The sequence below is a fragment of the Cydia splendana genome, chromosome 14 (genome assembly GCF_910591565.1).
Source record: "Cydia splendana chromosome 14, ilCydSple1.2, whole genome shotgun sequence".
Lineage (NCBI taxonomy): Eukaryota > Metazoa > Arthropoda > Insecta > Lepidoptera > Tortricidae > Cydia > Cydia splendana.
The window spans coordinates 19609056-19723094 of NC_085973.1; the positions used below are offsets into that span (position 1 = coordinate 19609056).

The 114039-nt window shown below is 39.5% G+C and overlaps 4 protein-coding genes, 2 long non-coding RNA genes and 1 other non-coding gene across 8 annotated transcripts; 4 read left to right on the forward strand and 3 right to left on the reverse strand.

Annotated features, from left to right (window-relative positions):
• The first annotated feature begins 1674 nt into the window (after positions 1 to 1674).
• Positions 1675 to 3868, forward strand: LOC134796967 (uncharacterized). Its single transcript, XM_063769161.1, has 3 exons — positions 1675 to 2479; positions 2511 to 2926; positions 3632 to 3868. The coding sequence occupies exons 1-3, from the start codon at positions 1675 to 1677 to the stop codon at positions 3866 to 3868; spliced, it is 1458 nt and encodes a 485-aa protein (XP_063625231.1).
• Positions 3869 to 16186: 12318 nt separating this feature from the next.
• Positions 16187 to 59929, reverse strand: LOC134796797 (V-type proton ATPase catalytic subunit A). The gene is made up of 14 exons (XM_063769020.1): positions 59823 to 59929; positions 52467 to 52570; positions 46336 to 46448; positions 45689 to 45916; positions 44706 to 44843; positions 44102 to 44253; positions 34993 to 35117; positions 34133 to 34279; positions 22424 to 22639; positions 20929 to 21088; positions 20563 to 20632; positions 19613 to 19749; positions 17289 to 17478; positions 16187 to 17193 (listed from the first exon to the last, which is right to left on the reverse strand). The coding sequence occupies exons 2-14, from the start codon at positions 52549 to 52551 to the stop codon at positions 17101 to 17103; spliced, it is 1854 nt and encodes a 617-aa protein (XP_063625090.1). The 5' UTR covers positions 52552 to 52570; positions 59823 to 59929; the 3' UTR covers positions 16187 to 17100.
• Positions 56097 to 57704, reverse strand: LOC134796930 (uncharacterized). The gene is made up of 2 exons (XR_010145030.1): positions 57305 to 57704; positions 56097 to 56918 (listed from the first exon to the last, which is right to left on the reverse strand). It is a non-coding gene; the product is annotated as an uncharacterized LOC134796930 (long non-coding RNA).
• An 8166-nt stretch (positions 59930 to 68095) lies between the features above and the next one.
• LOC134796810 (uncharacterized) lies at positions 68096 to 69879 on the forward strand. Of its 2 annotated transcripts, none has more exons than XR_010144993.1 (3): positions 68096 to 68163; positions 68409 to 68489; positions 69740 to 69879. It is a non-coding gene; the product is annotated as an uncharacterized LOC134796810 (long non-coding RNA). The 2 variants fall into 2 exon arrangements; XR_010144992.1 differs by lacking the exon at positions 68096 to 68163 and adding an exon at positions 68172 to 68301 and having other exon boundaries at positions 68380 to 68489.
• A 2547-nt stretch (positions 69880 to 72426) lies between these two features.
• LOC134796692 (speckle targeted PIP5K1A-regulated poly(A) polymerase-like) lies at positions 72427 to 86652 on the forward strand. The gene is made up of 6 exons (XM_063768862.1): positions 72427 to 72565; positions 73072 to 73343; positions 73479 to 73620; positions 73809 to 73933; positions 79495 to 79650; positions 83904 to 86652. The coding sequence occupies exons 2-6, from the start codon at positions 73088 to 73090 to the stop codon at positions 86429 to 86431; spliced, it is 3207 nt and encodes a 1068-aa protein (XP_063624932.1). The 5' UTR covers positions 72427 to 72565; positions 73072 to 73087; the 3' UTR covers positions 86432 to 86652.
• Positions 86653 to 99408: 12756 nt separating this feature from the next.
• LOC134797189 (U6 spliceosomal RNA) lies at positions 99409 to 99512 on the reverse strand. The gene has a single exon (XR_010145049.1). It is a non-coding gene; the product is annotated as a U6 spliceosomal RNA (small nuclear RNA).
• A 3202-nt stretch (positions 99513 to 102714) lies between these two features.
• Positions 102715 to 113015, forward strand: LOC134796680 (speckle targeted PIP5K1A-regulated poly(A) polymerase-like). The gene is made up of 3 exons (XM_063768830.1): positions 102715 to 102883; positions 105926 to 106084; positions 111848 to 113015. Exons 1-3 carry the CDS (start codon positions 102871 to 102873, stop codon positions 112891 to 112893), a joined length of 1218 nt encoding a protein of 405 aa, XP_063624900.1. The 5' UTR covers positions 102715 to 102870; the 3' UTR covers positions 112894 to 113015.
• The last annotated feature ends 1024 nt before the right edge of the window (positions 113016 to 114039 follow it).

A 114039-nucleotide genomic window follows, 5' to 3' on the forward strand; every position in this document is an offset into this window, starting at 1 on the left:
AACTGAAGTGGCGCTGTATGTAGAAGGTTTTTACAATAAATGTCTTTCTTTCTTTCTTTCTTTCTTTCTGTTCAGATTTTCAGCACCTCGGCCGTTCCGATATACCTACCTACCTATTACCTGCAATAATAATTATGATACACCACAACGAAGGCGCAAAAATATCTGACTTCATCTTATTTGTAGAGCAATAGGAAAGTGTCACATACTTATTTTTGCGGCCTTCGTTGTGTACCATATTATTGCAGGTGACTGTACCTACCAACAGTGACACAAGTAATTGCATGACCACTCATAGAACGAGTCTTTTCGGAAATCTCTATATCTTCTTCTACGTGTATCCCTTGCTTTTAGATTGTCTTAAAGGGCCTCTGCGCTGTTGGCTGCGGCCCCACGCTTTATTTATTTATCGTATGGCATTATACACTTTGTTTTTAAATATTAACATGCATATCATAACTTAAATTTAGCATTCCGTAAGTAGTCGATAGCGTCGCTCGTGAGGTCTTTGAAATCCATGGGTGACCCGTCATACTGGTTATGGGGCATTCGAAAACCATGTGGTGCACGGTTTGTTTAGGGTCTCCGCAGTCGCATTTCTCAGCGTCAGTCCAGCCCCATTTTTTACGCAGGTAAGCGCAGTGACCTATTCCGGTTCTTATACGGTTTAAGGAACACCAGATACGACGCTAGGCTAGGGTGGAGCGAGATTTTTTTTTTCGGAAATTCAACTCAGAACCATTCTAAAACGTTACATTAGGTTGCCAGGTGTACGAGAAAAATAATAATAGAAATATTAATAACAACTTTTAGCCCTCTACTCTCACCTTGAAAATTTAGAAAAACCTTAAATCGAGTCCATATTTTAAAAAAATACTATTATATCAAAATCTTGTTTTTTTTTTAGTGTAAATTAAGTTAATTTATTCTAAACCCATAACAGAAGAAATAAAAAATATCTTTAGCATTAAAATAAAACAATATTAGAAAACGTTACGTTATTAGAGATGTAAAACTTTTAACCCAAGTAACATTTTTCACGCAGTAGTTACCATACCTAAGTAAGTATGAATTAAGCGGATAGTTCCACAAAACAATTGAAGTTTCTTTATAAATCGAGTTGTCTAGTTTCGTTTTGCGTCATAAAAGATTATTTATTGTCAAAATATAATTCAAAGTTTGTGTTTACTTGTTCCAATAATTCAAAATTATGCAGAAAAAACAAACACGAACACTACGAATAGTATCCGACTGTCCTATTTTGGGGTCAGCTAATCCATTTAATAAATGTATGCTACCAACGACTGCAGAAGTACTAAAACATACGCTACACGTGCAAAATAAACTGACAATTGAGGTAAATGGTAAACAACCTGCTACCTATCCTGTACTTGATGCAGTAGTAGGTAGGTACGTGATATCATCAAAGTGTGGACCACAGCTTCGTTGCCCGCCCGTCATAACTCTCCAGGGTGTTCGGAAGCAGTTGAAATGTATATATGATAAGTATATATGGGTGCGGTTCACTGTATATAACAACTATGGATATATTATTGGTCGATATAACGATCAACGGATATAATTTATTAGATATATACATACGAATGACATATTTTTATCAAATGTATCTCTCATACAGTATAAAAGGTATTTGCTATAATATCTTTCAACCTAATGCTAAGGTACTCCTCATTGTTGACAGAGTTGGTCCTTATCGATTTCTCCAATGCTTTTAACGCTGTTAACCATGATCTGTTACTGGCCACTCTTAGGCATCTGAATATATCTTCATCTGCGGCTGGTTGGTTCTCTTCGTATCTTCAGGACCGTCGTCAGGCGGTTCGTTCTGATCGTACGTTTTCTGACTGGTGCACTGTCACTTCTGGAGTTCCACAGGGCGGAATTCTCTCACCTCTTCTTTTCTCGATTTTTATTAACCTTATTACTTCTAAAATTAAATGCTCTTACCATCTGTATGCTGATGACTTGCAGCTTTATACCCAAGCGAGTGCTAAGGATCTGGACCAGGCAATCGCTGAAATAAACTTAGACCTTAACCATATCTCCACTTGGTCACATTGCTTTGGTATCACAGTCAACCCAGCTAAATGTCAGGCCATATTACTTGGCAGCACCCGCTTACTCTCTTTGGTAAACACTGTGGAATTGGCGCCAGTTCTCTTTGAAACTGAAGTTATTCCGCTTTCATCGCAAGTGAAGAAGCTGGGGCTAACAATTGACAGTGGGCTCACATGGGAACCACAGGTGTCCGACGTTAGTCGTAGAGTAATTAACACGTTAAGAGCACTCTATCGCCATAAACATTTTCTTCCGGTCAGCACAAAAACTCTCCTTGTCCAAGCTCTTGTTCTGCCTGTCCTTGATTATGCTGATGTTTGTTACACTAATCTCACTCAAGATTCTTTAAATAAATTTAACCGGCTACTTAATAGCTGCATTCGGTTCGTGTTTGGACTTCGTAAGTATGACCATATCTCTGCTTTTCGTAGAAAACTTAATTGGCTCCCTATACGAGATCGTAGGTCCCTTCGTATTCTGTGTACTCTCTACTCAATCTTGTTTGATCCGTCCGCCCCAGAGTATCTCCGCTCGAAATTTAAATTTGTTACCCCACGTCCAGGCACAGATCTCCGCTCTGCCCGTAGCCTTAAGCTCATTGTCCCCCAACATCGAACGGGTTTCATGTCCAATTCTTTCACTGTCCAGGCTATCAGGCTTTGGAACGGTCTCCCACTCTCTATCAGACAAGCGCAGACCAAATTCACATTCAAGCGCATGCTGCGCAAACATTTCCTTGACAAACTTTCTTCTTCGTCAACTTAATGATTCACACAAGGTATATAATTATGTATATTATGTATGTAAGTCTATTTGTATTAAGTATATGTGTAAGTTTATCAACATAGTTTGTATTCTTATAGTTATAGTCTTGTTTACAAATTCATTTACTTTAAAGACACTGCACCTACTTAATCTTTCTGGTTTGACCCATTGGTTGACTGGTAGAGAATGCCTTAAGGCATTAAGTCCGCCATTTGTACCTTCATGTATTGTGCAATAAAGATTAAAATAAATAAATAAATAAGGTAGTATAACGCACATACTTTATAATAAGGTATCGGTATAACATTAATTAGCTATTATGTATTATAGACATATTATTTGATATTGGAGAGTCGAATCAAGTATGGTATGGGTTAAAAAAAATGCCACAGGAATCCCCATATCTAAAGAGGAAGGCGGCTCGGGGGGCTCGCATAACAAAGAAGAGCATGTACAACCGCTGTTTTAGGTTGGGTTAGGTTAAGTTCGTTAGTTATCTTTTGTCCCTCAGAGCAGAAAATAGAAGCCCCGCATTTGCGGGGCTTCGTCGATTTGTTACCAAGTCATATTTGCTATGTTAAAACCTATATTAGTATGATTTCTAAATGTAAGCTCACCGCATAAATTTTATTTTATGGATTGAACCTAATATAATTTCACACACGATAAAATAATGAAGTAAATTTTTCAGTAATTTATAAAGGTTGGGTAATTTAATTTTATTTCCCATTTCCCGACACTAAAAAAAGGCAAAAACAGGAGATCAAAACAAGTGACAAATCGTAAGGAGATCCAGAAGCTCGCTACTGACGAGTACTACAGAACCCTTTACTCCAACAAATATGTGAACCTAAACAAATGTGCCTATCAAATATCACCCGTCAACCCTGAGGAAATACCACCCATACTTAAACAAGAAGTAGAGAAAGCCATCATGTCCCAAAAACTAGATAAAGCTCCCGGACCGGACAATATATATAATGAGCTAATGAGGGGCACGTTAGAAGAAATATGTCCAATCTAACGGATTTTTTTAACAGCATTCTAACCTCAGGCATTGTTCCAGATCAGTGGAGGGGACTCGTACATAATTCTTCTCCATAAAAAAGGAGACAAGGACGATATTGGAAACTACAGACCAATAAGTCTTATATCAAACATTGGACGAAAACCAACCACTTGATCAGGCAGCGGGCTCAGCACGGTTCCATTTTTATCGACTATCACTATGCGCGTCCCTTTCGCACTTACATACTTGTTAGAACGTGACAGGCATGGTGACAAGGGATAAAAACGCGACCGTGCTAAGCCGCCAGGATTCAGGAAAAACTTCAGTACCATTGACCACATCCACACATTCAAACAAGTAATGGAAAAATACAATGAATATCAGAAGCCCCCATACATTGCTTTCATTGATTACTCCAAAGCTTTTGATAGCCTGAATCACGAATACATATGGTATAGTCTAAGCGAACAAGGAGAGAGCAGCACCTACATAGAATTAATCAAAAACATTTACAAAAAGAGCAATATCCGAATAAAACTCGAATCAAAAGGAGCCCCTTTTCCAATAAACCGAGGAGTCAGACAAGGCGACCCATTATCACCTAAGTTGTTCAATGCCGTACTGGAACATATCTTCAGACAACTGGACTGGGAAGCTTATGGCCTCAAGATCAATGGAAACAGTCTAAATCACCTAAGATTCGCAGACGACATAATCCTATTAGAAGAATGCCCAATTAAATTAAAATACATGATAAGAGTCGCTAGCAGTTATGAGCAGTAGGGAAGGGCTAGAAATGAATGCGAGCAAAACAAAGCTGATGACCAATACCAAAGAGATAAACATAGAAGCAAATGGAAACACCTATGAATATGTGAGTGAATATTTCTACCTGGGACAAATTATTTCCCCTAAAGACTCAATGGCCAAGGAAGTCAACAAAAGAATAGCCTTTGGATGGAAAAAGTACTGGTCTTCAAAAGAAATAATGAAAAACACAGATATCAGTATGCACATTAAGAGAAAGACTTTCAACACCTGTATTCTACCATGCAATAACTTATGGATGTGAGACATGGTCACTTACTGTCAAGGATAGAGAAAAATTGGCAAAATGTCAAAGGGCAATTGAGAGAAGTATCTTAGGAGGCAAGCTACTAGTGTAGTAAATAAAGGTAGTGGACCCCGCAGTAATTCCTCAGCCTGAAAAAACTTTACAGTATGATAAAGTATCAATAAATAAAAAGTATTGTATACATTTCCAAAGAATAATAATAATAGAATTAAAGTAAATACCTAAAGTCTTAAATCGTTAATATCTTTTTACGGAAAAATGCTCCGTTCAAACTTTCTTCGCCAGACATATTCATGTAACTTATTGCAACAATATATGAAATATCAAAAAAATATCCCAGCAGAAATACCAGTATTAATAAAATAAAATTTTTTGGCGTGTCTTGGACCGGAAAATTGCTCAGTCTAATTTTTTCACTGGAATGCCATTTTATTGCCGTTTTATACCTACAAAATGAAAATCTAAAAATTTTCCACTCTCAGTTTTTAATAGTTCTATACATACATACATTTCGATACGCATTTTTTTTGGATTTTTTTACCCACTACGCCAAATTATATTCTAAGATCATATAAGAAGAAAAAAATGACAGAGCAATTTTCCCATGAAAATGAGCGTCAAAAAAAGGAAGTATCATAAAAAAATATTCTCATGTTTGACAAAACTTTTAGATTTTTTTCTAGTATCACATACTGATACAAATAACTTATTTTGTAAAATAATTTTGGACTGAGGAATTACTCGGTTCAATATATAATCAGATTTGTGTTTTTACCTAACTTAGGAGTTTTTTTTTTTTGGATATTTATAATGTTAGTCTCGGCTCATACTATACAATAACCAAGCTAAATTTCATCGACTGAGAAATTAATGCATGGGTCTCCATACAACAACTTGCTTCATTTACTACCCTATACAGGACAAAATCTCAAACTCAGCGATAAGAAGAAAAACCAAGGTTATGGACATACTAAGTCGGATAGACCATCTAAAGTGGGGGTGGACAGGACACATGCTGAGGTGCAAATTAGACAAATGGAGCAAACAAGTTACCCTATGGTACCCAAGAGCCGGAAGAAGAAAACAAAGACATCCAAAAACAAGATGGGTAGATGAAATCCGCTTAACCTTGGGGCCCTACTGGTCCAGAGTTGCAGAAGACAGAGTGCAGTGGAGAAGGTTGGAGGAGGCCTATGCCAAGAGGCACACCGAACTACGGGACATTTTGTAGTAAAAAAAAAACGATATCATTTTTAAAACTTTTGAACCCGAGGATCGGAAATAAAAGGCTATATAGATAGATAGATAGAATTTAATTTTATAGACGAAATATTTAATGTATGTAATATCATATATTAGGTCCTTACCTATGAAATTGGCGTTTTTGTTCATAGATATAAGTCTGATCCTAGTTTTTTTTTTTTTACAAAAGTACATACACAATTACAATAAAACTACAGTGCACTCAATAAACAACGATTTTACATACAATTAATTGTGATTTTTTTTTGTTAAGTGTTCAGAATTAAGCCTTGAAAATAGGTCTTTTCATGTGCTGTCGGTTCGAGTATTAAAATTACTTATATTTTTCTAATGGTACCAATTTTCAAGAAATGGAGATATTGAAAACATACCTTAAAGGTGTCAAAAATTACTGGAAAATTTTTGTTTGGTTTGAATTAGCCATCAAAAAAATATCCGCAAAATTAATTGTATGGAAATTCGTGTTTCGTTGAAATTCTCCGAACAAAACGCCAATTTCATAGGTAATGACCTAATATTATACAGTAGACATTATGTCATTTATAACTTATATTGGGTAATCGTTAGATTAAATTTATTTTATATCTACCCTTAACTATACAATATAAAATTATTCCTCTTGTTGGTATACACATTATTGATTATAGGACCTTAGTGATATATCTTTCAAAATTATACCATAATATATGTTGTTATATCGAATGAAAATATATCATTTATTGTTATAGCGATCATTACACACCCAGTATATATATTTCCTTCGCTACCCCAACTCAAGAAAAACTGAAAACTTTCAGTCGAAGTTTCAAACCTGGAATTGGAGAAGTGCCTCTCGGAGTTATTCGATATATGTACTTGCAAGTGCGAAGATTTCAACAGTTGTAATTGTCCTCGTGAAAAAACAGTACCCGTATTAGAAAGAGATTTTCTCTTTGATCAAAGACGTGAGAGAAAAATGGTAATTGGTAGTTTAGATTTGGCTGAAACTAAAAAGCAAAATAGAAATTTAAAACGAAAATTGAAGGAAGCCCAGAAATTTGACACTGCAAATCCATATTTTTCGTCTAAAGAGAAAATTTTCTGGAAACTGTATCCGACCCCATAAATGAAACTGGCACGTATTTAACCGGTCAACTAATTAATCGAATTTGGGTAGTTTTAAATAATAGAAATGGGTACTAAAATTAATAGTTTGGCAACTAAAACGGAGCCTTAAAATATATCAATATGAGTTGTATTTTAATGCCGTTACAGCTTTTGTTTATTTTTAGGCAGGTACCAAATATTTATTTGGCAACTGAATTATTATATTGGAGACTATTTATGAAGCATATTTTAAAAAGAAAACGGCTTACTATTAATTTAAAAATGAAGTTCTTTTAAAATATTTTGTTTTGTCACTACACGGTCAACCTAACACGCTCCTCCTGACCACGCGCGTCCGCGTCGGTCAATAATTAATATTATAGTTTTACCAATATAATTTGGTCAGTCTGCATCAATAAGCCTATATTTTAGAGATGCACCGGATATCCGGTTACTATCCGGTATCCGGCCTATCCGGCCCTCTTTTTACTATCCGGCCGGATACCGGATAGTGACCTACTATCCGGCCGGATACCGGATAGTAATTTTGCTTGATTTTGGAGTCAACAAATTGGATTTAAGAAACAGTGACGGTCATAATCGTACTCGTTTATTATTTTAAACATTCCACTATTGCACGCACACTCATTTTCGAACCTAGAAATGAGTCCACGCGAACTTTCACTACGAAACAGATCAAAGCCTGCACAATGCGCACCTGAAAAACCGAAATGTAGGTATAATTTCACCGGCCGAATATTCGGCGGCCGGATACCGGATATCCGTCCGATGATCAGGCCGAATATCCGGTATCCGGTATCCGGCCAAACAACTATCCGTTGCATCTCTACTATATTTCATATTATTATCAAGAGGCTTAGATATAATGTTGTTAGTTACTTTTTGCTCCAGCACACGCATCTGACGAGCCAAGATGTGCAGAACAGTCTGGATCATCTTGAAGTTCACTGTATTCCTCTGGAAACGGTAAAATAACATCAGAGCTTGCTTTTGTAAGTTATACTTAATAATGTATAGTGTGTGGACCTATAGTCTCTATCTTTCGGTATTTAAATAAAAGTAAACAAACAATTTGTAAATTTTCGGGTAATTATAACATTTATTGGTTAACCAACCAAATACAAAACTGCCTGGATCAGTCACTAAGCGACCTGACTTTAATCTACATTATTTGATCATGTAATGTTTTCATCTACCCTCAACTGGCTTAAGGACAGGGGCGTATTTACCCTAGGGCCATCCGGGCCATGGCCCGGGGCGCCAATCCGCCAAGGGCGGCAGGGGCGGTGTCGCCGCCCCTGGCCGATTGCATTTTGTTTTGGTTTTGGCGCCATTGCGTTATTGCAAATGCCGCTTATGGCCGCTTATAGGGACCCCATATAGACCCCATAGTGTAAAGGGCACCGCAGGCGCCCTGTATTGAAAGAACGCGATTCACGCGACCTTACAGTGTGGAGTGCGCCCTGTAAATCAGAGCGTGCAAAGCTTACAGTGTAAAGGCCCTGCCTCAGGCGCCCTGAATGTAAGAAGCCCCACAGACGCCCTGTAGGTATGTCAGAGCTTTGCCTGACATTACAGTGTAAAGGGCGCCGCATGCGCTCTATACATATGCAAGAGCGTTTTAATGTTACAGTCTCAGGCGCTCTGTACCCGCTATAGCGCTGCGCGGCCGGTTTTTTTTTTTACTGGATCTAAAATTTTGAAAAAAATACCTACACAAAATAGTTTTTTTACCTATAGATATGACAGTAAAACCTATTAGAAATGTGCAAGCGTGCGTCGGACTTAATTACTTAGTTTTTGATCTGACCCCTACGGGTTTTTTAAAGACATTTCATTTACGTCCCACATAAAAAAAAATACATTGTTAAAAATTGGGAAATGTACGGAACCCTTGGAACAAGAGTCCGACTCGCACTTGACCGGTTATTTTTTTATTTAAATTGTTTTTTAGGGTTCCGTACCCAAAGGGTAAAAACGGGACCCTATTGACAGCTAGGCAGTTGAAATTTTCACAGATGATGTATTTCTATTGCCGCTATAACAACAAATACTAAAAACATAATAAAATCAATATTTAAGTGGGGCTCCCATACAAGCGTGATTTTTTTGCCGTTTTTTGCGTAACCCTTCGTGCGCGAGTCCGACTCGCACTTGGCCTGTTTTTTGCCTTGACTTCTGGGGCGGCGAAACTTATTGGCCCAGGGCGCCAAATTTCTAAATACGCCCCTGCTTAAGGAGCCATTTGAGGGTAGAATTTGTTTACTTTTATTTAAATACCTAAAGATACAGAGTATAGGCCGGCCCAGTAACCAAATTACGGCCCGATTCGAACTTAAAGATACGTCAGTTAATAGTTCCAGAAACGACATGGATTATATGTGTCAGTGCCAAGAGTAACGTTTAGCTAGATCTATTAATTGACGTACTTATCTTAAAGTTTGAATCGGACAGTTAGAGCGTTTTCACAATTTTCACATTGCCCGATCCGATATCGGATGTCGGATGGAAGTAAAAATGAAAATATAAAATATATATGTTAATTTACAGTGGTAAATATCTCCAGTAGGTACCTATACAATATAGTTGAATATAATATTGGTACCTGTGGCAGGAGATCCTGCTATATTATGATTATACCTATTAAACTAATTAATCTCTAAGGATAATAGCGTGGTAAAACGTACTGATGCTGATGACTCATTTAGCAAAACATCTACAAACACAACAATCGAAATAAAAGAAAGTACCTATAGTACAGTCATCAGCAATAGTATGTTACACAACTAGGGCCGCAAAAATATATGACGCGCTCTTATTGCGCTCCAAATAAGAACGTGTCACATATTTTTGCGGCCCTAGTTGTGTAAGATACTATTGCTGATGACTGTACTAGTAGTACTATAATAGTAGTAGTAGTAGTAGTATTAGTAGTATAGGACAGGTACCTATTCTTAAAAAAAACATGATCTAACCTTAAAATGCACATCACTACTTACTTATTTCCACATAAAATATGTACTAACAAAAATAACTTTCACTGGTGAGGGTGGTATTCCACCTATCCAATTTCTTTGTACAATGTGTAGGTATATGTATAAGGTACATCTCTCTGGGGCCAATGGCTACGGAGATGAGGTCCTCGACACTCAGCAGCAGAGTCTTGTCGCTCATGGCGGGCGACGACAGCGATATCACCGACATCTTGATGTTTAATCTACTCGTATGTACCCTATCTTACGTCTCTAACTATGGAGTTACCTCTCTTGGGCCCATGGCTATGGAGATGAGGTCCTCGACACTCAGCAGCAGAGTCTTGTCGCTCATGGCGGGCGACGACAGCGATATCACCGACATCTTGATGTTTAATCTACTCGTATGTACCCTATCTTACGTCTCTAACTATGGAGTTACCTCTCTTGGGCCCATGGCTATGGAGATGAGGTCCTCGACACTCAGCAGCAGAGTCTTGTCGCTCATGGCGGGCGACGACAGCGATATCACCGACATCTTGATGTTTAATCTACTCGTATGTACCCTATCTTACGTCTCTAACTATGGAGTTACCTCTCTTGGGCCCATGGCTATGGAGATGAGGTCCTCGACACTCAGCAGCAGAGTCTTGTCGCTCATGGCGGGCGACGACAGCGATATCACCGACATCTTGATGTTTAATCTACTCGTATGTACCCTATCTTACGTCTCTAACTATGGAGTTACCTCTCTTGGGCCCATGGCTATGGAGATGAGGTCCTCGACACTCAGCAGCAGAGTCTTGTCGCTCATGGCGGGCGACGACAGCGATATCACCGACATCTTGATGTTTAATCTACTCGTATGTACCCTATCTTACGTCTCTAACTATGGAGTTACCTCTCTTGGGCCCATGGCTATGGAGATGAGGTCCTCGACACTCAGCAGCAGAGTCTTGTCGCTCATGGCGGGCGACGACAGCGATATCGCCGACATCTTGATGTGTAATCTACTCGTATGTACCCTAACTTACGTATCTAACTGTGGAGTTACCTCTCTTGGGCCCATGGCTATGGAGATGAGGTCCTCGACACTCAGCAGCAGTCTTGTCGCTCATGTTGGGCGACGACAGCGATATCGCCGACATCTTGATGTGTAATCTACTCGTATGTACCCTAACTTACGTATCTAACTGTGGAGTTACCTCTCTTGGGCCCATGGCTATGGAGATGAGGTCCTCGACGCTCAGCAGCAGAGTCTTGTCGCTCATGGCGGGCGACGACAGCGATATCGCCGACATCTTGATGTTTTTCACTTCTCTCAGGCACTAAACTTGATCAAGTCGCGCTTGTAAATATTTCTAAAAAATTACCAACGACCAAACATTTAGGTATGTTTTGACATTGATTATAGATGTCAGTTGGATACCTAAATGTCAAGAGTATTTGCTTTAGGAACAGTTTTCGAATCAGCCAGATTAGTTAAACCCTTTTCAGACCTTTTCCAGGCATAGAGTCTGTTCGGAAAGAGAAGAGTCGTGGAATGTATTGGGCCTTGATTGGGCCCTATTGGGCCCCATACATTCCACGACTCTTCTCTTTCCGCACAGACTCTAGTAATACCTACCAACAGCAACATCGGTGGACCTTATGCCTTTCGTAATAAGATTTACCGACGGACGCATGGATGCATTCGAAACTCTGATCAGGCTCCAATTTCACCACGGTGACAGGTGCGACAATTGTAAAACATCACTGTTGCTGACGTCACAGGCATCCATGGGCTACGGTTACCGCTTACCATCGGGCGGGCCGTATTCCTGTTTGCCACCATCATTGTTTTATTAAAAAAAAAATATTATATTGGAAATAAACAGCTATTTCTCTTGCTAAGTTTATGACAATTGTCACAAGAAACACTACAATTGTCACGAAATTCCGACATATAACTGATTACCTGTCAATACCTCGGAGTAATTAACAATGGAGCCGCCATTAACAGGCGTTCCCCTCTGTCGAAAATAGGCGGCCAATGGTCAACCATATGTATGGACTGACGTTTATCTGACATGACGTACCTATACATTTGATGTGCCCCTCCCCCGCAAAAAACGGCAGACTATTTTGTACCGAAAATTTTAGACATGGCGTCTCCGTTGGTTATATCCTCTAAGGTCAATACCTACAATTCTTCTAAATCTTGACAATTGTCAGAAACTTCGCAAAAGAAATATCTGTTTTTTTCCGATATAATAAAGTTTTTTTAAATAATACAATGATGGTGGCAAACAGGAATACGGCCCGCCCGATGGTAAGCGGTAACCGTAGCCCATGGATGCCTGTGACGTCAGCAACAGTGATTTTACAATTGTCGCACCTGTCACCGTGGTGAAATTGGGGCCAGATATCTCTGTTAGATAAAGTTCTCAGAAGTCACCCTGCAGTAATTTGCGCAGCCACGTCTGCTGAGTGAGGCTCACTACACAAACCAACCACCTAAGTAAGTATAGATTAAGCTTATCGTCGGGTGAGAATACGTTTGTGCCATACGCCACTTACATTTGGTTCACAGGAGAGCGAAAAGAAGCAAAAAAAAAATTTTTTTTCGAAAAGTTTTACATGAATTACATATTATACGTAAAATGGGAGGCGGCATTCGCACTATTTCCCCTCTGCCTAGGTACAAGATCAACTGATCTAGCGCGGGTAATAAAACTTCTAGTTGCGCTTGGATTTTAAACTCAATCTAAACTAGACCCAGCCAGTCGCGCGAATGAACACAGCCTGTGTAGGGTGTAATTTTCTATGTATTTGTGTCGTCATTACAAATTGGATTTGGTATGTAAGTGTGTGAGAAGTGCGACGGTGTGCACCTTTCCCCCGCAAAAAATGGCAGAAAGATTTGTACGGTAAGATATCGCTTGGGCCCCTCCCTTCCGACGTGTCGGAAGCCGGGAAGCGTACAATGTATCATATGACACAAACTTTGAGCAACACCGGCTTCCGACACGTCGGAAGGGAGGGGCCCAAGCGATATCTTACCGTACAAATCTTTCTAAATACGACTTGTGACAAATTTATATAATCAGTTTTCGGTTTGTCTAAGTATAGTCATGCCACTAAGACGCAAAGTTTCAAAGATATCCCGTCAAAAACATTACATGTAAAAAGGTGCAAGTCTCGCAACGCTTTTACTACAAAAAAGTTTTGAGATGTAATGTGAAACCAAGTCGGTTATTTTAATCAGTGCCAGGCTCGGGTGCCAGGGGGTGTTAAAACCGTATCAATAAGATATCTTTAATTTGTAATACATATAATGACTTGGCCATCGCACGGCTGCATAATGACAAAAGGATCATCGTCACCTATTAAAAATAATTCTAATTGAACATAACGCTAGCGCTAATTGCAGTTTGAGCATTACACATATTTACGAGTACGGTACGAGACTACTAGTAAAGCATTATGTGCGATTGCCAAGTCATTATATGTATTACAAATTAAAGATATCTTATTGATACGGTTTTAACACCCCCTGGCACTGATTAAAATAACCGACTTGCTTTCACATTACATCTCAAAACTTTTTTGTAGTAAAAGCGTTGCGAGACTTGCACCTTTTTGTAGGCAGTCCTTCTTTTCGGGTACTCATACCCATACTATGTATACACATATCATAACTAAACATATCTTCATTCTTACTCACATCGTACATCGTAGTGTACCTTTACTTTACCTACTATTTATCTGCTCCCGTCTCCAAGTCAAGTTGGCAAACCTGCTCGACCAGTCTACCAACATAACGACAAAAATGCCACCTCGTACCGAACTTCACGCAAGTTAAACCACTTGACGTTCCAAAGCCTTTTACCTGTCATCTTAGTTCAACAATGCGCCAATACGCCATCTATTGCTCTCTACGCAACTTTATTACTTTCGTTACAACCAAGTAATACGTAGCTCAACATTGCTAATCGATTTTATACAGGCGTCTAAAATTATGAACTGTAACGTTGCAATACATCCTCCTGGAGTCACGCTCCGACATATATATGTCGAGTACCGATGGTCCTAAAAGCGGTGGGCGCGTGGGGGTAGTACCTAGATGTAATACTTCACAGCTAAACCAGTATGCTACCATGCTACTAGTGCATGAAATAAACCTTAGGACTCGTTAACCATACTAGTGCCTACTATACTTCAGTACTAAATGTTTAAAAGAACTAATTGCTATTTTTAACTCAAGGGAGCGATATGAAAGTAAAAAGAAACCGTTTAAATCTTTATTCAAGTCAAACTAGGCCGGCTTCAACCCTACTTATCTGACCTGAGAAGATTTAGCCCTATATGAGACCGGCAATAAACTCAGAGGGACAAATCTTTTCAAAACAAGTTAAAACAATACATAACACATCATTTCTTTATTTCACAAAAGTAAGCTTCTAATGAAACATAAGAAATCAAAATAACACTTGAAATAAAACACTTAGCTAAATGGTTAAAGAACGCGGGATTCTATAAGCTATCAGAATAATCCTTCAGGTATAAACCTTCAGGAACGTAGCGAGTTAGGCACGAGGTTGGCTAACGAGTACGTCCGATCTCTAGCGCGGTCCGATCAAGAAGAACTACCAGCGGCGGAGCCTCTCCGCTCCCGCCTCAGTCAAGTTGGGAAACCTGTTCGACCAGTCTACCAACATACCGACAATAACGCCAACTCGTGCCTACGCTCACTCGAGAGAAACCTCTCGACGTTCCAAAGCCTTCTACCTGTCATCTCAGTTCAACAACACGCCAATAGATGGCGTTACTCTCTACACAACTTTATTTATTTTGATACAACCAAATAATACGTAGCTCAACATTGCTAATCGATTTTATACAGGCGTCTAAAATAATGAACTATAACGCTGCAATACGTCTTTCTGGTGTCAGGGTCCGACATATATATTTATATGGGATTATAAACTTACTTATGCAGTTCTTAGATCTTTAAAACGTGACTGATATTGCAATATTTTTAGGTTTTCCCTTTATGTGGCCATTAAACCCTAACTCTGTACCAAATTTCAGCTCTCTGAGTTTATGGAAAGTACTAGTTCTATTCTGATGATCATGAGTGAGTGAGTGAGTGTCATAAATGCGAAACTTTGCTTTCGCTTAACTTCGGAACTAAATGACCTACAGACTTGAAATTTTGGATTTTAAGTATGTGATTATAGCTTACTGGATGACCAAAATTTCTGCGTTCTGGTCTTATCCAGAGGTTCTCAAATAGGGGCCTGAAAATGCGGCGAAATGGTTCCAGTAAAGGATGGTACGGCAGTGTTTGCTTCGCGCTCGACTTGGCGGGGGCACTGCCGTGCCCCCAGATAAGTAAAAAAACCGAAAAATAGGACCTCTCCACCCCGGCATAGGGGCTACGGCCGGGAACTTTTGATATGTTCACGTCCTAACTAGTCCAAACACAGACAAAACATCCACCAGACTTAGCATAGTCGCGCTACCCCCCCTGCCACGCATACGGTAATTTTACGAAAAGTGTCTTTATGTGACGTCCGTGAACTCGTTCTTCGTTTGAACGGACCAATCACGGCACGGGACTTCGCTCACCTCGTCCCGCGCACCCTCGCAACTTTGGCATCATCGGTTGCATGAAATAATTGCTCTAAACTCGGTCTAGAGGATTCCTAGTCTATGAGTCCAAACAAAGTTACGGAGCCAAAAATTGTGTTCCCAGCATTTCTCTCTATACCTTCTTATTATTGCTTACCCTAATAATTGTGCTTAAGGTTTTCTTTGCGGGTTTAATTCGTTCGTTTTTACCAGTTATTTTGACTGATGATTTTTGGATGACAACGAATGGCGATATGTATTTAATATCAGCGCAGCCTAGCCTACTCAATAAATACAACATTAATATTTAATATATTTATTATTTATAACTCTCGTCTCCTCTCAACACTTAACGTCACAGAGCCGAAACAGCAAGAATCTCGAGCAATACGAGCAAACCGTTAATATTTGTACAACTGGAACCGACTTAATACTGAACACAAACTGCCGTAGAACGGCGAGCTGAAGCGTTAACACGATTTTGATCGTTAACTCTAAATATAACGTGGAATGCAAGAGGATTTCATTGATTGATACATTGATTTCGAAAATTCACACAAAATATCATCGGGAAAATAATTCATAGTTAGTGTATATAAATAGTATATTTTATTTAATAATAACAACTAATCAACCGATGGTGCGACGCACCGAGTGGGAACAATATTTACAATGGACGCGGCCCAACAGCTTTAAATAAGTAATACATGTACTTAACAACCTATGCACTCTCTACATAGACAATTAGGACTACGATCCGGGGCGTGGCGTCAACTATCCGGAGACTTTTGTGCAGTATATTCAAGTGCTAAAATTAAACACTACAAGCAGATAAAACTGTTGGGCCGACAACTCTTTGAACGCTTTACGTCATAAATAAATGATCACGTCATAAATAGTGAGTGATCACACGCAAGTGTAAAGGTTACTTTAACAGCGTACGCCATAACACTTGAATGTGTTCATCAGTTACGACGCTTTGGTGTTTTAGGCGTTCAAAAGGTTAAACTGTCATATAACAGCTACCTGCAGCACTATATTATAATGGGGTTATATAGGACAGGCGACGTCACGCCACGGATGGAATATGAACAGGGCCGTGTTGAGGTTCGGCCATCCTGACCGCGTCTAGTCCTCTAGGATGCGGAAGGTTCGGCCATCCTGACCGCGCCTAGTCCTATAGGATGCGGAAGGTTCGGCCATCCTGACCGCGCCTAGTCCTCGAGGTTGCGGAAGGCGGCGGCCATGTCCTCGAGCAGCTGGTCGAAGTCCGCTTTGATTTTAGCCTCGCCTTCTTTCACGGGGTCCTGCCACCAAAACATTGCATAAAAATTATTTCTTTCATACGACTTGGATTTTGCTTTAGGTCTAGTCAGAAGAAGATTATGGTAAGTACACTGACCTTGAACTTCATGGAGGAGAGCTGGTAGAGGATGGGGCCCATGGCGTCGCGGATGGTGTTCCACGTGACCTTGTTGTCGGATTGCGCGGTGGCCTCCACGGCGTGTCGCGACATGTCGTAGAACGCGATCATGTTCTTCAGCATGCCCACCGTCTTGTAGAACGGGCAGAAGCGATCGTAGGCTGAGTAGCTGTCGAGTACATTAAAGGTTGAATACTTTAATCAAATATATGAAAAAACAACGGGTTGCACTCCGGGAGTGCCGGCAGAAGTGAAAACTCAATGACATTGTAACAGTTACATTGTACAGTTAGTTGCGTCTTACGTCTTCCGTCAAATTATTTATAACAGCGCCATCTAGTGCAAAATGTCTGCGGCACTATGTATAATTGATGTTAACGCCATCTAGCGTTATTTCGTCGCATTACTTGAAACCCCTAGGCACGTCACTGTTAGTACTCAAGTTATATTAGTACCAGTTAGAGGGAAACTCACTAGATGGCATTTAAATCACGTAACGTTCGTTACGTGTCCGTCACGCGTGGCGTCACGTCTTACGCTCTCGCGAGTTTAACATTTTTTCCCCATCACAAAAAGTGCACAGCGCCGCTAAAGAAGTTTTCACATCAAAAATAATTATGATTAAGTAGAGAAAGTTAACCTTTTGGGTCATTCCATAATAAACGCTACCAAGGGTTCAAAAATAAAAATTAGTTTAAGAAGTCAACACTAACCTATTTCCATAGAAAACATACCAAACCTTCATGTCAGAAAAAAAAACCAAAAAAAAAACAATTATTACATGTTTTTCATGTATTTGATCACAACGTTTAAATTTTAGGTGTAAAACTAATTTTATACAGCGATATTGGCAAGACTAATTAAAAAGAAAGTAACTGTAAACCGTTACAAATTTCCCGCAGTTATTTCAGGTAAAATATCGTAATTTTATAATTTGTCTTTAAAAATATTAAAAAGCATGGATTGATCGGTTTTTAGAAGAGTATTCTAGACTGTGGTCTCAAAGTAACACCCGAAACGAAAAAGAGATAAAAGTATGTGTAACTTTTCCCGTAAGTAACTATAGCCAAACATGTTTTGCCAAAGAAAGGCTATGATGTGAACCTATGCAAATGTGTAATAATTATTGTTTTAGCGTCTGCTTTAGTCGTATGTTTTAAAGTTTGAAGTTGTGTAACACCCGAAACGTGTTGATCGTCCGCCTGTCCGTCCCCGGTTTTTATCCGTGATGGTTAGTGCTAGAAAGCTGCAATTTGGCATGGATACATAAATCAATTATGGCGACAAAGTAGTAACACAAAAAATACAAAAAAAAATTTTTTTCAAGATAGCTCCTGTACAAAATATTTTTAATTTTTTTCGACTTTAATCCTGTGATTTGGGGTGTCGTTGGATAGATCTTTTAAAATGAATAGGTGTCACCATCAACCATTTATTGATTAAGTCAATATTTTCGGAAATATTCGCATTGAAAGAAAAATAATTATGATATCTTCGAAAAACAGTTTTTATTGTTAAGATTAATGTATTTTATAATAATTCAGCATTTATTACTTATGTTTTTAATCGAAATTATTAAAAAGACAATAATTTCAATAAAATGAGCCATAATTTCGTATAAATCTGTCTTAATTTCGTACTCGTAACACCCGAAACGAACCATGAGTAACACCCGAAACAGGTAATTTATTTTATTAAAATTAATTGAAAAGTGATACTACGTGTTACTTCAGTGTTTCAGTAGACTATGCTAACTATTATTACTTGACATAAATAAAACTGGAGGTTACTTGACAAAATTCGCTAAATTATGCATTTTGGTACTGATGGTCAGAAGGTATAGGCCAATTCCCGTAACGCCCGAAACAGCTACTTTTTAGTGATTCTCTCGTTATTGCTCTTATACTTTAATTATGTGTGTACAGGAAAAGAAAATATTATCAAAGTAGTAGATGAATCAATAGTTATAACCTCCTAGTTCCTGTTACAATATTGAATAAAACCTTATTTTATGAGTTCAAGTGTAACACCCGAAACGGTGGAATGACCCTTTTATTATAAGTAAATGTGATTACTGGTTATAATTTTTAAGATCGTATTACGCCAATAAATAAAGTTATATTACTGATTATAGAGTTAAGTACGTCTCAGATTTTGACGATTTTTCGACACAATTTTTCTCTTAATTTTACACTGCTTAAAAACGGTAAAATTAAATTATTTTTTCCGTCACCAACTTCCACGTGAAATTTTACGAGATTTGACTCACTCCCCAACGTGCCCTAAACACACAAAAATTGTACCTGTTCTGCTGCAGGAAGTCGTCCTTGAGTAGCTTGGCGACCTCGAGCGTGATCTTGTCGGTCTCGGCCAGCGACGCCTTGCCGACCAGCTGCACGATTTCTGACAGATCTTCTTCTTCCTGAAGGATCTCCTTGACCTGTCACGTGTCATTTGGTCAGTTCTTACGTTCTTTGAAAAATAAAATTGTCAGTAGTAGATAGTCGACACTAAAGTATATTATAGCGACAAAATGAAACGAGATTTTGGCAACTGAAAGTGAAGGGGCTGAATAATATTTGAAAGGCTGTTTTTAAACTTTTCAAATATTATTCAGTCCGCTACTTTTTTTATCATTGACCGAAGCGTAGCGAAGGTCTACGTTTTGACTCGGGCATTTTGCTTTTGTATGTCCGGATGTTCTCCTCTACGGGTCGCAATTCTTAACCGATTCTCGTGAAATTATGTAACCAAATTCTATGACTCGATAAAAAAAATTGTCGAGCCGGTTTATGGAATTTTTTTAAAATGGAAAAGTTGTGACAGCTCGCGCTTAAACAAATAGTCGTATCGGTATCATAAGAGTGTATTCTTTTTGAGACATGTTTACAGATTAAATGGCCAAAAATTCACAAATTTTATTTCGCTGGTTTTGGAGGTATTAAGATATTTAGTTTTTACTTGAGAATGAGTAGCTAAATTTCGTCACCTTAAGTAAGAACCATCATGGCGTATTTTGCAAACATTCGCTTTTTTTGTTTGCACAGAAGGTCTGGGTTCGATCCCCAGTAATTATATGCTGGGATATAGCTTTTTGTATTTTTTTTACACTTTTCGTATTATTATTTTTTTATTTACTATATTTTCATCGTGCCCAATAAGATATGCTCGCGAGGTCTACAGCTCACAGAGCCACTAGTTTATCATGCCAATGATATATCCTTATAACTTTAATATAGGGTATATTGGTTACCTTGGTCCTGAGGGGCACGAAGTCGGGGTAGTTCTTGTCATAGAAGTCATCGAGAGCGCGCATGTACTTGCTGCAAACAAAACACGAATTGATATACTTAGCGACATGTTTTATAAAAGTAGCATGATGTTGATAAACTAGATAACATCTAGGAATTTCTTAGAGAGTTATGTTAGTAAGAAAAACGTCGCAGTCATCAAAACAGCATTTATCTAAATTTTGTATTTCTTTGAGATAGACTGAGCGCAACCAAATAGGCTTCTCTCTATGCGCTGTATATTTAATTGGCAATGGTCGTTCTAATAACCAGATGAGCGAAGCAATGTCTTAGAGCATATTTCATAAGGTAGCGAACTAATATAGTACCTGTAAGAGATGAGCCAGTTGATGGAGGGGAAGTGCTTCCTCTGGGCGAGCTTTTTGTCGAGACCCCAGAACACCTGGACAATACCGAGGGTGGCGGCGGTTACAGGGTCCGAGAAGTCACCACCGGGCGGCGACACGGCGCCTACGATGGACACGGAACCTGGAAGAGGGTAAAAGTTGATTGATCTGCTAAAGAAACTGCTAACGTACTTCATTAAATTTGATATACTCTCTGATCTAACATTTTTACATGTTAGATAATCAAAATCATTCAGTGGTGTAAAAATACACAACAAGAAGAAGACTTATTCAAAGTGTGATTGATTATCAATTATCATAATACGCGTCACGCAATGAGGTATCGTATCACCCACATGGTGGAGCAGCCATCAAAGACTAGTCGTAGAACAGGACAACGTGCTTATGGATCGCCTAACGCATGGTGTGGAATATAACATATGACGCAACGACTCGCCCTCCCTACCGGAGTCGCCCGAGCTCTGGACGCGACCGTCGCGTTCATAAAGGGCCAGACGGGCGCCCAATAGGCCTGGTAGCCAGACTACCGAAGATCTCACACAGAGCCCGGGCCCAACGGGACAAAGAGTGCGGCATCATAGACAAGTCGTAAAACATGGCAAAGCGTTTCCGGATCAGCCATACAATGGTGTGGAATGTACTATGACTCACCCTCTCTGTCGGGGTTGCCCAAGCACTTGAAGCGGCCGGCACGCTCGTAGAAGGAGGCAAGGCGAGCGCCCAGGTAGGCGGGGTAGCCGGAGTCGGCCGGCATCTCCGCCAGGCGGCCCGAGATCTCACGATACAATGGTGTGGAATGTACTATGACTCACCCTCTCTGTCGGGGTTGCCCAAGCACTTGACGCGGCCGGCACGCTCGTAGAAGGAGGCAAGGCGAGCGCCCAGGTAGGCGGGGTAGCCGGAGTCGGCCGGCATCTCCGCCAGGCGGCCCGAGATCTCACGATACAATGGTGTGGAATGTACTATGACTCACCCTCTCTGTCGGGGTTGCCCAAGCACTTGACGCGGCCGGCACGCTCGTAGAAGGAGGCAAGGCGAGCGCCCAGGTAGGCGGGGTAGCCGGAGTCGGCCGGCATCTCCGCCAGGCGGCCCGAGATCTCACGATACAATGGTGTGGAATGTACTATGACTCACCCTCTCTGTCGGGGTTGCCCAAGCACTTGACGCGGCCGGCACGCTCGTAGAAGGAGGCAAGGCGAGCGCCCAGGTAGGCGGGGTAGCCGGAGTCGGCCGGCATCTCCGCCAGGCGGCCCGAGATCTCACGATACAATGGTGTGGAATGTACTATGACTCACCCTCTCTGTCGGGGTTGCCCAAGCACTTGACGCGGCCGGCACGCTCGTAGAAGGAGGCAAGGCGAGCGCCCAGGTAGGCGGGGTAGCCGGAGTCGGCCGGCATCTCCGCCAGGCGGCCCGAGATCTCACGATACAATGGTGTGGAATGTACTATGACTCACCCTCTCTGTCGGGGTTGCCCAAGCACTTGACGCGGCCGGCACGCTCGTAGAAGGAGGCAAGGCGAGCGCCCAGGTAGGCGGGGTAGCCGGAGTCGGCCGGCATCTCCGCCAGGCGGCCCGAGATCTCACGCAGCGCCTCCGCCCAACGGGACGTGGAGTCCGCCATCATGGACACGTTGTAACCCATGTCACGGAAGTACTCGGACAGGGTGATACCTGGTCAAAGACAGATCATCAAATATACTTTATGATTGTATATATTGACGCATGGAAAATTATCAATTTTGGGAAAGTTCCCAATAACGGCAACATAAAGCTTAGAACACTACAGAAACTTCAGTAGAGCATTCTACAAATAAGTGCTACCTTCTTAGATTTATTTGTTTATTAGGATCACCAACAGAAGATACAATTTATATACCATAAGTAACATACTAAAAGGGCACATTTATTATTGATCCCCCACTTAAAGGCAATCACAGCATGAAATAGTATTACTTTAATTTAAACATTAAGTTAACACTCAGAAAATGACTGTATAAATTACAATAATTTAGAGTAAGTAGGTACCTATAAAATACTAATTAACAAAACACTTACCTACTTATTATTAACAGTAAATTTTCAACAAAACGTAACTAAGGTAAGACGAGCTAGCTGAGGTCAGAGAGTATAGAGGGTATAGAGGCGGATTGTCAAAGTAACTTTTGTAGCTGACAATTTAATTTGCTCTCCGTTCACTAGATGACCCTAGTAGTTCTTTTTTGTGGAGTTACGTCCTTTTGGATTTGCGTTTTGTGTTTGGAATTCACATGCGTTCACCACGTTAGCGTAGCTTTTTACCCAGCCAATTATTGACAATTAGTCTTGTCAGATGGCGCTAAGTTTAAGATGTGACCAATTACATAGATTATAAAATATAATTTGTTAAATTTGACGTTAGGTACCAAGACATTAAGTGTCATTGTCACATTTTGCGAAAATCTCACCGAAATGTGCGTACCTATATAAATTGCAAAAATAACCAAATTATACAGTCTGAAGTTGTAAGAACGCACTGCTACCGGCGGCCCCGAAAGCACGGTTTGCTGTGCTAACTTTACCTAACACCAATTCTAGCAATTAGGTAACTACCGAATACTTGAAGCTCTGTAATCAGTCCTATGCATACATATGCTATTGTGCTTGTAAAGCATAGAAAAATACAGGAAACATTCGATACGAGTATTAACAGTGACCCATACCGTCAGTCTGTCCGTCTGTCTGTCTAATGTCTTTCTATAGTTCGTTTTTACCAGTGTTGGCCGAACGTTAATGCAATTGACCATTAAAAATTAACCATTGAAAAGGTTAATTGCCATTAACCATTAACCATTGAAGGGAAATTAATTATCAATTGCATTGATCATCAATTTGCATTAATATTAATTTATTTCGAACCACTAACAATTAAAAATAATTAATGGTTATTGCTTTACAAACCATTAAAAATTAAATCAATTTTGAATGAAAATTAAAAATGTGATTGATAATTAACAATTAACAAGAATAAACATCGTAATTTTTGTCTCTGTATTTTTATGCAGGGTTTTCCCATATGTTCCCCGCGAAGACAAATGGGAATTCACCCATTATTGGTAATAATGGGTGCTTATTGGTGTATTCCCATTTGTCCCCGATTCGCGTGACCTACGCCATGCATGAAGCTATGACAAATGGGAATGTTTTATGTGAATGAATATGAACGGCGGGGAACAAAAGGGATACACCCGATATTAGTGTTCCCATTTGTCTCCGCTCCAATGAGATGGGGAAAAATGGAAATATTTCTGTGCAGCTTCTTTTCCCATATGTTTCTATACACTCATTATAGGTGTATTCCTATTTGTCCCTGCCATATGTGAGTTGGAGACAAATGGGAAACGGGGACAAATGGGATTTATATGCAGAGGCTATTCCATCTGTTCCAGGTGGGAACAAATGAGAAAACTTCGGAAAATGAAGTGTTCCCATTTGTCCCCACCTTATTGGTGTGGAGACAAATGGGAAACGGGGACAAATGGGATTTATATACAGAGCCTATTCCATCTGTTCCAGGTGGGAACAAATGGGAAAACATCAGAAAATGATGTGTTCCTATTTGTTCCCACCTTATTGGTGTGGAGACAAATGGGAAACGGGGTAAATGGGATTTATATGCAGCGTCTATTCCATCTGTTCCAGGTGGGAAAAAATGGGAAAACATGGGAAAATGATGTGTTCACATTTGTCTCCACACCAATAAGGGGGATAAATGGGAATGTTTTATATGAATGAATATGAACGGCGGGGAACAAAAGGGATACACCCGATATTAGTGTTCCCATTTGGCTCCGCTCCAATGAGATGGGGAAAAATGAAAATATTTCTATGCAGCGTCTTTTCCCATATGTTTATATACACTCATTATAGGTGTATTCCTATTTGACCCTGCCATATGTGAGTTGGAGACAAATGGGAAACGGGGACAAATGGGATTTATATGCAGAGCCTATTCCATCTGTTCCAGTTGGGAACAAATGGGAAAACATCAGAAAATGATGTGTTCCCATTTGTACCCACCTTATTGGTGTAGAGACAAATGGGAAACGGGGACAAATGGGATTTATATGCAGCGTCTATTCCATCTGTTCCAGGTGGGAACAAATGGGAAAACATCGGAAAATGATGTGTTCCCATTTGTCTCCACACCAATAAGGTGGGGACAAACGGGAAATATTTATATGCAGTCTTTTCCTATATGTTCCCCGAGGGGACAAATGGGAATACACTCATTATTGGTTATAATGGGTGCATTATTGGCGTATTCCCACTTATCCCCTATCCACGTGTCCTACGCCATACATGAGAGAAGGGACAAATGGGAACACATCATTTTCCCATTTTTTCCCACCTGGAACAGATGGAATAGACGCTGCTTATAAATCCCATTTGTCCCCGTTTCCCATTTGTCTCCACACTAATAAGGTGGGGACAAATGGGAACACTTCATTTTGCGATGTTTTCTCATTTGTTCCCACCTGGAACAGATGGAATAGGCTCTGCATATAAATCCCATTTGTCCCCGTTTCCCATTTATCTCCAACTCACATATGGCAGGGACAAATAGGAATACACCTATAATGAGTGTATAGAAACATATGGGAAAAGAAGCTGCACAGAAATATTTCCATTTTTCCCCATCTCATTGGAGCGGAGACAAATGGGAACACTAATATCGGGTGTATCCCTTTTGTTCCCCGCCGTTCATATTCATTCATATAAAACATTCCCATTTGTCCCAGCTTCATGCATGGCGTAGGTCACGCGAATCGGGAACAAATGGGAAAACATCGGAAAATGATGTATTCCCATTTGTCCCTTCTCATGTATGGCGTAGGACACATGCATAGGGGACAAGTGGGAATACACCAATAATGCACCCATTATAACCAATAATGGGTGTATTCCCATTTGTCCCCGCGAGGAACATGTAGGAAAAGACTGCATATAAATAATTCCCATTTGTCCCCACCTTATTGGTGTGGAGACAAATGGGAACACATCATTTTCCGATGTTTTCCCATTTGTTCCCACCTAGAACAGATGGAATAGACGCTGCATATTAATCCTATTTGTTCCCGTTTACCATTTGTCTCACACCAATAAGGGGGGGACAAATGGGAACACATAATTTTCTGATGTATGTCCATTTGTTCCCACCTGGAACAGATGGAATAGGCTCTGCATATAAATCCCATTTGTCCCCGTTTCCCATTTGTCTCCAACTCACATATGGCAGGGACAAATAGGAATACACCTATAATGAGTGTATAGAAACATGGGAAAAGACGCTGCATAGAAATATTTTCATTTTTCCCCATCTCATTGGAGCGGAGACAAATGGGAACACTAATATCGGGTGTATCCCTTTTGTTTCCCGCCGTTCATATTCATTCGTATAAAACATTCCCATTTGTCCCCACCTTATTGGTGTGGAGACAAATGTGAACACATCATTTTCCCATGTTTTCCCATTTTTTCCCACCTGGAACAGATGGAATAGACGCTGCATATAAATCCCATTTGTCCCCGTTTCCCATTTGTCTCCACACCAATAAGGTGGGGACAAATGGGAACACATCATTTTCTGATGTTTTCCCATTTGTTCCCACCTGGAACAGATGGAATAGGTTCTGCATATAAATCCCATTTGTCCCCGTTTCCCATTTGTCTCCAACTCACATATGGCAGCGACAAATAGGAATACACCTATAATGAGTGTATAGAAACATATAGTGTAGAGTCTCATGTTAAAATATGTATCACGATCTGATAATTCACTGAAGCTTGTATTAATGGTTATTTTTATTTATAATTTTAATAGTTCCAAGCAAAAGTAACATTAATTATTAGTTTATGAAATAAATTATTTAATTCCATTAAACGTTAATGCAGATTGACAATCAATGTAATTAAACGTCTCAAACTTCAATTCTAACTAATTTTAATTATATTGATGCGTAATGCAATTGATTAATTGTGGAATTAATGGTTAATGCAATTGATTAATTGTTAATTAGAATTAACCATTACGGCCAACACTGGTTTTTACCAAGCTTTTATTAGGTCGACCTGTATGTAACTCATCATCATCATCATCATCATATCAGCCCTTTATCGCCCACTGCTGAGCATAGGCCTCTCTTCTAGTACGCCACATAGTATGTAACTATGTAATGGAATCTAAGGTAACTAATTTAAGCATCTTCCAAGGATCGTAGCGTCATGAAAATTGGCAGCTGTATGTAGTTCTGATGACAATACAATAATATGGTACCGTCGAACCGATCTGATGATGGAGACAGGAGGTGGCCATAGGAACTCTGTGATGAAACAACGCAACCTAATTGTGTTAGGGGTTTTTAGAATTGCCTCGATGAGTATTAGTTGTCTGTCGTAAGAAAAGTACAGTCAGCGATAAAATCTTGTACCAAAAATGCAATTTTTGCCAAAAACTTATTTTAGCATTAGAAATAAGGTAAGCGATCTTGAAAAAAATGTGCTATATGTGTTTGTGTGTTTCAATGTCTGCATTAGTATGCTATTACGCTTGAAGAACATAGAAAAATACAGGAAACATTTGATATTAACAGTGCCCCCACCGTCCGTCTGTTCGTCTATCTGTCACTTATCTATCCATACTAATTATAAAGGAGAAAGTGTGTCTGTCTGTCCGTCTATTACCTCTTTACGCTTAAGCCGCTGAACCGATTGAGTTGAAATTTGGTATAGAGATAGTCCAGGGAAGGACGTAGGATAGTTTTAATGTCGAAAATCATCCCTGAAGAGAGTGCAAAGAGGGGTGGAATTGAAAGAGTTAATGAATCGCCTAATAGTTGAAGTAAGCAATGCGCGAATTGAATGATTGCTATTAGCATTATCCAAGCCAAGCGCTATACTTACTTTAGCCGCTGTCACTAATTCCACGCAGACGAAGTCGCGGGGCAAAAGCTAGTTATATATATGTTTGATGTGTGTATGCATTGAGATAGGTACAGTACGTCTACCATCAGTTTTGACATTGACATATACGCTCACGTCTACGTAACTTACTTTCTATGCATCTCGCTCGTACTCGCATATGCGAGCAATAGTGCAAGCGAGATGTACAGAAAGTAAATTACGTAGACGTGAGCGTTATGTCAATGTTAAAACTGATGGTAGAGGCTCTAATGTACTTTACTTGCAGGAAGCTTGGTAGCTTGCTTTGTAGAAAAATATAGAAAGCATTCCATATTAACAGCGGCTCCTACCGGCCGTCTGTCTGTCTATATATCTATATGTATGTTTGTCTGTATGTATGCATTGCGATGCTAATGTACTTACAGGTGTAGAAAAATACAGGAAGAATTCCATAATAACAGCGACCCATCCCGTCCGTCTGTCTATATGAATGTTTGCATGTATGCATCGAGATACTAATGTAGGTACTTGCGGATGGAGAAAAACACAGGAATCATTCGATATTAAGTAATAGTGACCCATCCCGTCCGTCTGACAGGCCCTATACTTACATTACCTATTCGTAGATGATTTTAATGACTGGAATTGTTTTGTGAAGGTCCAAACATTTTAAAGACATGCATGGTAGTTTGGTTGCATTTTTTATACAACGTCGGTGGCAAACAAGCATACGGCCCGCCTGATGGTAAGCAGTCTCTTTAGCAACAAGTATTTTGTCTCGAAAACCACCTATTTGATGAAGTGGGTCTGATGATGAAGATATAATATATGACATACGTACCCAATATATGAATCTTGCCTTATAAATATCATATAAATATCACCTTTAAACGAGCAATTCTTGTATATATATTTATTTATTAAAGTGTCATTTTTAGGGTTCCGTACCCAAAGGGTAAAACGGGACCCTATTACTAAGACTCCGCTGTCCGTCCGTCCGTCCGTCCGTCCGTCTGTCTGTCACCAGACTGTATCTCACGAACCGTGATAGCTAGACAGTTGAAATTTTCACAGATGATGTATTTCTGTTGCCGCTATAACAACAAATACTAAAACCAGAATAAAATAAAGATTTAAGTGGGGCTCCCATACAACAAACGTGATTTTTGACCGAAGTTAAGCAACGTCGGGCGGGGTCAGTACTTGGATGGGTGACCGTTTTTTTTGCCGTTTTTTGCATTATGGTACGGAACCCTTCGTGCGCGAGTCCGACTCGCACTTGCCCGGTTTTTTATTCTAGAGTCAGTCCATGAAAAGTCTGCAGCGGATTTGATAGCCCACGCAGTGCACGTGTTATTTTAAACGTCAAACTTCTATTAAATTATGACGTATAAATGACACTTGCACTGCGTGGGCTATCAAATCCGCTGCAGACTATTCTTGATCCGACTCTATCGCCCCAAATTTTTTGGGCTGTTTTTAGCATCTCGCGTTGCAGAAGAAGTTGTTTAACATCATTTAAGAACATAACGGATCCAATACTTAACTCATTAATTAAGGCTGATATTTGCTTGTAATTTCATACACAATGGAGATCGTCGATTTTGGGCCCGGAGTAAACCATCACGAATATGGTACAGACTATTACAGTAATTATATACGCATTTTATTACTGAAATAAATATAATATTGGGTAAAAATAAAACGGGAATTAGAAATACATAATTAAAATATATTATATTACTTATTCATTTTCGTAAATCAATGTATTATAATTTATATATTAACAAAAGCCTTGCTGTCGTCAACATCTTTATTAGCATTGACATAAAGCTCAACTTCACACAAACCGTGAGGTTTTTTCACTAAGGAGTTATAAAATCTTATTGCATTAAACTATGTATAAGGTGGGTAGCCATAAGTCATAGTTGACATAAGTGCGTTTCGAAACTATTCAAAATATCAGTAGTGTCATTCATTATTTATTGAATATATACCTACTTTAAAATTCTAAATAGTCTGTAAAAATGCCTAAAATAAGTAGTTAAGAAATATAGTAATTCGACTTTTTGTTTAGTTACATAGTTTGGAGATTTAAACGAGTTCAGAATACGACGATATGCTACTTTTATTTAACGAAACGCAACCATTTTTTTTAATCTGTCAAATATTTTCAAGTAACGCCAACCTTAAATAAACCTTACTTCATTGAAAAATGGATCTGTTCACTCTCCGTAAAAAAAAAAGAAGTAACAGTGAACTTCCGAACAAGATTAAAATATAACTTTTTATTGAACGCGGATACGTTTTCAGTTTAATTTACATGTCAGACTTTGCCTATTTTCTTTTAAAAAGCCAAAATACTTTTACAGAATAGTGTGAGTAGTATACGCTTTTGTACATAAAAGTTTTTCTTGTTCTTGTTCAGGAGAAATATAACGGGAATTTTGAGAAATACTGCAATAAAAACTTGAACATGACAAGAAACATGTAATATATATATATATATATATATATATTACATGTATACGTTCAATTTGCGAGGGGGCCCAGCAAACGCCTAAGAAAATCGACGATCTCCTTTAAGGACAGTAGACCTTATTAACCTTAAATACGGTAGGGCTTCTGTCAAATTCAAATAGAATCAGTCAAAATACATAAAGATGCAGATATGTACGTTAGTAAAATTCAACTTTAATTCTAGTAGTTAGAGTTCATAATGTTTTGTCATTATTATTTATGTGTATCTGGAGTATTAAAGAACATTGGCTACTTAGATTGTAATGTGAATAGCAAATATTCATCGTGGCAGTTGTAACTTAGCAACTGTTGTTTCTACGTACTGTCACACAAAAGTAAATGTCGTAAACAGAGATATTATAAGATTATTATCTATTCATTTTAAAGTGTAACCGAATAAAAATAGAGCAAGCATTAAACACGAGGATTATTCAAATAGGGAAATTAGTATCCCAATATTATAACACTGGTGGCTTAAAATTTTAGTAGTGTAGTGCTCGAGGCAATTTTAATTTTGTTCACGACAACCATGTCCGATGACATTATGCAAAGAATCTTGTGATTTAATCCTGCTAAAGATGTGTGGGAGGAACGAGAGCGCATCTATGGAGATACCTGCTTAGACAAGGCCTGAAATGATTCAGCTACAAAATGGATGGACCCGTATCATGACATCATTACTCATGTGTTAAATTTAAAGAATATCTGGAGCAAACTGTGTACGGAGTCAAAGCTACAGAGCGTGACTCGTAAATAATAACACACTTTCCACACTTGCATTGAAATATACTACAGTTTTGTTGTGGACCATTAATTCGGAAACGACCGGCTAGTCCGAGTTCAATCTTGATTTTTAAGAGGTTGTTTTGTGAAATAAATGGTATGTTAGATCCCTTTTAATTTTAACAAATATTGTAAAATGACTCTCTGACAAAAACTATTGCAAGTAGGTTATTTATTTTATTTTAAATAAACTATTCTAAAATAAAATAAAACTAAACTAAACTACATCTAAAAAAGGCAAGAGGCTCTGGCTGCGTTACCCCGCTGAACTGCCAGACTGAAGCGTTAAGCGAGGTAACTGCCAGGTCATGTTATTTTTATTTATTGTTTTTTTACTTCTTTTTTGTACCATATATATGATTAAATGGAGTTGAAGTAAAGCTTTTAAATAAATTTTTAACGCAATAGAGTATTCTTCGGTGTATAATGTTTTATTTAACCTGTTCGCCTTACCTACATTTTGTGCCCCATATTCCACGACTTGATACTTATGTTCCATATATAGGTTGTTTACGTGCATTTTGTTGCTTGGCGTTGATTACAATTTTCAAGGTAACATGAATAAGGGCATTAGTAACCGTCTACCTAGTCCTAAAAACAAGTATTATAGAAATATGTATGTAGAGAAGATAAGGTAACAATAATATACTCGGTCAAACAAATCTTATCAGTAGAAAAAGGCGCGAAATTCAAATTTCTATAGGACGATAACCCTTCGCGCCTACAATTTTTAAATTTGCCGCCCTTTTCTACTAACAAGATTTGCTTGACCGACTATAATACGAAGTTCGAACTTTCAATAGGAGAAGCAGAGCCAGCGCTATTATCATTTGTCTTTATCTTTGTCTCAGGTTTCATACTCTCAATACTCAGATACAGCTTGGCAAAAAAGAATAGAAATTAAGAAGTGGCAACACTGTAGTGTCGTCCTTTTCAAACTAATTTCTATAAGAAAACGGGACGACACTACAGTGTTGCCACTTTTTAATTTCTAATACTCTTTTTTGCCATTTTGAAGTTCGGTTACCATTAACTCGCTGCCATTAAGCTAAAAACCTTTTTCCTGTTTTCATAGTTATAAGTGTAGTTATATAACGAAAAGATATAAAAATAGGTTATATATTCATTTACACGACTAATTGACTTAATTGCCATCTATCGACGCTTCAATCATTACGATGACATTTTATGCACTTAGCTTGAGAATGCCTTGTGACTAAATTTAAACCATGTTCTTTCACTGAAATGTGTTAAGTATCACCTAGGTCGCCATCTAGTCGAGAATAGGCTAAAGGTACTAGCGCCATCTGAGCGAGTGTCAATTTTACTTGAAATTTACGAGGCACGTTTGTTTCTTAAACTTTCCACATCTTATACGGAGTTATATATATCTCTGCTGAGGTTGTCAACACTGTCGTGAAACACATCCAATGCGAGGACATTATTAGCATGCTTGTTGTATAGGCGAGCCAGGCGAGGGAAAGGGGAATGAGCTAATAGGTTAGTTCTACTACGACATCATAGAGTAAGGCACAAGGGTAGCGTGGCAAACGAGACGGCACTTTCTGCCCTATCTGACTAACCATATGCATGCAATCAATCTTCAAGAACATTAGGTCCAGCATAACACGCTTACTACTAAGAGAAGTTAGTTTAAATTGTTTAAGTCTTGTGTTGTGCCTTGGTACCCTGTTCCACAGCGATACGCAAGATGTCTAGTAAATCGTTTTTGCAATCATTTAATCCTTTCGATATGTATTTTGTAACTAGGATTGCATATAACGCTACAGTATTCTAATTTACTCCTCACAAAACAGTTAAAAAAAACCGGGCAAGTGCGAGTCGGACTCGCGCACGAAGGGTAGGGCAAAAAAAACGGTCACCCATCCAAGTACTGACCACGCCCGAGGTTGCTTAACTTTGGTCAAAAATCACGTTTGTTGTATGGGAGCCCCATTTAAATCTTTGTTTTATTCTGTTTTTAGTATTTGTTGTTATAGCGGCAACAGAAATACATCATCTGTGAAAATTTCAACTGTCTAGCTATCACAGTTCGTGAGATACAGCCTGGTGACAGACAGACGGACGGACGGACGGACGGACAGCGAAGTCTTAGTAATAGGGTCCCGTTTTACCTTTTGGGTACGGAACCCTAAAAAAGGATCACCAATTCACCATTGTAGAACATTCTTTAAACTCCCTAGCACATCTTAACACAGACCCTAGGTATTTAAAAGCAGCATTTTTTGTCTTATCTAGATGTGACTCACAAAACGTAGTTTGCTGTCCATTGTGACACCCAAATCGCTCATATCATTGATTCTTGCAAAGTTACGTTAAGAATTGTATGTGGTAACATTTACTGGGGTTAAGTACCATTTTGTTAGTCCTACACCACTTTTCCAATACGTCCACAACTAATTTTAGATCATCCGCAAACAGCGATACGGCAGAGTTATTGAATTCATAGGTAATGTCGTTAAAAAATAATGGCCCCAAATTAGACCCCTGTGGTACACCGGAGAGTGCCATATAATAGTCAGACTGAGTGCCTTCTATTACCACAGTTGTATTGTAGGCCTGCCTTGAAAGTAAGATTGGCATCAGTTAAGTAAACTACCTGCAATGCCGAAACTGTGCAATTTATTAATTAAGATTCTGTGATTAACCTTATCAAAAGCATTCGAAAAGTCAGTGTAAGCCGTGTCTACCTGATGACCACCATCGACAGCTTCTGTAAGGTTAGTGACGTAGTTAAAAAGATTTGTACAAGTCGATCACTTGGGCATAAACCCATGTTATATACTATTTATACTCACCAGTATAGATGGAGGCCTCACGGGCAGCCACAGGCATGTTGGAGGTGTTGGCGACGAGCGCCGTATGCTTCATGATGGACTCGGTTACACCATAAATACTCACCAGTGTAGATGGAGGCCTCACGGGCAGCCACAGGCATGTTGGAGGTGTTGGCAACGAGCGCGGTACGCTTCATGATGGACTCGGTCACACCTTCGATTTCAACGGTCAGCTCGGGGAAGTCCCGCAATACCTCAGACATCTCGTTACCTGGGAACAACGGGAAAATAGTGTACATGTTTCGAAGTGTTGTGGGAGAAGAAACGGTGTGTATAAACTTTGTAAGAATTTGAGTTTTATGAATCTAAATTATCATCTAACAAGACTAAGATTAAGGACTTACTATGTTGACTAGTCTTTTTGAGTCTAGCCGTTTTCGAGTTTTTCACGTGGTATTTTCTAGTCGTATTTATTATTTGTGACGTTTTCAACCAAAAAAGGTACCACATTGTCGGTTGTCGATAAGGTTGATTTCAAATTAAAGCTATATGGAAATAGCGAATTTATTGACAACCGACTACAAATACCCTTTTGGTTGAGAAGGGCACATTTATTTAATTTTTTGACTCCGTAATCCGTAATCATCTTTAAAGGTTTTAATAATTCTAATAATTGAAGTTGTCGGTATTGAAATAATTTCCTTATCTGAATTATAAATTTAATGTGAAGGCAACGTCTCAATCATCAATGTGAAGACATCATAACATAACTTCACGGGAAATATAACTCGTAAAGTAGCCAGGGGAGACGTATTATTAGGCTACGTGAAGGTCAGCCGCCTCTCCGTCGGCGGCGGAACTAAATCACCCAAAAACGTATAAAAAAACAATTTCAGTTATTTTCTCCCGAAAAGATATCGGTCACAAAAAAGTTTACCGGCCCACAGTCCATTATTTGTCAGTATGATATTTCTGAACACGTACCACGCTCTCCGCAGCCGACGTAGACGATGACGTCGGAGTTGGAGTACTTGGACAGCGCCTGCGAGATGACAGTCTTGCCGCAGCCGAAGGCTCCGGGGATGGCGGTGGTGCCGCCCTGGACGCACCTGCAGACAAAACATGTTTAAGTCTGACTTGCAGTTTTGCGGCACTACTGGGTTGGTTGGGTGTTACTAAGAAAGCATATTTACAAATAATTACAATATATTCACAATGGAATCTCGATTTTCTCAGATCTTTTTCGATAGATGCTGGCAACATTAAGATTTACTAGAATACGAATTACATAACCCTAACCGGAATTAATAAAATAAATATTTTTAGACAATTACAGTCCATAGTTCTTAGTATTAACTTACAGGCTATGTTACGTTACAGTACACTAAATTACATAAAATAAATTAGATAACTTACATAGGTACAGTCAGCAGCACAAGTTGCTAATCGGGCCAGGTGTTCAAAATTATATTAGCGCGACTTTATTGTGAAGAGAATAAGAGCGTGTCAAGGTAATTATGAACACCTCGCCCGCTTAGCAACTTCTGCTGCTGACTGTACTTAATAAATGGCTGATTACTGTGGCCGATCTACTGAACTGCATGTTTGTGAACATGCAATTCGATATATCGTCCCAAAATAACAGAATCAAACCGCTCGGCTATCATTTTCAGGATCCCGTTGGTGCTCCCACGTATGCGGTGTACTACTGATGCAATATTAATAATGCTTAGAACGGTTTCGCACTACGTCCGATCCGAATCCGATCCGAATCCGATCCGAACCCGTGAAAATATGGTCAGTAGTAGCCGTAGAACTATTTCTATGGTAAGTTACGCACCGCACACGTTGAATGACGGAAAGAAATCGGATGACGGAGATCGGATGTAGTGCGTAACTTACCATAGGAATAGTTCTACGGCTACTACGGACCATATTTTCACGGGCTCAGATCGGATTCGGATCGGACGTAGTGCGAAACCGCTCTTACACTTTAAATATTGATTTTCAGCTCACAATTAAAACTTATATATTTGTATGATATATGAATACTCCAGCCTTTTACGTTATTGAACAGTCGGGAATACTTGAATTGAAAGGGATAGAAATACTGCGAAACTTGTTCTAACGACGGACGCTAGTGCCACTAGTATAGGCACCGTCCTGTCACAGACTACGTACGGGAACAGAGAGTCGAGCACACGCTGGCCGGTGAGCAGCGGGTGGTTGGCGGGCTGCTTCTCTGCGCTGGGGCGGGGCTGACGCACGGGCCACACTTGCAACATGCTGAACCTGTCCTATATAACTACCGACGCTAGTGCCACTAGTGTAGGCACCGTCCTGTCACAGACTACGTACGGGAACAGAGAGTCGAGCACACGCTGGCCGGTGAGCAGCGGGTGGTTGGCGGGCTGCTTCTCTGCGCTGGGGCGGGGCTGACGCACGGGCCACACTTGCAACATGCTAAACCTGTCCTATATAACTACCGACGCTAGTGCCACTAGTGTAGGCACCGTCCTGTCACAGACTACGTACGGGAACAGAGAGTCGAGCACACGCTGGCCGGTGAGCAGCGGGTGGTTGGCGGGCTGCTTCTCTGCGCTGGGGCGGGGCTGACGCACGGGCCACACTTGCAACATGCTGAACCTGTCCTATATAACTACCGACGCTAGTGCCACTAGTGTAGGCACCGTCCCGTCACAGACTACGTACGGGAACAGAGAGTCGAGCACACGCTGGCCGGTGAGCAGCGGGTGGTTGGCGGGCTGCTTCTCTGCGCTGGGGCGGGGCTGACGCACGGGCCACACTTGCAACATGCTGAACCTGTCCTATATAACTACCGACGCTAGTGCCACTAGTGTAGGCACCGTCCTGTCACAGACTACGTACGGGAACAGAGAGTCGAGCACACGCTGGCCGGTGAGCAGCGGGTGGTTGGCGGGCTGCTTCTCTGCGCTGGGGCGGGGCTGACGCACGGGCCACACTTGCAACATGCTGAACCTGTCCTATATAACTACCGACGCTAGTGCCACTAGTGTAGGCACCGTCCTGTCACAGACTATGTACGGGAACAGAGAGTCGAGCACACGCTGGCCGGTGAGCAGCGGGTGGTTGGCGGGCTGCTTCTCTGCGCTGGGGCGGGGCTGACGCACGGGCCACACTTGCAACATGCTGAACCTGTCCTATATAACTACCGACGCTAGTGCCACTAGTGTAGGCACCGTCCTGTCACAGACTACGTACGGGAACAGAGAGTCGAGCACACGCTGGCCGGTGAGCAGCGGGTGGTTGGCGGGCTGCTTCTCTGCGCTGGGGCGGGGCTGACGCACGGGCCACACTTGCAACATGCTGAACCTGTCCTATATAACTACCGACGCTAGTGCCACTAGTGTAGGCACCGTCCCGTCACAGACTACGTACGGGAACAGAGAGTCGAGCACACGCTGGCCGGTGAGCAGCGGGTGGTTGGCGGGCTGCTTCTCTGCGCTGGGGCGGGGCTGACGCACGGGCCACACTTGCAACATGCTGAACCTGTCCTATATAACTACCGACGCTAGTGCCACTAGTGTAGGCACCGTCCTGTCACAGACTACGTACGGGAACAGAGAGTCGAGCTCACGCTGGCCGGTGAGCAGCGGGTGGTTGGCGGGCTGCTTCTCTGCGCTGGGGCGGGGCTGACGCACGGGCCACACTTGCAACATGCTAAACCTGTCCTATATAACTACCGACGCTAGTGCCACTAGTGTAGGCACCGTCCTGTCACAGACTACGTACGGGAACAGAGAGTCGAGCACACGCTGGCCGGTGAGCAGCGGGTGGTTGGCGGGCTGCTTCTCTGCGCTGGGGCGGGGCTGACGCACGGGCCACACTTGCAACATGCTGAACCTGTCCTATATAACTACCGACGCTAGTGCCACTAGTGTAGGCACCGTCCTGTCACAGACTACGTACGGGAACAGAGAGTCGAGCACACGCTGGCCGGTGAGCAGCGGGTGGTTGGCGGGCTGCTTCTCTGCGCTGGGGCGGGGCTGACGCACGGGCCACACTTGTAACATGCTGAACCTGTCCTATATAACTACCGACGCTAGTGCCACTAGTGTAGGCACCGTCCTGTCACAGACTACGTACGGGAACAGAGAGTCCAGCACACGCTGGCCGGTGAGCAGCGGGTGGTTGGCGGGCTGCTTCTCTGCGCTGGGGCGGGGCTGACGCACGGGCCACACTTGCAACATGCTGAACCTGTCCTATATAACTACCGACGCTAGTGCCACTAGTGTAGGCACCGTCCTGTCACAGACTACGTACGGGAACAGAGAGTCGAGCTCACGCTGGCCGGTGAGCAGCGGGTGGTTGGCGGGCTGCTTCTCTGCGCTGGGGCGGGGCTGACGCACGGGCCACACTTAGAATAGAATAGAATAGAATAGAATTCTTTATTGCGAAACCATGGTACATTTAGTTGTTACAGTAAAAGGTTGTGAGAACACATGGCACCCTGTTAGGGCATTGCAAATAAATCTTACTTCTAGGTAGCTTATGAACATTAGAACTAAGCCTAATTTTAAATTTAATTAAAACATTTTCTTAACTTATTTCTACTAACAATTAAATAGTTGTACCTATATCATTATTTACACAGGGGATTAGTATTAGTACCTGGTACTCGTAATTACAAAAAGAAGCTATCTTCCATGAACTCTTGGACGGAATAGTATGCCTTCTCTATTAATAATAATTTTAATTTTGATGTGAATGAATTTAGATTTTCTATGTTTCTGATATTATTAGGCAGTTTATTGTAGATCTGGATGGCCCTGAAATAAGGGCCTTTTTTGTAGATGTCTAAAATTGGTTCCGGAGGGACGAGCTTATTATTTCTACGTGCGCTTTTACAATATTCAAATAATTTTATATTCTTTCTGACAAAAATTGAAATTTCTAGAATGTACAGAGAGTGAAGAGTCAGAATTTGGAGGTTGGTGAAATGTTTCTTGCAACTGTCGATTTGTTGTATATTAATTAGTATGCGGACACATTTTTTTTGGGCTATAAAGAGATCGTGGACGTCACTGCTATGGCCCCATAATATAATACCGTAACGAAGCCAAGCTTGAGCGTATGAGTGGTATGCGGACAAGGCGCACTCAATATGTGTGTTTGCCTTTAGGATGCTCAGGGCAAAAAGGAAAGACGATAGTTTTGATTTTAATTTTGATATGTGTTTTTTCCAGTTGATATGGGTGTCAAGAGTTATCCCTAATAGAGTGCAGTCTGTGTCTTCTTTTATTTTTAGATCCTTCAACAGCGGTGTTAAATCGGTAGGTTTTTTCTGGTAGGGCCTGAATTGTATTATCTTTGTTTTGTTTGTATTTATTACTAAATTGTGTTCCTGTAACCAGTCAGAGATATTTGTGAATGTTTCTTTAATGTGCGAGTAGTCATTGGAGTCGTTGTCATGTCTAAACAGGAGGGTAACGTCGTCAGCAAATATGATAGATTTGTGGTTGGTAATTTTAGGAAGATCGTTAATATAAATTAGAAATAGCAAACATCCTAATACACTACCTTGGGGGATAGAGCTATTAATAGTGTGCCAGTTAGATTGCGGTTTTATTAGTTTGTCGGAGTCTTTACAGTGGTGGTCTATTTGTACGAACTGCTGTCTATTGTTAAGATATGATTTTAGCCAATTATGAGCATTGCCGCGAATTCCCATTTCATACAGTTTGGTGAGTAATATAGGGTGAGAGACCCTGTCGTAGGCCTTGGACATGTCCAACATAAGACCAATAGCGTAGTTTTTAGTTTTAAGGTGTTCCAGTATTCCTTGGATAAATGTGTAGACTGCTAAGGTGGATGATCGATTTTTGCGGAAGGCAAATTGGTTCTCTTCTAATAGGTTGAACTTTTCTAGAAAGTTATAAATTCGGTCTGCCATACATCTTTCAAATATTTTTGAGATTGTGGGTAGGAGAGCGATTGGTCTGTAGTCAGCAAGATTATGCTGTTTTCCGCCCTTTTTTAAAATTGGTTTTATAGCTGCTATTTTTAACTTGTCGGGAAAACAACATTCATGGAAGGACTGGTTAATTAATAATGTGATTGGTGATGTTAGTTCGTCGTTACATGCTTTTATTAAAATTGGGGGTATCTCGTCAAAGCCGCAAGTGTATTTGTTTGGTAGGTTATTTATAACTTTTTGCACTTCTAATTCAGTCACGGGCTGAAGGAATATTGATTTGATGGACGGGGAAGGACAAGGGCGACCACGGGGCTCATTTCTGTCCGTGCTTTGGCCTACAGAGGTAAAGTAATCATTAAATGTATTGGCGATGATTTGAGGGTTTTCAATTGTAGTGTTATCAATTTTTAGTTCTATATTTTTGTGTTGTTTACTGGCATTTTTTCCTGTTATCCTTTTTATTACTTGCCACATAGTTTTAGTTTTGTTATTTGATTTTTCCATGTCCTTGATGTAACTAAGCTTTTTCGATTTTTTAATGCATTTTTGTAGGATTTTAGAGTATGACTTATAATGTTTCTTTAAAACATCGTTGTCATTATTGTTGACTATAGTTCTTAATAATCTCTTGTGGAGGCAAGATTTTTTAAGGCCCTCTGTTAGCCAAGGTTTAGGCTTATTTTTATTAAGCCTAATATTTTTTTGCGGAATTATCTCATTTAGGAGTTTCTGTAAATGACAATGAAATATATTATAATTAGTGTTAATGTTATTGTGTTTATCTAAAATGTTGTTCCATTTAGTATCCTTTAGGGCTGTTTTAAATCTCTGTACATTGTTATTATTAAAATTTCTTTTGAGGGAGTACATGCTGTTATTTAACAAATTTACATTCTGCTTAAAGTTATACGTTAAAGATTTGTGATCGGAGAGTCCCTCATCTTTTACATTCACTTCAAAGTTTCTATAGTTAGAGAATATGAGGTCAATACAGGTGGCTGAATTACTTGTTTCTCTGGTAGGTGCATTAACAATTTGGTGGAGATTAAGCTCAAGCATTGTATTGATTAGTCTTTGGTAGTGCACAGAGTTCTGGAACTTGTTAAGATTGAAGTCGCCTGCAATAATGACATGCTTATGGCTTTGTACTTTTAATTTACACATAAGTTGATCTAAAACTTCAAAAAATGATTCTATGCTACGGTCAGGTCTGTAGATAGTTACTAACAATATATCTGGCTTAATTTCTACACTACAACACTCTATAACACACTCTATTGAAAGTTCCGTTATATCGGGTCTCTCCTTGTATTCGATACCATCTTTTAGCAAGATCGATGTGCCTCCTCCTCTGTGTTCAGATCGCCCAAAGTTGGCAGCTAGGTGATAGCCAGGTATGTTAATGTAATCCTCATGGTCCTTTTTAATCCAGGTTTCCGTAAGACAAATTGCTTGGTACTGTTTTTCACTTAAGAAACTTTCTAATGTGTGCATTTTGTTTTTTAAACTTTGTACATTTTGTATAAAAATCAAAAAGTCAGTTCCGAAAGGAATGATTTCGTTGATTGTTTGTTTGGTAGTCTGTAATTACTTCAGTTTCTTGTGTAGGCGGTGTAGTATTCTGAGGTATACTTGGATGGTCTTGTCCTTGATGCGGTACGTCTTGTTGTTTGTTGGGTTCATAGACTTTACCGTTTATCAATAATTGGTTGTTTGTGATTACTGCATGGTGTCCTGCACGCCTGGCTTCCTGTAAAATCATTGTTAGTTGTCTTCTTGTGTTGAGAGAAATATCATCTAGATACTCTGTGATTGCAAGGCCGGTATTTCGGAAAAGGTGTCTATGTTGTAGTATCTGTTGTATCATTTTTTTACTGAGAAGTTCTATTGCCAAAGGTCTCGAGTGTTTTCTCTTCCCAATACGTCGAGTTTCTTCAATGTAATTTTCTATATTGATATTCATTAGGTCACGGAATATATATATAACCTTTAGGTGAACATCTTCCTCTGTTTCTCCATGTTGTTCGTGTAGACCATGTAGTACCAAGGTTCTATTGTATGTTGTTGAGCCCGTTTGTGAGGTGTTTTCTTGAATATACTTAATGTTTTTTTGTAGCTCACTCTTCTCATTTTCTAGTGTCTGTATTTTGTGGCTAAGATTTTTTATACTGTCTTCTATAAGCGATTGTTTAGTAAAGAGATCATCGGTTTTTATGAGATCATCGGTTTTTATGGTCATTTCTGACTTACATAAAGATATTGCCGCATAAATTTCGTGCTGTACAATAGATTTGAAACGTGAGATTATTGTGTGGTTATTTAATTCCAATTTCTCATCCAGAAGCTTGCTGAAATCTTCTATGGTAATAGGGTTCTTTGTTGTGTTTTGTTTTCGGATCGGAAGCCTGTTTAAAGTGTTAGATTCCAATGTCTTGCTAGTGTTTAGATTTTGGTAGGTTCCCTGTGTTTTTGGTGATTTTTGGTTTTCTAGACGTTCATCTATTATTTTTACAAAATCAGCATCGGACAGTTGGAGGGCATGCGTGTTTTGTGAAGACGTTAATCCATTTATTGTGGTCAACTGAGGATTATTTGGCGAGATATTCAAGTCTACAATTGTACTTGAAGCTGGCTTATTTGGCGTTATTGTTACGTCAGCTAGAGAAGACTTTGTATCACCTAGCTCACTTAGTGCATTGCTTTCCATGGATGAGTTTGTTACAATTGAGTTGTCTATTAGGGGTTTCGGTAATTTCTGTTGTTGTCTGGAGGTGCTCATTTTCGGCTGAGGGTAAACTAAGCGCGGCAGCCTTGATGTGCCAGGTTTTGGCAAAGGACTACTTGGTTTCTGTGGAAGCAATTTTTCGCAGCAAATTCGGCACTTCCATCTATTCTTATCACCGATAGTCATTAGAGTGTATCGTTTGCCACTCACTCCTTTACGTTCCAGACAGTCTAAGCAGTACCGCACTTGACAAGATGAGCAGTCCAGTGAACGTCTGCTCGAGATTCTGGTGTAACAATGATCGCATTTCGTTGGTTGACCCATTTTGTTGTCCATAAAAACCTTCTAGTATTATTTAGAATAAATAACTCGTATTTTTATTGTAATCGCCCTCTATGTTTCTTTAGTTAAACATAATATATAAGTTTCTTATCGAATGCTAGTGTGCTCTGAGTGTTGTGGGAATTAAAAACTAGATGGCGTTGTTGTCTTTTTACACTCTTGCGTATACGTGCTTACTCTAGGTGCTAACTGTATCTTATCTGTGGTGATGTTTCCTGATTGGTCGGGTCTTCTATGCTGCTATTGGATTATGGTTTGTTTACATTTCTCGAGTTATGATTTGAATTTAAATGTCCAACAGAAGGTTTTAATGCAACATTCTTTATTATGTTTTAATGTTCTTGAATTTATATTCCGTCACAAGAATACGCAAGTAATTATTACACTGACACTATTTTATTGTACTTGCACTGTTTATTTGCACTTATCAAAGTTTTGCTGTGAGGTCATTGACTTTTGAAAGTTATGTCAGTTAAGCAATTTAGATGTTTTGTGATTTATTAACAGTAATTATCATCACTTTGAGTTTCTAGATGTTTATAAACACTGCTCTACACAACTGTGTAGGGGTGGATGTTTTATTTTGTAAACTATTACATAAAATGTCACTAGCAATCCACAAAAAAATTTGAGTACACTTATTAGTCTTACACGGAAACTGTTGATTGAGATAACACTTGTCGTAAGTAATTGCACTATAATCTACTAATTAAATACATTTTTACGTCTTCAGAGTAGGTTTGACTATTTTTAGTTATTAAATTACGCGGGATCGGTATTGACGCAACAGCGCCTGGCGCCAAAATCCTTGCAACATGCTAAACCTGTCCTATATAACTACCGACGCTAGTGCCACTAGTGTAGGCACCGTCCTGTCACAGACTACGTACGGGAACAGAGAGTCGAGCACACGCTGGCCGGTGAGCAGCGGGTGGTTGGCGGGCTGCTTCTCTGCGCTGGGGCGGGGCTGACGCACGGGCCACACTTGCAACATGCTGAACCTGTCCTATATAACTACCGACGCTAGTGCCACTAGTGTAGGCACCGTCCTGTCACAGACTACGTACGGGAACAGAGAGTCCAGCACACGCTGGCCGGTGAGCAGCGGGTGGTTGGCGGGCTGCTTCTCTGCGCTGGGGCGGGGCTGACGCACGGGCCACACTTGCAACATGCTGAACTTGTTCTTCTCGCCGTCGAATTCGGTCTCCAGCACGATGTCCTATAAACAAGGTTATGAGGGTGTAAGCCTAGTGTTTCTTATTCAGATATTTAATTAACAGTTCTATTGGCCTATTTTGTACCAATTTTGTACTAAAATAACAGATTGGTTGGACAAATCGGAAAAATCAAACGTATAAGATGTAAAATAAAGTATACGTATAGTTACAATGTTTACAACTTGTTTTACCCTCAAATACCAGAACCGATATTTTAATCCTTATTAAGGCTAACAGTTCACAACTGACAATCGAATTAGTTTCGTCGTCAGTTTTAAAATATAGAACACACATTTTAAGTATAGTAGGCGTGATAAAGGTTATATTCTGGATTAAATGCAAAACTGTATCCTTTCATATAAAATTATTTCTTAAAACAGCAACAAATAAATACAAATAGTGACAAACACAAAAAGTCAGTTAACTTCATGGACGATGGTAGGTAGGTACTTACAGTGACTTTGTAGTTGCCGGAGGGCGCGATGTAGGTGACGGTGCCCTTGGCCTTGGGCGGCACGATCATGCGGTGCTTCACCAGCGTGTTCTCGTGCACGATGCCGTACAGGTCTCCGCCGGTGATGTGCGAGCCGACCTGACAACAGACGAGTGTTTATGTGGTGGGAATAAGAGCTATGATCGAGTGAAGAATGAAACATGAGAGTTTATGTGGAGGAAATATGAGCTATAATCGAGTCCTATATTACAAGAGTCCACTTAAAGAACCTAACTTAGGACCTAAGAACTATAATTGAGAGTACAAGTCGACGCCGGAGCCGACGTCTATGGACAGTTGATGAGCTCCTCGTCAAGGGTTAGTTAGCGATGCTAACGTCCATAGTTGTCTCTGTTTGTGAGACAATTTCTTGAAAACGATAGTGACAGGGCATGTAGACACCGCGGGGGATGTAGATGGACTGCGTCATCTCGTTGATGTCCTTGAGCGGGCGCTGGATGCCGTCGAAGACGGAGCCGAGTATAACTGACCTTGACATTGAGGGGGTTGAACTCCCAGCTCACGTCGCGCGACAGACAGGGCACGTTGACACCGCGGGGGATGTAGATGGACTGCGTCATCTCGTTGATGTCCTTGAGCAGGCGCTGGATGCCGTCGAAGACGGAGCCGAGTATAACTGACCTTGACATTGAGGGGGTTGAACTCCCAGCTCACGTCGCGCGACAGACAGGGCACGTTGACACCGCGGGGGATGTAGATGGACTGCGTCATCTCGTTGATGTCCTTGAGCGGGCGCTGGATGCCGTCGAAGACGGAGCCGAGTATAACTGACCTTGACATTGAGGGGGTTGAACTCCCAGCTCACGTCGCGCGACAGACAGGGCACGTTGACACCGCGGGGGATGTAGATGGACTGCGTCATCTCGTTGATGTCCTTGAGCGGGCGCTGGATGCCGTCGAAGACGGAGCCGAGTATAACTGACCTTGACATTGAGGGGGTTGAACTCCCAGCTCACGTCGCGCGACAGACAGGGCACGTTGACACCGCGGGGGATGTAGATGGACTGCGTCATCTCGTTGATGTCCTTGAGCGGGCGCTGGATGCCGTCGAAGATGGAGCCGAGGATGCCGGGGCCGAGCTCTACGGAGAGAGGCTTGCCGGTGCGGAGCACGGGGTCGCCGACGGTGACACCCGAGGTTTCCTCGTACACCTGGGGGAAATAGAAAATGATTCATTAAGTTGTTATTTTAATTTCATTCATTTGCAGTGCAGATCCATACCTTCAGCCTTTTGTTTATTTTATGTTCTTTTTTTCTAAAATATACGAGGGGATTTTTTTTATCGATCATCTGTAAAATTCTGAGAAATGATAACACGTCATGTTTTCCGGGTAAAATTTCGGTTATCAAGAATCAAGCACATTTCAAAATGTACAAACCCAGCGACGTTATGTAAATAAACTAGGTACATTCCATTCAGTTCAGCTTCAAATAGATAGCGCCGACAGAAATAGACAAAAATCTCGGAACGATGTTTCTATGCTGACAAAGGTGTGTTACGATATAATTGGCCACTTTACAATGCAACCAGATCAGCACTAAGATGAGTAAGCGGGTGTTTATTATATACCTGAATGGTGGCCATGTCTCCCTCCAGACGGATGATCTCTCCCACCAGCTCGTTGTAGCCGACACGCACCAACTCGTACATAGCCGCCCCGGACATCTTCTCCGCCGTTACGACTGATCAACAAACGATCATTATCCATGTATCCTACATTCTACAGTCGGGTAAAAACTTAATTAAATCCTACAATCTGGGTTACTAGTCGTTTCGTCTCATGTTGACGTTTCGCAAAATATTGGCCTTGAGTGACATCAGCGTTTAGCATCTCTTTCTGCAAGCGATTCTCTTGAAAGTATCTCAACAGCTGCTTTTAAGCGAATACAAAGCTACAACTGTTTTCTAGAACATCACCCTGCCGAAAGAGATAGATGTTCATTGGATACGCTTTACTTGTTTAAAAGTTTGGCTTTAAGTCACTAGATTCCCAGGCTTGAATCGTATACATAAGTAAAAAAGTGTTACTGAAATATATTATTAATGAATAGTTAGATCGTCGTTTACTACTTTCCTTACTTTTAAAGACTTAGGAAAACATTAATTTATTCACGCGAACACTGCGCACAACATTCATAATACATATTAATTTCTTAAAAAATACGAAATACAAGAAATAAAAAATGTTATGATTATGAATATTTTTATTATTATCAAAACTCAAAACAGTTCTGCTAATTAAGTAGCATTCGTCGCAATATCGTAACATACATGCGAGACGTCGTGCACGTCGTGCATGTCAGCTGCCCATTGGTAATCTTTAACATCAAACGCACAAGGTCCAGGTCTACCCATACCTAGCGTGTTGCTGTTAGTTAGTACCTACTGGCTAGTACAGTCTCGTCTGTCCAAGCATAATTAGGGCATTGCGTCTGTTGCGGTGACGTCATCCAATGTCGGTAAACGATTTACAACCTGAACTACTGAACAACGCTCTTCAATATTAGTATGTCCCTCCCTAGATCTTATTGCAATGAGATAAGGGTTATTTATTACTGGACTTGTGTTGTGTTATGGACACGGAAACAGGTCGCTTTATACTACCATTTATATACAAAGTGACCCGTTAAAATGACCTTGAGTGTATTAGTTTAGTACCTAGTCGAGTTTACAAACCTCTTTACATGCTACTTTTCCAAAAATACCTCCCCCTTGTCACATTAGGACTTTTGGCAACCCTCCCTCTACTTCCCTGGTGTGACGTCACTAATAATATTTTAACGAAATTAGCAATTTGAATTATGATATAATTACAAATAGGGATTTTTGAAAGTAAAGCCACATTAGAATATGAACAACACTATAAGATCGATTAGGAATAATAAATAAATAATAACGATTTAATATTGCACAGACTAGTTATTTAGCAGTACAGAAGTTTAAGCCCGTCCAGCTGGGTTTTGGCCTTAAAAGAAAGTGTCGGCTCGATTGGTGGGCGTCTCAGGCGACCCGAGAGTGGGCTCGTTCTTTGCTCAGAGGCTAGGCCTGGCGATTCAGAGGGGGAATGTCGCCAGCATTTTGGGGAGATTCCCGGAAGCGGGTGAGTTAGTGGAGGTATTCTACATTTAGTTATGTTTTAGTTGTAGCTTGTTTAGGTTTAAGTAGAAATAATTACTTTTATTTAGTGCTTTAAATCGTGTATAATATTTTTTGTACTTCATATCATGTTATTCAATGTTAAATAAATAAATTTGATGCTTATTAAATTAACAAAGTTCGGGGCAGTACAGTAAATAACTAAATATATAAATAATAAATAATAAAATAAAAATAAAATAAAAAGCCTTTTATTTCCTTTTGTTATACATAAGTTTGTTAATATATTTTTGTTGATTTAATTTGTAGGAACCCGTTAGGTGAAGGCCTCTTCCAAAGATATCCATTTTTCACGGTCTTGTGCTATTCTTTTCCAATTTGGACCAGCAATTCTTTTCATGTCTTCCTCCCAGCGCATGTTTGGTTTGCCTTTTCGGCGCTTACCGTCTGGGCCTTTCCAGTTCGTGACTATGGCTGTCCATCTGTGGTCTTTAAGGCGAGCCACATGTCCAGCCCATCTCCATTTTAGCTTTCTAGCGTGTTCTAGAGCATCTATTGCTTTTATTGTTGCTTTTATTTTACTATGTCTTATCTTTTGTATCTTTTTTATGTTCAACATGCTTCGTTCCATTCCCCTCTGGCAAGTAATAATTTTATTTTTTATTTTTTCTGTGAACTTCCATGTCTGGCAAGCATATGTTAAGCTGGGGATGAGGCAGGTGTCCATAGCCTTCTTTTTAAGAGTTATTGGCATGCTACTTTTAAATATTTCTTTATAAGACCAATATTTGTTCCATGTATTTTTGATTCTTCTGTCAACTTCTAGTTCATTGTTCTTGTTGTTGAAACCAATCTGCTTTCCTAAGTATATATAGCTTTCAACATAGTCTAATGGTTTGTTGTCTACAATGATATCTATTTGTTTTGAGTTGGTCATGGTTTTTGTTTTATTTATATTCATCTCCAGTCCTACTTGTTTGCTTGCATTTTGGAGACCATCTATCATGGATTGCAGGTTTCGGGACGATTCCGCGAGCAGCACCAGGTCGTCTGCGAATCTGAGGTGGCTGAGATATTTCCCTTTGATAAATAGGCCTTGGTTTTTCCATTTTAAGCTGCATATGACGTTCTCTAGTACGGCAATGAAAATAGTTGGTGATAAGGGGTCACCTTGACGGACTCCTCTTTCCACTGGAAAGGCCGGACCCATGGTTTCCAGCTTCACTCTGCTGCTGCCTTTTTTGTAGATGTTTTTAAATATATTTATGTATCCACTTTCTATGCCTTGAGTTTTTAGAGTCGTCCATATGTTCTCGTGGGAAACTGTGTCAAACGCCTTTTGGTAGTCGATGAATGCAATGTATAATGGGCGTCGGAATTCTTGATACTTCTCGATTACAAGCTCTAAAGTGTGAATGTGGTCCATGGTCGAGAATCCTTTCCTGAAGCCAGCTTGTTCCACAGGTTGTTTCTTATCTAGTGTTGCACGTATTCTATTGTTAACAATTGTAGAGAAAAGTTTGTATGTTGCTGGTAACAAGCTAATGGGTCTGTAATTGCCTATGTCTTTAGGATCTCCCTTTTTATATAATAAAATAATGCTTGATTCTGACCATTGGATGGGCGTCTCCTGTGTTTCCAATATTTTATTGCATAGGACTGCTAGCGGTGCCGCTAAAATTTCCTGGGCGACCTTTATGGCTTCATTTGTGATACAGTCCGCTCCTGGGCTTTTGTCCGACTTTAGCTTACAGGTAGTTTCTATAATTTCCTTACAGTCTATTGGTGTTATAGGTGTTTTGTTTTCTTGGATAATTATTTCTTGATTGTGAAACTCTTCTTGTTTTTTTGTATCGCAATTTGCATATAAAGTCCGGTAGAAATCTGTTGCAATGTTTAATATTTCCCCGCGACCATGTTTGGTTCCATTTGATAACTTTAATCCGTCGATCCAAGTTCTTTTTGTTTGCAGTTCTTTGTATCCTTTTTTTAAGCTGCCTTTTTGTTTTAAGTGTTGCTCAAGTGTTGTAGATCTATGATTCTGGTAATCCGATTTAATATATTTGCTTGTTAGTTTGTACAAAGCTTTAAGTTCGTTTTTCATTGCTCTGGTTTTGTTTGCAGTTTTTTGTAGTTCTTGTTTCCGTTTCATCAAGTTCCTTGTGCGGTCTGACAGGATGTTGCGTCCCGGAGTCTCTCGAGTTGTACTACATGCGTTCTGTAGACTCTTTTGGATTGCAATTGTTAGTTTGTCGTGGAATTTTTGTACTGTGTCATTTATGTTGTATTTTTCCAAATTATATACATACTTTTCTAGGTTTTCCTTGTATTTTGATATTTCCTCTTCATTTTTGAGTGTACTAAAGTGTTTACTTTGGTATCTTGCTCTACTTTTAATTGGTTTTGTTAGTAGGAGTACTGCTCGAAGTGGTCTGTGGTCTGATGGATAAGTTATATTTAGTGTATCTACTATATTTTTGAAGTTTTTTGGTTGGTTGGACATTATGTAATCGATTTCATTTTTATATTGTCCATTTGGTGAGCACCAGGTCCATCGTCGTTTCGGTTTCTTCTTGTAGAAGGTATTGATGATAGCAAGATTGTTCTCTAAGGCAAATTCTATGAGTTTGTGTCCTCTGGCGTTTCTTTCTCCATATCCATGCTGTTTTGTTATAAGGGATTCATTTGTTTCAGGTTGACCGATTTTGGCATTGAAGTCTCCCATTAATACTAGATCTTTATGCGCCTGATTAATTGCTTCTGATATAGTTTTGTAAAAATAGTTGATCTCTTCTTCTTGAGCTGCTTCAGTTGGGGCGTAGACCTGAATTATAGAAACACAGGCGTCTGGAAAATTCATGTTAAGTAAAGCGACTCGTTCTGATAGGCCAATATAGCTTTCAATGTATTGTTTAAGGTGCGCCTTTATTATAAATCCAACTCCGTATTTACCTGGAGTTTGTCCGGTGTGGCATAGAATTAGATCTTCATGTTGTGCTATTTCATTTCCTAGGCGTCGCACTTCCGCCAATCCTATAATATCATATTTTATGTTTGCTAGGGATTCTTTTAGTTCTAGGAGTCTTTCGTGCGAAGACAGTGACCTTACATTATATGTTATTAAGTGTAATTGTTTTTCATTACTTTCGTTGGGGTCTGGGCATGTTGAATTCTTTGGAAGGTTTCGGTCTAAAACTTCCTCGGTGACCAACCGGCTTGGAAGTTGATCTGTTTGTTTGTGTTTTGATAAAATTAATTCTGGGTGTGTTTTATTACATTTATTTGTCTGTATATTTTGAGTTGTTGGTTTTAACTTCTTTGTAGTTTTAGTATTCCGGTTGTCTGTAGCTTTTAGTTTTTTGGAGAGCTGTTTGCTGCGTTAGTAGGCAAGATTCCTACAAAATTATTTTTCTTATATTGTTTAGCTGGCTGCGAGGACGTAGTTCTGCCTTGGCTTGCGCTAAAGTTGTTTGGTGGTGTTTGTGGCGGTGTTGATGGTGTCCTCTTTCTTTTTTCTTGTTTGTTGTCAGTATTTTCCTTGATGATTAGTTTATCGTATTTTATAATAGCAAATTTACCTGCTTTTCTAGCCTCTATCATTTTTGGGAATAGGGTGTTCCTCGCCTCTATAACTTCTTTGGTGAAGTCGTCCGTGATTTTGATATGTTTTGGGATATGTTTCTTGTTCTTTAAAAGTTCTAATTTTCGCCATCTTAGTGTTAGCGTAACTTTTATTGGACGTATTTTGCTATTATTAACAGGTTTCTTCCCTAGTCTTTCCATGTTACTAATCTCCCAAACGTCCCATTCTTGGGCTTGTATACCTTCATTGACGATGTTTAAAGTTTTCACTACTAGATCCCTTAACTCACTGCTATTCCTTTCACTTTCTTCAACCCCGTGGATTATTATATTATTTTTCCTCGAGTCTGCTTCTAAGGTCTGTATTTTTGACTTTAATGATTGGTTCTCTGTTTTTAATTGTTCAGTTTCGCAAGATATTTTTTCTAATTTCTCGTCTATTGTTGAGCTGATTGTTTTTTGTACCGTTGCGTTTATAGAGTCTGTTTGTATACGTAGTTGCTCCAACATTTGGTTCCATAAAGATGTTGTTTGTTCATCCATGGTAGTTTTGCTGATTTTGGGCTGGCAACCTCGACTTGAAATGTCAGCTGTCACTTGTCGCTTGTTGCCGGAAGTTGACGTAGTTTTAGGTTATCTTCGTGTAGTTATACTTATGTTTATTGCTAACGACAATTCACTTTTATTGCAGTTTTCGTTGTGATCCTTATCATTTATTCACTTTCCGCACTAATTTTTGTGACACTGGCACTTTGTCTTCGTTGTGATGTATTCGTATCGTTCGCTCCGCTTCTTTTAGCACTTGTTTCGAATTTATTTTACGAGCAGTTGACGAACGCGTATAGCTACCATGACAGTCGCAACCGGAAGCCCTAAACTAAATATATATCAAAACAATTTTTGTTTACAATACATATGATGTTAAAGAAAAATTTGTGACCCGTTCCTCTTGTCACAACAGGTCACCTAAACATGTGACGTAATTAATGGATAGACCGTAAGAGTAAGGCAAGGATACATACCGGGCCCGGAGACGGCGAACACATAACCGAACTGGTCCTCATTCTCTTCAGTGGCAATCATCCTCAGATTGGCCCGCGCCGCCATTTTGAATTTATATTCTTATCTGCGAACATAAAAAAAATTACGTCAAGTTTACTGCAGGGAAAACTTTCGTAGTCTCCATCAGATATATTGGAGTGGATGAATATCTTGATAATAGAGGTTTTTTTTAGATTGTTAACCCCGTGATTGATTAGATATATATATCTAATGGTAACTGTTCAGAATATATGCTAATTTGCTCAAGTTTTTTCTCTCAATGATATAATGGTGGTTAAAATAGCGTTATAAAATGTCAATAGTCTTATAATAATATAATAATAATTTCAGCCTATAAACATCCCACTGCTGGGCACAGGCCTCCTCTCATGCGCGAGAGGGCTTGGGCTATAGTCCCCAAGCTAGCCCAATGCGGATTGGGGACTTCACATACACCCTTGAATTTCTTCGCAGATGTATGCAGGTTTCCTCACGATGTTTTCTTCACCGAAGAGCTTGGTAAATATCAAATGATATTTCGTACATAAGTTCCGAAAACTCATTGATACGAGCCAGGATTTGAACCCGCGACCTCCAGATTGAAAGTCGGACGTCATATCCACTCGGCCACCAGCGCTCTTAAGGGGCCCACTGATTAACAGTCCGCCGGACGGTATCGGCCTGTCAGTTAGAACAAAATTTTGACAGTTCCGAACAACTGACAGGCCGATACCGTCCGGCGGACTGTTAATCAGTGGGCCCCTTTTAGCTTAAACAATAATAAAGCAATAGTCTTAATATCCTAATAATATTTAATAAGCCATTTCCAAGACTGCCATTGTCAGTTGTGTAAATCACATGAAATTTTTAATTTGAAGGGCTGTTCAGTAAGTTCAATTACTGAGAAAATTTAATAAATAAAATTTGGAATTTATATCGTCGTTGCGCTTTCCAAATCTGATATGTGCGAGGTTTCAATCAAATGAATTAATACCTTATGTGTTTCGTTGCTAGGTACCTATTTGTCAATCAAAAACCGGCCAAGTGCGAGTCGGACTCGCGTTCCAAGGGTTCCGTATATTACACAATTTTTAGCAATCAGTGCCGGGTTAAGATATTTTGATGCCCTAAGCATTTCTAGGTGCCCCCTCTCCCTAGGGTCATCAAGATTACATTGATTTTTTGGTAAATTGAGAGAAGTTCATTGCCGCATTACAGCTGAGAATGGAAATCAGTCACATCATTTTATCACGAAAATTGACAGTGCCGCAGCAGTAATGTTGCAACAGAGTACCTAATGCTGTTGCAGTCGCCACCCGAATGTCACCTTTATCATAGCGTAGAAAGTAATAGAAACGCGAGCGAAGCGAGCGCGGAAATTTTTCGATATAAAAACGCAATATGATAGACAGTTGTACATTTTTACTTTTAGTATGGAAATCAGTCACATCATTTTATCACGGAAGTTGACAGTACTGCAGCAGTAACGTTGCAACAGAGTAATGTTGCTGCAGTCGCCACCCGAATGTCACCTTTATCATACCTTATAAAGTAATTGAAAACGCGAGCGAAGCGAGCGCGAAAATTTTTCGATATAAAAACGCAATTTTAGTTTTAGTCCCAACCAGGCGCGAATCCAGGATTTCATACAGAGAAGGGATGGGACAGTTTTCTATCAGCCTAGCTTCGCATAGGGCTCGATATTTAAGGGTCTCAGCGAGGTTGTTTTCATGCATAAAATATGCAAGAAAGCAGAGAGCTTGGAATTGAATTGGCGAAGTGTGAGAAAGGCAGTAGGCCCAGCTGCGAAAGAGGAAAGCTTGGATTTGGATCCACGCCCAAGTGTAATTAAGGCAGAAGATCAACTTTGCCGTAAGGCAGAAGGCCTCGCATAAGACCTAACGCCGAACCGCAAAAGAGTGGGTTGAAATCGAATCTATGCATGTAATCACGACTCTTCTACTGCTACCGATTGTTTCCCAAAGAATTACGCGCCATTATTTTTGCAAATTAGCTTTTGGACAGCTAAAAAAATCGTGTGGTAAAAACGATGTGTCTGTCCCTAATTTTAAAATTTGTTCACCTTTTTCAACCTGGCATTTTGGTGCCCTCCCTGAACGTGGTGCCGTAAGCACGTGCTTGTTTTGCTTATTGGTTACAAAGTCTTTATTAATTCAACCATTAAAGTCGACGAGTACAAAAAACTTTAAGCTAGCTCTCAATTTAACATTTTTTTTAAACATTATTTTTAATTTGACCTTACAATTACTCGTAAGTAGGTAAGACCGTTAAATATTTAAAATGATTATCTTATCAGAAAATTATCACCAATTACTCTAAGAAAACTACTACTCTAAGTAATCCGGCACTGTTAACAATGTATTTTTTATGTGAAACGTGAGTGAAATCTCTTTAAAAAATCCGTAGGGGTCGGATTAAAAACTGTAATTAAGTCCGACTCACGCTTGACTGTACATTTCTAATAGGTTTTCCTGTCATCTATAGGTATAGACCTATTTTATGTATTTTTTTCAAAATTTTAGACCTAGTAGTTTCGGAGATAAGGGGGGGGGAATGGTCATTTTTTGCCTATTTTCTTGAATAACTTCTAAACTGTTGATTCGAAAATTATAAAAAAAAATTATTTGAAATCCTTACAATAAGCTCTTTCATTTGTTATGTAACATGATATAGTTTGAAAAAAATTTTTTTTTCATTTTTTCATTTACCCCCCAAAAGTGGCCCCCATGTTTAAAATTCATTTGTTTACGTTACATGTCCATATTCGGGTCACAAACTTACATATGTGTACCAAATTTCAACTTGATTGGTCCAGTAATTCCGGAGAAAATCGGCTGTGACAGACGGACAGACAGACAGACAGACAGACAGACAGACAGACAGACAGACGCACGAGTGATCCTATAAGGGTTCCGTTTTTTCCTTTTGAGGTACGGAACCCTAAAAATCGAACACATATCAGATTTGGAAAGCGCAACGACGATATGATGATTATGATGAATTGTCATTCAAATAACACAAAAAGCAAAGTTCTCTAAAATAAACTATTGTCTTGAAAATGTGCATTGATTTACCCCCTTATTAATAAACGCGCTATAAACCTCAATTAGCTAATAATTGTTTGTCCTTATTTATTTATTTATTTAATCTTTATTGCACAAAAGAAAACCTTATAGTACAAAAGGCGGACTTAATGCCATAAGGCATTCTCTACCAGTCAACCTTAAGGCTAAGCAGAGAGATTGTGAGCGGTGCTACAATTACAACAGCAAAAACAATCAATAAATTACGAATAACATATTAATTACGTATACAAATATACTATGATATATATGTACATGTATATATTATATACCTATATATATATAAATAACGACGAAACATATTATGAAACTAATATATAATACACTAAGATTTTTTCATTCTGCTAGCAAAGAAAGCACGTACGGATTTTTTGAAAGCGAACTTATTAGGCGCATTTTTTATGTTGAAAGGAAGTCCGTTCCAAAGACGCGCCACCTGCACAGTGAACGAATTCGACATGAACCCGGTTCGGTGAGGAGGGATGGACAGAGACATATTGCCAGAAGAGCGAAGTTGGCGGACGCGAGAAACGCCGTAGTATTGAAAGAAGGATTTGAGGTATTCCGGAGAGAGTGGATCATTAAGCACAGAAAAAAGAGTGGAAAGCAAGCGAATATTGCGACGTTGTCGAATGGGAAGCCAGCCAAGCTGAGAGCGAAAAGAAGAAACGTGATCATATTTGCGGAGGCAAAAAATAAAGCGAATGCAGTTATTAAGCAGGCGGTCCAATTTATCAAGAAGCTCTTCGTTTATGTCCGGATAACAGACATCACCATAGTCAATAATGGGTAGTATAAGGGCGTTAACTAATGCAACTTTAGTTTTGGCCGGTAAGAAGTGTTTCAGTTTGTTCAGATAATGAAGTGAGCCCATGACCTTACGACTGATTTCAGTAACCTGTGCTCTCCAACTCAAGGTGTTGTCGAAAAGAACGCCCAAGTCTTTAACGCTCCGACTAAATGTTATTGGGGAGCCGTTAAAGCTAACAGGTGCAAGTGCGTCCAAGTCTAGTTTTTCAAGCTGTTTGGAACTACCCATAACAATAGCCTGGCACTTTGACGGATTTACAAAGAGGCCAAACCTCTCAGACCACTTCTGGATATGAAAAAGGTCCAGGTTAAGTTTATCAATGCAAGTTGGGAGGTCAGTCACGGAGCACTGGTCGTAGAGTTGCAAGTCGTCAGCATACAGATGGTAGGAACAGCGAAGGTCAGGTGTAATAAAATTAATAAAGGTGGAAAAAAGAAGTGGGGATAAGATACCTCCTTGAGGCACGCCAGTCGCCAGATCATACCAGTCAGACAAAGACCGGTCAACTCGGATGCCTGCTGGCGCCCCCGCAAGTAGGCACCCAACCAGTGAAGGGCTATTTCAGAGACTCTCATATGTTTGAGCAAGGTAAGGAGAATGTCATGGTCAACGGTATTAAATGCGTTAGAAAAGTCAATAAGAATAAGGACCGTGACCAATTGATTCTCCATGCCCCGCCTGATGTCTTCAGTTACCTTGAGAAGCGCAGTACTGGTGCTATGACTTGGTCGGAAACCGGACTGCAAAGGGCTTAAAAGGTTGTGCGAGTAAACGAAGGCCGAAAGTTGCTTATGTACAACCGCTTCAGCGATTTTCGAAAGGAAAGGGAGAATTGAAATGGGCCTAAAGTTACTGAGAATGGTGGGATTACTAATTTTAGGCAGCGGAATCACAAAAGCTTTACGCCAAAGAGAAGGGAATTCACCACAGGCCAGTGAAGAGTTGATGATGTCAGCTATCACAGGAAGCACACAGTCGAGGACTGACACAATCATGTAACGACTGACATCATCACAACCCACGGCTTTTGACTTGATAGCCTTAATAATGACTTTTATATCAAATTCAGAGACAGGACAGAATGAGAAATAATCTGTGACAGGAGAAGGCAAAGAAGAGATGTCAGATAGGGTAGTGGCCTTAATAGCGGTGTCAATAGAAGGAGCGGAGGAAAAATGTCTGTTAAGGTCATTGAGAGAAAATAAACTGCCATTAAAACTATTGGGGGGTTTTCCCAGGCCAAGAGATCTGAGGAATTTCCAAACATCGGCCATAGATGAAGAGGAAACATTACGGTGAATAAATCTTATCTTACTTATCTATCATTTTGACTTATGTATTTGTAAGAATGGGATAAAACATAATAGGGTATTATACTGTATTTAAAATAAATTATTTTACACCATGCATGAAATAAAGCACCAGATAATTATTAGAAAAACACAGATAGGAGTTATTTTTAAACACAACTTCTACTTAATACATCGGATAGGAATATAAAAAGTAGGTGAGTTGACTGTGACGTCACAATGTAAGGTTTCATATAAATTCCATATTAGCATATTGTTTTGACAGTTTTCTAAAAAAGTAACTGATTTGACTAGTAGGAAATTACCCTATTTAACTAAATCAGGCCCGTAAAGTTTTATGAATAAGGCGGTTAGTAATTATAATTAACTTACTATATCATACGGTCTAAAAAGCACGACCTAGAAAGGCAGATTATCTTGGGCCAAATAGAGGGCAAGCAAGCGCAAGGAAAAGCACCCACAAGATAGTCTGATGTTGTGAAGGGGGTGGTTGGCGGCAACATGCAGTGCGTGACCCATATGGCCTATGATCGCACACTGTGGAGACGTAGCATACATGGTCACGATCCTCAGCAATGAGGGACCGAGGAAGAATAAGAATAAACTTACTAGCAAGGCCAATTAAAACACCCCAAGTATAATAAATATTCCCAATGTAGTAGCTAGGAATACCTCATAATATCTCAAACCAAACTGAAGCAGGCAACTGTCACAGATCAGATGATTCTTATCAGCTGATAACTTCACTATCAATCATTGTCAATTCTGAACATCATAACTTTCAAACCCTTTTATGGACCAGATTTTAAGCAATCCATGATTCAATCCCCATTGCCACTTCAAAATTATGCATGAGAATAAATACAAAAAGTTAATATTTAAAAATGATAAATGTTGCCTCTCAATATAGAATGTTCCTACAAAGGGTGAAATTAATTTATAAAAAAAAAGAATGTTAAATTATTTGTCTGTAGTAGGAACACAGTCATCATAGTTATTTTGCAACATTTTTGGAAAAAGTTTCTTTACATAGGCATCAAAACCTTTCCATTACCAAAACCAGATATTTAACTAATTTGAAATCGACAGCCAACATCGGCGCTTGATAGATTACAGCACCGAGGCAAACAGGAATCACTCATGCTGCTGATGTTAGCATGAAAAACATGAATTATTTCTTTAATTTTAAATATGGGGGACTACTACAAAGGATTATATTTTAATATACATACAGTACTTAGTTTAATCTCCTTCAATAGCTGAAATAATGAAAGCAATCATGTGATCTTAACATGATAAAATACCAGAAAAAAATTACAAGAATCACATGTTATGTAGATTGTATTTACATAGTGGTTGAAGGATATTAAAGGTATATTACATAAGTTAAAAGGTAGTTAAATATTGCCCACTATGTAATATCTAAAATAGTTTAATTCAAACTATATGAACATGATACAGGGGTAACTTAACTCTAGATATACAGATAAAGAAGAAAATATTTATTTTTCATCTTGTTCCTTTTAAAAATCGCTATTCACCAGTACCGGTGATCAATGCCTACAAGAATCTAATGAGACAATCAAGTGCTTTCTTATTTGAATTTAAAATTTATAAGTATACTGAATAACAATTTTGTGAATAAAAGAATGTTGCATAAATTGCAAAACATGCTGTCCAGTTTGAGAATTAAATAATTGCTTCGATTGATTTGTTGTCTCAAAAATTGGGGAATCAAATAAGAAGACTTGTGACCAGAATGTTAGGGTGTGCTGGGATTTGTAATGGAATGATGTACCACTAATTGATCACATGATGGGCGTCAATTATTAAAATGCACTTAATTCACGTACCTCAGCTCTAACCAATAAGAGTAATGATCAAGGAAATTATTGATTTGAGAAACAAAGTAAAACTAAGACGACGTACCAAAATTCAGCAATCAGTCACTTTACAAAGGCCTAGCAAAATTCTGTCAATGGCAGAGTTGTAAATAGGCTTACCAATTTTCTGAATATTACCCTAAATATCCACAATGAATAACACAAGCACGACTAAAAACAAACCTTGCAAGACCTCAAATTCGATGTTAAATAATTAAATGAGACTCACAAGACGATAAAGATGGAAAAGTCGGGCCGAGAATGGCGGAGAACTACAACTTATCACAAGACCAATGATAAAAGTAAAGTCAGCTGACCTATCTTCTCTATGGTTAGAAGTCTATGGTCAGGCTGACGCAACTAGGAACAAAAAAAGGTTTTGTATGGACTTTAGTGACCTAGCCATAGCCAAAAAAACATAATAAAACGTCAGTGCTATTTATCTGTCAAGTCAACTGTCAGCCACATTGTTACTTGTCATGGCGGTTCGTAAGTTTTGCTTACGTATTTCTTGCAATTTCTTTTTTAAAAGCCTTCGTTATTTTCCAAAACAGACAAACGTGATAAGAACATACAGTGAGTCAATAGATTTTATTTAAATGCCACCGATAACTAAGTTTTTTTTTTATTCGTAATAATGGCTTCTCTGCTACCAGGCCCCAATTTCACCACGGTGACAGGTGCGACAATTGTAAAATCACTGTTGCTGACGTCACAGGCATCCATGGGCTACGGTTACCACTTACCATCGGGCGGGCCGTATTCCTGTTTGCCACCATCATTGTATTATTTAAAAAAACTTTATTGTATCGGAAAAAAACAGATATTTCTTTTGCGAAGTTTCTGACAATTGTCAAGATTTAGAAGAATTGTAGGTAATTCTTGACAGGTAATGAGTTATATGTCGGAATTTCGTGACAATTGTAGTGTTTATTGTGACAATTGTCATAAACTTAGCAAGAGAAATATCTGTTTTTTTCCGATATAATAAAGTTTTTTTTAATAAAACAATTATGGTGGCAAACAGGAATACGGCCCGCCCGATGGTAAGCGGTAACCGTAGCCCATGGATGCCTGTGACGTCAGCAACAGTGATGTTTTACAATTGTCGCACCTGTCACCGTGGTGAAATTGGAGCCAGGGCACTTTGCCAATGTCAAGTACATATATTAGAGATTATATAACAGTAAGTCGTCGATATTCAATCATCCGTCGAGGCCTTCACGATGCACTGGAGGATAGCTGGAGCAGCAGTACAAAGCATAATGGCGGCCGAGACCACGAACCGCCGAATGATGTCCAAAGAATTTGTTATTCGTATTTCCAGAACAATTCCTCATTAACTGCACCCATTGCGCTTGCCATTCACTGCATAATATCCTATCAAAATTATACATTAAACAGCAGAATGCAAATAATAAATAAAAAGGTATACACCCACTTGCCAGAATTTCATTTGCCATAATTTCATTTGCCATAATAGTCAACAGCCATTATATTGTTTACCATAATTACATATGCAATACTTATTGTTTACTATATTAGTCACGTGCCAGAAACTTTGTTTCCCATAAAATCAATTTCAATAATATCATTTGTCATCATCATTTTAATCCATAATTATCACTAGCCATAATATATTTTTTTTACAGAAACCAAATGCTACTAGAAAAATGGGTTAGGTTAGGTTTGAACTGCGACCCTTACAGAAAAGTAATGCTACTGGAAAAGTGGGTTAGGTTAGGTTTGAACTGCGACCCTTACAGAAAAGAAATGCTACTGGAAAAGTGGGTTAGGTTAGGTTTGAACTGCGATCCATACAGAAAATAAATGCTACTAGAAAAGTAGGTTACGTTAGGTTTGAACTGCGACCCTTGCAGAAAAGAAATGTTATCAGAAAAGTGGGTTAGGTTAGGTTTGAATTGCGACCCTTACAGAAACCAAATGCTACTAGAAAAATGGGTTAGGTTAGGTTTGAACTGCGACCCTTACAGAAAAGAAATACTACTGGAAAAGTGGGTTAGGTGAAGTTAAATATTCTATTAAATAATATTATTACAATTAATAATATGGACAACAACACGTATGGCACTCGTACGTTCTGGAATCTAATAATCGGGTAAACAAAGAGTATGTCACATCATTTTTATGGTAAACAAACAATTCGGGCAAATGAAATTCGGGCAAATAAAATTCGGGCATATGAGTATTATTTTATATAATTTTCGGACAAACAATAGACAACCAAATAAAAATGTCTGAAGCACGATCCGTCATGTTCCGTGGATCATTCGAAAGTCCGAAAACTAAGTTGTTTCAGTGCGAAATATGTGGCAATTGAGACGCTCGCGAAAATCTCAAAAAAGGAAGTTTATGGCGAAATTTCCATTAGATGAAGACCGGTAAGTATTGCTTTAGATACTTTGAGCCTTATTTTGGTGTAGCAGGCTATAAACACATCGAAAATTAGATATTTCATATCCACTTTCATTGTGAACTAGGGATGTAATCGATACGAAGTATCGATATCGACCGCAGCCTAATTTTTTATCAATTTAAATAGTAAATAAAATAAAATGAGTGAATTTCCTGGTAGCTTGCATACAACATGACTATAATTATTTCTCCGAATATTTTTAGTGGAAAATTATCTATCATCTGTGCATTAATGGAATGGACATTATATTATATATCTTTGGAATCTAGTAATAGGGGATATTACTGCAATGTTCTGCCACCAGAGTGCAGCACTACCGACTCTAGTAAATTCATAGACTAACTTATACATTCTCTGCCTTAAACTGTTTTTTGACAAGTTTTCACAGACAATAAATTATGACATTGATGCATCAAGGCGGTTTGTTACCCAGGGCCTACTGGTAAACGCGAAAATCGAAATTTAGTTATCTACCTCTTTATCGCTCGAATATGCAAGAGTGATGGAGAGGTTAGATAAGGAAATTTCGATTTTCTTGTTTCGCGGTAGACCCCCAGATTGTGACAGTGCTATAACCGCGAAAGTCGAAGTTCGCAAATTGGGGACATTTTTCTCTGTCACTCTAATTACGCCTTCATTGGAGTAAAAGAGAAAGATCCCCGCAATTTGCGAATTTCGGTTTTCGTGGTAGCCCCTCAGATAGTGGTAGTGGCGCTACGCAGAGTTTTGCGTAATATTCCCTATTATTTAAGATTTTAACCTAAAATATAAGAAAATGTATGTGTGTCTGTTTTAATTGACCGAAGCGAAGCGAAGGTCTACGTTTTGACTCGGGCGTTTTGCTTTTGTATGTCCGGATGTTCTCCTCTACAGGTCGCAATTCTTAACCGATTCTCGTAAAAGTTTGTAACCGAATTCTATGAACCGATAAAAAATTTTTGTCGAGCCGGTTTTTGAAAATTTTTCAAAATGGAAAAGTAGTGATAGCATGCGCTTATACAAATAGTCGTATCGGTATCATAAGAGTGTATTCTTTTTGAGATATGTTTATAGATTAAATGGCCAAAAATTCAGAAAATTTATTTCGCTGGTTTCGGAGGTATTGAGATATTTGATTTTAACTAATTTTAACTTGAGAATGAGTAGCTAAATTTCGTCAGCTTATCTAAGAACTATTTGGCTCAGTTTGTAAACGTTCGCTTTTTTTGTTTGCACAGAGAGTCTGGGTTCGATCCCCAGTACTTGTATGCTGGGATATAATTTTTTTTATTTTTTTACACTTAAATTTCGTATTGTTTTTTTTTAATTTGCTATATTTAAAGCTCTTAGCACCATGTAATTTAAAGCTCTGCTCGCGAGGTCTACAGCTCACAGAGCCACTAGTTATTAAATGTTTTCAGATGCAGGCAGTGGGTCAAATAAGTTGTAAAGGAAGACTTAATTTTATTATTCAACAATATGTATAATACATTGAAAAAAAAACGTTTAATCAGGTGAACACACATTTTCCTCTGTTACCTGTGGACCGTCGAACCTTCGGGATGTATTTTAAATTAATTATATTAAATTATAAAAAAAAATCATTTTACATATTTTTGTTTTAACAAATAAATATCGTGTTCACATTTAAGTCCAACCATGTATTAGTCCACTCAAAGAACACTATATATAACATACGATTTAAATATGGACAAGATTCTAACCTGATTTCGACTACGAAATTTGTTGACAGGGGCCCATGTTTCAACCCTCCCCAATTTATCGATATGGTTAAAATACGCAAGCGTGTAGCATACTACACATAGATTTAATATATAGAGATCCCGTCTCAGCGAGCTGTCACTGTTGCCACTTTTGTTTAGTGTACGATTAACAATGAGGCCCACCTTGCTGTAGCCATGTCGATAAAGTCATATCAATAAACTATCGACATTTCTTGCAATTTTAATTTGGCTGCTATTTAACTGATCACCAGATTTAGTAAAATTTAATACCAAAAAAATCTACTTTACCACCCTAAAATAATGAATACTCACCAAAATTATAACACCATGTTAATGTGAAATGATTACCAATTTTATTACACTTTACTATCCTTTTGACACCAAACTAATCATTATTAACCCAAAAATACTAAATGATTACCAAATTTCAAACCCCATTTTAATGTGAAATGATAACCAAATTTTTACATCTTGCTATCCTATTAAAGAAAATGACACTAAAATAATCATTATAAACCCAAAAATAGTAAATGACCACCAAAATTAGAACTCCATTTTAATGTAAAATTATAACCAAAAGTTTTAAATCTTGATATCATATTAAAGCAAATGACTCCAAAATAATTATTGTAAACCCAAAAATAGTAAATGACCTTGACCACCAAAATTGTAACCACATTTTAATTAAAAATGTGCAAATATTTAACATAATTATCGTTATCCTATTAAATTAATTAATCCACTTCGTCACCTTTTTCTAGTAGCATTTTATTTCTGTAACAGTCGCAGTTCTAACCTAACCTAACCCACTTTTCTAGTAGCATTTCGTTTCTGTAAGGGTCGCAGTTCAAACCTAACCTAACCCACTTTTCTAGTAGCATTTCTTTTCTGCAAGGGTCGCAGTTCAAACCTAACCTAACCCACTTTTCTAGTAGCATTCCTTTTCTGCAAGGTTCGCAGTTCAAACCCAATCTAACCCACTTTTCTAGTAGTTTTTCGTGTCTGTATGGGTCGCAGTTCAAACCTAACCAAACCCACTTTTCTAGTAGCATATTTTTCTGTAAGGGTCGCAGTTCAAACCTAACCTAACCCACTTTTCTAGTAGCATTTCTTTTCTGTAAGGGTCGCAGTTCAAACCTAACCTAACCCATTTTTCTATTAGCATTTGGTTTCTGTAAGGGTCGCAGTTCAAACCTAACCTAACCCACTTTTCTAGTAGCATTTTTTTTCTGTAAGGGTCGCAGTTCAAACCTAACCTAACCCATTTTTCTATTAGCATTTGGTTTCTGTAAGGGTCGCAGTTCAAACCTAACCTAACCCACTTTTCTGATAGCAGTTTGGTCCTGTATGGGGCGCAGTTCAAACCTAACCTAACCCACTTTTCTAGTAGCATTTCGTTTCTAGAAGAATGATTATTTTTGAGTCATTTGCTTTAACAGGATAGCAAACCTAACCCAGTTTTCTAGCAGCATTTCGTTTCTGTATGGATCGCAGTTCAAACATAACCTAACCCACTTTTCTAGTAGCATTTCGTATCTGTATGGGTAGCAGTTGAAACTTAGCCTAGCCCACTTTTTTAGTAGCATTTCGGTTCTGTGAGGATCGCAGTTCTAACCTAACCTAACCCACTTTTATAGTAGCATTTCGTTTCTGTAAAGGTCGCAGTTCAAACCTAACCTAACCTACTTTTCTAGTACCATTTCGTTTCTGTAAGGGTTGCAGTGCTAACCTAACCCACTTAACTGATAGCAGTTTGACTTACTTTTCTAGTAGCATAACGAAATGCTACTAGAAAAGTAGATTAGGTAAGGTAGGTATGCGGTGCGGGGTACGGGGGGTTGAGCGGGAGGGGCTAGTAATTTTGGCATCAGTTTACTTTATTTGGTAATATGTATACATTTTTTGGTAATCATAGTGGTTTATTTAGGTGAAAATATCGCATTAATTTGGTCTTCAAGATTTGGTGATCATTAATGATTTTTGGTGATCATTCAATATATTTGGTATTTGAATACAATTTGAAGTGCAGTCGTAATTAAAATGGTGGTAGTTTTGTATTTTTAAGCCTTATTTTTTTGGTGTTCAGTATTTTTTTTTGGTGAGCATGTTTTTTTTATTTAGGGTACCAAAGTATTTTTTGGTGGTCATTATATTTGTAGCCTGTTAATTTTACTTCAAAGGTTTAACGATACCTAAAATGAACAAAAACGCTTTTATTCTTTATTGTGGTTATCAGATCACGATTTTATCGCCACGCCCCAGCAGGGAACCAAGGGAAAGTTCAGATATTTAATTAAAATACATAAATACCTACTAAAATATGTGTTCCGCAATAATTGAATTATTTTATTACATTATAATATATTCATTATCCATTAGCATTTCAATTATGTTCATGTTTAACGAAGATATTGAAGCTTAAATTAATCGCTATTTCGTTCCGCTGTGTAGCGTTTATCGATATATAACATGATTAAAATCGACTTTTCACATCGACTTTTCACACATACACAGCCTGGGCGCATCAAAAAAGGCAACACTTGATTTGAAGTCCATCTTGTCAACAGTATGGTTGTCCTTTTTTGACAAACGGCATTTTTAAAAGAGCGAGGAGAGAGAAATTATACTAGTTGCTGCGCCGTGAAATAGAACAGAAAACGTTGGGCCCTTGATACTACACTATTTAAGTCTTATGTTGGTACTATTGTTCTTTGACAGTTCTTTGTCGTACATGTTGGTAATGTTTGGAGAACCAAACATACACAGACTGATCAAGTCGCAAGTATGGAAGTACCGCCTCTTAAAACGTAGTGATTATATTCTCTTTGTCTATGGTCGTCAATGTCGGTCATTTCATTGATTTTGCGTTTTGTTCAGCTATCTACCGAAATGTTATTTATTGTAAAACTTAACTTGCAATGCTTTGTAGTTAAATTAAATGCATTATATTTTAATGACTAAATTACAATACAACTATTCAGATTACAAAAATCAAATTTAAATTATGTAACATTTTTTACAATGGCAATAACTAGGTAACGAACAAGAAACGCAACTTTTATTGCCCGTGTGTTAAAAAATTGAATTCCCCCTAAAACAGAGGAATTCTAGGTTAATGGTGAAAGTTTCAATTCAACATTCATCGTAAAATGCTTTAAAAACCACAAAATCTATCGAGAATAAAAACTATTACATACATAGAAATATACAGGGTGGCAAAAAATAACTGTATTCCCGTTGCCAGGAAGGTTTTGGCATTATAATAATAATAATAACTCCACGGCCGATTCGGCCACGGCGACTGCTATCAACTCCGTTGCTGTCTCTGGTGTGCTCGCAGGTGGCTGACGTAGCCTATCTTGTTACTGAAAGTTCGCGAACATTGCGGGCATGTGAGCACACCATTTGTGTAATAATAATGTATTGCCGCAGGTGGTCTGGCTTTTACCTCGTCGCGCTTAGCATCCAGCTCTAAGCGCCGTCGCGATTCAAATTCGGTTACGTTGGCATTTATTGCTGCCCGCCATTCCGTTCGTATGGCTGCCTGCTGCTTCCATCGCGAGGGCTCTATACGACACTTTTTCATGTGCCGCTTAAGCACATCTTTGTACCTGAGGAATTGGCCGCCCTGTTTCCGCTTGCCCTCCTCAAGCTCGGAATAAAAGATGCGCTTAGCCACACGCTGGTCGTTCATCCGCGAAACGTGACCGCACCACCGAAGCTGACGTCGCATGAGGTATACTTCGATACCACCCACATTTGCTCTACGCAGCACTGCGGTATTCCGAACACGATCAGACCATCGGATCTTCAGTATCTTGGCATTATACTGAGCAACTTTTACTACGGGACCAACAAAATTCGAAATCGCAAAAAAAAAACCGGCCAAGTGCGATTCGGACTCGCAAACGAAGGGTTCCGTACCATTATCTATAAAAACGGTCACCCATCCAAGTACTGACCCCGCCCGACGTTGCTTAACTTCGGTCAAAAATCACGTTTGTTGTATGGGAGCCCCACTTAAATCTTTATTATTATTTTAGTATTTGTTGTTATAGCGGCAACAGAAATACATCATCTGTGAAAATTTCAGCTGTCTAGCTATCACAGATCACGAGATACAGCCTGGTGACAGACGGACGGACGGACGGACGGACAGCGGAGTCTTAGTAATAGGGTCCCGTTTTTACCCTTTGGGTACGGAACCCTAAAAATGGCTGGTCAAATTTGCTCAGTATAATCCCAAAAGCTCCCTGGCAACGGGAATGCAGTTATATTTTAGCCACCGTGTATAACGCAGTAAAACGTACCATAGGAATTCATAAACGATAGAGGAACTTGTAAAATTAATCTGGCAATCCTCTCCTTCACCCCTCATATTGAATCGTCTGGACAGGCCCGCAACTTTAGTATTTATTTCATTATTTTCTAATTCAAAACCTATACAACTTGCATTTTAATTATTATTTTCGAAATTAATAAAGTTAATTACAAAGTGCTTTCACGTCTTTGTGCAAATACTCACTGAATAAATTGCATTACTAAATGTAAGTGCAAGTGTTCTCTTTTGTTGAAATTCTGTTGACGAAGCAGTTTGACTTGTTGTTCCCTGATTTAAATTGCAGCTGATACAGTGGTGTGGTGATTTTTGTAGGAACAGTAAGGATATACAGCTGAGTAAATCCTTATCGTGGCTTTTGCGACACGCAGCGGCGAAGGAAGGATTCGACTTGAGGTTCGTTATTTGTTGACATGCTGATATGCATCTGATACCTATGTGTATTATTATTATCATAACGGCGCTTTGAACAAGTTTCGGTTAACTTATCCTTGCTCTAATGCAAACCTGACATTATTTTCAACACCCAAAATAGATTTTCATTTTCTCGCCGGGCATTTATTTGTACAAAATCGCGTATGTATGGTGCTATTCGCTCTATGTACTTTTTGTTCCTTTTCACTAGAGCAATTGTTATTAAACTGTTTATAACCAAACTTTTACCCTTCTAAAAGGTGAATGTTTGAAGTTAAGCAAGCATTTGTCACATTAAGCACACAGAATATCAAAGTGTAAATAAATGGGTATAATTAATAACTTAATAAATGGACATGTGCTCATCATATAAATAAATACAACAGGGATTCAAACCCCCAGTACCACCAGCTTCATTGGCAGCAGTGGTAGTTTCAAAAGATATCATGGTCTAATAAAACATGGTCTTCCATTCCCAGAGTGACACGCGATTACGTCACAATAACATTGCCACTTTATTTCAACATAACATATTACATGGGTACATTATACCTTTGGTTAATAAGTTAAAATATTTCTTTATAATTTTATAATTTTCATTTATATGTATTTTAGCTTAAATTTTACAATAACACGTCATTTTTAATTACTCGTTAGCAATATCTTCCGATTCACGAAAGAAATTTCAGACTTTCGGGTAATTCTGTTTATACTACTGGCAACACAGGATAGCGCTGTGGACATTTGACAATTCGGATCTAGATAACTTCATGCCCTGACCGTCATCCTTGTCGAACGCGTGTTAATTGTTATTTCCTTCTCGCTCAGTGTCAGCAGTCGCAGTGTTTTCCAAACTTTTCACGTCGTAAGCTTGGTAATTAATGTGTAACTGTGAATTAGTTTTTTAAACGTTTGTCTTGTATAGATAAATAAAGTTTAATTTAATACATTAGATTTGTTTTATTTTACTATGTTTCTACATAAATAACTTAAAATTAATGCCGTTAAAATAATTTTCACCGTTGGTTAAAATTCTCCCACATTTCAAAGTTTGAGAACCTGTAAACAGCATGATGACGTAGGCGCGTGTCAGTTAGGTCATACGCGAATCTCGGAATGGAGTACCAGGCGGAGTATATTATTATACCATGAAAAGATATCATATTTTATGTTTTAGCCCAGAAGGATACATTGACATTGAAAAAATCTTAAACCACAAATCATTCAAGCAGTACAGCAGCAGCGATATAAAGCGGCTCGTCAGAAATAATGAGAAACAGAGATTCCGATTGAGATTGAACCCGGACACTGGGGTGACAGAGATCAAGGCTAACCAGGGACACAGCATTGACAAAGTTACTGATGTGGAGTTGACTCCTATTCTGACAGTGAGTAGACCATTATTGCCTCTCAACTCTTTAAAAATCACATCAGGACATTTAACATAATTTAATTTTAGTGAATATTTTCAAAAATTGTTCAGAATATCCAGAATTGTCCCTTTACTGTAACTTTTGAATGGTAGTTTATAAAATTATGAAGAGACCATGAAAGTAAGGCTAAACATGAGAGTTTTCTCCAAAGTGTGAAAACTCCCTAATGTCTGCCTAATGCAAGAAAATGGTGTGCTACTGCCCAGCGGCGCTACTTTCAATGCCAATTATTTCGTTTCCTATCACAGGTACAGCCATAAACATTATAGGTACATGATGTACCTAAAAGGTACATGATGTACCTAAAAGGTACATGATGTACCTAAAAGGTAAATCATTTCACCATATAATTCATTGGTATTCATTATGGTGGCGCCGCTGCAGAGTAGCACACAGAAAATGGGCAACTGTCAAAACTTTTCTTGAAGAGGCTATTATTCTTTTTAAAATTTTGGATGAGATCAGCATGGCCATGTAGATTTTTAAGAACCTTTTTTTTGTGAATATTTTTCATACATATATTTAAAATAGTTGCCTTGTAACTAGTGTCCGACCGAAGGTTCGGTTTCGGCCAGTTTCGGCCAAAAAATCATTTTTCGGCTGTAGTTTCGGTTTCGGCCAAAAAACGGCCGAACCTTTCGGCCAGGCCGAAACTTACGAAATGGTAGTTCGTACTATGAAACTAAACTATGTGACAAAGACCAAAAGTTGGGGAATAAGTAGGACAACAATATTAATATGTACCTACATATACTGATTCATGTATAGATACATAAATTAATTGGTTTATTATAAAACACAATTCCACTAATGAGGGCGCCACTATATAGACGGTCGATGCAGTCTTAAGAGGCTGTTAATACCTATAACGCGCACACTGTCTAATTGTATCGGAGTAAATGAGATAGCACTGTCGTATGTTACTGGGCCTGGGCAAAGGAATAATAAGAAAACTCATCATCTTCCTCGCGTAATCCCGGAATTTTTGCCACGGCTCATGGGAGCCTGGGGTCCAATTGACAACTAATCCCAAGAATTGGCGTAGGCACTAGTTTTTACGAAAGCGACTGCCATCAGACTGACCTTCGAACCCATAGAGTAAACTAGGCCTTATCGGGACTAGTCCGGCTTCCTCACGATGTTTTTCCTTCACCGAAAAGCAAATAGTAAATATCAAATGATATTTCGTATATAAGTTCCGAAAAACTCATTGGTACGAGCCGGGGTTTGTACCTGCGACCTTCGGATTGAAAGTCGCACGGTCTTACCGCTAGGCCACCAGCGCTCAAGGAAATATCTCGCTTTTTAATACAATGGACATTGGTTGGAGTCTGTGCTCAACTACTTATCCTGCAGCCTGAAGCACGGCTTTGACTTCGCATGAAAGTTCGCTTCACTGGGGCACTTTGGACGTTTAGGCCCAGGTGAAGATCGGTACCCGGCCTTGCGATATTGTCAACAAAAAATTCGCGCTCGCTGCGCTCGCGTTTTTGGTTGACCCTGTATCTACATGTTGGCTTGACTGGTGAATGAATAGAGTTAGACCAAGAGAGTTCTACAATTATTTTGATAGCATACGCATTGCAACTAGTGCAAATGTTATTTATACGTCATAATTCCACAGAAGTTTTGACGTTTAAAATAACACTTGCACTGCGTGTGTTATCAAAATCGTTGCAGAATTATCTTGGTCCAACTCTAGTAATTTTCTTAAAAAACTGCTTAAGTAACATCAATTTCAAGGACATTGGGTGTTGACAGCCCCATAATATGTGTGTAAAAGCGGTTTTATGACATTTTTTCAACGATTTTAACAAGTCTACAAAAGGTTCGGTTTCGGTTTCGGCCGAAACTAGAGCCAAAGCCGAACATTCGGTTTCGGTTTCGGCAAAAAAACATGTTTCGGTCGGACACTACTTGTAACATAGTTGACTTGGTTGATTATTTATTTAGGCAGGTATACAGGCCAATGGTTGATTGTTGCTCATTAAGATAAGCTCAGCTTGTATCATGTTCAAACAGCCACATAATGGGTTCCTGAGACTACTTATCATTGAGCACTAAGTAGAAATACAGATTGTACCTTGCCTACAAACTTATACCTTGAGTAAGTATTCACTGAATAAGGGTTTAATTTGCCATTTGGATAAGTATTGCTTTACTTTACTTATTTTCATAATTCTTTGGTTAATGATATCCTGTGTAGTTTGTTGTAGTTTCCAGAAATTTGAAAGCATTATTAGAAATTGTCATAAGTTTTAAATCGTTTCTCAAATAGCAATACCTTAGTAATTGTTAAAAAATAACATATATTTTATTTACAGGCCAAATATCCTACAGTTGTCCACGGGACTTTCACCAATTGCTGGCCACAGATAAAACAGATTGGGCTCAGCCGAATGCGAAGACGCCACATCCATTTTGCCAAAGGTTTAAACACAGACCAATCCATAATCAGTGGGCTCAGGAACAACGCACAGATACATATTTACGTTAACTTGAGCAAGGCACTGGAGGATGGATTAAAGTTCTATGAGTCGGATAATGGAGTTATATTGACTCCAGGCAATGACAACGGCTTTTTAGAGACCAAGTACTTTGATAGAGTCGTTGAAGTTGCTACAGGTTGGGGTGCTATATTTTTACTTACTTATACTTATTTATAATTTATTACAAGAAGCCACTTCAGAATACAGTTAAAAAATCCACCATTTTAATGGTCTTTATCAGCAGTTCCATTTTGCTAAATGGAGTTTTACTAAATGTAAATACATGGGTTACTATAAAAGTTACTGAAATAAATTATTATTGATTGATTGATAGTTCATAAGAACATATTTACGGATGCTCAGCCTTTAACCTACAAGGCCTTATTTCTTAGGGGTCTTCATATTTCATACATTGTGCGATATCGTGTCCGTAAAGGCTCAGTTTCATCGGTCGATAGAGCCCGCGTGCGGGGTGCGGGAGATTTCTATGACGCATGGCATTGTGGGTTTCACTAGTTTTATTGCATCACCGCCCGCGGGAGTCACCGTACGCTGTGTATTGACCAACGAAACCGAGTTAAAGATTCGATATCGTATTCGTGGGGACTCCGGGCCGGGATGAATAGTTTTGAAACATTCCAGGCCACACTCTTCAATAATGGAGGGGACCGCGGCGCGCGTGCCGTCGCGGCCGACGTTCTCGCGGCCGCCCTTCGCGGCGCCGCACTCGCTGTCCCACTCCCACCCGCACCCGCTCCCTCCCCCCGTCCCGCTCCCCCGCGCGCTGCTGTCGGCGCCGGCGCGGCCGCCGCACGCCGCGGGGCGGGGCGCGGGGAGGGAGGTGCGCTCGGCGCAGGCGCGCCGCAGGAGGGGGGAGGCGGATGAACTGCTGCCCAATGCCGTGCTAGTTACCGGTTAGTGACTATACTTCATTCGAGTTCATTCTGCTGCAGCAAGAACATGAACGTAACTTTCTATTTTTATTACGATCCCCATACCAGAAAAACGAATACTTATCCACGATAACTATGGAATCGATTTGAATGCAGGCTACCCACCCTACACCAAGCCCCAGGACCTCGCCCACGCCTTCTGCAAGTTCGGTTCCGTGCGCCTCAACCACGACTGGATCACGGACACGGTCGCCTGCCTGGAATTCACGGAACCCGGGCATGCACAGGCAGCCATACGGTACGTATAACGAGTATAACAACGGAGCGGCAGCTAATGTCGTTACGAAATATTGTGTCCTATAAAAAAAACTACCCCACGACCACCTACTACACGGCCGGAAACTACAAACACAGTGGGGCAGTGGTAAGTGGTAACCCCTGGTTAGGTTATTCATACTTATTTATAAATTTTATTCATATTTCTAGGGCTAGTCGGGCTGTGAACGTGTACGGCGCCTTCCTGACGGTCACGGCCTGCACCGTCAACACCAGACCTCTGAGGCAGCCCCGGAAGAGAGAGCCCAGGGTCGGCAGGGGACAGAACTTCAAGGGTGAGCTGTTTATTATACCAGGGTACCATCCTGTTGTCGCGGCCTGCACCCTCAACAACAGACCTCAGAGGGAGCCCAGGGTCGGCAGGGGGCAGAACTTCAAGGGTGAGCTGTTTATTATACCAGGGTACCATCCTGTTATCACGGCCTGCACCCTCAACAACAGACCTCAGAGGCAGCCCCGGAAGAGGGAGCCTAGGGTCGGCAAGGGACAGAACTTCAAGGGTGAGCTGTTTATTATAGCAGGGTACCTTCCTGTTGTCACGGCCTGCACCCTCAACAACAGACCTCAGAGGCAGACCCGGAAGAGGGAGCCCAGGGTCGGCAGGGGGCAGAACTTCAAGGGTGAGCTGTTTATTATACCAGGGTACCATCCTGTTGTCACGGCCTGCACCCTCAACAACAGACCTCAGAGGCAGCCCCGGAAGAGGAAGCCCAGGGTCCGCAGGGGACAGAACTTCAAGGGTGAGCTGTTTATTATACCAGGGTACCATCCTGTTGTCACGGCCTGCACCCTCAACAACAGACCTCAGAGGCAGCCCCGGAAGAGGGAGCCCAGGGTCGGCAGGGGACAGAACTTCAAGGGTGAGCTGTTTATTATACCAGGGTACCATCCTGTTGTCACGGCCTGCACCCTCAACAACAGACCTCAGAGGCAGCCCCGGAAGAGGGAGCCCAGGGTCGGCAGGGGACAGAACTTCAAGGGTGAGCTGTTTATTATACCAGCGTACCATCCTGTTGTCACGGCCTGCACCCTCAACAACAGACCTCAGAGGCAGCCCCGGAAGAGGGAGCCCAGGGTCGGCAGGGGACAGAACTTCAAGGGTGAGCTGTTTATTATACCAGGGTACCATCCTGTTGTCACGGCCTGCACCCTCAACAACAGACCTCAGAGGCAGCCCCGGAAGAGGGAGCCCAGGGTCGACAGGAGACAGAACTTCAAGGGTGAGCTGTTTACTATACCAGGGTATCATCCTGTTGTCACGGCCTGCACCCTTAACACAATAGAAATTTTTTTTTATAAATTCATTATACAGGGTGGCTAAAAAATAACTGCATTCCCGTTGCCAGGGAGGTTTTGGGATTATACTGGGCAACTTTTACTATGAGACCAACCCCGAAATCGCGAAAAAAAATGTTACTGTTTTATACAATTTGGCTGGTCCATTTTCTATGGGAGGGTAAAATTATTTTTCGTGATTTGATTTTTAGCCACCGTGTATATTGTACCGATAACTTTAACTCTCATGGAGGACTATTTTAGGTCTGCTACTGTTTTTCACTTATATTATTAGTGGCTCTGTCAGCTGTAGACATAGACTAGGAATCCTCTAGACCGAGTTTAGAGCAATTATTTCATGCAACCGATGATGCCAAAAATGCGGGGGTGCGCGGGACGCGGTGAGCGAAGTCCCGTGCCGTGATTGGTCCGTTCAAACGACGACCGAGTTCACGGACGTCACACAAAGACACTTTCGACTCGAACATGGAGTAAAATTACCGTATGCGTGGCAGAGGGGGTAGCGCGACGATTTGTTAGACAATTTTCACAAAAGCATATTTTCCGAGTAGCGAATTTTCACATCGCATTTTATCACGATCGCAAATTTCATTAAGGGGCCGGTATATGACGTTTTCGATTTAGACCTCACTTTGTAACCATAATTTGTTTAATAAATGTTTAATAATTGCATTAAATTACACGTAAATTTGTTCACGAAGAAACCGTCTACCGACTCTTCATGCCATTATATTTTTAATTTGCTGTTATTCTCTACAAATCGACACTAAAAGTATCAAAAAATCAAAATATGGAGTTCCGTTTGAGACAGAAGCAAAACAATTTTGTCTTTGACAGTAATTGAATTATTGTATGATTTTGAAAGCTAGATAATTCAGCTACTAATTTATTATCGATTTATATTTTTACTCACAAAGACAACACAGAAATTCAATCTCAAATGTAAACTTTCGAACAATTTCCATACATTGACGACATCACTCAAAATTCTTCTTCAAGTCAGATGCCCGTTGGGGCTACACCGGAGCACACGTGTACTTCTTCAAATGAAAATGACAGCTTGATTTTCTTGCTTTTGACAATTATATTGACATTAAATCATATACGCACACGAGAAAGCATACCAGTAGATAAATTGTATTTCAAAAAATAGGGTACATAAATATCAGCTCGCGTCTCATTTAAATTTGATTTGCTATTATTTACGGGTCATAATAGTTGAAAACCGCAGTAAACTATCTTAAAACAATACGATTACAGTCGAATTTAAGTATTATGTTCCTTCAAAACTCGCTTAAAATTAAAAAAGTTTAAGACTCATCTTTACTGATTGGGATCAATTTTTATTATGCTGGTATCATTTTGCGTGATTTTAAAAACGTATTTGACTTGTATTTGTATTTGTAATCTTGTATTATATTATAGAACTTTTATCTTAAAATATTGCCTATTCACAGGAATGTAATAGGTACCATGGATTGCGACGAATAAATTATTATGATTATGCCGTTCGTTCCGTCTATATGTATAATGCGTGTACGTGCTGTTCTCTGAAAATCTTTAAGAAAAAATAACGGCTAGACCAGCACTAAGTACCTACTAGCGAGTTTTTGCGGCTTTGGAGACCGAGATGAAGCTTACAGGCCAATGTGGCCTGCTTATAATAACCATAATTGTTATGTATACCTATGTATCGAATGTTTTATAAATTTACTATAAAGAGCAATGTTTTATTTCGATTAGGTCTACATTTTGTGCATATTGCATATCTGAAGTATTTTCGTACTAAACTTGAAACTTTCGTTGAAACTAAATAAAATAATTATTCCAAATGTACAGTCACCTGCAATTTATGTTACACAACGAAGGTCGCAAAAATATCTGACACGATCATATTTGTAGAACCATAAGAGCATGTCACATAATATTTGTTGACATGTTTTAAATACACCATATTTAAAAAAAAAATTTAATGAATATTTAATATACTTGGTCAAGCAGATCTTGTCAGTAGAAAAAGGCGGCAAATTTGAAAAATGTAGGCGCGAAGGGATATCGTCCCATAGAAAATTTGAATTTCGCGCCTTTTTTTACTGACAAGATTTGCTTGACCGTCTATACCTTTAAAAGTATATTTAATGTTACGTAACCGCTTTTTCACGCCGCGCGCGTTTCCCGATAATGGAGCGCGGAGGGCTGTGTTCAGCTATGAATAAAAAGTATAAATAATGGAGATAGAGTTCTGCAAGTATGGAATGTTTTATTGGAAATATCCTCCTCTTTAATAATATTAATTTTCGTTTCTTAAATATGAATAGTTTTTGAGATATTGGGGAAATAAAAAATATCTACTTTTTTCCCCCTTTTTTTGCTTATAACTTTTGATATTTTTTGTGTGCTAATACACGCTTCAAATACATTTTTCTAGTCATCATGACGAATCTTATGACGTATCACACGTATTTTTTCACCGTTTTCAGGATCTCGAACAGACTATTTAGAAAAAGAACTAAAAACAGAATTGATAAAGAAATCTATTTAAATATCGAACCTGCTCACAAAAGTTCATAAGAATCGGTTGAGAATTGCGACGTGAAAAAAATGGATTTACTGTCTACAAATGGAAAATCGTCCACTTGAAATGACAATTCTGAAGTTGGATCAAAAGTAATAGTGTCCAATGTGAATCTTGTCAAAATGTAATTGTGCTAAAAATCATTTTGACCAAATTTGTAATCGTCGTAAATTAATTGAGCCAGAATGGAATTATGTCCATTATAAATTATGAGCAAAAGGAAAAATATATTCAGTACCTACCTATGACATATTAATGTCTTGACATAAATGACACTAATATTTTATACTAAATTAAACTTCGAGCAACACGGAAGGGAGGCGGCATTCGCACTATTTCCCCTCTGCCTAGGTACAAGATCAACTAATCTAGCGCGGGTAATAAAACTAATTGCGCTCGGATTTTCAACTAGACCGAGTCGAGACGCGCGCGTGAACACAGCAGCAGAAAAATGCCTAATTGCTCGGTTTTTTGTTATAAAAAGAGGTCGAGGACATCTAATTTACAAAAAGAAAGGGTTACATTTCACATGTAATATTTTTTTTTACATATCATACGTTTAATTACATTTAAACACAATTATTATATTTTAGTCTCATGTAATTGTGTCCACACCGAGTTTCACGTAAACCATTACGGCTGTGTCCCTAATAAAACAGCCCAACCGCGTTTTTTTTTCTTAAGTCCGACTCACGCTTGACTCTAGATTTCTAATAGGTTTTCCTGTCATCTAGAGGCAAAGAACTATTATGTGTATTTATTTCAAAAATTTTGACCCAGTAGTATCGGAGTTAAGGGGGGGAATGGTCATTTTTTGCCTATTTTCTTAAATAACTTCTAAACTATTTCATATACAATTATAAAAAAAATATATTTGAGATCCTCACAATAAGCCCTTTCATTTAATATGTAACACGATATGGTTTGCGAAACTTTGTTTTTTAATTTTCTCATATTCCCCCTAAAAGAGCCCCTATGCTTAAAATTCATTTGTTTTTATTACATGTCCGTCTTTGGGTCACAGACTTCCATATGTGTACCAAATTTCAACTTAATATAGTTTCGCCTCAGGTTTGTCACTCGTTTAGCACCACCCAGGGGACACGTGCAGGGTTGTGGTAGGTAAATCCTGCGGACGCGAGTAACATTCGTCCCCCAACAAACGCTGCCCTCTGCATTCATACTCTGGACCACCGGAAGACCTACTTCATCTCACAACCCATGCGGCCGCATGGCTGAACACACTGAATGTTGACATCTGACTTAATAATTTGTTTTGTTGTAATTTTAATTGTTAATTTATTGCCTATATTATGTACTTGTGCCATACGACTAAATAAAACTTAATATAGTTTTGGAGCATATAGGCTGTGACAGACGGATAGACGGACAGACAGACGCACGAGTGATTCTATAAGGGTTCCGTTTTTTCGTTTTGAGTTACGGAACCCTAAAAACGTTGTTTTTATAAACCAATTTAGCCATCCGTCACTGACTGTCATCTCGGTCGAACTGAAGTTGCCAATCGAATAGTTTGTAAGCACCGCCTACAATCGAATAGTTTACGTTGGGTCATAATTGAGCGGACAGAATGTTTCCATGGTTATATGCATTCACTGTTTGGCTGACGCTCGATCAATTAACAGACATACGTGTTCTTGGCAGTGAATTTTTTTTTTTTATTGAAAATTTAACAGAAAAAATACAATATTTAGTACCTTAATCTAATGTTTCGCCAAACTGTGAGACAGTTTGTTGGCGGTGCGCTCTAAACTAATCTTAAGCTACTCGTAAATAGGTACACTAATTATTAAGTGACAAGTTAAGTTATCATGAACGAGTGTGTGAAAAACCGCCTTCGCAGTTCTTTAGAATAAATAATAGTAGCATATTTTTACCGATTTTGATTGTCCCTCCCTGCTAGAATCCGTTTGGATTTTCTAAAGTAAGGTTTATTCCCTGCAGGCACGATAGTGGAGCCGACGAAGATCCCGCTCCAGGGCGCCTTCCATCAACAGTTGGATGCCCTGCTGTGCGCCGTGCGCCTCACGCAGCCCGAGATCGAGCGCCTCGGCCAACTTTATCGTGACCTGGAGTACGTGCTCAGCGAGTTGTGGCCCGGTGAGTTGTTATGTTATAACATACAACACACTATAGTGAATAAGTTTCCCTGTAGATAGTGGAGCCGGCGAACATCTCATAGGGCATCTTCCACCAACGCCCATACAACCATTTCCAGTCGCCGTTACGACGCGGTGTTGACACATCTTGTGTCGACACCGTCTGTTTCGGTCACAATTCCAGTCGCAGAGTCGTCGCCGTGTCGACACAGTTACCAGAAATGGGGAAGGGTCGACACATGACACAAAGTGACATAAAGTGTGGTCGCCGTGTGCACACATTGTTTCGGGTTTGCGACTACTTTATGCCAAAATCATTCGTTCATTCGTTCATTTTGTTCCTGTCAAATAGAAACTGTCAGATGGAAAAATACTTAAATAAAAATAAGTGACATTAATACGCCATCTCTAAAACGGATTACAAGACGTAATTATATATTGTTTGCATTTATATTACAATGTGACTTAAATTATTATGGGGAATTAAACTGCTCGAGTGATTTGATAAACTAAGTGTAATATAATCAACGCGCCACCACATTGTTTTAGTTTAGCCGGAAATGAAATTGTTTACTTCTCAGTGCCTGTGTTCATAACTATATTATTTGAAGCATTTTTAGTACTTCGATGCGTATACTATACTTAAATAACAGAAATAACGCTTTACATACTACGAAACTTGTTAATTATGATGTATAAATATGGTTTGAGGCTGAGAAATATTGCAGTCACAAAGTAGTTGCAATGTTTCGACTTTGTGTCGACTCTGTGTTGACACATGACACGCGCTGTCAAAAGTAATAACAAAGTTACTGGTATGTTACTGGATTTGCAAAATGGCTCCTTGTGTTGATTTATTTTCAGATATTCTCAAAGTGTAAAAATGCCGTGGTCAGAGATGGGCATTAATCGATTAACTGTTTATTCGACTAATTAATGGAATAAAAAAAGTTAATTCTCAAATTTTAATCGCGATTAGTTTAGTCGACCTAACATAGATTGAAATTGAATTAATCTGAATATTAATCGAATAAATTATCGATTAAATCTCGATTGAAAGTTGACAGGGGGCCATTTTTGTACGTAAAAATAATAGAAATATCTTGCATGCAGATGGTAGCAAAACACTTTGTCATAAAAGTCGAGATGGGTGTCGATATATAGGTTTTAGGGAGTGCCGATTTCGAAAATAATGACCATTTTGGAATCCGAAATGGCGGCCATGCACTGTGTCATAAAAGTCGTCATGGATGTCGTTTTATACGTTTTAGGGGGCCCCAATTTTGAAAATGATGACCATTTTGGAATCCAAAATGGCGGCCATGCACTATGCCATAAAAGTCGTCATGGGTGTCGTTTTATAGGTTTTAGGGGGCGCAGATTTCGAAAATGATAACCATTTTGGATTCCAAGATGGCGGCCATGCACTATGTCATAAAAGTCGTCATGGATGTCGTTTTATAGGTTTTAGGGGGCCCCGATTTAGAAAATGATGACAATTTTGAAATCCAAAATGGCGGCCATGCACTATGTCATAAAAGTCGTCATGGGTGTCGTTTTATAGGTTTTAGGGGGCGCAGATTTCGAAAATGATGACCATTTTGGATTCCAAGATGGCGGCCATGCACTATGTCATAAAAGTCGTCATGTATGTCGTTTTATAGGTTTTAGGGGGCCCCGCTTTCGAAAATGATGACCATTTTGGAATCCAAAATGGCGGCCATGCACTATGTCATAAAAGTCGTCATGGGTGTCGTTTTATAGGTTTTGGGGGGCGCAGATTTCGAAAATGATAACATTTTCAATTTAAAAATGGCGGCAATGCACTATGTCATAAAAGTCGTCATGGATATCGTTTTATAGGTTTTAGGGGGCGCAGATTTCGAAAATGATGACTATTTTGGATTCCAAGATGGCGGCCATGCACTATGTCATAAAAGTCGTCATGGATGTCGTTTTATAGGTTTTAGGGGGCGCAGATTTCGAAAATGATGACTATTTTGGATTCCACTTTTATGACAAAATACGTAGCCGCCATCTTGGATTATAAAATGTTCATCGTTTTCGAATTCTGCACTCCCTTAAACCTTTAAATCGACATCCGTGACGACGCAAGTTATCTTTATTTTCAGATCTAACAAATTGCTACAGAATACAAAGGACAAAAAAGAAGCGAGGAGGTAATGAAACAAGCAAAAATACAGATGATTCCTCGACGCAATTGGGTGATTCTTAAATTGTGTCCAGATTTTTTTTGTCATAAAAGTTTATATTTTTCACATATTACTCTCACAAGTTCCGTGACATTTCGACCTTGTAATTTTTTAAGTAAATGTTTTTGTTTATCTATGAGGATCTCACTAGAATAGTATAATCAAGGTATGTTTATATTTGATGAATGAAATAGTAACGCAAAAAAAAAATATATTTGTGTCTTATATTCCTGCCGAAGACTTTTATTTTACCTTTTCCTTCTACACAAGTTTGGCCAAGTAATAAGAATTTAGGGCTCTCAATTTTATTTTGACTTCTACAACAGTAAAGCTACGAGGCCATGTTTTGGTATCGTTTTCGTATAAATTCGCAGTACCAAATTTAGTTAAGGTATCACATTGACACCATTCCGAAGTAAAAACATATAAACTTATTAAAATACTTTCTTTTAAACTCCTCTTCACGCTTAAACTGCTGAACAGTTTTAATTTAAATTTGGTACACATATATTTTGAGTCCCGAGACAGGATATAATAAGTTATCTCAAAAATCATCCTTTAAAGGTGTGAAATGAGGTGTAGGGGGGAATTCAGAATTGACTTCTTGAAGTTAATACTGTTTAAGTTTAGGTTTGAAGTCATGTTTTTTCATCATTTTTAACTAAATCAAAGATGTAGACCATCCCAAATTTCATATAAATCGGTTCAGCGGTTATTGATTTCCCGTACAAATTTCCACGCCACTTTTCACACCTTCAAAAGATGATTTTGGTTATAAGATCTATCCTATGTCCTGTTCCGGGACCCAAACTATTTCTATACCAAATTTCAACGAAATCGGTTCAGCGGTTAAGCGTCAAGAAGAGTTTAAAAAAACCGGCCAAGTGCGAGTCGGACTCGCGTATTAAGGGTTCCGTACATTAAGTCCGACTCGCGCTTGACTGCACATTTCTAATAGGTTTTCCTGTCATCTATAGGTAAAGAACTATTTTGTGTATTCAGACGGACATACATACAGACGCACGAGTGATCCTATAAGGGTTCCGTTTTTTCCTTTTGAGGTACGGAACCCTAAAAAGATTTATTTTTATTTTGTGGAATGGTGTCAATGTGATATCTTAAATGGATTCAGCACCCCAGATTTATACGAAAACGATACCAAACACGGCCTAGCACCTTCACTGATATAGATATATCAAGATAAAATTGAGAGCCCTAAATAAACTTTCAAGAGCGGATATCTCAAAAACTATTCATATCTCAAAAAATTGACTGAATAAACTTGTAACAAATTAAATTAACTTTCATTTTGTATAAGTGGCCAAAGTGGCCATGTCGCTGAGATGCATAGTTTCCGAGATATAATCGAAAAACGGGAAAATGGGACCTTCAAAGCCCCCTCTCTCCCCCCCGCTCAAGGGCTACGGCCGGGGACTTTTGATATGTTCACCTCCTAACTTGTCAAACCGAGTTACGGAGTCAAAAATTGTGTTCCGAGCATTTCCCTCTACAACTTTTGGAGCATTCGTTGCCTGACCTAAGTAGCTTATTATTGAATTTCTTTAAAAACTTTTCTGTAAAAGGTTGACGGGTGTTGGGTGTTTATATGGTTTCGGTCGATTATTATCATTTGCATTGCCCATGATGACTTACTAGAATTACGAGCACACGAGACACTAATAGTAGTTTGACAAACCTTGGTTTTCAAGAGGTATTTTATATTGACATTTGCTGTCACAAATTTGCTGTCAGATTTAGTCGCAAACCGCACGCAAAGTGCACACAAATGTGTCGACACCTTGTTACGGAAAAATGTAGACACGGCGACGACACTTTGTTTCGAAACAATTCTAGACACATTGTGTGGACTCTGTTACGACACATCTGACATTTAGTTACCACTTTGTGATTCTGCGACTGGAATGGTTATATGGGCGGTTAGATGCCTTGTTGTATAAATATTAACCTAATCTCTATTTTTGGCCAATTTACTACCCAATTTTTGTATAGGCACTCAGTGAAGCGGTGTATATATCCACAGGCTGCCGCGCGATCCCGTTCGGGTCGGTGACGACGGGTCTGGGCGTGAAGTCGTCGGACGCGGACTGCTTCGTGTCGCTACCGCACGCCGCCGGCGCCGCCAGCGCCGTCGGCCGCGCCAAGCGCGCGCTGCAAGCCCATCCCCGAGTCTTCGACGAACTGCTCGCCATCCCCCGCGCTAACACCCCCATTGTCAAGTTCCTCCATATTCCGACAGGCGTCTACTGTGATTTAAGCTTCAAGACTCCGCTCGGCTCTCAGAACAGCAAACTCATATCCTTCCTTCTCTTCTGCGACCCTCGACTCATTCCCGTCGCGGTCGCCATCAAGTACTGGGCGCGAGTCCACGACCTCACGGGCACGGGGAAGTTGACCAACTACGCGTTGACCATGATGATCATATTCTACTTCCAGCAGCCGCCGATCTCGATCTTGCCCTCGGTCGAGTGGCTTCAGCGGGACCGCGGCCACGACTACTTCGTGGATTATTGGAACACGGGCTTCATGAGCGATATGCGCTACGTCCCCAAATCCACCAACACGTCGTCCATAGCGGAGCTGCTCGGAGGGTTTTTTGAGTATTATGCTAAATTTGACTTCGAGAACCTCGTCGTTTGCCCGTTCCTCGGTCAAACGGTCAAAAAGGATGACTTCAGAGACCTGAGGCTTCTACCCGAGGTGTTCAGTCGATACAAGAAGAACGTCAGTAGCGGCGTGTCGCTCCCCATCCGCTTCATGACGTCCATGTGCGTCCAAGACCCTTTCGAGCAGTGTCACAACGTCGCATCCTCGGTATCCTCACGGTTGGCCGCAGATATCTGCGCCTACTTCAAGTTCGCCGCCGACGCTTACGAGAAAGAAAAAATGAAAGATTTTTCGGGGCTGCTGCCGACGATCCTCCTCGAGAAGCCGGAGTTGCCGCGGAGCAAGAAGGGCGGCTCCGAGTTCCGCGCGCGCCTGCCGCCCGGCCTCGTCGGCAACATCGCCGCGCCGGACTGGAAGGCCGCGGTGCGGGACGTCGCCTTCCAGGTCTTCCAGACCATTCTCAGGGTCCAGCTCGACAAGATTGACGACAAGGAGGAGACCGTTAAACCGAGTAAACCAGCGAAACCTGGACAAACCAGTAAAGGAGGAAACATTTCTAAGCAGGACGAGAGACCCGGATCCTCCAAATCGGGCAAGACGACCAAACTGGAAGAGACGGCTAAATTACGAAAAAAATCTGAAGACGTTGCGAAACTTGGATTAGAAACTTGTAAATCGGAAGTCGTCACTAAACAAAGGAAAAACTCTCAATCTGAAGAAACAGCAAAATCTGAAAAGGAAGCCCCTAAACTGGAGGAGACTGTTAAACCCCAAAATGAAACTACTAAATCGGGAGACTTGAAAGGAAAGGAAAAAGTGCCTAACGAAAAATCTAAAGTGGAGATAATTAAAAACGGTAAAATAGTCGGGGCTATAACGAGGAGGGAGAAGGAGTGGTACACGGGCGCGATCACCCGCGCCATCTGGAAGCGGAAGATGTTCTCCAAGCTGTACAGCGTGATGGGGCTCAAGTTCCTCGACCGGGAGACGATGATCACGGACGAGATCATTAAGGTGGACAATAACGTGATCGACGTGCGGTTCACGGTGCTGGTGACGTTCGTGAACGCGCCGCGCTCCGCCGTGGTGGCCGTGCGCCACGCCGCCGGCGACCTCAACGCCTTCAAGGAGTTCGGCAAGTTCTTCAACAACACCTTCCAGCACTGGTTCGTCATCCTCTACAAGCCCTACTGCAAAAAATCCCTCCAAAACACGACCGCCGAGAACAAAGCGCCGGGCGTCACGGACGAGGAGGCCGCCGCGAAAGAACTCAAGGAGGCCATGAAAGAAGACAAAGATTTAGACAAGAGCGACTCCGACAGCGATTCGGATTTCAGCTACGAGGATGAGAGGGTAGATCCGAACGCGACCAATTCGGAAGCAGGAGAAAGCAAAGTGAGTACGAAACTGGGTGATGCGGACAAAAACAGTAAAAATCAATCAAATAGTGCTGTTAAAAAACAGAGTGTAAATGATAAAAAATGTGATACGAAAGAAAATTATGACAATAAAGTCCAAGCGGACAAAATACCTGACGAGGATGGGTTAAACGCATCCGATAAGTCGCCGCGTAAGCGCAAACACAAAAAGCAACACGCTGACAAAGATCTACCGATAAACCACTTAAACGACAGGGTTGAGGCTTTAAACCTAACTGTCAAATCACTACGAACAAACATGACTAACATGCGAAATCAAGACAAAACACATCAGCAACAAACAGTAGACGATCAAAATGAGGGGAAAGAGTCTCAGAACGCATCAACAAAGAACAAAAGCAGAACGCAGCACGGTGACCACAATGACACCGGCCAAGAAATTATCAAGAGCAAATCTACAAGACACAGGCACAGGAAGGGCAAAGACAAAACGCAGAGCGCTGCCGCGGACGAGAGCGGCCGCACCAGGAGCGCCGGGGAAAACGGACAGATGCCTTCATGTTAGTGTGTACTCACTCAAATAAATAGATTATACATTTTGATTATTTCCCTTAGTAATATTGAATGTAGCTAACTTCTATTGACTATTAGCTATAGGTAATTATGGAATAGAGCATCTAAACTTATCAGAATCGTTTTTAAGGAGAATTTGAATGTCTGTTAATGCTATTTTTTGTATGTATAATTAGAATTACTTCATTTTCAATCAATTATTAAACTTATTTCTCATAAGGCGTTTGTTTTTATTTAATATCATACGTTTTATTCAGAAACGAACTTGTTCCGTTGTCCTCTAGCATTCTGCAAGGATATATGTATGGTCGTGTATGTCTACGTGACAGCGAGATAAAAACAGTCTCCGTCTCTACTATTAGAAGTCTGTTCGAGAAACTGAAAACGGTGAAAAATAGAGATAATACTCCTAAAATAAAAATGCGTGTGATACCTCATTAGATTCGTCATGATACCTAGAAAAATGTATTCGAAGCGTGTATTAGCGGGTTATTCCCACTAGTTATCACCAACTCGGCTTGAATTTTTATTCCCAGTAGTTACCACTGGTAAAAGGTGGGATTTTTTTTCCCAGTAGTTACTTACCACCAAAATATTGTTAGAATTCAATACTAATAAAAACAGTATAAATAGTATAGTATAAATGTAGCGTGCTGTAATAAATAATTATATGTCAGTGATTCAGTAAACTGCTTTAAAAGACATTAAAAATATTAAAACAGTTTTTTACCGGTATAATTTAAGTGTAAAAACTAAAATAGAAGAGTCTCATTCTAGTTAAGAAGAATTTAACTTATTATCCGGATTAAATTTATCTTATTAACTGTAAATTTAATTACCTATACATATTTATACAAACGAACAAACAAATCACTCAAAAACCGACAGAACTGATTTCGTTTAATTATTTACAGCTACTTCATTTCGTTCTACCTATAACATTTATAACAGGACGCAAAGCTGCGGGCTCAGCACGGTTCCATTTTTATCGACTATCACTATGCGCGTCCCTTTCGCACTTACATACTTGTTAGAACGTGACAGGCATGGTGACAAGGGATAAAAACGCGACCGTGCTAAGCCGCCTGGAATATGTATAGGTATTCATAATTTGTAGTCAGGCTAAATCAGTGTTGGGCATTCAAGAATAAAATCATTATTTGAATAAGAATTCATAGGAATAAAATCATCTCGATTTTATTCCCGTCAAAAATATTCAAATAATTTTGGTCGGGAATAATTCGTATGAGAAAAAATTGAATGAGAATAACTTATTCTTAATCAAATAAATATAATCATGATTTTTATTCGAAATAATATTCCACGCATAAAAATGTAGTCCGGGTACGGTATAGGTACTAATTACGTATAGTTAGGTAGATGTAAAAGTAGTTAGTCTCTTGCCTAATTTATACCTATTTTATGGAATAAAATCTTACAAATTGACAGTCGCATATCGCATAGTTTCAGTAACCGTATTATTTTTAATTTACTTACCAAATCATTAGGTTCAATTTAGCTGGTCTAAGGGCCTAGCCATGATGCCAATCATTTGCGCTCCGACAACGAAGCGCTTGTCTCTATCACTCTTACATATTAGTGCGATAGAGAGACAAAGATAGCGTTTCGTTGTCGTAGCGCAAACAATTGGCATGTTGGCTATGCACCCAATGTGGCTAGCCAAGATGTCAATTTTTATTTTTAATTTAATAACGAAATCTTTGGGTACAATTTAGCTGTTCTGGGGGCCTAGCCATTATGCCAATCGTTTGCGCTCCGACAACGAAGCTCTCTCTCTGTCTATCGCACTAATATGTAAGAGTGATAGAGACAGAAAGCGCTTCGTTATTGGAGCGCAAGCGATTGGCATGTTGGCTAGGCCCCCAGAACAGCTAAATTTACATAATGATTTGGTTATTAAAATAAAATAAAAATTATCATCTTGGCTAGGCACCTTGGGTGCGTAGCCAACATGCCAATCGATTGCGCTACGACAACGAAACGCTATCTCTGTCTCTCTATAGCACTAATATGTAAGAGTGATATAGACAGAAAGCGCTTCGTTGTTGGAGCGCAAGCGATTGGGAGTGTAGCCAACATGCCAAACGTTTGCCCCACGACAACAAAACGCTATTTCTGTCACTATCGCACTAATATGTAAGAGTGAGAGTCGGAAAGCGCTAAAAGCAGCTAAATTAAACCTAATGATTTGGTTATTAAATTAAAAACAAAAATTGGCATCTTAGCTAGGCACCCAATCGTTTGCGCTACGACACGCTATCTGTCTCTCTATCGCACTAATATGTAAGAGTGATAGAGAGAGACTATGCGCAACTCTACGGAGCATCAACGTTTGGCATATTGGCTAAGCACCCTGATCGGATGATAGAACTAGATAGTGTATAGCGGAACTCTTCAATGTGTACTATACCTAAACTAAAGTAACAAATATCAAATCAATCCGACTTTTAAATAGAAGGTTGAAAATCAACTTACAAAATATAACCAATTGTACTACAAAAATTAACTTAATTCTAAATAACATTTTAATTGAATAAAACCTTAGTTAGAATAGTCCCACTTCTAGAATAATTATTCTGTTTTTTATTCCGCATTTAAAATAAAAGTCGCATGATTTATTCACCTTAATTTTATTCTAAAATAACTAGTGTAAGAATTATTCTAATTCAAATCGATTTGAATAAGAATAAAATTTCTGTTTTTATTCTTATTCTTATTCAAGTTAATTTTTGCCCAACTCTGAGGCATAGGTACCGATATTATTCATACTTATATTGCAATAAACCAATCTAAGTTGTAACCTATCAAATATGCATAAGGTATTAAGGTCCTACATTGTTTCTTAGTTTACCGTGATAAATATTAAGAAAACTTAAAAACATCTATACCAAATTTAATTGCAAGATCACGTTCACATTCCCAACTCTACCTGGTTTTATAGACGTTCGCATTCGTACGCCATCGCCATCAGAATCAGATAAAGTACATAATTATTATTTTACTCTTTTTCTGATTTTTGCATTTAGCCTGACGCCCTCTTGACCCTTCGTCGTACTCAATTTAAGGTTGTTTTATGTAATTTTAATTACTTACACGTTCTTCCAATAAACATATTTTCCAAAGGAATATAAGTTAAATACAAAAAAAGAAGTATACGAATAGTACCTGATGCCCCTCTGGTAGAGTGTTATTACCATCCCGGTAGCGTGGGTGTTTAAGCAATCGAGCCAACCAGCGTAACATGACCGAGCGATGTACTACCCGAGCGTAATTGGAATGCGAGCCTATGCTGGTTAGTCCGAGCAGTCAGCCCATCCGAAGCATGCCCTAAGCGGTTTTAATAACGACCATGCCCTGTACATGCCCTAAATAAGTATTTACTATTTAGCCTGACTAATACAAATTATGAATACCTACATATTCCAGCTCTGCGTCGTGTTATAATATAACGAAATGAAGTAGCTGTAAATAATAAAACCGGGCAAGTGCGAGTCGGACTCGCGCACGAAGGGTTCCGTACCGTAATGCAAAAACGGCAAAAAAAAGGTCACCCATCCGAGTACTGCTACTGACCCCGCCCGACGTTGCTTAAACTTCGGTCAAAAATCACGTTTGTTGTATGGGAGCCCCACTTAAATCGTTATTTTATTCTGTTTTTAGTATTTGTTGTTATAGCGGCAACAGAAATACATCATCTGTGAAAATTTCAACTGTCTAGCTATCACGGTTCGTGAGATACATCCTGGTGACAGACGGACGGACGGACGGACGGACAGCGGAGTCTTAGTAATAGGGTCCCGTTTTTAGCCTTTGGGTACGGAACCCTAAAAAGGGGGGAAAAAGTAGATATTTTTTATTTTCCCAATATCTCAAAACGTATTAATATTTGAAACCAAAATTAATATTATAAAACAGGAGGATATTTCCAATCAAACATTCCATACTTGCAGAACTGTATCTCCATTATTTAAGTATACTTTTTATTCAACGTTGAACACAGCCCTCCGCGCCTCATTTTCGGGAAACGCGCGCGGCGTGAAAAAGAAGACGAAACAGGAGGTGAGCGCGAATTCAATTTGGCTGCTATTTAACTGATCACCAGATTTAGTAAAATTTAATACCAAAAAAATATATTTTACCACCCTAAAATAATAAATGATCACCAAAATTATAACCCCATTTTAATTTGAAATGATTACCAATTTTAATACATTTTGCTATCCTATTAAAGGAAATAACACCAAACTAATCATTATAACCCAAAAAATAGTAAATGATTACCAAATCTCAAACCCCATTTTAATGTGAAATGATAACCAAATTTTTACATCTTGCTATCCTATTAAAGAAAATGACACCAAAATAATCATTGTAAACCCAAAAATAGTAAATGACCACCAAAATTAGAACTCCATCTTAATGTAAAATTATAACCAAATTTTTAAATCTTGTTATCCTATTAAAGCAAATGACTCCAAAATAATCATAGTAAACCTAATAATAGTAAAATACCACCAAAATTGTAACCACATTTTAATTAAAAAAAGTGCAAATATGTAATATATCGTTATCCAATTAAATTAATTAATCCACTTCGTCACCTTTTTTTAGTAGCATTTAATTTTTGTAACAGTCGCAGTTCTAACCTAACCTAATCCACTTTTCTAGTAGCATTTCGTTTCTGTAAGGGTCGTAGTTAGAACCTAACCTAACCCACTTTTCTAGTAGCATTTCTTCTCTGTAAGGGTCGCAGTTTAAACCTAACCTAACCCACTTTTCTACTAGCATTTCTTTTCTGTAAGGGTCGCAGTTTAAACCTAACCTAACCCACTTTTCTAGTAGCATTTCGTCTCTGTGAGTGTCGCAGTTCAAATCTAACCTAACCCGCTTTTCTAGTAGCATTTTGTTTCTGTAAGGGTCGCAGTTCAAACCTAACCTAACTCACTTTTCTAGTAGCATTTTGTTTTTTGTAAGGGTCGCAGTTCAAAACTAATCTAACCCACTTTTCTATTAGCATTTCGTTTCTGTAAGAGTCGCAGTTCAAACCTAACCTAACCCACTTATTTATTAGCATTTCGTTTCTGTAAGGGTCGCAGTTCTAACCTAACCTAACCCACTTATCTGATAGCAGTTCGGTTCTGTGAGGATCGCAGTTCTAACCTAACCTAACCCACTTTTATAGTAGCATTTCGTTTCTATAAAGGTCGTAGTTCAAACCTAACATAACCCACTTTTAACTGATAAGTAGCAGTTCAAACCTAACCTAACCTAAACTACTTCTCTAGTAGCATACTATGCGGTGCGGGGTACGGGGGGTTGAGCGGGAGGGGCTAGTAATTTTGACATCATTTTACATTATTTGGTAATATGTATACATTTTTTGGTAATCATAGTGGTTTATTTAGGTGAAAATATCGGATTAATTTGGTCTTCAAGATTTGGTGATCATACTGATCATTAATGATTTTTGGTGATCATTCAATATATTTGGTATTTGAATACAATTTGAAGTGCAGTCGTTATTAAAATGGTGGTACCTACTTTTGTAATTTTAGGCCTTATTTTTTTGGTGTTCAGTATTTTTTTTTTGGTAAGCATGATTTTTTTATTTAGGGTAAGTACCAATGTATTTTTTGGTGGTCATTATATTTGTAGCCATTCAATTTTGAGATTGCGAGATATACCCGTCGCTCTGGCGGGCGCGACGTGAGAGACTGTATTTTTGTGTGTAATACACGCACACAGGCGCATGATGCGCTGGTACTCGCGCCCGCGCCTCACTATCTCCATTTCGTTCGGTACTTACTGCCAAGTGCCACAAAGCGTTCTATGTACTTCACTAAGTTAATACTATATAGTTATGTAGAGATGCAACGGATAGTTGTTTGGCCGGATACCGGAATGAGTGGATGTATCGTTTTAAAATAATAACCGAGTACATGACGAGGAGTACGATATGACCGTGACTGTTTCTTAAATCCAATTTGTTTACTACGAAATCAAGTTACTATCCGGTATCCGCCCGGATAGTAAGTCCCTATCCGGTATCCGGCCGGATATTAAAACTAGGGCCGGATACCGGATAGTGACCTATTAATATCCGGTGCATCTCTACTTGTATGTACTTACTTTTTTTTTTTTCAATTATGCTTAAAAACGAAGTATAGACATGCATGACATACCTGAATATACCTGACATACCTGAGTCTTTAAGTAAGGCAGCCAAGGCAGGATATACAGAACATGAACCATTTGTACAGTCATGCTCCGTGATTGTTGAGCCATTTAGGGTTCTTACTAAATAGGACATTCCATGGAGTACGAGTAAGTATGGAACAACCAATTCAGCTAGGACTAGGGAATGCAATCTAGATCTCGCACGTATTTTCGAGATTTAATCTTGTTGACACGAAATCTCGATTTGTGCAATTTCGAGATCTCGAACGAGATTGAAAGTGAATTACTTTGTTTTGAGTAATATAAATATAATATATATATTCCTGGTCAGACTTTACATGTTTCCATTTGTGTGATTCAAACGCTTTTTTAACGCGCGTTGAAAAAGTGCTCGTGCGTATGAGGGCTAAGGGCTAATATCACCATAAATGACAGCGTTTTACACAAAAATAAAACGCTAATTAAATAACTTACCATATTCGGAACCTAATAATAATATTGAGAATGGCAACACTGCGTAGTCGGTCGTATTGTCCTTTTCTAGCGTATACGTCCTTCTCTCTCCCACACTCCCACCACTCAGGCAGGTTGCTTTGACAGTTAGACAAGGCAAATTTTCAAGTCATTGGCTCAAAATTATTCATATTTACAACAGGCAGAATTAAAACTTTAGGTTCCGAATATGGTAAGTTATTTAATTAGCGTTTTATTTTTGTGTAAAACGCTGTCATTAAACAACTGTACCGATATTCGGAACCTAATAATAATATTGAGACGTGTTTGTTATCGCCTGGTGGTGGGAAGACGCCAAGCCAATGTGATTATACATGTAGTTATTATGTATATGTAATATTATTATATCACGAGTGTTTAATTAATTATGTAGTACACCCTTTATTGTAACACTTGTGAGGAGAGAGGTATTTAGTAAAGCATACATTTTGATATAAAATTATATTAAGATACTAACTTTATATATAAGCGCCGCGGCATAGAGTGGGGACTGTCCAACATCTTAGAAGATCTGGACTATGCCGATGATCTATGCCTGCTGAGCCACACACGCGCTGATATGCAAGCCAAGCTGGACGACCTTCGAAGTGAGGCAATGAAGGCGGGACTCAAAGTCAACACCCGGAAGACACAGGAGATGAGGTGCAGGGACACAAGTACCGTGCCGCTCCTTATTGGCACAGAGGCTGTGGAGCAAGTCCACAAATTTACTTACCTCGGAAGCGTCGTGTCGGAAACTGGAGGGACCGAAGAGGACATCGCTTCGAGAATAGCCAAAGCAAGAGCAACCTTCGCACAGCTCCGCCCCGTATGGCAATCAAGCAAACTGACACGGAGAGTCAAGCTCAGAATATTCCGGTCAAACGTAAAAACCGTATTGCTATATGGATGCGAGACGTGGAAGGTCACAAAAGACATCTCGCGCCAGCTTCAGGTTTGTATTAACCGCTGCCTCCGCCGCATTCTCGGTATATACTGGCCCGAGAAAATTTCTAATGCCAACCTGTGGAGATGCTGCAATGAGACCCCGATCGACCAGCAGATCAAGCGCCGGAAATGGAGTTGGATTGGGCATACACTCCGAAGGGATCCTGACCACATACCGAGGCAAGCCCTCGACTGGAATCCCCAAGGAAAGAGGAAACGTTGCCGCCCAAAACAGACCTGGCGCCGGACTATTGTTGCAGAGGCGAAGGCTATCGGGAAGACTTGGAGCGAACTCAAGCACGAAGCTCAAGACCGATCCAGATGGCGGCGCACTGTGGACGCCCTCTGCCCCACCTAGGGGACATAGGACAATAAGTCAAGTAAGTCATGATACTAACTTTACATTTTATATAATTATCTACTTAATGTAGGTACTTATAAATTTTCAAAGAGGATAAGTGAGTCACCACAAGGGTGCTATACTTAATTATATGTATGTGAAACTAGGTAAAAGAAGATGAGATTTTAAGTCAGTCTACTCTTCAAGGAGCATACAACATCTGTGATAAGGAGTGATGTAATTAAAATATGAAGAGATAAGAATTATTTATAAAGTACTCGAGTAGTTTTTATTTATAACTCCCAATTATTAACAAATTTGATAATAATTATCTAGTAAAGTAAGCAGTTGCAGGAATATAACAAGGACAAGACCTTTCTTATTTCCAAAATCTCTCGGGATTAAGTAGACGAATATTGTACATATTCGTTATATCACTATCACTACCCACAAAGTTAGTATTGGGTACCTACTTACTAAAATGTCATAGGGAATTACTGAATTCCTTTCATGACTGAGCCAATGTGAGCTATATACTTGGTTATAGCTATAAAATGCATTTAATCCTTACGCTTTACTAACGCGAACGCGAGCTAATGTACCTAAACAAACCTTACTTAAAATTGTGAAGTATGTAAATAAATCTAATAATTAATTAATTATAAGACTTAGCATTAAGCATATATGTACCTGACATGTAAAATTATATTTTTATCAATAAAGAATTGAATTGAATTGAATTGAAGGTTACTTTGAGAGCTTAAGCCATAACATAACACTCATGTTGGCACGACTGGTAATGATAATGACGCTTTTTGGTGCTCTTGGCGTTCAAATGGTTAATATAGAAATGCCACAGAACCTTATCAATGATATTTGTATAGGTGCAGGCTCATTCTGATTATATTCATGTTTAGCTATCATCAAGTGACCTAAATTGTACTCATTAATTTCTATATATGCAGTAAGTTTACCTTATCTGGTGCCTACTAGTAGACATAAGCTTGATTGGTTCTGAACGCTTAAGTGGCTTAATTTATGTAAAGCATTTATAGACATTGCATAGTTCTGAATATTCAGTTTCCTCTTTCCAGTGTGTAAATTATTAAGAATAAGGTACTTAATTCGAAACCTTAGCTCATCGCATGTGTTTTAACCAAAATGCAGATTTGTGTGTTTATTTAGTGATTTTACATTATTTGCAATAACTGTGCGGAACCATGGGGTCCCCGACCTTTTGCCGGGCACCCGTGGGCCCAAAGCCAACAGTGCAGAGGCCCTTTAAGAGGGACCTATTTCATCCAATGCTAGAGTCAACACTTTGTCGAATTTATTTGATATTTATGTATACTTATCCTCCTTATGAACTAAGGATAACTGTAACTTTTTGATATCAAATATACGCAGAATTGTCAATTATTTTATATACTGAAATTATAATATTACTGGATTTGGGCCAGTGTGCTTTTGTATACTATATCTCTGGCTTCGAGCAACACCGGCTTCCGACACATCGGAAGGGAGGGGCGCAAGCGATATCTCACCGTACAAATCTTTCTGCCATTTTTCGCGGGGGGAAAGGTGCACACAGTCGCACTTCTCACACACTTACATACAAAATCCAATCTGCAATGACGACACAAATACATAGAAAATGACACACGTCAAAGACAAATCTTGCAAACCTCGATCTCTTTTTGTGTACGGACGAGTGACAAGTGTCACATCACGCACACTAACACATTTTCGTTGAAGTATGTTATTGTATTCTGAGAGATGAGAAGTCGGATTTGTCGCTCGACCGATCCGCAATTTGTACTGAGCGAGCAAAATCGATAAATCCAACAATTACATGAGACTAAAATATAATAATTGTGTTTGAATGTAATTAAACGAATGATATGTAAAAAAAATATTACATGTGAAATGTAACACTTTCTTTTTGTAAATTTGATGTCCCCGACCTCTTTTTATAACAAAAAACCGAGCAAACAGGCATTTTTGTGCAGCAGTGTTCACGCGCGCGTCTGGACTCGGTCTAGTGAAAAATCCAAGTGCAACTAGTTTTATTACCCGCGCTAGATTAGATTGACGCGCTAATCTTGTACCTCGGCAGAGGGGAAATAGTGCGAATGCCGCCTCCCTTCCGTGTTGCTCGAAGATCTCTGGCCTACGATATAGGCTAGTCTATTAACATCCCGCCTCCTGGAAGGCGGTATACAGACTTCTTAGATATATATTCACGGTAGCGCTAAGTATGTGGACCTAGTTTTCCGACACTTGACTGCATGAGATTATTGTGAACATTTTTTCAGGTCTCGAGCAAGAAGGGTACCTAGATAGGTTGAGGTCCTTAAATTGTGGATTTGGTAGGAGCAAGACACAGACGGGGTGTAAATTAATTAATCCACCATGTTTCAAGAGATTTTTGTTCATTGATGCCTTCAGGTTACACTGTACAGACAGACTAACACTTTGGCAGAGTTTTGCTAACATATAATAAATGACTGCATTTGTTTGGGTGTACATGTTCCACATCAAAGACATATTTATATATTTCAATCTATTTTTGAAAAGTTCGCGTTTCAAAATAGCTTCGCCTTTTCGCAAGGCGTGCTCCTGTTTCCCTATTTTATTGTGCAAAGCGAACAGTATCACAATGTTATAATTATGTATAAATTGAGAACTAGAGGGTCATGCCCTAGACGTGACCGCCCAGAAGTTGTGCTAGAACCGTTCGTGCAAACCATTCAGTCACTGTTTTTAAAAACCTTTTTGTAGTGGGTACATTCCACGGTCTTAAATTTGTTAAACGTGTAGTATCAAACTATGACAAGTCATGATAAGTGAATTAGTGATAACAGTATCTAGTCCGTGCATAGAAGCACTTGCCCTTGAGGTTAGGGCATTGGTATTTTAAAATAAACTTAATCCGTGCATAGGAGCACTTACGATACAGGTGGTTTAAAACTTCCTGGGTCACAATACAGACACAAGGTGTAAAATACATAATTGATAAACGCCCGTCAGGCCAGTTTTGTATATTTTATTTCAAACATGCTTGTGCAGCACCGCCAGCACATGATAATTTTCCTATTACCATGGCAGTCAGGGATATAATCGTTAAATAGGTAGGTAACCTTGGTCATGTCGTGTACATAGGTAGGTACTCGTAAACATGTTAACTGAAAGTCTAGTGCTCTCGAGGCAAATATAATTTATGCAACTGTGAGCTGCTCTTACATTGAGATCATATGTATTTATTTCTAGTCTGCCTTAGCAGGCCTAGACTTCAAAGGTTTTTTAGATATTCATAGGGCCGTTAATCGGACCCTTTGTACACCTTGAGCAGGCTGTTTGTTTCATACCATGAGTAATATAATTTGAATTTATATTGTAAACATAGCTTATTTCAGAATGGAACCGTAAGCACTGTCGTGAGCTTACATAGTCTGATTAAATTAGAGTCCACAGATTGTCTGGACCTTGGTGGATTGACCACTCCTGATTCTAATTATTAATTTTCTGCCTGGGCTTATAATCGAAATTAGGTGACTAAATCTCTTAGTATTCTCTATGCCGCCCAAGTTATGAGGCTAAGCGTCTCCAGACCACAATTTTATATTAGGGTGCAAAGAGTTTTTTCATCTTTAAAATAAAAATGAGTCGAGATAGGCCTGGAATCTTAGGTTATTTTATACCTTATAATTTTAGAAATGTAATGTAAATGGAAAGCAGTTTTCACTTTTACCACAGTTAATAAGCCCAATTTTGGGCTTAGCCAATAGGGTGTTTGGGACCCTTTTAGAATAGATTGGTAAACAAAAACCGGGCAAGTGCGAGTCGGACTCGCGCACGAAGGGTTCCGTACCATAATGCAAAAAAAAAAAAACAAAAAAAAAGCAAAAAAAAAACGGTCACACATCCAAATACTGACCACTCCCGACGTTGCTTAACTTTGGTCAAAAATCACGTTTGTTGTATGGGAGCCCCATTTAAATCTTTATTTTATTCTGTTTTTAGTATTTGTTGTTATAGCGGCAACAGAAATACATCATCTGTGAAAATTTCAACTGTCTAGCTATCACGGTTCGTAAGATACAGCCTGGTGACAGACGGACGGACGGACGGACGGACGGACAGCGAAGTCTTAGTAATAGGGTCCCGTTTTACCCTTTGGGTACGGATCCCTAAAAATGAAAACTAATAACAAAGCCTTGCCTATTTCGACTGATTTTGTTAGAACCCTTTTCTACGTCAGTCAGTTTGTGAATGAATCAAAGATTCTTTGGCACACCTTACGCAGGTGGAGACATGGCAGCCTTGCGCAGCCTTAGATAGGTACATAATATATTGGTTTCATCACAAATAACTTGACGTTAGTTTGTGAACGAATAAAAGATTTTCTTAGGCACACCTTACGCAGGTGGAACCATAACAGACGTAGGTTTAAGAATATCATTCAAATCGAATACCCTGAGTTTATGGGTAATATTCCCTTAGTTGCGGGTTCCTTCAAGGAAGAAACTTCCTTGCTCGACAAGGTGAAAGGCTTTATGCAGGCTTTTACAGGCACTTTTAGAAAGTGTCATTCACGGTGACGCGCAGATTTGCCAAAACTAAACTTTAACTCTTCAGTTAACTAATATAATTTGACAATATGAACCAAACCATGCGTCTTCGTCAATGAATCAATCTAAAGATTCCCGTATCGTTAATGCCAAGTGTACTATTTATGTAGGTAGGTAGGTAGGCTTAAGAATTGACCCTCATGTATGTAGTTACGTAACGAATTAATAATCAAGTTATTCTAATCCAAAATAACACAAGCACATATAGCAACTACATGCGAGAGTTATTTTCCTTAACCTTTTAAGCTGTAAGTACCTGCTAAGTTATTTATTTAAGTAGGTACCTACATTTTAACCTACCTACATTTTAACAATTTTTTCAAAATTAAATATCTAGTTGGAGAGATATAAGTTGGTAGATCAAGAGTGAAATACTTCACGATTTCGCATGTCATTCTTGCGCAGAGCCATGCTAATCTCTCTCTATGTTTAGTCAGATTTAAGTTTATGTACTGCCGAAGTACTCACTTTCCACAAAAATAAATGCAATGTTTGCGATGTAGGTTTGTTCGTTACCTTGTGTCCCTCAGAGCGGAAATAGAAGCCCCGCGAAGGCGAAGCTTCGTCGACTCCTAAGCGGGTACACTTATTTATCAGCAATTTAATTCACAAAAAAATAATTTTGCAATATTATATTAACCCGGAACGGGATAAAAAGACAAATTGCTGATAGATACTTGGGCAGATAAAACCTACACGTCTATAAACTTCTACCTCAATACATAGGTTCTACTTAACACATATTAACTATCCGATCCTTTCGTATTACAAATATAATAAATATAAAACACAAATCACTTGAAAACTGAAGGGTATGCCTCCACACATCACCATTTAAGTATTATAATTTCAACCGTTATTATACACACACAAAGATTTAAACTAACAAGACTCGGAAGAGACTTAATGTAGGTATAAAATTAAATTCTAATAGTGACACGTGCACGCTTTACCAGCTCGATGTGTTTTCTAACATATGTGTTTTAGTATTTTCATTGGCATCATGGTATAATAATATACTCCGCCTGGTACTCCATTCCCGTCTTTTCTAGGTCACCTAACTGACACGGGCTTACGTCATCATGCGACAGCGCTATATGATAATATGCGATAGCGCTATATATAGCGGCCATGTTGTTGTGACGTAGCCCCGTGTCACTCTGGGAATGGAAGACCATGTTTTATTAGACTATGATTGGCATAGCCACGGTGCGCGCAGGCAGCCTTTGAAAACACTTGCACATCACTATTCCGGATCGTTTTTATTTGCTAGATAGGGGGTCATCCATTATTTTAATTACGTCACACGAATTTCAAGGTTTTTTCACCCCTCCCACCCTCCTTGTCACACTTGGTCACATTTGGCAAACCCCTCCCCCCCTGGTGTGACGTCACATTTTTTCAACGAAATCGGCAAATCGAATTAAGTATTATTAATTTTTAGTCAAAATATTAGTAAATTTATAACCCTATATACTTAATGAAAAAAATTAAACTAATAAAAACGATTATCGTTCCAAAAACTTGTTTTTGAACTGTACAGTAAATAAAATGATTAAAATAAAATTTTGGTTACTGATGAAGTTAAAGTGACGTCACAAAGTTTGTGACTCCCCTCTCCCCCTTGTCACAACATGTCACATTTTGTTGACCCCCTCCCTCCTCCTAAACGTGTGATGTAATTAATGGATGACCCCTAGTTTATCGGACAACTAAATTTAAATATTTATTTCGAACGGCAAAAACCGTTAGAAACTGTTTTTCAATATAGTCAGCTAAACTGGGGCACAAATTCAAAAACTCACCAGCAGTTTAGCTTCACGACCTTCCAGATGGAAAAACAGCAAGCCAATGTCTTGAAAATTTGCCTTGTTTAACTGTCAAAGCAACCTGCCTGAGTGGTGGGAGTGTGGGAGAGAGAAGGACGTATATGCTAGAAAAGGACAATACGACCGACTACGCAGTGTTGCCATTCTCAATATTATTATTAGGTTCCGAATATCGGTACAGTTGTTTAATCTAAAGCCCCTGCTACACGGCAGCCGACAAGCGTACTAACCGTCTGACCTAGGTCTGTCCTTGGTGTGTGGGTCCGTCTGAGTTGTCTGGCTAGACGGTGGCAAACCACAGTGTGTTCAGAACTCGCGGACAGACAACACGTATTGCAAGCGCACAAAATGGCCCCTAACCTTTCAGAAAGTTGGCGTGGCATTAGTACCTACTCAGTGGCGTATGGCCCTAAGGGCGGCGTATGCCACCCCTGGCGGATTGCATTTTGTTTTTCTTCCTTCACTTCTGGGGCGGCAAAACTTATTGGCCGGGGCGCCAAATTTCATAACCTACCTACTCATACTAGTGCAATGACAAAAAAATAAGTTTTTGGCAAAAAAATAATATTTGGTACAAGCTTTTATCGCTGACTGTACTTTTCTTTCCAGAGGCATCTAATACTCGTCGAGACAATTCTAAAAACCCCAAACACAATTAGGTCGCGTTGTTCTATCACAGGGTTCCTATGGCCACCTCCTGTCTCCATCATCAGATCAGCTCTATGGTACCATAATAATGCATTGTCACCCGACTTATATATGTATGCAAATTTTCAGCTCCATCGGAAACTAGAAAGTGGGTCTAATTTAACTTGCAAGATTTGGCCCATAAAAACATATTTACATACGTACATTAGGTATATTGCAAGTTAATAAAAAAAAAGTTTGTAAAAAAAGAAAAGGGTATATGAATGAAACGCTGGCTCAAAAAACGGCATTTGTTGAGTCATTTCAACTTAATGAATTCGCTGGACTACGCTACGGGGACATACATAACTTTCTGAGAATGAAGAGGAAAGTATTTGATGAATTATTAGAAATGCTACTGAGTACCCATGGCATGGCTATTAACCACACGAGCGCACACGGCGCGTCCTTCAACCGAAATGGCCTAGTGCGGTCGGCGTCGGGCGGCTACACGGTTCCGGACCGACTGCTCAGACCGCGGTCGCTGGCGCGCGCTCGCATGCCAAGGGCGTCCGGAGGTCAAACGAAATTTTGTTGGTAACAACTGTCTACACGGTCCGGGACAGACCAAGGCCACGCGGTTTGGGGGCTTGTCGGCTGCCGTGTAGCAGGGGCTTAAATTGGTGATTAAATTAGCCCCCGTTCGCACGGGAGCTTTTTCAACGCGCGTTAATAAAGCGTTTGAATGACACAAATGGATAACCATGTATGTATTCACACGACAGCGGTGGCGCTTTTTATCAAGCGTTGTTAGATTTTCGACTTTAAGCCTTGGTCGTTAAATCGAATTTAGAGTGCGGACAGATTCAAGCGCTTTTTTAACGCGCGTTGAAAAAGCTGTCGTGCGAATGGGGGCTTAGAGATTGACATTGACGTCAATTTCATTTCTGATTAAATTGGTCGATTTGATCATCCCGTCTGGCGCATTATGGCGGGCATTCAAAGATTTCAAGGTGTTAAACTGTTGTATACGATCCTTTAAGATACGATCGGACCAAAAAGTAGTATGATTCGGACCTTATTGTGACATTCTCAAACATTTCACAAAGTTTGCTTTCTACTTTTCTCACACTTTTCTACTACATTTTTTGCCTTTGCCTGCCATATTTATGCCATTTTTGACATTTTTGACAATTTGATTTGACATTCTAACCGAAACTGATAACCCATGCCATGTAATTTAAAGATATTATTATTTATAATATTTTACATAATTTGATATATTGTTTAGTTGCTAGTACAAATAAGAGTACTTCTAACTCACAACTTTATAATGTTATGCTGATATTCACGATTTAAGGGAATCATGGACAGTGAAGGTAAACAATCCATGTTATTTTTTTGTATTTCTCTATAGCGTATAAGTACCATAACATCGACTTTCGTAATACGAAGCACATTGCTCGTTTCCCCTGCGATGACGCCCGTAATGCGTATCACATAACGTTCATCCTTTACAATATGCTTATGTAGTACTTTTGTCTTCAGTACTTACACTATACAAGTAGAATCTGCTGTGAGAATTAAGTACCTACGACACCATTTCGGATGTTTATACCATAGTTTCCAATAAAAATGTACAGCAGTATTAGAGTGCAGCATGTAGGTAGCATGGTAATCATGTGGGAGAACATGTCATGAGAAATGTGAATAATGTCCTTTAAGTCAAACCATGGTGTACCAATCATGTTGTTCCATTGCCAAGGCTTTAGAATTCAGGTCTAGATTTTTTGCAACAGAGTTGCCAAGAAGCTCAAAAAATGACTTAAGTGCCGTGGCGGATTTATCACTAGGCTAGGTACTCACCTACGCTGAAACTTAGGGCGACAGATTTTAGGAGAGACAAATTTGAGTAAAAAAAATATTTAGGACATATTATCCAACGCATGATGTAGAGAACCACATGAATTTAGACCGAATGAATGGCAAACATGCTCCAGTTGGAGCATGTGTGAGATGATCGAATGCTATGAAGAGGTCGGCTTGCCGCAGTCTGCACTGCGCAATCCACACGGCTTATAACCGCACAAAATGAAGACAAATGACATGTGGTCGCGATCCTCAAAAATGAGAAATCGACGTCTCAGTGAGCCTGGTGCTTGTACGACAAGAAAACCATTAAAAGGAAGCCATAGTTACCGTTACCGTGTTGTTACCGGGTTCTATTTTTTCCGTTAAAATTTCTGTGTAGTTTTACATGTATGTAAAATGTATAATTATTGGTGCAATAAAGAATATTTACTTACTTACTTACTTACATAGCAATTCACTATATGTCTATCAAATTTCAAGGATATTTTTGGAGTTTTTTGTTTGCGCGCAAGGTCTGGGTTCGATCCCCAGTAATTACATGCTGGGATATAAGTCTTTGTATTTTTTTACACTTAAATTTCATATCAATTGTTGTTTTTTATTTTATTTTTTTATTAAAAAAAATTAAAAACTTCGTATTTTATTATTTATCAAGCGCGGGCTAAGCGTATTGTAAGCAGGTTCGATAGATAAGGTTTTAATTGTCAAATTAGATTCTCTAAATTCTTCTAAACAACGGCGCCATACATTTACTCAGTTTTAAGCTCTGCTCGCGAGGTCTACAGTAATGAATCCGACAGGTATTGATCATTTTGTAGCTATGGAAATATTGGAAATTATGAGAAAATGGAGAGTTACCGATCGGATCGAAGGTCATTGGGACCAGGTAACCCCTTAATGCACGCCAGTTTAATTATAAGTACTAGGGAGTCTAGGGAAATCAAGTTATTATACCTATCCTACATTAATTTACAAACCCTATTTTCTCAGAGCCTATTCAAAACTATACGTAGTTTACTAACCAGCAACCTGGATTGATCAAATTTCCAAGAAAAACAACAAATTAATGATTTTTCTTAAGAAACCTGAAAGTCAAGGTCACGCCGATTTCACGCCGAAAACACGCCGATTTCACGCCGAAAACACGCCGCCGCCGCCGATTTTTTGGCAAACGCCGCCGCCGATCATTTTTTAATCGGCGCACACGTCTAGTGCACACTCCTTGTAGCTGCCTGTGCAAAAATTAGCTTGGCACAAATGATTGAATTGTTTTTTTTTAATTAATGTGTTCGCCTCAGTATGGCGGGCTGTAAGTCACACCGGAGTAGTATGGCATTACGCTACCGCCTACTTCTTTTTTATGGACTATCGGAAAATACGAGGATTTTTGTGGAACAAATCGTTCGACACTCGTATTTTATCCGACACGTTCGACTAACGCCCACGCGATTGGGCCGCCGGTACCAGCGCTATGACCATCATTTTTCTTTCCTTCATTACGTACTTAGACCCCTGACGAACCGCCATACTGGTACAAATGACCCAGTAGAATGTGTCACTATCTCCCGGTCTATGAGGCTCGCCGCGGCACGAAGCAAATTCGTGGCCGCGAGTCGAGCCATATTTTGTCGGTTTTTTTACCGTGCTCAAAGGAGCCTCAGTCCGAGCCGTGCATTTGATGGAGACGATCGACGCGTTTTGGCTTTAAGCTGCGTATCCACTAGAGGCAAACTCAGGTCGAGCAGCCTCAACTTGAAGCAAACAGCCTCAGTTTGAGGCTGCTCGCTCTGAGGCAAATGCTCGAGGCACGTTGTGATCAGTTCGAGGCGAATCGCCTCAGCTTGATCCGCAACGTGTGCAGTTTAAAGCCAAAACGCGTCGATCGTCTCCATCAAATGCACGGCTCGGACTGAGGCTCCTTTGAGCACGGTAAAAAAACCGACAAAATATGGCTCGGCTCGCGGCCACGAATTTGCTTCGTGTCGCGTCGAGCCTCAGGTTGAGCAACCGTCTCCACTTGCGCGGCCTCGGGGCGAGGCAGCCGCTCGACCCGAGGCTGCCTCTAATGGATACGCGGCTTAAAAACTGCACACGTTGCGGATCAAGCTGAGGCGATTCGCCTCGAGCTGATCAGAACGTGCCTCGAGCCTTTGCCTCAGAGCGAGCAGCCTCAAAGTTTGAGGCTGTTTGCTTCAAGTTGAGGCTGCTCGACCTGAGTTTGCCTCTAGTGGATACGCAGCTTACGGTACCCTAGAGGCTGTACTAGAAAGCAAGCACATCCAATCACAAGATGGAAAGATGACATCCGTCTGACTCTGGGGCCATACTGGTTGAGGGTTGCTGCAGACAGAGCCCAATGGAGACAGTTGGAGGAGGCCTATGCCTTACTGCAGCTTACTGCACACCGAACTGAGGGATATATTATAAATAAAAACAATTGTAATTTATATCCTTTGGAATAAATGGCTTTATTATTATTATTCTCTTTATTTAATAACCATCAAAACAACCCTGAACTGAAAATGTCATATTAAAAGAAATTATTGCAGGTGGCGACATCCTAGACCCAACATGGTTGCGGCTAGAGGGTGATTTCGATGAGCAGGTTGCCTGCCTGTTCCGATACGTGCGGCTGTCCCGGGAGGAGGTGGAGAGCTTCCGCTGCCTGTTTCGGGACGTCGAGGATACATTGAGGACACAATGGCCAGGTAGGTATATGAACACCTACATTACCCATATAACCATTCCAGTCGCAGAATCACAAAGTGGTAACTAAATGTCAGATGTGTCGTAACAGAGTCCACACAATGTGTCTAGAATTGTTTCGAAACAAAGTGTCGTCGCCGTGTCTACACTTTTCCGTAACAAGGTGTCGACACATTTGTGTGCACTTTGCGTGCGGTTTGCGACTAAATCTGACAGCAAATTTGTGACAGCAAATGTCAATATAAAATACCTCTTGAAAACCAAGGTTTGTCAAACTACTATTAGTGTCTCGTGTGCTCGTAATTCTAGTAAGTCATCATGGGCAATGCAAATGATAATAATCGACCGAAACCATATAAACATCCAACACCCGTCAACCTTTTACAGAAAAGTTTTTAAAGAAATTCAATAAGCTACTTAGGTCAGGCAACGAATGCTCCAAAAGTTGTAGAAGGAAATGCTCGGAACACAATTTTTGACTCCGTAACTCGGTTTGACAAGTTAGGAGGTGAACATATCAAAAGTCCCCGGCCGTAGCCCTTGAGCGGGGGGGAGAGAGGGGGCTTTGAAGGTCCCATTTTCCCGTTTTTCGATTATATCTCGGAAACTATGCATCTCAGCGACATGGCCACTTATACAAAATGAAAGTTAATTTAATTTGTTACAAGTTTATTCAGTCAATTTTTTCGATATGTTGAATAGTTTTTGAGATATCCGCTCTTGAAAGTTTATTTAGGGCTCTCAATTTTATCTTGATATATCTATATCAGTGAAGGTGCTAGGCCGTGTTTGGTATCGTTTTCGTATAAATCTGGGGTGCTGAATCCATTTAAGATATCACATTGACACCATTCCACAAAATAAAAATAATTCTTTTTAGGGTTCCGTACCTCAAAAGGAAAAAACGGAACCCTTATAGGATCACTCGTGCGTCTGTATGTATGTCCGTCTGAATACACAAAATAGTTCTTTACCTATAGATGACAGGAAAACCTATTAGAAATGTGCAGTCAAGCGCGAGTCGGACTTAATGTACGGAACCCTTAATACGCGAGTCCGACTCGCACTTGGCCGGTTTTTTTGAAACTCTTCTTGACGCTTAACCGCTGAACCGATTTCGTTGAAATTTGGTATAGAAATAGTTTGGGTCCCGGAACAGGACATAGGATAGATCTTATAACCAAAATCATCTTTTGAAGGTGTGAAAAGTGGCGTGGAAATTTGTACGGGAAATCAATAACCGCTGAACCGATTTATATGAAATTTGGGATGGTCTACATCTTTGATTTAGTTAAAAATGATGAAAAAACATGACTTCAAACCTAAACTTAAACAGTATTAACTTCAAGAAGTCAATTCTGAATTCCCCCCTACACCTCATTTCACACCTTTAAAGGATGATTTTTGAGATAACTTATTATATCCTGTCTCGGGACTCAAAATATATGTGTACCAAATTTAAATTAAAACTGTTCAGCAGTTTAAGCGTGAAGAGGAGTTTAAAAGAAAGTATTTTAATAAGTTTATATGTTTTTACTTCGGAATGGTGTCAATGTGATACCTTAACTAAATTTGGTACTGCGAATTTATACGAAAACGATACCAAAACATGGCCTCGTAGCTTTACTGTTGTAGAAGTCAAAATAAAATTGAGAGCCCTAAATTCTTATTACTTGGCCAAACTTGTGTAGAAGGAAAAGGTAAAATAAAAGTCTTCGGCAGGAATATAAGACACAAATATATTTTTTTTTTGCGTTACTATTTCATTCATCAAATATAAACATACCTTGATTATACTATTCTAGTGAGATCCTCATAGATAAACAAAAACATTTACTTAAAAAATTACAAGGTCGAAATGTCACGGAACTTGTGAGAGTAATATGTGAAAATTATAAACTTTTATGACAAAAAAAATCTGGACACAATTTAAGAATCACCCAATTGCGTCGAGGAATCATCTGTATTTTTGCTTGTTTCATTACCTCCTCGCTTCTTTTTTGTCCTTTGTATTCTGTAGCAATTTGTTAGATCTGAAAATAAAGATAACTTGCGTCGTCACGGATGTCGATTTATAGGTTTTAGGGAGTGCAGAATTCGAAAACGATGATCATTTTATAATCCAAGATGGCGGCTACGTATTTTGTCATAAAAGTGGAATCCAAAATAGTCATCATTTTCGAAATCTGCGCCCCCTAAAACCTATAAAACGACATCCATGACGACTTTTATGACATAGTGCATGGCCGCCATCTTGGAATCCAAAATAGTCATCATTTTCGAAATCTGCGCCCCCTAAAACCTATAAAACGATATCCATGACGACTTTTATGACATAGTGCATTGCCGCCATTTTTAAATTGAAAATGTTATCATTTTCGAAATCTGCGCCCCCCAAAACCTATAAAACGACACCCATGACGACTTTTATGACATAGTGCATGGCCGCCATTTTGGATTCCAAAATGGTCATCATTTTCGAAAGCGGGGCCCCCTAAAACCTATAAAACGACATACATGACGACTTTTATGACATAGTGCATGGCCGCCATCTTGGAATCCAAAATGGTCATCATTTTCGAAATCTGCGCCCCCTAAAACCTATAAAACGACACCCATGACGACTTTTATGACATAGTGCATGGCCGCCATTTTGGAATCCAAAATGGTTATCATTAAATCTGCGCCCCCCAAAACCTATAAAACGACACCCATGACGACTTTTATGACATAGTGCATGGCCGCCATTTTGGATTTCAAAATGGTCATCATTTTCTAAATCGGGGCCCCCTAAAACCTATAAAACGACATCCATGACGACTTTTATGACATAGTGCATGGCCGCCATCTTGGAATCCAAAATGGTTCTCATTTTCGAAATCTGCGCCCCCTAAAACCTATAAAACGACACCCATGACGACTTTTATGGCATAGTGCATGGCCGCCATTTTGGATTCCAAAATGGTCATCATTTTCAAAATTGGGGCCCCCTAAAACGTATAAAACGACATCCATGACGACTTTTATGACACAGTGCGTGGCCGCCATTTCGGATTCCAAAATGGTCATTATTTTCGAAATCGGCACTCCCTAAAACCTATATATCGACACCCATCTCGACTTTTATGACAAAGTGTTTTGCTACCATCTGCATGCAAGACATTTCTATTATTTTTACGTACAAAAATGGCCCCCTGTCAACTTTCAATCGAGATTTAATCGATAATTTATTCGATTAATATTCAGATTAATTCAATTTCAATCTATGTTAGGTCGACTAAACTAATCGCGATTAAAATTTAGGAATTAACTTTTTTTATTCCATTAATTAGTCGAATAAACAGTTAATCGATTAATGCCCATCTCTGACCACGGCATTTTTACACTTTGAGAATATCTGAAAACAAATCAACACAAGGAGCCATTTTGCAAATCCAATAACATACCAGTAACTTTGTTATTACTTTTGACAGCGCGTGTCATGTGTCAACACGGAGTCGACACAAAGTCGAAACATTGCAACTACTTTGTGACTGCAATATTTCTCAGCCTTAAACCATATTTATACATCATAATTAACAAGTTTCGTAGTATGTAAAGCGTTATTTCTGTTATTTAAGTATAGTATACGCATCGAAGTACTAAAAATGCTTCAAATAATATAGTTATGAACACAGGCACTGAGAAGTAAACAATTTCATTTCCGGCTAAACTAAAACAATGTGGTGGCGCGTTGATTATATTACACTTAGTTTATCAAATCACTCGAGCAGTTTAATTCCCCATAATAATTTAAGTCATATTGTAATATAAATGCAAACAATATATAATTACGTCTTGTAATCCGTTTTAGAGATGGCGTATTAATGTCACTTATTTTTATTTAAGTATTTACCCATCTGACAGTTTCCATTTGACAGGAACAAAATGAACGAATGAACGAATGATTTTGGCATAAAGTAGTCGCAAACCCGAAACAATGTGTGCACACGGCGACCACACTTTATGTCACTTTGTGTCATGTGTCGACCCTTCCCCATTTCTGGTAACTGTGTCGACACGGCGACGACTCTGCGACTGGAATTGTGACCGAAACAGACGGTGTCGACACAAGATGTGTCAACACCGCGTCGTAACGGCGACTGGAAATGGTTGTATGGGTACGAGCAGGTGGCCTGCCTGTTCCAGTAGGCAGGGCTCGGAACCGGTATTGAAATACCTGTTATTAATATCTTTCCAAAACCGTTATATTATTTCGTTCATTAAAAAACCGGTTAATTGATGGAACGCGAACTAAAAAATTACCTACGTTCTCTCTCCTAACCGGTAAGAAGAGGGAACGGAACTTTATGGTTCGCAGGGAACGATATAATACCGGTTACTCTTGGCTTTCGCAGACTCTCGGTTAAACTCGTTGTCATACGTGAAAGAGATAGCAATACTTACTCGTTCTATCTCCCTTCGATATTTTCAATTTAACTGCTTAATTTCGTTCCACAAAAACGGAAAGCGAACGAATTAGGCATAAATCAGTATCTTAAAAGAACAGTTCTTTAACCGGTAACCGCAAACCGGTTTCCGAGCCCTGTCGATAGGTACGTGCGGCTGGCCCAGGAGGAGGTGGAGAGCTTCCGTTGCCTGTTCCGGGCTCTCACTCTAAATTAAGAGGCGGCGTAAAGCCAGAAAATTTTAACAAAAGATTTGGCGCGCGACGCGAAACTTCCGACGAAAGATTTTGCCACCGCTTACCGCACCATTACCATTACCATTTACCTCAATTACTTACTCTGACAATAGGTTTCACTCTGGACTCTTATTTCTGATTAAAATTTGGCTTGTCACATCTCTCGAATCTTGGCTAAATCACTACCTATTTTTACTGAAATTAAACTGCCATGGCATGCAGGGTAACAATAGGTATAAGGTCTTACTTAAATTGGAAATTAGTTGAAAATAAATGAAAATTGAACATGTTTTGCTATAGGGATTTTTTTCTATCGAGCCAACTTTAACATTTTGATGGTTTACTTGGAGTCTGCCCTCGCAATATAGTCTAGTTTCCGTGTCAATATTGTAGTTGCCTTTGTACCATCGCCCACGCCACACTGTTAACTGTCCATCGGTGGACCTTATGCCTTTTGTAATAGGGTCCACCGATGTACAGTTAGGAGTCTGTCTGTGTACTGGGCAGGAACTATTAAATCCATTTTATGCCAATACTGCCTTACGTCATCTTGGAAAAGAGCTGATACTCGTCAAACTGTTGGATCGATTTCTATGGAACTGGAACATAAAAGAACCACTGCAAGAAAACCAGGGGTCGGAAACCGGTATTTGCTCCATACAAATATACCGGTATTATTACGTTCTTTTTCGTTCTTTGGTTTATGATTTCATTTTTTAATAGGACAACCTAATAATACAAAGTTGTTACCTAAATATATGGTTCAGTCCTACGTAAAGAGCATAAAATAATTCAAAATATTGGGCTATTTCGGGGTTTTTAAAAAATAGCGGCTCCGAGCCCTGAAGAAAACTCTCTTTCACGTAATAAAACGTCCATCCGTTGGAAAATGCCACAGACAGACAGACATTGGCGTCAAACATATAATACCACTCTTTTTGCGTCGAGGATTAAAAAGTACGCCACTCACGCTACTTAAATGACTTATTTGTGTGCTCCTGAGCCATAAATTTTATTCTTAAGTACTTACATAAATATTATATTTTATAATTGAACATTATTTTAATATTTTCTGCTCCAGGCTGTGAAGTGATCCCATTTGGCTCCGTCGTGACGGGCATGGGGATCAAGACGAGCGACGTGGACTGCTACGTGCACATCCCCGTGTGGTTCCGCATGGCCGGCGACAACCTCGTCATCACCGCCCGCAACATCCTCCGCCGCCGAGCCAACATTTTCGCACAACTCTTCGCCATCGCCCACGCTAAAGTCCCCATCGTCAAGTTCCTACATACCCCCACTCGGACCAACTGTGATCTAAGCTTCAAAAGCCCTTCAGGCGTCAGAAACAGCAAGCTGATATGCTATCTACTCCACTTGGATAGAAGAGCGCTCGATCTCGCTATACTAGTTAAATACTGGTCCAAAGCTCACAATTTAACTGGCACGAATTTAATGCCAAATTACGCTTTAACGTTATTAGTAATCTTCTACCTCCAACACATAGAAATATTACCCCCCGTGTGTGATTTACAGAATCTCGTCCCTTATGATTATGTTGACAATTGGAATACTGCCTTTGAAGAACGCGAACATAGGAGCAACAACGAATGGTCGCTGCTGCAGATTTTAGGCGGTTTCTTCTCCTACTATAGCAGTTTTGACTTCGAGAACAGTATAGTATCTCCGTTCCTCGGATATCCTATAGTCCGGGAGTGTTTTAAGAAGTTAAGTGATGTGCCGGAGGAATTCGATCTGTATAAAGATCTGTACAAAAATGGGATGTGTCAGCCGCTCAAGTCGGATACGCCGATGTGTGTGCAGGATCCGTTCGATCACAGTCGGAACTGTACCGTCGGGGTGTTCTTCAAGTTAAGCCGGAAAGTACGTTTATATTTCAAGTTGGCGGCTAGTCTGTATGAGAGTAAGTCCAGCGAGGAGTACCTGAAGGCGCTGCTGCTGACGGCGGCGCCGGCCGCGCCCAGCGTGGTGGCGGCCAAGGCCAACCTGCACAACAAGGTGAGGAAGCCGCAGCACAAGCAGACCTTCAACCATCTGAAGAAGGCCGTCAGGAACAACATACACGCCTTGTACACGCAAATTAATAAGAAAAGGGGGAAACGATAGCTTGCTCATAATTGATTTAATAGTGTTTGCTTGGAGTGGTTTAATTGAGTTGAATTGATTTTAGAATATTCTATTAACCACGTGGACAATTTGGATAGACTCATGGTCAGTGATTATTTTTATTAAAATACTTTACCATTTAATCATCATATATATAAAATTGAAAAACCAGAACGGGATAAAAAACGAGGGAAGAAGCAAGATGGCGCCTTACAAATTTCTAAAAAAGTTTTTGACACGTTTCTCAAATACGACGCACGTATGATAAGAAAAAACTGTTCTAATTATGAGATTCTATTCGATTATCTAAGTATGAGAATATAACTAGAGCATAAAAACTATCGCTTTCGATGCGTATTTAATTTACAATAAGCAAAAGAAATTTTCATAACATTCTTCATTTTACGATTATCGGCTATTTTCGGAAACTCTCGGTTGGTTTCGTTTCGAACTTCAAATAACCAAAATTATGTTTGTTATGTTGGTATTAGATATGAGCGCCGATAGGCATTAAGCCGGCGGCGGCGCGCCGGTCAAAATCGGTCGGCGGCGGCGGCGAATCGGCGGCGTGGCCTTGAAACTCCTTTGATTAATGAAAAAATAATTCAAACCAAAATTTTACCGAAAAAACATGTTTTTGCTGTAAGAAAGTTATAAAATAAGTGCATTTTTCAATTTCAAGGATAGTTTATTGAATAAAGGTTCGAAAATAGTTTTATATGTATAGTATAAACAGCATCGCGCGGTATCAGAGCCGGTCTTATAATCTTGGTGACGCCCTAGCTGGGGTAGGCCCTTTTGTGCTAAGTAAAAAGTAGCGGATTGACTGTATCATCAGGAATGCCGATAGGCCGATAAAGACCGAGGCCATTGTGTTAAAAACTTGGAGATGCAGGCGCATCCGTGCGAGGCCAAAGGCCGTGCTGCAGCGGAGCTAAGATCGGACAAAAACCAATGACTAAGCATTTTAAAAGCGAGGCCGAAAGTTGAGCTCCAAACAGAGCCGAAAACTTGGAGGTTCAGATAGCGGCGCGGCATACTTCTATGCGAGCGATGCGAGGCCAAAGATTGAGCTGCGATCTCTCGCAGCTCAATCTTTCAATGCTCTCACAAAGCTTGAAATTTGAACAATGGCCAAGTTTAAAT

What these genes read in the sequence shown, in the direction of transcription:
- LOC134796967 (XM_063769161.1), top strand. Translation starts at nt 1,675, where the DNA reads ATGCTAAGGTACTCCTCATTGTTGACAGAGTTGGTCCTTATCGATTTC. An exon ending in TCGGTTCGTGTTTGGACTTC is followed by an intron (nt 2,480 to 2,510) that starts GTAAGTATGACC and finishes TGCTTTTCGTAG; the next exon opens with AAAACTTAATTGGCTCCCTA. An exon ending in TGTGTAAGTTTATCAACATA is followed by an intron (nt 2,927 to 3,631) that starts GTTTGTATTCTT and finishes ACAAATCGTAAG; the next exon opens with GAGATCCAGAAGCTCGCTAC.
- LOC134796797 (XM_063769020.1), bottom strand. Translation starts at nt 52,551, where the DNA reads ATGGCGGCGCGGGCCAATCTGAGGATGATTGCCACTGAAGAGAATGAG. An exon ending in CCGGCAACTACAAAGTCACT is followed by an intron (nt 44,254 to 44,705) that starts GTAAGTACCTAC and finishes CCTTGTTTATAG; the next exon opens with GACATCGTGCTGGAGACCGA. An exon ending in GTGCTGGACTCTCTGTTCCC is followed by an intron (nt 35,118 to 44,101) that starts GTACGTAGTCTG and finishes TTTTGTCTGCAG; the next exon opens with GTGCGTCCAGGGCGGCACCA.
- LOC134796692 (XM_063768862.1), top strand. Translation starts at nt 73,088, where the DNA reads ATGGAGGGGACCGCGGCGCGCGTGCCGTCGCGGCCGACGTTCTCGCGG. An exon ending in CAATGCCGTGCTAGTTACCG is followed by an intron (nt 73,344 to 73,478) that starts GTTAGTGACTAT and finishes ATTTGAATGCAG; the next exon opens with GCTACCCACCCTACACCAAG. An exon ending in GCTCAGCGAGTTGTGGCCCG is followed by an intron (nt 79,651 to 83,903) that starts GTGAGTTGTTAT and finishes ATATATCCACAG; the next exon opens with GCTGCCGCGCGATCCCGTTC.
- LOC134796680 (XM_063768830.1), top strand. An exon ending in ATTGAGGACACAATGGCCAG is followed by an intron (nt 106,085 to 111,847) that starts GTAGGTATATGA and finishes TTTCTGCTCCAG; the next exon opens with GCTGTGAAGTGATCCCATTT.